At 36.0% G+C, this 144,179-nt stretch overlaps 1 protein-coding gene across 1 annotated transcript; it reads left to right on the top strand.

The window, feature by feature from the left end:
• The first annotated feature begins 37,569 nt into the window (after nt 1-37,569).
• LOC128198874 (myelin-associated oligodendrocyte basic protein-like) lies at nt 37,570-117,714 on the top strand. Its single transcript, XM_052886326.1, has 2 exons — nt 37,570-37,741; nt 117,470-117,714. Exons 1-2 carry the CDS (start codon nt 37,570-37,572, stop codon nt 117,712-117,714), a joined length of 417 nt encoding a protein of 138 aa, XP_052742286.1.
• Nucleotides 117,715-144,179: the final 26,465 nt, after the last annotated feature.

Here is a 144,179-nt window from a genome sequence, read left to right as displayed (position 1 = left end):
ATGCGTGTTATAATACAAGAAAATGTCAGTAACCTCCCAAAAACTGTAATAAAGCCTCAGTTTAAAAAGTTTGCATAAGTTGAAAGAGTTTATCGTGATTATCCAAAGGGTAGATGTCAAGATACTTCGCTTCCCGTCACATGTGATGAGACCCTTATCTCAGCCCTAGATCTCAACTGTTCCTTGATCCTCGACCTTCTCTTTATCACAAGCTGATATAGAACATTATGTTCATACTACTTTGTGAAGGGGGAAATCTTTTTTGTTTCCTTTTATATAGTTAGATTAGAAAACCTACTTTGTAATACCTACTTAGTATTTCGCGCCTTTAGAGGTCAATATTAAATATTCTCCATAGACTGTAAGTGGCTTAAAACTGTGCTGTTTAGAAGTCCCTACAAAAATAGTGGAGATATATTAGCTTATTAAATTAATGGTGCTTTTAAAAAACTTTTATTACACTCGTTTAACCTAACATTCAATTTACTATATATTTCTCAAAAATAAAAATATTTTATGAAACATAATTCTAGGCAATGAAAAAATGTTTCGAAATTGAAAATTTTAGAATTAGGAGACGAATTCCCGATACTGATGTCTTGTTTAGAAACTGTTAATAATATCTAGATGTATCAAAGATGTTCCGACATAAAAACCTTAAAGAATATAGAAGAGAATATATAAAATGGCGTCTTTATATTGCTATCTCGCGTGACGTCATTAGGACCAGCTGCGGCGTTTTGTTTTTGCTGATAATATTTTACTTAATGATCAGCGTGCAATACATAGATTCAAATAAACAATGCTTACACTTCCAAACATATTTCAAATAGGTTCTGAGCCTGTCTTTGACACACTACTCTCCTTTTTTAGGGTGAAAAGTTCTTTTCTGACAATTTATACAAAATACAGGACGACCGGTTGAGTATATCTGTTTGCTACTACCGGCAAAAACACCTTCTAGGCAAAAAATAATAGGCATCATATGCCTATATATATATATATATGGCAAAATATGCCTAATAAATAAATACTCTAAAATTCATCTTACTATCTATTAGATAGCTAGACAGACAACTCATTTTGTAAACGCTGGGGACCTTTGATAGCATGGGCTTAACAGTCTTTCATAAAATTAGGAATATCTGATTACTGCAGTTCTCTGGTAGCCCTAACATGCGATCAAACGACGTATTTCGTGACGAGAAATAGGCAAAATATCAATCAATAATGAGCCGCGATAGCCCAGTGAACCTCTGCCTCCAATTTCGGAGGGCGTAGGTTCGAATCCGGTCAGGGCCATGCACCTCCAATTTTTCAGTTGTGTGCATTTTAAGAAATTAAATATCACGTGTCTCAAACGGTGAAGGAAAACATCGTGAGGAAACCTGCATACCAGAGAATTTTCTTAATTCTCTGCGTGTGTGAAGTCTGCCAATCCGCATTGGGCCAGCGTGGTGGACTATTGGCCTAACCCCTCTCATTCTGTGAGAAGACTCGAGCTCAGCAATGAGTCGAATATGGGTTGATAATGATGATGATGATGATAATGTCAACCAATAGGGCGCAACCGGAAATGTCGCTATTTCTTTAAATGCGTTGGGATGAAATAGATGGGACTGGGACTACTCCACCACCATTGGACGATATTTTGTCTATTTCTCTACTTATGTCGTTAGTCGCATGCTAGCCTTGAAGTCTACATTTAACTGACAAAATAATAGTATAAAGTACAATTTTGAAACGGAAAGCACAAAACAAACACTATAATCTTCAGATGTACAGTTAGCTCCATTAGCGGATTTTCATTATATTAAATGCAGTTGGAGTTTAAGGAGCTATAAAAGAGCACTTTCAATAAATAGCCTAGCAATAAACATTGTAAATCCGGGGCCGAGGTAATTGGGAAACTTTATTGAGACTACTCACATTAGTTCACTGGAAGTTATTGTTTGTTAAGAAAATTAAAGTCTTTTGATTGTTTGTAATAATTATACAGTGATTGCCCAAGGGATAGACATTGATTTTGGTAGAGGAGGTTGGGAATCTATCAATCACGCACTTATGTAGCCAAGATTCAAAAGATTATTTCAACTGATCTATTAGAACGTTATGAGATCAATTGTATAGTCAAAAATCTAGCTTTGATCTCATTTATCACATACCTCAAATCCAAATTATCCTTTAAAACAATAAATAACAAACAATTTCACAAATTATGCATTACTACTGAAAAATCACCTTTGAAAAGTATGAAGCAAAAAAGTATTCTCATCTGGAATTGTTGTGTTAATAATTTATTTATAAAATAAGCACATAATAAAAGCAAGACTAAGAAGTCGCGGTAGGTAAGACTACAAAACATTAAAAATAAGAAAATATTTTATGTATGTGTTTCTTGTAAGAAACACATACATAAAAACAATAATGTACTTACCTAATAAATGACTTTACAATTACTTTCAGAGGATTGTCGTGGACAACACACATACACACTTTACATATTTCTAAAATGTTAAGGCTTATTAAAAGAATATCACGTCAGTTCTGTAGATACCAATCTACAGAGCTGACATGTTCAGATTAGCGTTAACAATGTAATCACTGCATTAATTAAATTTACCTAAGGGCACCTATGGGGAGCCTATCACAGGCATGGGATCGATCCGTTCATACACGAAGCTCGCACCGCCAGCATATGGTGCGCTATAACCATAAAATTTTATCGTTCTCGATGCTCAAATGATACACGAAACAATATAAATTATAGAATCCTGGCAACACGCCAATCGTGTACTGGTAATGACAGGGCTTATTTGTTATGTCGTCATACTCACAAAAGGTGGCTTGCGACTGGAGCGTAAGTCAAACTGACCGTGTTAGTACTCGTATCTCGGTTACACCTAGGGATAGCTGAAATTTTGTTTCACTGTTTCATTTTATACTGATAGGAAATAAGCTACTCGCGTAAGGAGCTTGCAAGTTAGTATTTACTATGGATGCAGCTTTTTTATTCTTTACAAGTTGGCCCTTGACTGCGATCTCACCTGATAGTAAATGATAATGCAATCTAAGATGAATCAGCCGATGGACGTCGACTGCAGGGCATAGGCCTTTTGTAGGGACTTCTAAACATCACGATCCTGAGCCGTTTGCATTCAGCGAATCCCTGCGACTCGCTTGATGTTGTCAGTCCACCTTGTGGGAGTCGACCAACACTGCGCTTTCTAATGCGACCTTCTCAACGTCCATCGGCTCTTCTATGTGCCCTGTCCATTGCCACTTCAGCTTCGCGACTCGTTGAGCTATGTCAGTGATTTTGGTTCTTCTGCGTATCTCCTCATTTCTGATTCGATCACGCAGAGATTCTCCAAGCATAGCTGGTTCCATCGTCCGCTGTGTGACTCTGAGCCTACTCCGCTGAGCTGAGTATGTTTGCTCACCAACAGAAAATACATTTACGAAAAAGCTTTTAACTAGGTAACAATAAAATATTAGCTAGCTATATAGTTACGTTTTAAATGAACTCCGGGTTAAACCGGGTGGGGCTATAATAAAATCGTCCACCAAAAAGTTTATACGATCGTCACATCATAGGGGCTTCTACAGCTGTATAGGTATTCTACTCACACACAGCTACTTTATTGGTTCCAGAACGTAACTCAAACACGGGAAGCAAAACTAAATTAAGGTGAACAAAGTTCCGAAGACAAGACGTGTTTTGTCGGAGCAATACAACCTTAATGTTATTAATTAATGACTTACTCTTGAAATTCTGTTCACATTCTCATTAAAATTTAATCAGACCTTCAACCATGTTTTGTTTGTAAACAATTTTGTACCTCCCGTACATACTCATTTAAATATTTACTAGCTGATGACCCGCGGTTTCACCCGCCTTTCGTTCCCGCATACGGGGACAAAATATAGCCTATAGTACTCTGAGATTGTGTAAGGTACACTATCCCAGAGTGCTTTACATTGATATCCGCAGATTTGTCTACACCAAATTCCATCCTTATGTCATTGCTAAAGGTTTGAGCAATCTTCAGCAATGACACTAGGTCTGAACGTTATGCATACTGTTTGAGGTCATCCATGTAAAGCAAGTGAGATATGAGCTCACCACCCCTGCGAAAGCCTAGCCCTGAATCCCGCAGTAAAGTACTGAAAGGATTAAGAGCTAGGCAAAACCGTAGAGGGCTCAAACTATCGCCCTGGAACATTGTATTTATTATTATTATTCAAATGAATTAAACTCTCACGCCCGGTACATAAATATATATAAAAAGCCAAAAGGAAAATAAATAACTTAAATATACACTACATAAATACATATATGCACCGGGCGGAGGATTCACCCCGGCAGGGAGACCAAACGGCCGAGGGTCAGGGTGACAGCTGAAGAAACCGGCGGACTATCCCAGCCGAATCCAGCAAGACCGCTTTTTGCATCTTGCCTGCAAGCGAACTGCCACGGAACCCCAGCCGCCTTAGATGGAGAGCGAGGCTGACTGGGAACAAACCGTTGGCAGATATAACGATAGGGATGATTTCAGTTGACTCCAAATGCCACATGGCGGTAGCCAGATCAAGAAAAAAATTTATAAAAAATTATTATAATTCTTGTATTTATTTTAATGTAGGTACCAATGAATAAAATCCTAGTGCTTAAAAATCTACAACAAATGGCTAGATAGACACCATGCTTTATAACGATACCACAATGTGGTGCATTTTACTGCATACTAATTAATATGCGGCATAAAATTTAGCACTTCGGATATAAAATAGATTTATAGCATTTTGTGCCGCATTCACGTATTATCATGCAAGAGTGCAGTGACTCTCGTCGATATTATAATTCTGTAACAGACAGAGCTGCGGAAAAAGGGTAGTGAAAAAACAAAGACCTTTTGGCTTCGCATTGCAAAATACTCCATTGCAACCAACGCAACGGTCGACCTGCAAAATGTTTGTGAATTTCTACCAACGAGTTTTTGCATATGTATGAACAGAACAGTACAACCACGTATCGATTGCCTCGTTGGCTGAATCAGTATTAAAATAGGTGAATCTTCTACGAGTTTCAGGTCCCAGGTTTGAATCTTGGATCTGCTCATTAATATATTCATTATTATCCTATACTAACAGACGAGAGTTTCATCCGCGTAGTCTCTACAGTAGGAATACAGGGATAAAATATAGCCTCTAGCACTTCAGAAGATAGAGCTTTCTAACAGTGAAAGAACTTTTTAAATTGATTCTGCAGTTTCGGAGTTTATTCAATGCAAACAATCAATGAATCTTTTCTCTTTATAATCCTAATAATATTGACTAGCCGAAGCCCCGCGGTTTCACCCGCGTAGTTCCCGTTCCCATGACAATACGGGGATAAAATATAGCCTATAACACTCATAAATAACGTGGCTTTCTCACTTAAACTGTCAGATTGTATCTGTAATTTTTTAAGTAATAAACCTCCCTGTTACCTAGTACATAATATTATGCTAAATATATTGAAGTTTGTGCCTGTTAAAGATATGTGTACCTACGTATAATTGTACCCTACCCTACAACTTACTATACATTTATGATTCAGAATAAACTTGTATTTAATAAAAAATATGTAGTTTACTTTACTTTTATAATAACATTTCTATGTTATAGGTAAAAGTTATATTTTGCAGTGTAGCGAACTTCCATGTAGGTACAGAAACTGTATAACTATCAAATGTTATTCGAAAACTTGGCATCGTGTCAGAATATATTCGGCGATGTTGCTAGCAAACATAAAAAGTACCATATTGTAACATTTTACATGATAAAAACTATACATTCCCTCTTCAAAGAAATTATGTATAGTCTCCAGGGATTGGAAGATGCTGGTGTAATACCTCCGTACCTCCCAGTCCCAGTGATCATTAATATCAGGTAGTGATCATTACAGCGACAAACATTACAAGATAGGGGTATATTTATTGTAATCAACTTTAAAACTAAATACAATATTTAAATTATTAGTAACTAACCTAACTTAAACAATATTATAAAAATAAAATATAAAAATATTATGACCCTAACTCGCATTGGAACATAGGTGGGTCTAAACTACAAATGACTTGTCATACAAGGAGAAACAACTGATCACTTAAATAGACATATTATGTTTAATTGGTCGACTATTTATGATCATAATGATGACGGCGACTTTCCTGCATATTTTGAAAGTGACGATCAATTTGTCTTGACTACTTTCGTTATTTAGGTACGTGGGAAGTTACAGATTTAATTGTGGAGCTTTAAAATTGTGACTTCGCAAGGGAACAGTGTAGATTCTCTGAGTGTAGACATCTCTTGAAGATGCTTCTGTTTCGTAGTGGATTTTTTACTGTGTTTAGGCGACGTTGCTTCTTGGATCCGTCGAATTTTCGCAAGGCACAATTTAAATCAATTATTCTCTATTCATTCGAGTCCGGAGTCATCAATACAAATACCGCCTTGGAAGTTCTTGCTTGTCGTGTAAACGTTTTTTTAAAATTCTTTTACAAGTTAGCCCTTGACTAGAATCTTACCTGATTGTAAGTGATGATGCGATTGAATCTACGATGGAATCGGGTTAACTTGTTAGGAGGAGGATGAAATCCACACCCTTTTCGGTTTCTACACGGTACGTTTTTGTCGGTAGGGTGGTAACTAGCCACGACCAAAGCCTCCCTCCAGCCAGACCTGGACCAATTAAAAACCTCAATCGGTCCAGCCGGGGATCGAACCCAGGACCTCCGTCTTGTAAGTCCACTGCGTATACCACTGCGTCACGGAGGCTGTCAAAACGTTTTAGGAGAGACAGAGCTTATCTTTAACACTAGACTTTAAGGTTCGACGTTCATTTCATTACCGCAAGCCAAAATCGTATAGAGAATTATTGTAAAGGATAATCGTTCAAATTCTTGCTGCTCACATTCAAGATGCTCAAGTACAAGTTATACTGCTTTTAACCATTTGACTCCTAAATGGATGACCGGTCGCCCATCGTATCCGTTACGTGACATGTAAAAAAATATAACTACCACTAAGGGCAATAGGCGAGCACAGTATCATGCTCCGCGCGATAGAGGAATATAAAGATTTTTTAAATGGCTCACAACGGTAGATTAAAACCGCATTCCCTGACTGTCGGCTTCTTCAACGCAGACGGGCTTTTCGATAAAATACTCGCGGGCAGCGAATGGTTAACAGATTCGATATTCAAAAGTTATTCAATATAATTTATCGAGAACATTTATAGCAACTTTATTGCAAGTTCGATAAATCATTCTTATACGTTTATAACGACAACCAAAACTTCTTCCGGCCTTTTCTGTCACAAGGAACTTTTTATTTGGCGCACCAATAATTCAAGATATTATGTCAAAGTTTTTATAGCTCGATCGTCCCATGCCGATATTGGTTTATGGTTATTTTCTATGGGATGAGTTATTACCTTATTTTGACCAAAAACACATATGTCGCACCGTCTGTAACCAGAGTGATGCTAATATGTATGATATTATAGAAACAAACAATATTTATATACTATACTACACTAATCATACTTAGTATATCATCTGATATTATAATGGTAAAGTTTGTGAAGAGCCGTGATAGCCCAGTGGAGTGGGTTCGAATCCAGTCCGGGGCATGCACCTCCAACTTTTCAGTTGTGTGCATTTTAAGAAATTAAATATCACGTACCTCAAACGGTGAAGGAAACACATCGTGAGGAAACCTGCATACCAGAGAATTTTCTTAATTCTTTGCGTGTGTGAAGTCTTTGCCCAATTTGCATTGGGCCAGCGTGGTGGATTATCGGCCTAACCCCTCTCATTCTGAGAGGAGACTCGGTCTCAGCAGTGAGCCAAATATGGGTTAATAATGATTATGATGATGATGATGAAAGTTTGTGAGGTTATAGGGGATGATCTCTGGATCCACTGAATTGATTTTAGAAATTATTTTACTAAAGGAAGGCATGTTGTTTGTGAGTGTCATAGAGTATAATTTTTAAGAAAGGGAGCTACGCGGGTGAAACCGCGGGACATCACTATTACTTAGTATAGAGTGCTGTTCCTTTACTATTTATTATAATAGTTTTAGAGTAAAATTGATCAAGTGTCACCATCCTATATTATACTAGTATTAGAGTTAAGTCAATCAGCTTCATAGGCCTTCTCCTACAAGAAGGGAGGTCTAAGTTCTAACTCTGTAATAGGCCGTTAACATAATGAAAATGATAACGCAACAACTGCAAATCAGGTTTGGCAAATAAATTAATTAGAGGTACCTTGCAACAACTGCATTGGCTTCCACAAAGTAACGCCAGCCTTCAAGTCTGTGTTACGCAGACAGTGAGGGTATTTAATAAACAGCCCAATATCGCTTATGTAGGGTCGTCACATGCCACGTCAGACTTGCGGTGGCCGGCGCGACGCTGGCAGCGCTACATCGGCTCCACCACACAATCACAGCCTTCGCCCAAGTGATGAGCGACTAGCGATAAATAGCATATAGTACTTGTAGAGTTGCTGGTGTACCTTGTGTTTTAAATAACTCGTAGATCCAGAGGTTAGCTTAGCCTATGAAGCATCGGAATATGATGTCCTGGAAAATTAATTTATTATACCTTGCACCGAATGCATTGGCTTCTATAAAGTACCGCCAGCGTTCAAGTCTGTGTTGTGCAGATAATGAAAGTATTTACTATTTAATAAACAGCCCAATATCGCTTATGTAAATGCCAATAAGCCTACATTTACTAGAAATCCTTAGCAAAAGTTCTCGGCCCAGAGTTGGGAAATTGGTGGGTGGTACACCACTACACCGTGTCTCGAAGTACTTGCTAAGTGTATAAAAAAATTGCTTTGCATAGTCGATTTCTAATATCTCTTCTATACTGACACAAACATCTCTCATATCTCATCATCAGCATCATTAGCTCGTCCGAGTAGGTAATTCCGCTATGAGTATGTATTCTTGCCGCCAAGCAGAAATACTTACTTTTGTTCTAAAAGTTATGGTTGCCGATGTAATTATAGGCAAATAAGAATATAAAAAGCTGCCACGAATATATCTGGTAATTCACGACATGCTTTAAAATAACACAAAAGGAATAAAAATATGCTTTATACTTAGACCAAACTCTAGGACCTACACTAGAACGAAACTCCGCTATTATCTATCGTACATACCTATGGTAGGAGTATAAGCTGACAAACTTCTCTAGTGTTTATAAAATGACATATTATGTTGTCTCCCAAAAACTCCCAAAGTAAAAGTCCTTTTAATGAAATATAAACTACAAGTTCACCCGCATAAGCTTGCATTTCACACCAAGCTTAGCCTAAATGCGGGGGCGTGAGCACACAGACCAATGTATCACCAGATTATATGTGTGCAGGGACCGAGATATATGTGTTGTGGTACTGGCGAATGTGCCTATATAGCCTCATGGATTGAGCCGATGGCGTTTGTTACTAGTTCCATTTATTTGACCAACGCTACGCTGGCTTAGGTTTCATTTGACCGATTTCAGTTCAGGCTTAACTGACGCATATTACTACTGGACTTTGTTTGTATTCTAACTAGTAAATAGTTGCAACTTTATTTGTGTGCGATATCCGATTGTCACCTATATTGCAGTCTGTAATATGTTAGTCAAAGAAGTATTTGTTAACATTATATTCTCTGAATATGAATTCGATAGTATACTTCCCATCAAAAAAAATCGAAACAGTCCGCCTGAATAGTACTTGCGGACTGTTTCGATTTTTTTGATGAGAAGTATAATAAATATTCCAGTGCCATTCGTATCTGTATCGACCCATATTCGGCTCACTGATGAGCTCGAGTCTCCTCTCAGAATGACAGGGGTTAGGACAATAGTCCAGCACGCTGACCCAAATCGGATTGGCAGACTTCACACACTCAGATAATTAAGAAAATTCTCTGGTATGCAGGTTTCCTCACGATGTTTTCCTTCAACGTCAGAGACACGTGATATTTAATTTCCTAAAATAATATTAAAATCACACACCACAAACTCTATCAACATAATTTATTAGAAGAGATTACGTAATATCTACAAAGACATGAAAAAACTCCATTGAGTTCACTTTTTACAACTCTATTACCTCAAATGGAAAACTATGTCTAAAATGTCGGTCAACACCCCTTACCTCTAGAACGCGTCAACTTTTCTAGTTTTTAGTATTTATTAACCGACTTCAAAATAGTAGGAAGTTCTCAATTTGTTGGAATATCATGGTGAAATAAATAAAAAAACCGGTCTGCAATTTCTTAGAATTGTGAGAAAAGCTTCGACAAAATTAGATTTGCCAGCGAAATTAAAAGTACCTACAGCTTTAGCATTTTCTATGTTCTTTAGGTTTGCCCTTCAACCGTAGACCGAATTAGTTGAAAATGTGTAACCAGGTAACTAAAGTAGAACGAAATTGAAAATTGATTATATTGATTATATTAAACTCACAAAGTTTTGACATGTTAAGTAAATCATTCATCACCTTAAATGCGTATTGGAATATCACTTAATTAAATATGACATACTAATATTACAATATCGTTCTGCACTAATGACCTTTTAATAGTTATTAATTCACATGTCTGATTTAGGTCAATCTGGATCACTATTATAATTAATAGTAGGTATGTAGAATTTAATCAATTCAAAGAACATTAAATATGTACACTGCACAGTTATTGAAAGGATAGAACTCTCACAAGTTTAACAATCAAGATAACTAAATTTTAATTCTAACGTTAAATGTTCTATACAAGCGTTCGCGTGAATTTCTGTTTTTCATAAATAATAATCCCGCAAAAATCATAGATTTCTCTGAGGTAAAAAGTAGTCTATGTTTTGCTCTAAAGTCCCATTTATAACTGTACTATACTTTAACTATAATTCATCTAAATCGGTTCAGCCGCTTTAAAGGTAACAGACAGACGGAATTACTTAGGTATATATTTATTATATTAATATGGATTTAATAAAAAAAAATATTGTATTTTCAATTCCCAAAGATATTACGGATAAACAAAATTTGATGTATCAGACATTTTGGAACAAATAAAATTTTCCATTGATGGATATCGGAAATTATGCCTGAAACATCCATACCATCCATTAAAATGTAAATCAAAATTTTGTTCACATTTGAAAAAATCCAATTCGTTTTACAATCTAGCTGACTCGATAATTGCTCGTGATAATTGGTTTTCCACTCATAAAAATGTAAAGGGCGGTGCTGGCGCCCTTTGGCGTTTTCAGGGGACTCGCTTATTTATATGCAAATGTGCTGTACGTAGGAATGCCGCTCACGACTTGGGTGCACCTGTTCAATTACAAGGACAACATTTTCCCTTGTGCATTTTCGCGAAAATTCTGGATGAAAATTTCATTTATGAAAGTTAGTCATACTTAAAGTCTGAGCCAAATGTTGTTGATTAAGTGCCCGTGATAGCTAGATCCTCCTCATTTTGTAAAATCATGCATGTAAATATCAATGATATGCCATATCATCATGCATGTAAATATCAATGATATGCCATATCATTATGCATGTAAATATCAATGATATGCCATATCATCATGCATGTAAATATCAATGATATGCCATATCATCATGCATGTAAATATCAATGATATGCCACACGATGCGATACGGCGCGGCACCGCAGGCACACTTTCTGCCACGGCGCTGGAACGGCTCCTTTACCGCGGCGCCGCAAACCACGTGTGTACAGCGATGCGGTAAAACGTCTCCGCGCCGCACCGTACCGTGTAGGTTAACAGTTTAGTTTGTATTAGTAAAGTTGTCACTTATTTATATGTTAATACCCCACGCATGACTTGTTTGAAGCTGTCCAATTATAAGAACAACATTTTCCCTTGAGCACCTGCATGGAAATTGAGCTAAATTTCGCAGCGTTTCAGTGTTGCACCTCCACGTACGTTATTTAGCGAGTAGCCATTTGTATAAATATTAACTTTGAAAGCAAAATGCAGAGACACGTGTTTAAAATATGTTTGTAATTTTATTAAACTGGGTACCGGCTTCATTTGCTCTCGTGTAGCAGTTTATGCTTTATTTAAAAGGTTCATATTGCACTTTTTTCGCCAATTTATTTTTCACATTTTACGCGGGAACTGACTCCATTCAAAACCAACAAAATATTATCAAACTCAGCAACGGCAAGATTTTTTCATTTATTTTTATTGACATTGTCCATTCTTCAGTAAAATTTATTCAGCAGATTTTCTGCCCTATATAGTATTGATCTGATGCTTTCAGGGTGTTAAACATTAGCTTATCTCATATATTTAATACCATTACACACAGAACGCCTTTAGTTCCATTTGTAAGAGCACAATATTAGTATTCATAGGAGTCAGTCGATTGAGAAAAGAATATTCACGCGCCAGATGAAGGGACGGACGGTGAGTGGTCCCATTTCCTGGCATCCTTTATTTTCTTATGGTTATACTATAAAATGGATTGATATTTCTTAATATAATAAGCTTATCCTGTTTTAGCCTGTATCTACTTTTGATACTTTTATTTATTTACATTTTAACAAAAATAATCTTTTTAACATAAGAAGTCGGTTAAAAGGAACCAACTTCAAAAACGTATTTCAGTTATTTCGATTTTAACACAAAATAACCTAACCGATTTTCATGAAAATTAAATGGGTCTAATATAATCTATTAAACAAATAAGAATTTTCAAAATTTGTTTGTAAATGACGAAGTTATGAGGTAATAAACTGCCATAAATTTACAAAAACTTCTTTGAGTGTTTGGGAGAGTTATTTGAGAATACAAGCAAGAGGAAACTTCTCATAATACGCTCTGAAGAATTACTTATTCTGCATCTTGATTCTACAAGCGAAAGCTTCTTAAGATGTTGGTCGAAGCTTTTCTCTGTAAAATGACTGAAACGACTATCTATATCTAACTACTTTATCATTATCTATCCTTTACCGGCCCGCTAATGCGACAAGTTTTTATTTATTCTTATAGGATACTACATGGGGCTTAGACTCACCATGCTGCCCGAATGCGGGCTTGTAGGCTTAGGGTAATATTGCATCCGTATTGGGCCAGCGTGGTAGACTATTGGCTTAACGCCTCTCATTCTGAGAGGAGACTCAAACATTTTCCCGACATTTTCCTTTACTGCTCTGCTCCTATTGACTGTGGCGTGATGAAAAGTATACTTTAACCTGCCCAGGAGTATGAAGAATAATTGTACCAAGTTTCGTTAAAATCCGTCGAGTAGTTTTTGTTTCTATAACGAACATACAGACAGACAGACAAAAACTTTACTGATTGCATTTTTGGCATCAGTATCGATCACTAATTACCCCCTGATAGTTATTTTGGAAATATATTTCATGTACAGAAAATTGACCCCTCTACAGATTGCAGATGGACACTGCAAGCAAAAAGTTTGTTTGACTTAAACGTGAAACACACTACACGAAAATAAAAATAGCAAAATGAAAAAAAAACAAAAAGAAATGCGCGAAACCAACTCACACGTAAGTGGTAACTGGCAACACTAAGCGAACATCGGTTTACCCACTTGGCGTACGAACTAAAGCAAGAATGTTTCAAAAGCAAATTTCATTGTTGAATTCTGTGGAAACGTGAGTCGAACTTGCAAAGACAAATTTCCATTGACTAGATTAAACTTGTCAGTCTACACTCTGCGCTGAGCTGCAATTTGCCGCAACCTGCAAATATTATTCAATGTCTTCGAATATTGACTTTGGAAGTAATACTGTATTGTCACCAAATCAGCTGACGAGTTCGACGCAATATGCAGTTTTGTTAACATAATTGATACACTCCTCGCAGCACAAGTTTGGTGTTTGTTTTATTACTAGCCGACTAGTTTTACCCGTGTAGTTCCCGTGGAAATACGGGGATAAAATGTAGCCTATGACACTCACAAATAACGTGGCTTTCTATTGTAAAAAGAATTGTTAAAATCGGTTCGTTAGATCACTCCGTAGAATACCACAAACTTTATCTCTTTCTAATATTAGAATAGTATTAGTCATACGACTAGTAATATTCTAAAGTCATACGACTAATACTATTCTATTGTATAGTATAGTTAAAAATGTTAGTCACTGTATTTTGTGATATAGCTAGTCCAGGGAATCACTATCACCATGCTTATTTCTGCTGCCAAACAGCATTGCTGTATTTCGGTATTATAACGTTTAACTAGTCGGTGTTATATAAGGTACATGTGACTTAACACCTAAGCCTCAGGTTCACAAACGCCTCAGAATGCACTACTTACGTGTTCCTTGCAAAGTGTAGCTTTGCTAAAACGTGATTGTCCAGTATCCACTCAGGTGGACAATCTGCTTGTTAGATCAAAAAAGTATGAAAAAAGTCGACATAATTACCTACGTCGTTTACAACTCAAAGTTGGCGAACGAATCTGGATAAAAATCTGGTAAAGGAATCTGGAAAAGTTCTTCTATAATATTCCATAATTTCAAGGTGTTGACAAGTCCACTTATAGAAGACGAACTGCATTTAACTATTTTCTTTTAACTAAAAAAAACTTATTATGTTTTCTTACAAAGTAACAAACAATTCCGAGTATCCATGTTTTTAATCCGAAAATATTTATTATAAAACACATGCTCCTTAGACATTTTTAATTAATTTTCCTTAAAGAACTCTCCAAATAAATACTCCAGAGCATTCTGTAGGTATAAAAAGATACCTCTTAATACTCTGTTTATAAAAGCTAATTATCCATTCTTCATGCCTCTTTTCAGTATTATAAATTCAAATAATACACCTGGATGCCTTATGCAACAATGCAACAACTGCGCTACGCTGTGAAGGTATAAAGGCAAAGTTAGATAGAGACAGCGGTAGCAGGAAATGCCTTGAGTAATATAGAAATTTAACTCAAGTTGACGCAACTTTGCCTTTCAAAAGGTTTACAGTATTTTACAGTATATTTACTTTAAATCTGTTCTCAGTTCACATTGGCATTCTTGGCTTAAAAAATAAGGATGATTGAGAAGCTCTGCTTATGTTTAGTCATTAAGTTGAAAAAATCTGCCAATAATTGCTTGTATTGCCTAATTTTATTTATTTCTATATCTATTGCATTTTATGCAAAATACGGCCCGAGGTTCTAAAACATTTATATTATAACGGTTAGTTTATAAAGTTTTTGCAGAATAGCTATAGAAACATATTTTAAACAAGCGGACGCGCCGTAATTTCGCTAGAGTTTTTCATAAATTCCGCAGGAACCATAGATTTCTCGGATTAAAAAAGTAGCCTGTATATTGCTCAATAATCTCCTCTATCTACTAGTTAAGGTTCCGTTTAAATCGATTTAGCCGTTCCAGAGATTAGCCCGGACAAATAGAGAGACAGAAATTTAAAAAAAATCTTGAATGTGTACTTTTAAATAACTTTATGCACTTGAAAAGCATTTATTATAAGAGGTCAATGAAGAAAACACACTTATTTTTAAATCACAGACAGACACTTCAATTGTGTATGTGTATCAATCATTTAATTCAGTAAGTACTCGAAAGGCTGGAAATTAATAATTTCTTGAAGCTGTTGTAGTTTGAACAACTTCGAACTTTGTTATCGATGATTGTTTACGAAGAGTGCGTAAACTATAGACTGTACAGAAATATTGCAGAGTTTAAAGTTTCCCGAACTTCTTCCTTCTTTACGACTGAGCTACGAATAATATTAAGATCGTCAGAATTATTTGACGCAAGCGAATGCTCGCGAGTTCAATTTTACGTGTTTTTCATAAACCCCGCGCGATTCATGACAAAATTCAAAATTCAAAAATTCAAAATTCATTTATTTCAAGTAGGCTCAGTTTACAAGAACTTTTGACACGTCAGTTGACTATTTGTAAAGATTCTACCACCGGTTCGAAAGGCAGGTTCTGCTGAGAAGATACCGGCAAGAAACTCAACACTTGCTCTTTTGAAAAAGTCATACAGTATTACAATTTACATTTGATAACAATTAAATTACAACTTCTTATAGTTTTATTTCCTGTGTGAAGGTGGAAGCTGATCCAATGGCCTCCAAGCACCTTTGTCGTTAAGGAACTCATCAATAGTGTAGTAACCTCGGACTTTTGACTTTTCTAGGATCACCATCATCATCATCATTATTATCATTAACAACCGATGGACGTCGCCTATTGCATAGACTTCCAAACACAACAGTCTCAAGCCTCCAGCATCCTACGGCTTCCTACAACCAACACTGCGCTTTCCGATCAACATTCCAGTACATTGGAACCTCAACGTCCATCGGCTCTTCATTCTTCAAACTATGTGCCCTACCCATAGCCACTTCAGCTTCGCGACTCGCTGCATATTTTCTCACTCATGCTGCAGATGACAGCTCTCGTATCTCAAAGAAGACGTTTGGTGAATACTAGGTTATTCCAATACATGTATCCGACGATCAACGAGGCAAAAATACGGCTTTTCCCCTAACTATAAGGTTACAAAAACGCAACATGACAATTTTTTTTTAACTCTTGACTACTGAGAAATATAAAGTAAAACGCAAAAATAACGTTTTCCAGCTGATCCAGATTCCAAGCCCGTAACACTATTATGTAGTAGCATGCACTTCATTGATGCATAAACGCTATGCATACCCTACAATTCATTACGTACCTGTTTTGAAAGAGAAATTTTACATTTTGTGCAATTTGTACCGACAGGTGCATGCCCTAGTTACAATTCTTGTCCACGCCACTGATTTTGTGTACCCAAACACTGAGACGTAGACCAATAGAAAGAATAGACGTAGATTTCGTAGTCATGTCTTAGGTTCTAATGACCAAGATAAATTCAAATAAAGATCACATTATCGCATTCAATCAAAATTCCAAATTCAAATCAATTTTCGCGATGTGCGCCATACTAAATCACACGGCCGAATGCCCACGCATTTACCCGTCCCCATAGACAAGCAAACTACTATCGTTAAGGCCAAATCAATAACTGAAAAAACAGACGTTACTCGATGGTGAACCCAAACACGAACGTTCATCGTTGATTGCAGTCACGTTGCAATAACGAAGCAATTGAGTGACAGACCCTACACTGCAAGACCTATAATAATGTTACGAGCACCCCTCTACACGTAGCGGAGTAATTTAGACTCTATGGTCCGTGAAATAAAGGCCATGATTCAAATTACATGGTGCCTACGAAATTTATTGCATTGTACACATCCGAACGGGGAGCGATGGTAAATATTAGATGTAGATTTTATTGTGCTTAAAGTAAAGGTAAACGACGTAAGTACTCAGACGTTTATAGTTATTATTTAAAAAAAAAAAAGAATATTTCCCATATTATCTCTTAAATATGACCAATATCCCAATTAGTGGGAAAAGGCTGTGTTAGGAGTGATGAGCCACCTTTCGGTCATGAGTCCGACCATTTTATTTCATGTCAGCCACTCACGATCAGGTAAACTCACATGCCTGCAGCGCTAATGGATTGACAGCTGATAAAACTGATCATGTGTTGGTCGCGATCGTCGATCAATCGTCATGCACATCCCGACCAACAAACGATCACTTTTATCGAACTTCAAGCCGTTAGCACTGCAGGCATGTGAGTTTACTTGGTCGTCAGTGGCTAGCATCACGCGGATAAATTCATTGTCGTCTGCTAGTCTACTTATAAATACAAGCATACCTAACTTTTTCCTACACTATTATTTATATAAAAATATTACTAACACATCCCTAAGCATACAAAAATAGTGTAAGTAGATACACTGTATCGATTTTGTATGCATAGGGATGTTTACACCATTCTAACTTACTTACAACCATTGTACCTACTTACGATATATATACTAGATGATCACTGTCATTCGCACGGGACACGGAACTGACAGAAGAATAAAGGAAAACCTGTCAAATAATTGTTTCCCGCTTAGCATTGGGAACAACTTTTATGCGCCTTTCATGAACCGTTAATGTAGTCATCATCATCATCATCATCATCATATCAGCCGATGGACGTCCACTGCAGGACATAGGCCTTTTGTAGGGACTTCCAAACATCACGATACTGAGCCACCTGCATCCAGCGAATCCCTGCGACTCGCTCGATGTCGTCAGTCCACCTGGTGGGGGGTCGGCCAACACTGCGCTTACTAGTGCGGGGTCGCCATTCCAGCACTTCAGCTTCGCAACTCGTTGAGCTATGTCGGTGACTTTGGTTCTTCTGCGAATCTCCTCATTTCTGATTCGATCACGCAGAGATACTCCTAACATAGCTCGTTCCATCGCCCGCTGTGTGACTTAATGTAGTCGATATAATATAATGTCGTTGCTTACAACACTAAAACGGTCGAAGAATCAGGATGAGTGTTGGCACAAAATATATCAGCGATATTCTCTACATAAATACCAAAAACCCTGCGTACATAAGGATAGTACGAAATATTTTTAATGCTTCAAAACGAATTGAACTTACGGTTCAACGAATTTTGTTTTACCTACCCTTTATTCGCAAAAATCATATGCCATTTTCACGAAATAGGAAATACTTTTTTCGTTTGAATGACAGCATAACTGGCTGACTTTGAATATTGCATTTTATAGAACACTTCACATCAGTACATAGTGTATTGCTTCCATTTAACAAATAAAAAAATAAAAATCGGTAAGCAATTTATGCCCATTTCCAAAATAGTTTTTTTTTACTTATAATATTTACACTGAATAAAGAGGGTCTCCGTGATCTAGTCTCACTCATTTTTCTATTCAAATAGAATTTCTTTAAATTAGTAATTTCTCTGTCTATGTTTGTAATTTTGTGTTTTTAGACCCTAAGATCTGTCAGTCTGTCAAGGCATTTTATTTTTGGAATGCGTAGAGGTATCAACTTAAATTAAAACCGTATACATTTCCATATAGTTATGAAAAAAATCAAACTTTCAAGTTAATAAAAGATTCAGCAAGAAATGCAAATTAATTTGGTATTTCTTGTTATAGATTATAGACCACAAGTACAAGAAACAATCTCAACTCAAAACATTTGTTATTAAATCCTACAAAATAAAAATCAGGCAAAACCTGCGCAATTCGATATTTGAAATATATCTATATATACGGAACCCACAGGAGCGAGTCTAACACACACGTCTTGTCCGGTTTTTTTGTTTTAACTATTTTTTTTTCAAGATTTTGTCGCTCTTTGAATAAATGTATCAATGATTATTAATAGAAAGAAAATTTAATTTTATTTATTAACGGTTAATACTTTTTTAATCTTGTTAACATACGGACCTAAGCTCCTTTATATATCGACATTCTGACCTTTCTCATTAAGGTGTAATTAGTAGTCAAGCTCAACCCGTTTGCCTTTAATTACAAACATTTCAGGTGTTTTCGCAGAACATAAAACCTGATCTAAGCGTACAAAACAACACGAAAATTCCAGGAATCTGTTCCAGTTTCAAAATTTAAAAATAAAGAAATAAAATAAAGATAAAAAAATGGGTTTATTCAAACGTGTGCAAAAGTAAATTTTGATTTTTGCAAATATCATAAAATAACAGTCTAGATCACACTAACTAAATAGATGCAATAACTAAAGCCGATTAAATTATAAAGTTTTAGGATTTAAAGACAGTGCTTACCCGTGGTTCTTTCAGAAACGGCTTCAAACTAATACGTCACTGGCTTGGCACCGCCTTAAAAATGATCAGAAGGTAGCACATATGACGTTAGTTTTCGCTTTTTAGTTTATTTTAATAATTTTAAAGTCGGTTATTTTTTTTTTGTTAAAAAGATTTTATTAAATAAAAAGTCTTTGTATTTTAAACCGTAGACGAACAAGTTAAAACAAAAAGTGGTAAATTAAAGAAAACACGAGACTGGATCTCTGAGGCGTAATTATTCTTTAATTAAAGGCAGTCCGCCCCAGATTACTGCAACTTGTTCCTAATTGTGGACTTTACGTTCTAACTAACTTTATAGTGCTTTTCGTATTAGATGTTGATTTAAAAACAAATGTTTACGCTACTTGTAAAGTACTACTAAAAGCCTCAATAGCCCAACGTTGAGCTGTGATAGCCCAGTGGATATGACCTCTGCCTCCGATTCCGGAAGGTGTAGGTTCGAATCCGGTCTGGGACATGCAGCTCCAACTTTTCAGTTGTGTGCATTTTAAGAAATTAAATATAACGTGTCTCAAAACGGTGAAGGAAAAACATCGTTAGGAAATTTAATTCTATGCGTGTGTGAAGTTTGCCAATCCGCATTGGGCCAGCGTGATGGACTATTTGGCCTAACCCCTCTCATTCTGAGAGGAGACTGGTGCTCAGCAGTGAGCCGAATACAGGTCGATAATGATGACGATGAAAGGATTCGGGCTAGTCACGAAAAGTTCGTGGTTTGAAACCGCTAGTTGGACAGTGTCGGATTATTGTCCACTCCTAACAAAGTATTTTACGACTAGTTGGAGTTTGATGGGAATATTGGTCATTTACATATTCATAATATTTTGCAGGACAATTTAATTAACAAATCAAATCAAAATGTAACCAAAATAAAACAAAGTTGACTATTCGAGACGTAGAGAGGTTCCTGTCCTTCAGAATAATCCGAAAAGGATTTGTCCACGAGTTATGCTCCACGGAGATAGATGGACCAGTACTAGAACACTGAATCAGACCGTACGGTGAGCCGGCGAGCACCTTATACCACCAGTCGCTTTCGCCCGATCGCTCCCACTCTCTAGCTCCCACTCTACGAAAACAAGTCGCGGGACCCAGCGCGCGTCGACCCGAGCCAACACGAGATAGTCGAGTGTCGTCACATCCGTCTCAGTACACACTAACTATTTTTAATAAGATAATTATAAAATGTTTACTTATAAAATTATTGTAAAGATGTAAATTTTAAATTGTGAAATTGTCATTTGAATTAATTTAATAACACGTACTTAATAAATAATTTGCATGCCAAATTGGCAATATACATTTACCATCTACATCTACCGACCACCTGTATATATATAATGCATGTATCTGCAAATAAATAAATTGAATGATTGATTGACTACTTTCATATTTACCTAGCTGGAATATAATATAGTTTACAAATAGTTTGACTCTGTGTGTACCTGTAATTTTTTCCGGCTATCATACAATTTATAACGAAACACCAATCAATACATTATTTACCGGATCGTTCTATAATCTACTAAAATGTAAAACACTATGCACCAAATATGTAGTTTAGTAAATTCAGTATACCTGTATATTCAGAACATAATTTAAAAAAACAAAGTGCAATACTTACTACTACTAATTGACTAGTACAAATAAAAGATACCGAAAACAACGCCTATACGGAAGGATTACGTAAATACGGCCAATTTTGTTAGCGAAAATATAAGCGAATCACATTAATTAACCCTGTATCTGGTCTCTGATTAAGAGTGCAGTAGCGGAACGGAGTGTGGGGTCAACTTTAATTGGCCTGCTGTTGTTTTTAAGAGAGCAAACACACTAGTATGTGAAATAAAAAAACACCATTTTAAAATTGTTTACGAGTCACCCAAAAGTGTAGTACACTTTTGAATTCAAAATGCTACTTAAAGTTCAACTGTTAATAGCTTTGTTTACTTGTTTGTTACTAATAGACATAAATTTCGTAATTTAAAAATGAGATATGATGATGATATAGATTATTATAATTTTTTTAATAAATATATGAGGTTATATTTTTTCAATTTATTTTAATATTAAAGAGGAATATTTTTAACCAACTGTCAAACGACTATTTGTATTTAAATCTTGTTTGCAACTAAAGAGTACTGAGTAGTGTAAGACAAAACGTTATAGAACACTAGACATAATAGATACAATAGTAAACACACATAATATAGCATTCTTGCATAATAATAAGGCGGCTTTATTGCTCTTAGAAACTAGAAAATCTCATAAAATTATAAAATGTTCAGAGAAATAGTGAGCTAACGTTGTGGTAGTAGTATCTGTGTAAAAACTGTAACAATAAACCGAATCTGAGAATGAATGGCCAACCCGCATTAGGCCAGAATGGTGGACTATTGGCCTAACCCTTTTCAATCTGAGTGAAGACTCGAGCTCAACAGTGAGCCAAATATGGGTTGATAATGATAAAGAATGAATGAGATGATCCTTGACAGTCTAGTCATGCGTGTCATTCTTCAAATACAACAAATGCTTTGGCAAGTATGATGGGTCTTTTAGATTCTTGATACGCCGCCGGAGGGTTAATGAATACAGTCTATGTGGACACATGTTATTGTTGTTCAAATGCTCCTTTGTCTAATAATTACATACTTCTAGTGTCCTAGCATTGTCATTGCATGGCTGCATATAATATGCGATGGTTGTTTCTATAATTGTATCGAGTGAACATTTTATTATGAAGGCTTTGTGGAATGTTATGATTAGTAATACTTACAAAGTAAACAAAATGACAATCGAGCCGGTATGAAATTATTCTATGAATCGATTTTAAATATGATAACTTGGTTTTCCAGTTAATAGCTTGATTTGTGTATAGCTAATTGTATATTTTGAGAAATATATTTTTATGCCTTGATTTTAGGCACCTTGTTTTTTAACACAATTAACCACTTGACTCCTAATTAGACGACCGGCCGCCCATCGTATCCGTTACGTGACATGTAAAAAAATATAAAGTAAACTATGGGCAATAGGCGAGCACAGTATCATACTCCGCGCGATTAATAGTCTTTTAGTATTTAAATCCTAATCATAATAAGTTAATCTCAATCAGGCGCGTAGACATAGCTTTAAGTCAATACTGAAAATAAAATATTTTGGGTATAAGATATTTAGACCAAAATACTCGTTCACTAAAACAGGGTGTGAAATAATTACAGCGCAGTAACTCCCGTCTAAAATCCAAAAAGCGTAAAACAAAAAGACAGTAATTTGTGGGGCAAATTAAATTTTAACTGAAAGCAGTCGAAACGAGTAGGTACCGCTCTCGCCGGGTTGTGTATTTAACGCGGATGTGAATTTCGCCGCATCCGGCCAAAAATAAATGAGCTTTCTTCCGCTTACTTAATTTACTGCCATGGTCGCGGGCTTACAGTCTGAATAAATTAAAATTAATATTTTGCACATTTAATGCCGTTTTCCGCCAAAATGATTTGTTAACACTCGACTATTGCTGAGGCATATTACCGCTACGCTGCGACACCTTGGAGTTAGCTTAAGTAGATATTACAACGTGTAACGATACTAGAGTGCACGATAAGTTTGCGCGTGGCCAAAATCGGAACTAATCAAAAGTGCAGCCATCTTGTCGTCTATCTCTATCTATCTCTTGACGGGTAAAAAAGATCGCTAACGGTGGCAACATAATTTCGCCGACGCGCCAGGCGCGCGCTCTAATTCAAGTGAAGTCTTTCTTTATATAATAATTGTGGGTTACAAATAAAACACCTACATTAATAACACTTTTAAAAGTTTAATAAATGTAACGTGACGATAAACCTCCTATCAAACCAGCTGACATAAAGAACTAGCTTGCGTATTTATTTTTTGTGTTTTCTACAAGATATCATGATAAATCATGTCTCCTGTCGCCAGACCTTAATATTCACTTCACACAAAGAATATTTTAGAATTTAAATTCTAAAATATTCTTTGAATTTTTCGAAAAATATCTCAATAACTATGAATGATAGGAAAAATGTGTAAATGACCTTAATTGATCTTTTTTCAATATGGCGGAAAATACTCAAAGGATTCTTGGTCGATAATTTAAAGTTAGGCATTTCTAGGCACGACAAATCCAAAATTCAGCTATGACGGTTTTTGCATTTCCAAATGTACGATAAAGACGTAGATCGAAGTAACACTGACGGGTTTTATAAAGAGCCACACTCAATTAGCGAGCCGACTTTATTACTATATTTTCATCTGATTATTATTTGCTGTTCGGGCAAAATGAATAAATCATGAATTAACAATGAATGCATTTACAATAAGCCCATAATTTCAGATTCGTTAGCAAAATGCAATAACGGCTATTAATTCGTGTTGCCGAGCCGGGCGGTTTTTGCCCACGTGGCGTCACTCACACATTTACCGACACCCGAAGATATTTCAACGGTCTATTTGTCCCACAGATGGGACACACCAAATTCAACACTAGTTCCCGTTCCCGTGAGAATACGGGAACAAAAGATATAATAAAAAATACCTACGACACAAATAATATGGCTTTAAAGGTAACTTATGTGCGAGTGTTTTTTAGATGTTTGATTAAAATTGGTAGAGCCGTTTAAAAGTCAAACAACCGAATGTCTGCAAATATACTCGAGTATATTCTTAAATGAATGCGCATTGGATCATATTGAAATACAAAATAATCAATTTTCATTAATCCGGCTCACAAATAAATTGTCTTTATTCTAGATAATTTCATGACCTTCGGAGTTTTTTTTATAAAATTTTTGATTTTATTTAATATGAATAGAATAGATACAGAAACTGTGTGTCAACAAAACAAAGATCCTAGTACATTCATCCACAACGTAATCAGATTTGCAGACACAGAAAGTATTCCGGTCGGTAGCGACAGTGCCGAGTGTTATTTCGACTCACCTATTTGAATTAAAAGAGGAAACTGCTCAAAAGCTGCATTGAAGCCACGTTTTCAGTCCACGATGCGTAATTGGCTTATTCTTTGCGTTGTCAAAGTCAATCAATTGAAGGTACTAACCTAAACTGAAGCTGATGCGCTGGGATTTTTTGTGACTATTAGAATTCTAGCACATACTATGTTGAATTTCAAAATACTTTTTTTAATGTTATATGTTTAAAGTTTATAACGTAGTACTAATTATAATATTCAAATTATTATGTAATTATGAAATATGTATATTAAAACAAAAATATATAAATAATTTTAGTTTTTTAACGACAAAGTCAATAAAGAATTCATTTTATTTTTGTATTTCCTTTCTAACACTTCATACCCGTATTTTACCGATGCAAATAAACCTACTTTGGTTCACCATACTATAAATTTAGTATCATAATACGTTTTGAATGCTAAATTTCACTTTATTCACATAGTATCAAAATATTTTATGTTTGTATATTACATTTACATATGTCCACTGTGTGAATGTGTTTAGTTGCCAGGTATAAATATTTAACGCAGTAAGGTAACCTTACTAAATTCAGAATGACCGCTCTACGGATTAAATCTCTGAGTTCAAACCGGGTTGGTGGAATATGAAAAACCTTTAGGTACGTACCTATTTGCATGAATTAAACCATTCGCTCCACGAATGCTTTCATTTTTTAAAACATGAACGAACAGATGAGCATAGGGGCTGCCAGATGGGAAAGTATAATTATGCTTTTTTACAGCTAGCGTGCACGCAATATAAGCAAAAAAAGACACTGTCTGCCTTCCATAACGGCTTTCCAAATCACTTCCTTACAAATCGTATAGACTCCACCTCTGATTCTAATTTTCAAACTAACTAGGAAAAAAGATGCGCTAGGTTAATCGTTATATCTTACTAATATTATAAACGCATGTATGGATGTTTGTTACTCTTTAACGCCGCAACTATTGATCCGATTTGGCTTTTTATCCCGCAAAAATCCATGTTTCGCGCGGGATAAGTGAAGTTGCAGGCGTTAGATAGTAATAAAATAGTTCTTATGCAAAACCATTTTATAACTTACTAGCGGACGCCCGCGCCTTCGGCTGCGTGGAATTCAGTTTTTCACAAATCGCGCGGGAACCATGGATTTTTCCTGGATGAAAAGTAGCCGATGTGTTTAATCCACAGTAAAATCTATTTTCATTTCAAATTTCAGCCAAATTGCTTTAGTAGTTTTAGACTAAAGGTAGCGCATGTACTCTTCCAAGGAGATTTTTATTATTTACAAGATATTGAATACAATCTCACCTGGTGGTATGTGATGATGCAATCTAAGATGGAAGCGGGCTAAATTGTTAGGGGGAGGATGAAAATCCACACCCCTTTCAGGTTCTACAAGACATGGTACCGCAACGCTAAATCGCTTGGCGGTACGTTTTTGTCGGTAGGGTGGTAACTAGCCACGGCCGAAAGCCTCCGACCAGCGAAATTAAACCTAAAGCAATGGATTAATTAATAAAACGTTACAAACAGGGTTACTTTCACAATTTACTTACAAAGTAGGTACTCGGACGATAAAACAAATACAGCAGAAAACGTGGGGTAATAAGACGATAAATTGAACCTTAGACCTTTTATTACTAACCTTAACTGCTAAACTATTAAGCAGGCCAAGCATAACAAATAAAACTTGCCATTGTTCAGAATTGCATTGCGCAATTATCCCAAGTCACAAGTAAACCAGAGGCGGTCACAATTTTATCCAACAAAAAGCTTTACCATTCCCAATATACACACAAGTAACTGCACAACAATATATATTAATAGCAAAAATACAAGTACAAATTGAGTTGAGCAATTGCTTCAAATTGAATAAAATTATAGCCGAGCAACATTTTTGGTCGCGATCACCGACCAATTACACAATCAACCAAAAACCAACCTGCAAATTCCATAGCCGGAGTCGAACGAACATTAAAAGCAGTATTAAAATCAATGAACTATTACATAACAATGCTCCAATTAACGTTATCTGGCGCGCCGATAGGATATTGCTCGTAAATTAATGAGTGCCGTTGTAAGACAAATGTTCCGCTACCGGACACCACAGACTGCGCATTCTATTGCTGGAAATGGCTCCTCTGAAGCGATTTTAGAAGTGAAAACTTCTTTTTTAAAGTTTACCGCCAAGAAGCTTTGTCTATGGTTGTTCTCCTATTTCCCTACAAACCAAAGTGAAACTCCCCAAATTTGGGGAGAAAAATATCTCTATTCCCCGCAAATTCTCCAAATGTTAAGGGCTTTTGTCATATTATCCTTATAGTTTAACATTTATTTTAACATATTGAAAATTACACTGATTTTATTGCGTATTTTTGTTATGTCTTCAATAATTGTCCAGTTGGCAGTAGATGCAGAATTAAATAAATCCCCACACATAGAGCTAATCTCCACACGTCGAGAATGGTTCAGAATCGAGTTCAAATTTTCTGCAATTCAGGGAATCCCCCACAAATTGGTAACGCTGCCGTTAAGTCTGCAGGTCGCTTAGGGCATTGTGTGCAGTTGTAACATATCGAAACCATACCTATAACCATACCTATTCGATATTTTTTCACTTGATGATTAAGCATCCTGCAAATTTGACGATAAGCTGGATACTGTATCAGCAAACAAAATCTACATTCGCATTTATAAAATCCGTATTTATGTCCTACTAAAATACTCGTATTTATGACTTTATTTATTCACAACTCTCAAGATTTGGGCTAATTTAGGTAAGAATTATTTTCGATGAATAATGAAAAAACACTTGACTTTAATGACACATCTTTGTTTGTGTAAGGCCGATAAATAATTTGATACGAACCATTTTTGTTTCTGGTAAAAGTTGCTACAGTTTAAATATATCCAAATGGTATAACACTTCCATATAAATTAACTAAATGACCATTCTGTTCGTGAGATCCAATATTCGCTATAGTTAGGAAATAAATTGCCGTAATTCATAAAGCTATTCCAGTGGAAATCAATTTCTGTACCGGACTGAGCAAGTTTTAATTAAGGCAAATATCTCGCACGGGATTACAGTGTGGACATACCCTAATAGTGTTTAGCTGGCTATAATGAAAAACGTTTAACGCCTTGTTATATAGTGACACTGTACACTAATACCTCGTTAATTCAATCTCATTGGTTAAGTGGTTAGTCTATAAGATTTGGAATCACAAGGTCCTGGCTCGAGCCAAATACTATTTTTTTTTCTTTCTAGAAAAGGGAATGCCCATGCCCATTCCCGGCCCTGGCTTACCCTAACCACCCGGCAAATTACTTAATAACTAAAAAATCTTGAACTTGATTCTACTTTATAAATGAAATCATTACTTTATCAAAAAAGTATGCTACAACGTTTTACGATATTTTTAACGTGACAACGTCTTTTAATTTGATGGAAAAAAGATAACGTCATGCCAACTATTTACACAAGAAATAAAGATGAATTTAATCTGGTCTATGAAGAATATTAAACAGTATTTTAGAAAAACGAACACTTTCTTTTGAAAAATACAACCATTCCATCAGTATTTTCTTATGACGTTGCCACGTTCAGCTATCGTCAGTAAACCGACTTTACAGACAATCGATTTTTTAATTAATCTTTAATTTGTCCGCAACGGGGACAAGCAAAGATCGTCAACCATACAGCCCGAGTTTACGACATTTTTCGAAGGCTTATGATTGGTTTGTTTATTCGTTTTCTTATTTTGTTAAGCTTGTTGGTAACAGAAAGAGAAAATAATACCGCGGCTAATTTCGGAGACGTCTTGAAAAGTGCACATGACTATACTAATACTAAAAAAAATATAATAAAAAAATTCAACCGACTTCCAACTCAAAAATTAACCTAAACTAAAAAGCAATAAATAACATCTTACCTATGTGCTACCTTCTGATCAGTTTGAAGGCGGTGCCAAGCCAGTGATGTTTTAATTCAAGCCGTTTACAAAATTTCTGTGGTTCTTTCAGAAACGCCTTTAATTAAAACGTCACTGGATTGGCACCGCCTTCAAACTGATATGTAATTATTGATATATTTAAATAATCAAATACTAATATGTAAAAGTACAACACTGTTATTCAAGGTTATTTTGTCTATACCTAAAAAAAGTAGGTAGGTATATTTATTTCATGTCACAAATAGTATCACAATTTAATTCGGGCTATGAAAGTTTTAATGAAGGTAAATATCTCACAAGGGGATGCCTTGTGGACGTTCCCTAATAATATTTAGTTAGGGATGATGAGAATTAAAGCATTTTGCAGTAATTAACTGTTTAATAAGCAAGGACTGATAATATTAGAGGGTATCAAGGTTAATCATCACTTTTTTTAAAGAAAGTAATATTTTTAAGTTTTTATTTACCTGGCCCTGTTAGATGTAGATAGAATGTTGCAAGCCTTTGGTATATCAAGAATCTGATCTCATGATGGAGTCGGAAGTTGGCAATAAATTATGCGCTAGTGTTTTAATAATTATCGCCGCCATCCGCCATCTTGGGGAGGCCGCCGTATTAGATTTTGTAATGACGTTTCTTAGCTAGTCATGTATTGTCATCAGAACTCAGAGCGTGTGCAAAATTTCATCCTAATCGAATACCGAGAAGTGGATCAAATTAAGATTCCAAGATTTTCTTACGTACATAGTTACGTCATCATCATCATCATTAACAGCCGATGGATGTCCACTGCTGGACATAAGCCTCTTGCATGGACATCCAAACAAAACAGTCTCGAGCCGCCAGCATCCAGCGGCTCCCGGCAACCCGCTTGATGTCTTCGGTCCACTAAGTGGGGGTCCACCAACACTACGCTTTCCGGTGCGGGGTCGCTATTCCAGCACCTTGGGACCTCAACGTCCATCGGCTCTTCGAACTATGTGGCCTGCCCATTGCCACTTTAGCTCCGCGACTCGCTGAGCTATGTCAGTGACTAACATAGATACATATGAAGCTAGTTTATGCGTGTTAAAAATTGACCTGTAACCAACTATATTGTCCTTTCAACTACATTGCGTCTTACATTTGATAATATCGAGAGTGTGCTTTTACAAAAAGAAATGTATGTGTCACACAGCAGAGTTTTTCCTCGCACTCTAGAGCGAAGTATCCATCGATGACCATGGGTCTCTATAGTTTAAACTGGAACACGCCGTTTTTATTGCTTTGATAATAACATTTGTATGAGTTAAACTATTGACGTCACGAAAAATGTTTAAACAAAAAAAAAATTAGATTATTTTACAAAAGAACTACTTATTCACATTTTTATAATGCTTTTGATTTTCAAGCTCGACCTTAAACTAGTAGTTTACAGTGGTGTGCACTTAATATATGCAAAAATGCATTGCCTACCCTAAGGATTCAATTGTGAACCTAATTTTCTGTTTTATAGAATTTGTACGTATAGTGCATACTCTAGTTAAAATCCTTGTGCAAGCCACTGATTTTGAGGTCCAGCTAAAAATCTGTAACATGATTTATCTGTGTTCAGTCGCGTAATAAATCCTTATTAAAATGTCGTTTAGGAGGCAATAATAAAAAATTGTAGCATTTCATATCCGCTTATGTCCTCTCCCTCAATTTCGTATTATCCCCCTCGCTCCTCGTCATTAGGAGTGGGCACGCAAAGGGAAATTATCCCCACTTAACCCTCCTGGAGGCGTTAACTGGCACCTCACAAGAGGGCACTCGACTGCGATTACTTTATTACACGAATTGGAATATTTTTTTCTTTCGGAAATATTCATTCATCATTATAAACCCATATTCGGCATACTGCTGAGCTCGAGTCTCCTCTCAGAATGAGAGTGGTTAGTCCAATAGTCCACCACGCGAATTGGCAGACTTCACACCGCAGAGAATTAAGAAAATTCTCTGGTATGCAGGTTTCCTCACGATGTTTTTCCTTCACTGTTTAAGACACGAGATTTTTAATTTTTTAAAATGCACATAACTGAAACGTTGGAGGTGCATGTTCCGGATCGGATTCAAACCTACGCCCTCCGCATTGAAGGCAGAGGTCATATCCACTGGGCTATCACGTCTCTAATAATCATTTAGATACTACGAACTCCCGGTGTCTGTTGCTTAGAAAATTTTACCTATGTCAGATTTTGCCAACATCTCTGGAGTAGTTGATAGAAATCATTACCAGCTCGAGTCAGTTTAGTCTTTTACAGTTCCTAAATTGGCTTAAGTCTGATCTGGTGGTAGTCACGGCTGAAGCCTCCCATCAGCCAGACCTGGACCAATTAAATAAAGCTCATTCTGCCCAGCCAGGTATCGAATTCAGGACCTAAGTCTTGTAAATCTAATGCACATACCACTGCGCCACGGAAGCCATCAAGAAGCGTCCATAAAATGAGGTATGTATTGCAGGCTCTCTGTAAATAACCACAAACAAAAATAGCTACCGACTTTTTAAAATAACAATCACCAAACCCAGTCTCAAGGAAAACATTTTCCCCATTTTCAAACGCTAAATCAGCGTGAAACAACAAACCTTTAATTTGGCCCCTTCTATTCAAAATCTCTGCGAATAATTGTTTTTCCAAATGGACGCCTCAAAATAACAAATTGGTTTGTCGCCAACCCTCGCCCAGAGTACTAATGCAGCAATTATTTTTTTCTTATTTGTCAACCCGATAAGATTACCAATGAGAAGTATCTAAATCCATTGTAACAAACGTTTTAAGTAAAAACATTTTTATAAAAGCCTTTATTTTTAGAAAGCGTTATTAAAAACTAGAAAATTTTAATGAAATGCCCAAGTAAATCAGTTTATCAAAGTTTACCTAAGTTTTAAAATATCTAGACAAAAAAAATATATTTAAACAATATAATTAATTTGAATCCATCTACAACCTCACTAATGTGCATATCTCTAATCATAACGAGATTACAAAAGATGATGAACAGCCCCCCTAGCCAAATGGCATGTCGATTCTCCTTTTACGATCGCTAACGCTTCGAAAACTAGAAAGATGTATGGGAATGACATTTGCTATCGACAGGTCACGTGATCAAGATCTGATCGGAAGAGAATCGACATGCCACTTGGCTAGGGGGGCAGCTTAGTCATATTAAGTCTGTTAAGCTTTGTAGTGATTGTGTATATATACACCGGTAGTGGGAGAAAGCGGGGAGTCTGTCTCTGGCATCGAGAGAAGGCGGACGTGTGCCGCTGGCCATTATAGTGTATAATAGTGTAGTGGTGAAACAGTAACTTATTGCTATTACAGTAAGGACAAGAGACCTTACAGGTCTTATAAACACAAATGTATTTTTAACTGACGTTAAAAAAGCGTTCAAATACAAATGCATTCCCAAGTATATGTTAAAACGACATCGTTTTTAAAACGCGACGCTTTTTTTCGAGCACTGTTCCATTTTCAATTGTCATTTAACTTCATATTATATTTGAACGCTTTTTTAACATCCGTTAAAAACATTTGTGCGAATAAGGGCTTAGAGTTTTGTAACATTCAATACAATTTTTGATTTTATGGCTTGCTGCTGTACAAAACATTACAAATTGTTAAATCTGAAAAGTGTATATGCGGTATAGTGAACAGCCAGTATTCCTCAGTGCGGTTTTGTCATTACGACAATGTTAATATTTGCATGCCGACGAGCAAATCGATTCTGATACGCGTAATAACGTTACTGTACTGTGCTCTGGAATTTGGCGTAGGATTTCCAATTTCGGAAATTAGATGCAACTACGGTGTGATAGTTTGACAACCGCGTGGCGAGTGTGGCGCAGTGGGTAGTGACCCTAATCTCTACATCCACGTTTGGGGGGTCGATTCCAACAACTTGAAAAAAATGGGCTGTGGCCGTGTCATGGACACGGCTGAGTTGTTGTACATGAATACGTAGTTGGAACAATACAAGAGTAACAAACATGTTTGAAATCCCCAGCCAAAGCCCGGGTAGGCGAAGTTACGGCTGGAGAACAGTTACGTGCGCGGCTTGAGAGCGCGCATGGTTACGCTTAGCCACTCCGGAGGGCAGTTATGCGCGCGGCCGGAGGATATATTTCTCTCTTACCGTGGAGTAGCGTAAACTGCATTTGTCCTTAAGTACGCCAGCCTAAGGCCACCGACCCTCATTGGAGCAGCGTGGTTGGTTCAAGCTCAATATCTCCTTTCTTATCAGGAAATAGACCTGGCCCTATAGTAAATCGACGGCCTTCGTGGCGCAGTGGTATGCGCAGTAGATTTACAAGACGGAGGTCCTGGGTTCGATCCCTGGCTGGGCAGATTGAGGTTTTCTTAATTGATTAAATAATATCTTAATACCGTACCGCCAATCGAATTTGTGTTAATTTTAATTTTAATATATAGAATTATTCTGGTTATGGATTTTAATTTAGTAAAATTTACTAATTATCAAATATTAATTTTATTTTTGTTTATAATAATTCCCTTAAGAATATGTTTTTTATCTTAGATATCGTGTAGAAACCGAAAGGGATGTGGATTTTCCATAAACTTCAAAGCATCAATAACGCATATCTATATAGTAGCTGAATATAAATTAAATCTATTTGTTCAAAGACCGTGTGAATCCGGTCTCCGGCAATATTGATAAAGGAGCCAATATACCCCTACAATTGACTCCTGGATCGAACGATATACGCTCACAGCCGTCGGCATATAAAAGCAATTCAAAACAACGATTTACATTTCTCATGGCGTTATCTTATCCGTCGCTCATACCTTCATATTTCAGGCACAGAATAAAGATGATCCAGAATGAGGCTCCAAACAAGCAGTTTGGTGAAGCCGGTGAAACCCATAAAAAAAACGTCACGCGTCTCTTTGACATGCGTATATACAAACTTTTTTTATAATTTGTGTTTCAAAATTTAACACTAACAACAATTACGTAAATTAATATAATAATCAAATTACATATAATTAACTATAAAAAATACTCCATCTTATTTCTTTAGTTTTCGTGAATAGTTTTTAAAATATTTAAAATATGTTTTTAAATATTTTCATTTCAGGCGCCATTTTTCTACAATAATATTGAAAATTACTGATGCGACGCTTCGTGTCGCACTGACTCGAGAATGTATTAGTTTTTGAATTTTGTATTAGTAGCGGCTACGTGTTTTCCGTGCGCTCTATCTGCCAATTATTCTTTGATCTGTGATTTCAGGTATGAGTAACAGTTCGAGTTGCGTTCGAGAACCGATCGCCATTACGTTACCACTGATAACACTTACGACTAAAGTTTGTCGAGTTGAAAGGATTGCTCGATATCCCAATCCGGATATTTTGTCGTATTATATCCGACTTCTGGTTTATATTTTATCTAGCTACAACCAGAGAAGGGTCAGATAATCAAAAGAAATTAATTAAAAACAGTATTGTGAGAGCCTGTGATGTGTTCATATAATATTAATATTATAAAGAAGAAAGAATTTTGAGAAAAGTTTCTAACGAACAAACTACTGGACCGATTAGAAAAATTCTTCCACCAATAGAAAGCTATATTATCAGAGAGTAACTTAAGCTGTATTTTTTATAAAAATATTTTATTTTTATGTTATAGTTGTTATGCTTGCTATTACATCCACGTGAAACTCAGTTTTACACAAATCCCGCGGTAACTATGACATGTTTTTCCGAGATAAAAGTAGCCTATATGTTGCTCTATGACTTCTTCTTGCGGACAAACAGACAGACAGACAAAAATTTTTAAATAGCTTGACTATATGTTGGTATCGTGTTAATAACTATAAGCACTTGATAAAACTATTCTTTTTTTTTTTGAAAGGCGTGATTGCCCAGTGGATATGATCTCTACCTCCGATTCCGGAGGGTGTGGATTCGAATCCGGTCCGGGGCATGCACCTCCAACTTTTCAATTGTGTGCATTTTAAGAAATTAAATATCACGTGTCTCAAACGGTGAAGGAAAACATCGTGAGGAAACCTGCAGAGAATTTCTTAATTCTCTGCGTCTGTAAAGTCTGCCAATCCGCATCGGGCCAGCGTGGTAGACTGTTGGCTTAACCTCTCTCATTCTGAGAGGAGACTCGAGCTCAGCAGTGAGCCGTATATGGGTTGATAACGACTTGATAAAACGTAGTTATTTTGATATCACAGGCAGACAACTCAATTTTATTTATATGTACTAGCGGACGCTTGCGACGTCGTCCGCGTGGAAATCAATGTGACTTGTAACTTTAAATTTTTCACAATTCGTTCACGGACAGACAGACAAAAAATCGTAAAAAAATATTTTTGTTTTCAGTATCGATTGTATAATGCCCTAAAATAAAATTTTTCAAATTATCTACAATGTACAGAATTTTACCTGTTACAGTTTTATTATAAGCACAGATATTGATTAATGTAATAACATTAATATAATATAAAATGAGGGTAATTAAAATTTAAATACTCCAAAATATGCTCTGACTTACAATTCAATTAATTTGCAAATAACCACGTCATGTAACTGCTATTATACATGACAATTAATTTCGGATTGGCATGTTTAATTAATACTATTAAATGTTAATTTGGCCGCACATTGTGGAGACAGATTGGTTAATGGCCTTTTGTTTTTTTTTGCAGTATATTTAAAATTAGCAGGCGCCCTGCAGTTTCAAACGTGTAGTTCCCGTTCCCGTGGGAATATGGTGATAAAATATTGCCTATGACATTCACAAGTAACCTGGCTTTCTATTGGTAAAATAATTTTCAAAATCGGTTCAGTAGATCCAGAGATTACCCCTACAACCTCACAAATTTTACCACTCTATAATATTATTATAGATATGCTTGGTGATAAGGTGGATAAAGGGAGTAGATAATGTAAAATGACATTCCGGTAAAATATTTTTAATAAGACAGGTAAAAGAATATTTTTTGACGGCCTCCGTGGCGCAGTGGTGTGCGCGGTGGATTCACAAAACGGAGGTCCTGGGTTCGATCCCTGGCTGGGCCGATCGAGATTTTCTTAATTGATCCAGGTCTGGTTGGTGGGAGGCTTCGGCCGTTGCTAGTTACCACCCTACCGACTAGGACGTACCGCCAAGCGATTTAGCGTTCCGGTACGATGCCGTGGAGAAACCGAAAGGGTTGTGGATTTTCATCCTCCTCTCAACAAGTTAGCCCGCTTCTATCTTAGATTGCATCATCATCATCAGGTGAGATTGTACTTAAGGTCAAACTTGTAATGAATAATAAAAAAAAGATATTTAATAATAATAATGTTGAAGTTAAATGGTATATTACAAGAGATTCTCGCTTAAAATATTCTTCGTAGAGAAATTAGAGCTGTAATAAATTTTTCTTTGCAATATAAAAGGTACCTGAATCAGCATCTCTTGTATCCTGGGTCGGATGAAAACAAAATTGAGATTTTTCTCATTTCCAAGAATTTCCTCATTACCTACCACTTTTGAAAAATTGGTAGTGTTACAGCTCCGTGCCTTGTAGACCGTGACACGGCAACGTGGTCATTATCATCTGATTGTATATCCTAATGTAATAATGTATCTAATGTCAAACGTTATCGCCCTAAGCCAGCCCGAAGATGGTTGGTGCAATGATGTTTTTTACTAGAGGTGGACAAATTGACTTAATTTCATATAGTCGCTTATTGAACAACGAACGTTATTTAAACAAATATTACGTAAATATCGTCTACTATCTCGTGTTGTGTGTTTTTTTTTATTCTTTACAAGTTAGCCCTTGAACAATCTCACCTGATGGCAAGTGATGATGCAGTCTAAGATGGAAGCGGGCTAACTTGTTAGGAGGAGGACGAAAATCCACACCCCTTTCGGTTTCTACACGGCATCGTACGGGTGGTAACTAGCCACGGCCGAAGCCTCCCACCAGCCATAAAAGGAAGTGTAAAAACTATACATAAATATATGTGGCGAACGAACTCTTTCGTTCGCCCACTTTAGGTCAGGCCATCTACATCTTCATCTACATTCACATTCCAGATTCATTTCATATTTAGAATTCTCTCGACCGCGCATGCGTGGATATATTGTTTCGCCCATAGATTACATCTTTACCGTTTCTCCTTTCCACATCACATCATCTATTTGTTAAGCTTTTATTTTATATCCTTTTACAATTAATATAATCAGTTCAGTGAATAAATATACATCAATACAATCGTCGTCTTCATATCAATGTACTAATATCAAACCCCCATGGCGATATTGGTGACCACCGAAAATGGAACACGCAACGCATCAAAAGAAAAATCGTAACTTAGCAACCGTTTGTGTCAGAAAAAATATATTCAAGATTTCAAAACAGTGAAAAATTATGCAGAAAACACAAGAAATGTTCATATCAAGAAAAATCGTCCATAAATGTTGCGCCCCAGCGCTGATTCAGGATTCGGTGCACTTCGACGCCGTCCACGCGTCGCTGCGCCGCCCTCACTCGCCGTTTGCCCTTGTTGCGCGGCAACCCAGCGCTGGTGACATGGCGCCCGGCCTGCCTCGCCGCCTCTACCCAACTCGTGCAGCGCCCCAGTGCTGATTTATTTGGCACACGGCGCGTTCCGGCGCCGACCACGCGCCGCCGCGCCTGCTGCCCCCTTGCCGTCTGCTCATTATGCGAGGCACTGCAGCACTGGTGTCTTGGCGCACTGCGCACTATCCGCGCCACTGGCTCGCGCAAACCGCTGCCAGGCGCGCTGTCTTCGCGTCGCTTGCTCACGCACGACGCCCAACTGCACATCTGATGTCATGGCCCTGCGCCGCCTGGCTCGCGCACATCGCTGCCCGGGGCACTCTCCGCGCCGCCACGCTGACATCATGCCGCCCGGTGCGCTTATCACGCCGCCCGGCGCGCTCTACGCTGCTCGTCGACTCCACGCCTTTAAAGCCGTGGCTGGACGAGTCCTGCTCTTCTAGTGCATTTACTATTTCTTTTATATTTATTTTTTTTTTTCTCCGTAGGGCGGTGGTGTGGCGAACGAACTCTTTCGTTCGCCCACTTTAGGTCAGGCCATCTACATCTTCATCTACATTCACATTCCAGATTCATTTCATATTTAGAATTCTCTCGACCGCGCATGCGTGGATATATTGTTTCGCCCATAGATTACATCTTTACCGTTTCTCCTTTCCACATCACATCATCTATTTGATAGTACTTTTATTTTATATCCATTTACAATATTGTTATAATCAGTGAAAGAATAAATATACCTACTAATCAACATCGTCCTCTTCATATCTATTTACTAAAACCTTCAATGGCGATATATATAATGGAAATAAAGTCAAAATTGAGCATGTATGCGCTCAGTGATGTAGCTAAATTCGGATCACTTTTTGCAGTGGTGTTGTAGGGACATTACCTATCTATAGTATAAAATTATCATTGGGTGGGTTTACGCTCCAAATCCCTTCTCTTGTAAGAACTATTTATGAATAATAATAATAACTTTTTATTCCATTCTTCGTTTACTGCTTTATAACTACATCAGTAAACTGTTAAAGTTTAAGTAGAATTTCTTTGTTTAACAAACTTGGCAAGTAACTTTATGATTAAACTTGGCAACCTAATACATCTGAAAGCTCTAGAAAATTGTACTTTCATTTTTAGCTATAACATTTTAGTCATACCATGATTTGCTGTGAGTCTGTATTTGTTTTATTCATCGTAAAAAATATACAGAAATGTAAATGGAATAATGATTAAGTTCGAGACAATCGACTAATTTTGAAATTTTCCGGTACATTTAGTATTTTTTTTATATCAACCCAGGTAGGATACCATAATCTATATATATAAAAATGAATTGCTGTTCGTTAGTCTCGCTAAAACTCGAGAACGGCTGAACAGATTTATCGTATCTTGGCCTTCAAATGTTCGTGGAGGTATAGGGAAGGTTTAAAAGGTGAGAAAAATTAGAATAATTGCCGGGAAAACCATAAAAACAACCCTTTTCTATTTCCCATACAAACGTTTATGAGTCAAGGGGTAGGGGTATGGTAGGGGTAGAGTAGTGTAGAGTAGGGATAGGGAAAATTGATTCTGATCTGTTGATTTATAATTAATTGTAACCACTACACTATGGTCCTCGAGCTGCCGCGATACTCGTATTACCCTGTCTGGCTCCACACTGCTTTACAAGGGAAAATACTCACGCGAGTTAGAAAACTGATAGCGCAAAAAATCCCAAAATATTTCAAAAATATTCGCCACAGGACAAGTAACGGAGTTACACAACTTTCCTGTTCACTTTCCTCTACTTACTTCTTACTTCCCTTGCCACTCGTGCGGTGTTTTTTGTTTTTATTCATTACAAATTAGCCCTTGACTACAATCTCACCTGATGGTAAGTGATGATGCAATCTAAAATGAAAGCGGTTCTTGTTAGCAGGAGGATGAAAATCCACAGCCGTTTCGGTTTCTACACGACATCATACCAGAACGCTAAATCGCTTGGTACGTCTTTGTCAGTAGGGTGGTAACTAGCCGAAGCCTCCTACCAGCCAGACCTGAACCAATTAAGTAAACCTCAATCGCCCCAGTCTCGGATCGAACCCATTCATTCATTTAGGTAAATTCATCGCGCCACGGAGGACGTCAAAGGTATATAGATATACTTCGTGAATTTTTTAAATAAAATTTCAATGCAGACGAACACAATCCCACCCTGTAGGTACAAATTGATATTTACGGTAATAGCCGGAGTTTTTCAGCGAAAGCGCAAAGTTCAGGATAACAGGCTCACTTGGATACGGTCCGGAATTCAAATGGGCAAAAACGTTGAAGGAGGGAAACCCGAACTAAAACTCGCTTTGTAGAAATTATTTAAGACCAATTTAATGTTGCGCAACTTAAAGCTTCCGCTACGAAATTTATTGCCGGAAGTCGATGTAAATTGCATTTACAATTTACAGTGGTTGTATCTAAATAAAAAAAAAAAATTAAGCGTAAGTTAACATTTCTGTAATAAAATCTTTGTATGTATGTAATTAATGAAAGCGCCACAATATGGGCAAATTTGTTATTGTCATTTTAACACAAAATTACTGAGCCGATTTTTATGAAAATGATATAAGACCAATCTGGTCTAATCTGTGGTTTCTACACTGTCTACAATAATTCCACTCTTCCAAACAAAAAAAATAATTTTCAAAATTGGTTAAGAAATAACAAGGTAACAAACATTAAAATTTACATACGCGTCGAACTGAGAACCTCCTCCTTTTTTTGAAGTCGGTTAATAAAAAAATGTCGATTGATAAGTAAAATCAATATAAATAACAAACTTAAAATTGAAGTTACAATGGTTTCTTGTGAATTAGTCCGAATCCGTCGTCGGGCTATGGGATATTAGGCTTTTCTTTTCCAATAAAATTCTGAGCGCTGGAACGCTGGACCTGTAGGCGGTGCCAACACAGTGATGTATTAACTCAAGCCATTTAAATATTAAAGCCTAAGGATTTTCAGACGGTTCTTTTCCGTGGTTATTTCAGAAATGGCTTTAATTAATACGCCACTGGTTTGGCACCACCTTCAAGGCGATCAAAAGGAAGCAGATACGATGTTATTTTTCGCTTTTTAGTTTCTTTTTGTGATTTTGAAGTCTATTAAATTTTATTGTTAAAAAGATTTTATTAATATAAAAACCAATAACAAATGTATCATGACGATTCAAAATGAACAATTACTACTGAAAAAAGATAATTAAAATTTTAATAAGGATTTTAGTCCGATTCACATAAGTTAACATAGGTGAATAGGCTTTAGGCAATGTACAAATAGGTAACTGTAAATGAAACAATGTTTGTAATACAACTAAGGGTGTAATTAATAAAGGCTGTAAATAAGTCAGCGGGTAAGTCAAATAAATTATGTGGCGGACCGCGCGGCCCTGCGGACGCCTGTCGAATCCGGGGGGAGCCAATTAGTCCCGATCGGGGATATTTATTTGCGGTTATCCCAAGGAGAGACAATATACTTAATATTTGGTGTGTTTGTATAACAGTATTATAAGTGTGAGGGATGTATCACGATCTATTTACCGCACTATATATTCACAACACTATATTCTACTTGCCGAAAGCCCAGCGGATATGACCTCTGCCTCCGATTCCGGAGGGTGTGGGTTCGAACCGGGTCCGGGGCATGCACCTCCAACTTTTTAGTTGTGTTCATTTTAAGAAATTATATATCATGTGTCTCAAACGGTGAAGGAAAAACATCGTGACGAAACCTGCATACCAAAGAATTTTCTTAATTCTCTGCGTATGTGAAGTCTGCCAATCCGCATTGGGCCAGCGTGTTGGACTATTGGCCTAACCCCTCTCATTCTGAGAGGAGAGTCGAGCTCAGCAGTGAGCCGAATATGGGTTGATAATGATTGATGGGTTGATATTCTACTTACATTATGATGGCCAGCCTTCAATTAGTCCCGATCGGGGGTATTTATTTGTGGTGTGTTTGTATCACCGTATTATTAATGTAATCACAGTCCATATTTTGTTTATTTTACCATATTTTGTTTATTTTACTTATATTATTAACTAAAATTTTATGGCAAACCTTCAATTAGTCCCGATCGGGGATATTTATTTGCGGTTATCCAAAGGAAGTAAAATATATATTCGGTGTGTTGTACCACAGTAATATAAATGTCAGGGAAGTATCACGGTCAAAATATTTTTGTGTAGCAGGGTCCATTTATCGACAAAGGCGCTAAGCTATAATTAGAATCGTAAACGTTTGTAGATATATATGTCGGAGAATTGGATAATAAAGGCAACATTGATTAGAGTACCTAATTTGATAGCGATATCTTTTGGAAACGTCTTGTTACTAGGTAACAATAAAAAGAAGTACGAGTATGTGTTTATCTGTCAGTTAAACAAAGTCAGTTAAAAAAAGTTGTTTGTTTGTGGACATCTGTTAGTTGACGATCTCTGAGCTAACACGCGTTTTCAAGTTTATTCAATTCAATTCTCAAGTTTATTCAGTTGCCCTTGAGCTGATCAAGTCAGTTTAGCAGTGTCCGGCCATTGCATTGTTAGTTACTTAGCTGGAAGCTAACACGAGCGGAGAAGGGGAGCATTGACTAGTTGTATAGGGATCCCTCAACCCTACTGATATTGGTTGCAAGTCCGAGATCCGCTTGTCTTGCCTACGATTGTTAAACCTAATTTCCTTCTTATAGTATCAGCGGAATACATGTAGAAGTAGTAAAGCTATAATTCCGGTAATGATTGATAATGTTATTTTGTGTATTTACCATCCCTGACTTAAAGTGTAGAATGCCCATACAAAGTGTCGCTCAAACACAAATTCGGTTGAAAGGAAAACGTATTATAAAGATCTTAAGCAAACTGTAACTTCTGCGTTATATAGGGAAAAACAAGCGTTTCACAATTATTATATTAATAAATATGTTAATGACTCTAAAATGCTTTTTAAAAATCTAAAAAAGTTCGTTGTCCAAAAAAGTAATGCGTCGGATAATGACTTTTATAGTACGTTTAATGATCCAAACCTTATAAACGATCATTTCCTAAAAATTCAGGTGAATAAACGCGTAAAAGAATCCGATGTTAGGTATTATAATAGCAATCGTTTTACTGGATCTAGGTTTGAGCTTCATTCGGTTTCGGAGGATTATGTAGCCAAAATTATTTATTCACTTAAATCAAATGCTACTGGAACCGATGGATTATCTCTGGACATGATCTTATTAACCTTGCCCTCAACTCTGAGCGTTATAACTGCAATTGTTAATCGATCCATTGCAACAAATGTCTTTCCGCATGAATGGAAAACTGCTATTGTTAGACCAATTCCAAAAAAAACAAATGTAACTTCGCTCACGGACTTGCGTCCCATCAGTCTTCTTCCCTGTCTTTCTAAGATATTGGAAAAGGTTGTATCTAACCAGTTGGCAAATTTTGTTGAAAGGCATAATATCTTACCTAATAGACAATCTGGCTTTAGGAAATACCGTGGTACTGCCACTGCACTAATTGATGTTATTGACAATATTTTAGCTTCTCAAGATGCAGGTGAAGTAAGTTTGCTTGTACTGTTAGATTTTTCACGTGCCTTTGATACCATAAACATTCCTTTATTGCTCTCAAAATTATACTTTTATGGTTTAGAATCCAAAACTTTGCAGTGGTTCGAAAGTTATTTGTCTGATCGATCACAGTTTGTGCAGATACGTGACCCTAATGGGCTTTACGTTAATTCGACACGCAAACCTGTTATAAACGGTGTACCACAAGGATCTATCTTAGGTCCTCTTTTGTTCATTATTTATACGGCAGATATAATTAACAGTATACAGACCTGTAAATACCATATATACGCTGATGATACACAAATATACACATCTTTTAACTCTCGTAATGTTTCACAGGGTATAACTGCAATCAATACAGACTTAGAGAACATTGCAGACTGGGCTGATTCAAATCAACTTCTCTTAAACTCAAATAAGACCAAATACATGATTCTTGGTACTAGGAGAAGTATCGAGAAAATTCCACACAATGCTCCCCCAGTATGTATTAGGGGTGAAGTTTTAGAACGTACAAATGAAACTAGGAACTTGGGTGTTCTAACTGACAGTGACCTTCGGTTCGAAAATTATTTACTTAAAGTAGTCCGAACTTGTTTTTACAAGCTAAAAATTTTATACCGCGTGCGACATTTTCTTGACATACGAGTACGACTTAAGGTTTGCGAGTCTCTAATATTATCAAAATTAAATTACGCCGATGCACTGTATGGCCCTCGCTTATTAGCCCGTACTCAACGATTAGTGCAGCGAATACAAAATGCTTGCATTCGGTACTGCTACGACATCCCTCCCAGATCTCACATTTCACCATATATTAATAATGGCAACTTGCTAAATATGGCAGCTAGAAGAAAATTGCACTTGGCAACTCTTTTGTTTGGCATTCTTAAAGACAAAGAACCAAAATATCTCTTCGATAGATTGCATTGGGACAAAGAGTCTAGCGCCCGTTCTAACAGAGTCTGGACACTGAGAGCACCTCAACACTTTACTGCTGCGTTTCGGGGTAGTTTTAGATACGCTGCCACCAAGTGCTGGAATAATCTACCTCCCCCCATGCGCAATGTCAGTAAGTCCAAAGCCTGGTTTAGGAAATCGGTAAAAAACCTTTTACTTTTACAACAGCAGGGTAAGTAACAGTCTCCAATCCCAGGCTCCTCACCTACCCTCTTTAAAAATTAATTAATATTAAATAGTCTCCGCGAAGGTTTTGAGGACCCAATAATTTAATTTTATTTATTTCTACTCTATATTATATTTCTCACTGACAACTACTAATAATTTATTTAACACACTATATATATGTATATATATGTATATATATAAATATAATTATTTATTATGTTCTTATTATTAATTATCAATTAGTAACACTTCTTCTTGTTGTTTCCGCCCGCGTCACCACATGGCTCCACGGAAGACCAGCGCTGCGCTGGTGCATCCATCACTAGCGTAGCACATGCTGAGTGGTGACCACTTTGGTACCACACACATCATTTTTTTGGATTTAATTTAATCATTAGTTTAATATCTTTAAATTATATTTTTAAAATTTCTGTCTTTTGTTTTAGGTATTTGTTGTCTTTTGTGTATTATGTGTGTGTGTGTCCAAATAAAATAATTTTCTTTCTTTCTTTCTTTCTTTCTAGAATCTAGTCAAGACATACCACGATAGTAGTGCGGAATATACGATACGACAGGATATCGCGATATTTAGCCCGCGATATTTAGTATACTCCGTTATATATTTATTACTACGCAGTAGCAACCCGAAGTTAAGCCGTTAGTGTGCTACTTTGAAAGAGCATATTGAGTTGTCGGTCCTTGTCATTGCCAGAAACTTATCTACGAAGAGAAGATTGGTCATGTAGTAGACAAGTAAAATAAGCTGATAATGATGATGATGATGATGAACGAATTATCTCCTAAGAACTGAATGAACTTGCTTTAACAGAAGAGTAGGTTTTGTTGCTTTCTATGTTAACCTTATAATTTAAATTCAGCAGCAGTAGGTAGGTTTCGAATAGGCTAAAGACGAAAACAACGTTTGAAAACAACCTAATTTGCGCCGCAGCCAACTAGATAACCTTTAAAGTGTTCCAAGATAAACCAACTAAAGTGCTTCAGAATTTTAGGGCTATTGTAGTAATTGTGTTTTCTTTTCGTAAGGAGTATTTATAACATTTATCTATTTGTTTTGTTGACTAGCACTTTCAAAATCCTAGTAGATAATTTATGAAGTAGTATGTTTCTGATTTCAAAAATCATGTCATGTGTACTCGTCACAATTTTCAACAGCAGGCGCTGTATCATCGACCATTCGACGCATTGTACCGATAATTTATAATTTAGTTCAGCAATGTACCGGTAGATGGCAGTGTAAGTTGTTTGTATCGCGATATCGAGTGGTTCTTACTAAGGGAACTTCTTACTATTGTGAAGTTTTTTACAATAAACAAGATTCGCATTGGGACGGCCTAGTGCCTTGATTGTTTTATTTCTCTTCGGTGCGTTGGATTGACGTTGGTTTGACAGGTTGGAACCACAGTCCCAAGTTGCACCCCGCACTAGAAAGCGCAGTGTTGGTCGACTCTTAGGTGGACTGGCGACGATACAGGCGGCTCAGGATGTTTGGAAGTCCCTACAAAAGGCCTACGTCATGCAGTGGAGATGATGATGTAAATCGTAACTAGACGTAACATTTAGATTTAGATACATTACATTACATGACGATTTAGGCCAGCAAAACGAATACGATGCTATTATAAAATCTAATAAAGCGTACCTTATTAAGCTCGACCGTTACGAGCCCACACAACGTAGAGCTTGTACAGCTGAAATCTGCATACCACAGGTCGACCAACAATCCTATTGACTGTGGTTTTGTCATTATGCCAGCGTTAATATTTGCATGCCGGCGCACAAATCGATTGTTATGTTTCGCGCAATAACGTTTCATCGCCATTCCGCTTCTATTTCGTGATTATGAGCTGTATGCGCCACTGTCGGAGATTAAATTTTGTGTAGGACATTAGTACAGTGCACAGTATAATCTATTTGTTATATTTCTCTCTATTTTACATGTGTGTCTTGTCCGAATTTTAATTGGGATCATGGATACTTGCTGCCGACAGCGTGGAAACCGTTATTTCTTTCGTTGTCACAAATAACAAACTTGGAACAAGATACTCGTAGTGTTAGTTCGGTTTGCTTAAAAGAAGACGAATCTAATGAAGATAACATTAATGAACCGTCGGAGAGTGTAATGGAACCTTCACTCCCCGCCACTCAACCCCTCTCCCAACGCGCGATGCGAGCGGCTAAGCGCCCCTCCGCAGTTTGGATCGTGCCGCATTGCAAGAACCAGCTCATGACTAAGGGCCTCGTATGGGTTTGAAACTAGTCAGGCCGACCTTATAGACGTCTCCGAGACAGGAACTTCGCCAATTTTCCAACGTTATTATAACTAACAACCCATGACTCGAATTCAGAATCTCTAGTAGTTGAGAATCTCTACTAGTAGTAGTCTCGTACAGATTTAATAACCTCAATAGCTTAAAGGTAGGAGCGGTCGGACTCATCACTGAGGGGTGGTGGTTCGATCCCCGCCCCGTTGGTCTATTGTCGTACCCACTCCTAATACAGTATTTAACTAATACTAATTGGAGGGGATTGGGAATATTGTTCATATTTAAAATATATGGCAAAAAAATGTAGAACAGGGTAGTTAAAAAAAATAAACACAAATAAACAAAACAAACAGATGTACTGGACCAACAAGAAAATCCACTCAGTTTAAACAGTTAACTAAATTATAAACGTGGTTGCAAGACATTAACAGAATCGTTGTGTTATTACCAAGGTATAATGAACAAGGATAACATTTTCAAAGTAAGTCAAAACAGACAGACTTTACTTTGACCAATCAAGTAAAACGAGCTGTTCATTTGCTAACAATAATATAACCGAAATTTGAAATAATATCCCGAATTCCTGTCCCTCAGTTATCCATAATATTAACTTGTTTATACTCACAGGCCTGTCTGGTTGAAATAGCATGAAATTATAATTACAATAGAATTATACAGCATATTTAGGAATATAATCATGTCGTTCATAACCTAACTATACTAATATTATAAAGCTGAAGAGTTTGTTTGTTTGCTTGAACGCGCTAATCTCAGGAACTACTGATCCGATTTAAAAAATTCTTTAATTGTTAGATAGCTCATAAATCGAGGAAGGCTATAAGCTATATATTAGCCCCGTATTCTTACGGGAAAGGGGAACCACACGGGTGAAACCGCGCGGCTTCAGCTTGTACTTAATACTGAAAAGTTTGTTTGTTCCGTTGAACGCGGTAATCTCAGGAACTGATTGGAACTGAAATATTTGCTACTATTTTGTTTATTTATCTTCACTCGGGTGCATGTTAGCACCAATAAACGTGGAAAGTATTTGTTTTCGTTCTAGCCAAGGCTTCGCTAATAGTGATCTGGCTTGAAGTAATTTCAACAAAATTAAAGCTAGGATAGACTGTAGATGTGATCTATCGTCTAGAAGGTCCTGAGCCTCCCTGCCCTCCCTTATCGTCTAGAAGGTCTGCCTCGACCAGCTCTTTATATAAACTAGTAGTTATAGGTATATTTGTGTTAAATAACCCATTTATCGAGGAAGACTAAATATTATATCAACACTACGACCAATAAAAATCGAGCATCAATGATAAATGTAGCAAAAACAGAGGCCTCCGCCAGTGAGAAAATAAAATCACTTTCTTATAATATCGTATTTATAGGAGATTTTGAATAATATAAAAAAATATACTCGTCGTTATGATAAACTCCTTTTTTGTAGTTGGTTAAAAAAGCAGAAACTTGGAAAAACATTATGATCGTACATACGTTGGAAACCGATATTTTTCTTAATAAAATACTAAACTAGAACTAGTACTCGTACCTATCTTCGAGAAAACGGTATTTGTAATATAAATTATTCATTCTTTGGAAAACGCTCGAAGCTGTATTAATTCAATTTCTAAGTCTGGAGGGTTTTCATTACAATGCCATGTTTTCCATTTTTTTTTATTCTCCAGATTGAATTTCAAAACGAATTTAAAATTTAAATGAATTATGTTTGTACAATTTTTCTATGCTACGGTTAACCTTATTGAATAGCGTTTTAATGTAGTATTTTATTAATCTTTATAGCTATTCTTCAACATCATAAATACTAGCTCCTTGAGACACCTGCATTCAATAGTTCTAATTCATAGTCGCCACTAACGGTTAGCCTTAACCACAATTTCAAAGTCGCTTAGCGAGCTATGGAGAGGGCTATTATTGTAAGAGTCTTTCTGAAGGACAAAATCCGGAAAGAGGAAATCCGTAGGGAAACAAAATTAATCGACGTAGCAAAGGATTTAGCAAACGTAGGACGCCCTCCGGCTAGATGGTCCGACGACATTATGAAGGTAGTAGGACGACATTATGAAGGAATTACACATTAGGAAGTGGCTGGATGAGGAAGGTGGAGGATCGCGTGAGGTGGCGCGCTCTCGGCAAGGCCTTTGTCCAGCAGTGGACGGATACAGGCTGATGATGATACATAGAGGAGAGTGAAATTGTCTATGATTATTATTGACAGATATGTTTGCGCTATTTTGTTGTATAAGTAAATAGAATTGATTTTTGGTCTCAAAAATTTGATATTGTGATTCCCGTTTTTTGTGTTTTTTGTAGACTGTGACTTTGCGGAACCCGTGAAATAACACTAAAACTATTCGCTTCATTTTCCAAAATGGCACAACATTCTTTCATCAACTCCGTCCAGATGACACACGTCTTTACACCTTTACGAGTACATTTGTAAATTCGTCACACTTTACGTCTCAGTACAATTCTCACGTAGATACCTTACAAACTTTTATTGCGTACTCTACTTTGTGTTATTGTACTTTCTAATAAAACTAATACGCTTTTTGTCGAACAAGCGAAAACGGCTGATTGAAAATTGGGCGAACTGTAGCGCTATTCTGTAACGATTTTTTATAACTTGACAGTATACGTTACGAATTCCTGCCCATTCTCTCTATCTATAGTAAATATGTTAGACAGAGAGGTATAGAGGTGAATTCGAAACTCGTAATCTGAGAACTGTGATAGTCCAGTGGATATTCCGGAGGGTGTGGGTTCGAATCCGGTCCGGGGCATGCACCTCCAACTTTTCAGTAGTGTGGATTTTAAGAAATTAAATTTCACGTTTCTAAAACAGTAAAGGTAAAACATCGTGAGAAAACCTGCATACCAGAGAATTTTCTTAATTCTCTTCGTGTGTGAAGTCTGCCAAAACGCATTGGGCCAACGTGGAGGCTTCACAATATAATGCCTACAGCATTATAAATCTATTTTAGAACAAATCTCAAATCTATATATACATAATAGCATGTTTATTATTTAATTTAAATATTTCATTTAAATAATAATGTCTTCAGTATTGAAAAATAAACGATTCAGAAAATGACACTTATTCAAGAATATTTCAATTTTGTTTTTCTCCTAAGTAAATTATTATAATAAATGGTAGCTGTCAATCACGAACGAATCTTACGACAGCTAACAATATAAGAAAATTGGAGTTTTCGTAAGAAAACATATTATATTTAAGTACAATAGTAAGGAATATATTATTCGTAATTTTATTTCTCTCATTAATTCGAAATATACGCAATTTTTTTCATTTTGTTTTTATTTTTTAAGGTATATTTGCCATATTTTTTATAATATGACCAATATTTCCATTCCCCTCCAACTAGTCGGGAAAAACTGTGCTAGAAGTGGGTAAGACAATAGATAGGACGGGGATCGAACCACCAACCCTCGGTGATGAGTCCAACCGCTCTTCCCATTGAGCTATTAAGGCTCATTGAAAGCATTTGCTGAGTGCGCCCTAAAACCATTGAAATAAAATTTTGAAAAGTGGAAAGACTTTACTTTAACTTTGCGTAACGCAAGTTTCATGAGAATAGTAGTCCATTTTTCAGTAGTAGTCCGGACTTGATACGGAGGTGTTAAATCCCCATGCGAAAGCACGTTTACCCCTCGATCCCAGTCACATTATTTTTGTGATGGTTACAGAGTTCACGAAGTCCCGGTTACGGGTACTCTAAAATATTAAGCTTTTCCTTCTTCCAAGAAATTCTCTACCAAAAGGCTTAGCACGTGACGAACGACATAATATCTCGTGAAGAGAAATACGAGAAAGTATATGTCGACCAATGGCGATGATGGAAATATAATTTCGACATCCTAAATGTCGTTATTTTAGCTAAATCCATGGACTTGACTTGGAAGAATTGTGACTCGTGAAAAAGATGATAATTAAGTAAGACCTTATTATCTGTTCATATAACTTGGTTACTAATTGTGTTAAATTCCTTCGCTGAGTTTTGAAAGTAATATCACCACCATTATTGTACACACACACACACACCACATTATTGTGACATTATATTGTACTTAGTCACCACAAATGTAACAAAACTTGTCAGGATAATTTTTACACTTTCTTGCCATTATTTAAAAATCATAGGCCTATTGTAGGGCCTTCCAAACATCACGATTATTAGCAGGTGGCTCAGTATCGTGATGTTTGGAAGTCCCTACAAAAGGCCTATGTCCTGCAGTGGACGTCCATCGGCTGATATGATGATGATGACTATGAGATTTCAGTCAAGGGTTAACTTGTCACGGGATAAATAAATAGCTCATTGAGCAGAAGAAAATAATACAGATAATTTTGCTCCCTTACCCATCTGCAATGGAATAACATCCCCGCGACGTCTCGGTTGAGCGGCGGCACACTCTTTCGAATAAGATGGCAAGTAATTTTGTGAAAACGCGGTTCTAAAATAAATTATTCATCGACGAAGAAACGCCTGAAGCCGTATTCATTTCATTTCTCAGACTGAATTCTTTTTTTCTCGGCGCTTTTTTTTCTTTATCGGGCCTTTTCGATAAATTTTAGATAAGTGCACAAATTAAACTCTGTTCTGTAAGTGGATTTCGTTTTGGGGATTTTTTCTTTTATTGTACTTCTGTCATGAATTTTCATACAACGTGACGAATGGTACGCCTTTTATGGTATGGGAATATGTATAAAAATATTTTTCCTTGAATTTTCTTGAATAGGTAAATATCTTGACATAATAATTTAAACCAAATACGCCGTCTTTTAGATCTTTTGAACTACGCAACGGATTTTAATGCGGTTTTCATTATTAAATAGATTAAAGAAAAAGATATGCCTACACTACACGAATAGTTTTACACTCTTTTCCACGCGCATGAAGTCGCTGGCGTCCACTAGTCTATAAATCAAACTATTTTGGTTATAAATCATAAAAAAATACAGAATATAATGTGATTCAAGAACTGTAAAATTCAACCCCTAAAGTGGTGAAATAGGGCTTGAAAGTTTACATTGATTTCCATGCGGACGAAGGCACGGGCGTCCGCTAGTAATTAATTATTAAATAGCATATGTAATTTTTATGTATTTGTATTCGAAGTTATTTATTTGGCTCTTACACTATAGTTATAAACAATTCTCTGGCAGTATAACTCAAGAGTTGACGATCGTGGCATAAAGTTAAGTGCCACGAAGATTTATTACGTCGAATCGGCACATAAAGCTAAAAGGCATTATATTAGTCACCTAAAACGTAAGTACCGACCCAATTGTATTATACCTGAACTACAAAGGTTTAAATTATTAGATATTTAATAATAATAATCTGCACGGCTAAGCATATTTTTTATTTTTTAACCGACTTCAAAAAGGAGGACTCAACTTTTTTTTTATGTATGTACACCGATTACAAAGACGCCTGGACCGATTTCAAAAATTATTTTTTTGTTTGAAACGGTATAGTCCCCATTTGGTCCCATTGCCATCATGTCAAGATCTGATTATGGAATCCTGGAGGAATTGAGAGGAACTTTCGAAAATTATATGGGTGTCTAGTGTGTTCGTAAACTTTTCCATTTAGTACTTTTAAGCACTACAATTTCATGAAAGTTTAAAATCGATCTGATGATAGAGCCATAAAACAGACGAGGGAACTCCTCGGCGATTTACAGCAGTTACCTTGTATTTGGGCTTGATTAATTTGTATTAATGAGAACTTTCCACATAGATAGGTTGTGACTGTCATTTAGGGGTTTGGTGATGAAGACCAAGGACAATTAAGGGAACTCCTTAACAGTTTACAGTAACTAGCTTGTGTTTGCCCTTGATTAATTCGTATTGCTGAGAACTTTCTACCCAGATGAGTTGTGTCTGTTATTAGGGGTCTGATGATGAAGACCAAGGTCAATTAAGGGAACCCCTTAACGGTTTACGGTAGCTACCTTGTGCTTGGGCTTTAAGCCATTTCTGACAGGACCACATGAAACACCATGTCTGCAAAATCTAAATCTATAAGATATTCTAGATTCGATTTCCACAACTGGAAAATATTTATGTGATGATCATGGGTGTTTTCCAGTGTCTGTGTGTATTTATACATTATATAAGTATTTATATGTAGTATATAATTGTATATTAATATTATAATATCAACTGTCTTAGCACCCATAACACAGGCTACTCTGTATGCTTACTTTGGGGCTAGATAGTGATGTGTATTGTTTAAGTATATGTATTTATTTATTTATTTATTTATTCTCACATGGCTTGAATTAATACATCACCGGCTTAGCACCGCCTTCATACTGATCAGCAGGTAGAACATACTATGATGTTATTTTTCGCTTTTTAGTTTAGTGGGTACGTTTTTAGGTTTTGAAGTCGGTTGTATTTTTTTTATTCAAATTTTTATTATTTTAATTAGGGCTAGGGCATATTATTATATGACTACTTAAAACAGAAGTCCACCAATCAGCAATGGAGCAACGAGGTGGCTCTAAGCTCCAAATGCATAGTGGATTTACAAGACGGATGTCCTGGTTTCGATCCCAGACTATGCCGATTTAGGTTCTTTTAATTGGTCCAGATCTGGCTGGTGGGAGGCTTCATGCCGTGGCAAGTTACCACCCTACCGACAAAAACTTACCGTCAAGCGATTAAGCGTTCCGGTACGATGTCGTAAAGAAACCGAAAGGGGTGTGGATTTTCACCCTCCTCTTAACAAGTTAGCCCACTTCCATATTAGATTGCATCATCTCTTACCATCAGGTGAGATTATAGTCAAGGGCAAACTGTTTAAGAATTAACAAAAATGTACCTCTCTTAGAAAGGCCCTAACGTGCCCTAACCCTTTAAAAAGCCACTAAAATAGGCTAATAATAACCTAAATCATTGTAATATAACAAAGAGTAGGCACAAATATATTCCAACAAAACTTTAGTAGTAGATAACTGTTATCAGCAACTTCTAATGTCTATCGATTGGCTTTTGAACTAAAGTTGTGATGCTCATACGAAATACTACGAAGATCTAATCGTCAGATACCCAAGTTAATACTGTGAGATATGTAAATTGTTGTTTTTGATAGCTTTCATGTTCAAATGCCATCTGTTTTGAACGTAGTATCCGAAAACTGAAGATTTATATAATAGTAGTTTATGTTTACAGATCTATCGACAAGCGAATTATGATTATGGTGCTTAAATTATTATTACTAGGCTATTGTCAAGCTGTCGTGCCCAGAAAAGAGAAAAAGGAATTCTTATTTTTAACCGACTTCGAACAAGGTGGAGGTTCTCAACTCGAAGCGTATGTTTTTTGTTGAATGTTTGTTACCTCATAACTTCGTCATTTATTAACCTATTTTGAAAATCACTTTTTTGTTTGAAAGATCATTACCTATACTTCCAAAATTGATCCCATTTCATTTTCATAATTTTTTTTTTTTAAATAAATTTTGTGTTAAAAATCAAAATAACTGAAATACGCCTTTGGAGTAGGTTCCATTTTTATGTTAAAAAGATTGACTAACATAAAAAGAAAACTATTCAACCTCTTGGAGCTGTAGAAATCAAACTTCTACATAGATGAAGCTTTATCATTTGACTTCATTGACTTAGATTTCATTTTATGTCATTTTTTTTTTGGGAAAATTTCTTCATCCGCGAGACTACCTAATTAAGAGCCCTCTAAAAAGACAGTGAATCATAAAATTTGGCAATTTATTAGTAGCTACTTCCCCAACAATACTAATAACTTTAGCTACACATAAACTCAGCAATCAAACCAGTTTCTTTGTTTTTACTTGATATTAAAAAACACATTTATTTACGTACAAAATATTCAAAGAATATTATGACGTCACCCCTTATACAACGGCGTGTCTTGAATATAACTTCGTTAACTCAAAATGCGCCTCCAATATAGCTAAAGTTAAATTAGGGTAAAACAAAGCGGGAGTGGCAAGATTACAGCCTATAGTCATATACTTTTACAGCGCTATTTAGAATACCCTGTTTACAAATTTTGTTCTATGAAGGCATTGTTTACTTGGTTAAAGATGACGGCTTCTTTGGCATGTTATTTTGTTTGACGGCCGCGTGGCGCAGTGGGTAGTGACCCTGCTTTCTTCATCCACGGTCGTGGGTTCGATTCCCACAACTGGAAAATATTTGTGTGATGAGCATGGGTGTTTTCCAGTGTCTGTGTGTATTTATACATTATATAAGTATTTATTTATTTGTATGTAGTATATACATGTATATGAATATTATAATTATAATATCAACTATCTTAGTACCCATAACACAAGCTACTCTGTATGCTTACTTTGGGGCTAGATAGTGATGTGTATTGTTTAAGTATATTTATTTATTTATTTATTTTATTTATTTATAGTTTAACCGATGGGTTCGATTCTAAACTAGAATCAATTTGATTTTTTATTTTTTTCTTATAAATGTTGTAAGAAAGCACGTAATAAATTAAAGAGTATATATAAAGCTGCAAGTAATAAGTAAAAATTGGACCTTGGACTTAGTAGGATCACAGTGCTTATAAAATGCTTCAAACTGTTAATCCATACTATATTAATACTAAATATGACTATGAAAATATAAATGGACATTTGAATGTAAAAAATAATTTATTTTAATAACTATCAAAAATAACATGTATCAACAAAAATAAGTACAGTGTAATTTTATAAAGCTCTTCTTAATATGTTTTTATTTCACTTGTATTTGTCTTTGTGGTGTGCAAATAAAGATTATCTATCTATCTAATTATCTATCTATAAATACCAAACACAGACTTTTAGATGAAGACGTTTCTAACAGTTACAAGAATGAAACATCAATCGAAATGTTTTGACTATCGACACAGAGAGTGAATAAAGAAATTAGTAGATTTTTATTAGACTTGAATTAGATGTAGTATTTATATCTTCATCAACCCATATTCGGCTCACTGCTGAGCTCGAGTCTCCTCTCAGAATGAGAGGGATAAGGCCAATAGTCCACCACGCTGGCCCAATGCGGATTGGTAGACTTCACACACGCAGAGAATTAAGATAATTCTCTGGTATGCAGGTTTCCTCACGATGTTTTCCTTCACCGATTGAGACACGTGATATTTAATTTCTTAAAATGCACACAACTGAAAAGTTGGAGGTGCATGCCCCGGACCGGATTCGAACCCACACCCTCCGGAATCGGAGGTAGTGGTCATATCCATTGATTTATTATAACAATTAAATAACTAATGCTTTCACAACGCTACATTCAGGCATTAACATCAAGCCTTCATGCCATCATGTAAGCCTTTACTGACCTACTAAAATAACGAATAGCCTATGTTCAATATGTCCTAAAGGGGTGGGGCTCGCAAATTTATTACCTACAAACCCATACAAGTGACAAGTTAACGCGTTATCAAACCGCTATTTATTGCACCATTTCACACGTAATGAACTAAGTGCCAAGAACAATCAATCATAGTAATATTACATAGGATGAACTTTGTCGCGTGACTTGCGTGCTAACCACATTTGCCGCGACTTAAGCTTAGTTCACATCAAAGTGGCTAAGATTTGAAATTACACGTCAAAGAACAAAGTGACAAAGTGCGCGCAAAGTGAGAGCTTTGCGGTGTGAGAGATCAAAGATAAACTGTAAAGCGATGAGTTTTTGCCACCAAACCTTTGCTTTAGGTTCGCGTTCTTAGTAGAGCAATGTCAGCTCAATGGATATGCCCTCTGCCTTCAAATCGGAGGGCGTACTTTCGCATCCGGTCCAAAACATACACGTTATGTGCGCGTCTAACTTTCAAGTTATGTGCGCTTTAAGAAATTAAATATCACGTTACTCAAAAGAGAAGGAAAAATGTCGTGAGGAAACCTGCATACATGAGAATTTTCTTTATTTTCTATGGGTGTGAAGTCTGTTTGCCGCATTGGGTCAGCGTGGTGGACTATTAGCCTAACCCCTCTCATTCTGAGAGGAGACTCGTGCTCAACAGTAGTCGTATGCTTCTTAAAAAATAACTAGCAGATGCTCCACGCTTTAACCCACGTAGTTACCTTGTACGTTACAATATAGCCTATGTTACTCTCTGATAATGTAGCTTTCTATTGGTTAAAGAATTTTTTCAAAACAGTTTTTGAGTTTTTTAGAATTTAAACTATCGCGAGTGATATATTATTTGATTATGAAACACGGTTAAAACTCACGTTTCATTGTTTGGATCGTGCCGCATTTCAAGAACCAGCTCATGACTAAGGGCCCCGTATGGATTCTAAACTAGTCAGGCATACTCCCACGTACCACGTGAGTTTTAGCTGTGTTGCATAATTAATAAATCAATTACTTAATAGCTTTTGAGTTTATTAGTTACATACAAAAATACAAAACTTTTCTTTCTTTTTATTATAATTATTTAGAATGTAGATAAATATTTAAAAAATCTTAACTTACTGTAAACTGGGCTTGTCTATGGTTGGCTTGCAGTAAACATCATCTTGCAGAAAGTCCGTCAAAAATAATTAAAAAACAGTGGTTAATTACTTTAATTGTGAAAACTTCCACAGTGAACGAAAAATCAAGTGACAAAGAACGTTTCTAGTAAATAAATAGCGATTATAAACATTGAAACAACATAAAAATCTTAACTTTGTAATCCGATACTTTGAAGTTACGTTGTTACAGTGAGTCATTGTGTGACAGCGACATTCCATTGAAGTGTTTTTTAATTTGAGAATCACCAATTTTCTACACATCCTAAATCGAAATTAAAGTGACTAAGTGACTAAGCAAATAAACAGTGATTAAAAGTTTGAAACATCATAAAAAGAAACTTTGTGTCGAATGTAAATAAACGAAAACGAACAATAGCGATATTTCCTTTTAATAAACTAGCGTCACGGCTCTGAGTTCTAGCTTTTTGAGCCTAACACCGTAGACAGAGAAAGTGTCCACGCTAGCGACTTATCATCCAACTGGAGTGTGTAAATTAGATACTAGTTACAAGTTACCAATACACAAAAAAAAAAAATTAAATGGAAATGGAGGGACAATTTAAAATACTTTTCGACCAAATCAAAATAGAAATGGAAAAACAAGCTAATTCTATATTCGAAAAAATGAACGAACAATTGGAACCATTAATAAAAGATAACAAAATTTTGAAAAATAAAATAGAAATATTGGAAAAGAAGATAGAATATTTAGAAAAAGAAAAAAAGAAGAATAATATCATATTGTTTGGATTAGAAGAGAAAGGGAGTTCTTCTTCTTCAGACTTGCTCCAGAGAGTACAAACATTCTTAAAGTAGATCTGAAAATTACCTTGGAAGCAAACGATATATCGAAAATTCACCGCATCGGCATAGAAAAAGAGAATAAAATAAGGCCTGTTCTTATTTCTTTTACAAACAACTGGAAGAGAAACGAGATACTTAAACAGAAGAAAAGCCTAAAAGATATCTATGTAACGGAAGATTTTCCTAAAGAAGTATTAGAAAAAAGAAAGGAATTAAAACCAAAACTAATAGAAGAACGTGCGAAAGGAAATACTGCATACTTCAAATACGATCAACTGGTAGTGAAAGAAGGAAACCAACAAAAAGAAAAAAGGAAAAGAGATCAATCAACTTCGCCGGAAGCCCAAAATCAAGCCAAAAAGTCAGTGGGAAATAATTCATCAATAAAAGATAACAGGAAAAATGCATTCGACTTAATGCGATACAGATCAAATTCTCTTTCCAACACGCCAAACGTATCTAAGTAGCAACTAAATAATAGCAACCAGAAACAAGATAGCCCCAATCCGGCTGGTCCCCGTGGGGTTACTGGACCACTACCCCCCACTAAAAATACATCCTTACACCAAAAAAAAAATAACAATAAAATTTATATTGCAACGTTTAACACAAGAACATTAATGTCAGACAATAATCTAGAAGAATTGGAAGACGCTATTAGGTATATCAAATGGGATATCATTGGCCTTTGTGAAGTAAGAAGATTTGGAGAAGAGATAAGAGAATACAGTGAATTTATTTTTTATTTCTATGGTGAAAAACAAGGTATACATGGACAAGGTATTCCTAGTAAAAAAATATTTGAAAGACAAAATAATAAGCTTCCAAGGAATATCAGATAGAATTGCAGTACTTAAAATTCAGTTATCAGAAGCCAAACAACCAACGTCAATTATACAAGTACACGCACCTACCGAACAAGATACAAAACTAGCTAAAGATAGATTCTACAAAGACCTGATAGAGTTGACACAAAAAACGAACAAGAACACAATCTTGATGGGAGACTTTAATGCTAAGGTAGGCAGCAAGTCAAACAAAGACGAATTCATCTTAGGAGATTACAGTTATAATAGCGGTGACAGAAATGACAATGGTCAAAGGCTTATTGATTTTTCTTTTACACATAACCTCAAAATAATGAATAGTTTCTTCAAAAAGAAAATGTCTAGAAAGTGGACCTGGATGTCCCCAAATGGAAAAGATAAAAATGAAATTGATTTTATACTCACAAGAAACGAACACACATTCAGTGACATTGATGTTGTAAATAAGTTGAATTTCTATTCTGATCATAGAATGGTAAGAGGAGTTTTATACAAAAGTAGCAAATTGAGAAAACATATTAATTACTCAACCAGAAATACGGCAACGACATCGCCTATACCACAAGATATATTAAAAAAATTAGAAAACACGCTAGATAACATTGAAGAAACCAAAACGCTGCAAGAAAAGTACAATTTTTTGGAAAAGGAACTGATAAATCTAGGCAAATCAAGTGTCGAAAAAGAAAAGAAAAATAAACTAGGAGAGGAAACACTAAAGCTAATGAAGGAGAGGAGAAAAATGCTAAATAAACGAAAAGAGAACAAATAAAACATCTCTACCATTAGTAAAGAAATTCAAGCTTCAATAAGGAAACACAGAAAAAAAGAGAGACTGAACGTATTGAGAGTACAAATAGAGAAAACAGGTGGAATACAGAAAGGTCTAAAACAGCTAAGAGATTATAAGCAATGGATACCCAGCTTGAAAAACAAAAGTGGAAAGAAAAATGAGAAATTGACATCAGAGAGGTTGTCAATGGCTAGAGTAGCAACAGAATTTTATAGAAAACTATATTCGGAAACAAGCGAAACAAGATCATCAGAGTTAGAGAAGGATGCACATGAAGAACAAATACCCTGCATACTAGAGTCAGAAGTTAAAAAAGGCATAACAACGCAAAAATGTGGAAAAGCGCCTGGAGACGATAAGATCTCAAACGAAATTCTAAAGGAATCTCTAACCGCAATATCCAAATATATGACACATTTATTTAATGAAATAGTGGCTACCGAGCAAATACCAATTCAATGGACTAAATCTACTATTGTTTTAATACACAAAAAAGGTGACAAAAATGACATAAACAATTACAGACCCATATCTCTAATGTCTAATATTTACAAAGTGTTCTCTAAAATAATACTCGAGCGGATAACAAAGAAATTGGAAGAAAACCAACCCAGAGAACAAGCTGGATTTCGCGCCGATTATTCTACCATAGATCACATACATGTCGTGAAAAAAATAATTGAAAAACTCAATGAATATGGACAACAGTATTATATGGCATTCGTCGACTATAATAAGGCTTTTGACTCACTAAGTCATAAATATATCTGGAAAACGCTGGAAAACCAAGGCGTAGAAAGTAAATATATAAAAATCATAAAGGAGATATACAGAAATACTAAAGCAACGGTCCAGCTTGAACAACAAGGTGAGGAATTTGATATTCAGAGAGGCGTCAGACAAGGTGACCCTCTCTCACCTAAACTTTTCACAGCAGTGTTAGAAGATATATTCAGAAATTTAGACTGGAGGGATTCCGGAATTAACATTAACGGAGTAAAGCTAAGTCGCCTAAGATTTGCTGACGACATCGTTATATTTGCTGAAAGACCAGACTTACTACAAACCATGATACAACAATTAGATTACGAAAGCAGTAAAGCCGGTTTATCCATGAATCCAACGAAGACAAAAGTAATGACGAATGCTTCAAGGGAAAATATTGAAATAGGACAGGAAATTATAGAATATGTAGATGAATATATATATTTGGGGCAAATAATATCTACTAAAGATCAAGACTCCAAAGAAATAAACAGAAGAATAAGCAACACTTGGAAGCGGTACTGGTCCCTTAAGGAAATTGTCAAAAATGAAACAATACCAATATCAATAAAAAGCAGACTGTACAACGTATGCATCCTCCCATGCCTGACCTATGGATGTCAAACCTGGCCTGCTACGTACAAAAATAACCAAAAGCTCCTTGTCTGCCAACGCAGTATGGAAAGAAGCATGTTGAATATAAAACTACGGGACCGTTGGACAGCTTCAAAAATAAGGAAAAGAACAAAGGTGAGCGATGTACTACAGAAAATAAGAAAACTGAAATGGAATTGGGCAGGTCATATAATAAGGACAGATAAAGGAAAATGGACAAAGGATGTAATGGAGTGGTATCCTCGAAACGGAAAAAGACGTCAAGGACGTCAAATCAAAAGATGGGAGGATGATTTACCAAAAGGGTGGAGGAGGTTAGCTCGAGACAGAGATGAGTGGAAAAAAGCGGGGGAGGCCTATGTCGCAGGACAACCTGACCTACAAAGTGGTTGCTAAAATTATATTATATTTTATTTTTAGTTGAATTTAAAAAATTGTATTAATTATAAGTCAAAATGTAAAAGGTCAGCGAATAAAGGCTTTTATTATTATATTATTATTATAACTTACTGTAAATAGTTCGTATCGCTGTCTACTAATGTATCGGCCTACGAGTTTACTTGTAAGCACACATGTAGAGTGAACTACTCGCAGCAACTGATGCAATTAAGCTGAGTTGTAGCTTCGCCCGGTACTCTGTTTTTCAGAAATCCCGCGGGAACTTTGACTTTTCCAGGATAAAAACCATTCCAAATTTTTGCTAAAAAAGTTCAGTATTTGTGGCGTAACAGAGTATCAAACATATATGTTTTGCTGTTATAAAATTAGTGTAATAAAGAATTCGCTAACTATGGGCCTTATTAAAAGGCTCAGTCACTCAGCGGGCGATGGAGCGAGCTATGCTTGGGGTGTCTCTGCGTGATCGAATCAGAAATGAGGAGATCCCCAGACGAACCAAAGTCACTGACGTAGCTCAGCGAGTCGCGAAGCTGAAGTTGCAATGGGCAGACCACATAGTTCGAAGAGCCGATGGATGTTGGGGTCCCAAGGTGCTGGAAAGGCGACACCGCACCGGAAAGCGCAATGTTGGTCAACCGTCACCAGGTGGACCGAGGACATCAAGCAGGGAGCCGCTGGATGCTGTCGGCTCGAGACCGTTTTGTTTGGAAGTCCATGCAGGTGAACGTCCATTGGCTGATAATGATGATGATGAATAAAGAATTAAATTTTTATTGATTTTTTGTTAAAATCTTTACTTAAACGAGTTATATTTTTATAATATGTTTTATTTATTTGTACTACATTAAAATTATACAAAAAATAAAACATTATATTTTTTATTTTTTAAATTATATTACACGTGTGTTCTAAGCTTTAAATCAGTACAATGGTTTGCAAAATAAATACACAGCAGCACTTATAAATGCTAAAACTTCGCAAGCCCTGGAAATATTATATTGTGATTATGAATTATACGATGTGGAGTTGATTGTGCCCTACTCGGTTATAAAAATACGTGAGTGGCATTCACGCAATAGGCTGTGACGTCTAACATTTACAAAATAACTAATTAGGCCGTGTAACAAACAGAAATATTGTGCTTTTGAATGCTTTGTTTCATTTTGTGTTACTCTTCGTTATTAAAAAGGTTATTATGGAAAATGTCTGTTTATTATTCTTTATTGACTGCCACGTTAGTTCAATGGTTGACAGGACTACGGTCATGGGTTTAAGTTGGACTATTTTTTATTACCGCCAATCCCCATTGGTGTAGCGTGGTGGGTTTAAGTTCCATATCACCACACCTATACGAGAAGACACCTGACCCTATAATGATAATGGGTTTCCTATTTTCTCCTAATTTTCTTAGGATCAGCTCGGAGTTTGAAAATCTATACTCGTAGTATCACAACACCTAGTCTCGGAAAATCATAGATTGTTGGTAATTGATAATTGTTGGTGTCTATATAACACAGTGGGTTTCATCATTCGGAGCTCCGGGAAATGTACGCGTAGACGTCAGGTCAGTGCCTTTTTTTTTAAATTGCCATATTTTTAAATATGACCAAAATCCCCATTCCCCTCCAACTAGTCGGGAAAGACTGTATTAGGAGTGGGTACTACAATATACCAACGGGGCGGGGACCGAACCACCACCCCTCGGTGATGAGTCCGACCGCTCTTACTTTGAGCTATTGAGGCTCCTGTCTATGTTCCAGTGACGTCCTGACTATATCAGCTATATGTAATACCCAGGACGCATTTTGAAGGTTATTGATTGTCATAATTATATTGTTTTGCTTAGCTTAGGCCGCTAACTCGAAATGGAGGCTATGACGCTAGATATTCTTTTTTTTCTCTGGCTTTGACGGCCTCCGTGACACAGTGGTATGCGCGGTGGATTTACAAGACGGAGGTTCTGGGTTCAATTCCCCGCTGGGTCGATTGAGGTTTTCTTAATGTGGCTAGTTACCACCCTACCGAAAAAGACGTGCCGTCGAGCGATTAAGCGTTCCGGTACGATGTCGTGTAGAAACCGAAAGGAGTGTGGATTTCATCCTACACCTAACAAGTTAGCCCGCTTCCTTCTTAGATTGCATCCTCACTTAACATCAGGTGAGATGATTGTAAATAAGAGCTAACTTGTAGAGTATAAAAAAAAATTATTACTAAGGTGCTAGATAATGTTGTAAATAAAAGTATTATAATTATTACGTTCATATAAATTGCCAGGCACCTCTAATGATTTATTACACCCGCTTGACGGGTTTAAAAATTACGTTATTAATATTAATTAGATGTGAACTTTACAATTGACTTGAGGTTCAATTACTGTGGCGACATAAAAAAACGTAAAATTACATGCATAGAGTATTATATTTCTAAATTTACATGTTCAACCTAGACTTTTTCGACAGAACTTGAAATTGGAAAACTAGTTATTCGCTTATTTATGGTTGCTAAAGCTTTGTGTTTGGAAGTCCCTACAAAAGGCCTATGTCCTGCGGTGGACGTCCATCGGCTGATATGATGATGTTGATGAAAGCTTTGTGTTTTATATGATACAGAGTACGACATTAAAGATTCTTCCTGGAAATAAGTATAGGTACAATTTGTTGCGAAGTAAAATATTCAAGATCATGTCACTTGCAAAGTTTTGAAATTGCACAGCCGAGATGATCTTGAATATTTCTTCGCAACAAATTATACGTTGATTTTTCAATACTCCACGTTTTCGCCCATTTAGATTCCGAACCGTATCCAAGTGAGGCTGTTATCCTGAACTTTGAGTTCTCCTTGAAAAACTCCTGCTATTACCGTAAATATCAATTTGTATGAAACTAGAGGGTGGGGCCACAGATTATAGAATAATAAGTAGATAGAGCGCACGGAGGGATGCAGCCATTACAAATACAAGTTCAAATAGTAATACATTATCGAATCAGTAAGGCACAAAGCGCCGCATCAGTAATTTTTAATATTATTCAAGGAAAATGGCATCTTATTTTATAAAGACATAGTTTAAAAACTATTTATAAAAAACTAATAAAATAAGATGGAATATTTATTATAGATCATTTTAAAGATATTTATTAGATTATTATTAGTCTATTATATTATTAATTTACTTATTTTTTGTTAGTGAAATACAAATTATGAAAAAAATGTATATGGGAGTTAGGAACATGATGCGTATGTCAAGGAAACGCATCCTTTTGTTTTTTTTATGAATTTCATCGACTTCACATGCGCGGCTTGTAAAGACTCATTCTGTATCATTCTTTATTCTGTGGGTGGGGCCCGCACGTGTCTGCAGCGAACACAAATTGAAATAGCTACTTATAAGAATATATAGCTGAATATATTACGTTGTTAGAGGAATATTTTGGTGCGTATTCCCCAAATTTTTTTATGGACTACCTTAAACGTTTATTCGCTTACCTGATTGTAAGTTATCTTTATGATTTTCACGAAGGTATATAAAAAACAATCTTTTAATATTACTTTTTTCTTTTTCTAGCTATAAAATAAAAGGTATGTAGAAATCGTCGTCATCAACCCATATTAGACTCACTGCTGAGCTCGAGTCTCCTCTCAAAATGAGAGGGGAAGGACAATAGTCTACCACGCTGGCCAAAATGCGGATTGGCAGACTTCACACACGCAGAGAATTAAGATAATTCTCTGGTATACAGGTTTCCTCACGATGTTTTCCTTCACCGATTGAGACACGTGATATTTAATTTCTTAAAATGCACACAACTGAAAAGTTGGAGGTGCATGCCCCGGACCGGATTCGAACCCACACCCTCCGGAATCGGAGGCAGAGGTCAAATCCACTGGGCTCCCACAGCTAGAAATGTACAACATTAAATCTTTATTTCTTTTCTTTAGAAAGTTGATATTCATTCAAAAAATATAATTTTGAATGAGCTACATCAGTGATTATCATAGAGCGGTCAACTTTTCCACTTCATTTAAGTTTCATACTTAAATTGTACGTAAAGTCAAAAGTTGGGAACTTCAAAAAGAATTAACAATGCTTGTTTTGAAGGGTCTTTTCCTTTTCACATTTTATTCATCTCGAACAAAGCCTTTGTAATGCGGAAACGTTATACAATTTCTTAATAAAAATAATGAACCTGTTTTTGTTGGAGAATTTAGCGATTAACATTAACTTTTTTAATAAAGTATGAGAGATCTCTTTGGCTGAATATCCCAAGCTTTGGGAGATAATTAAAGTTGGTTTCCACTATCTAGACACCAGATAGATTGCATCACATTAATCGCTAAAGCAAATCAATATTGTAGAGCTTCAGACTGCACGAAAATAGTTTACACTCACAGTTAATAGCAAACCGCCGAGACTTCGCACGCATTAAATTCTGTTTTTAATTTATATATATTTGTTTATAATAAAATTATATGTATTTGTTTCGGCCGAGCGTTGTATGATAATTAAGTAAGTAGATAGTAAAATTCATTTATTTCAAGTAGGCTCAGTATACAAGCACTTTTGATACGTCAGTTGACTATTTGTAATGATTCTACCACCGGTTCGGAAAGCAGATACTGCTAGAAGAAACCGACAAGAAACTCAACAGTTGCTCTTTTTAAAAAAAATCATATCTATTTCTGACTAGCTGACGCCGCGCGGTTTCACCCGCGTGGTTCTCGTTCCCGTAGGAGTACGGGGATATTATATATAGCCTATAGCCTTCCTCGATAAATGGGCTATCTAACACTAAAAGAATTTTTCAAATCGGACCAGTAGTTCCCGAGATTAGCGCGTTCAATCAAACAAACATACAAACTATTCAGCTTTACATATTAGTATAGATTTTATATTTTGATGTACTCGTAGTCTTCAAAAGGCCACAACGTCATGGGTTGGGCGAGGTAAGAAGCTTTGCGAAGGTTGAGGGATAGAAAGAGTTTCTTTCAGTAAGATTTCCCCATATCGATTTGAACCTGATATGCTCCAGTAACTTTTGCTTTTCAAGATGATACTCGGACCTTACTTAAAAGTTTCGAGTTATGGTCAATAACATTTTAAGAAAAAAAAATAAGCGTATCTATTCGACGACAGAGTAAAGTGATAATGATAAATGACAAAAGCTTAGACCAACATCTTAAGAAGCTTTCACTTAACTGTTGGATCAAGAGTCGGATACAGAAGGCAGTGATTCTTGAGTCGGCGAGTATTGTGAGGAGGTTCCTTACTCTGGAGCCCTGACCCCACCGGGTTTTTTTTTACCGGTCGGTATTTTTTTATAAATTTGTAATAGTGTTTTGTATTATATATTTTATTTTAACATTGTTAAAAATTAAAAAAAAGGGTAAATAAATACATGAAGAAAAACTTAAATGATTTATTGAGCAAAAAACATTTTTCATTTAAATATAGTATAACTTAGCAAAGAAATCGGTAGTCAAATTAACTGGCACGATACGGTATTATAAATAGACTATCTGCCGATTAAAATACCTGCCAGATAAATGATACCACATTTAATTTAATCAGGCACCGTAAATTCAATATTATAAAGCGCGAGATTGCCGAGTTTAATTATGAAGTTAATTAGGTCAGTTGGATGAAAAATCTAATTCTCATTCTACTGGTAATTTCCTCCGAAGCTTGAAACCACCTCGCGTAGCTAAATAGGCTTTAATTGACAAAAAATCCTTGATGATTAATTGTCAAATTTATTATCTTTACATACACCAGATTCTTTAACTGCAATTGTTTATAGCTTGCAAACTCGTTCGTTACAGTTCGCCGGGAGGCAGGTAGCGATGACAGATAAACCCACAATTGATGCACCCCAGCTACAGCTAATCGAGAAAGCATACGAATTCAATACGCCAATGATTATGTGCTTTGTTGATTATAGCAAAGCTTTCGATTGCGTTAACTGGAGTTGTTTGTGGGGAGTGCTTGCAGACCTGGGAGTGCCACAACATCTAGTAACACTGCTCATAAACCTGTACAGCAGTAGCACAGGAATTGTAAGAATAGATGAGGTTACATCCAACACTTTCAAGTTCTGCAAAGGTGTTAGGCAGGGTTGTGTGCTTTCTCCTATTCTGTTCAATATATATGGAGAGTATATAATGAGACGAACTCTCGAAGACTGGGATGGTGGCATCAGCATTGGTGGAGCAAAGTTAACCAATTTACGCTACGCTGATGACACAACTCTCTTAGCAGCATCGGAGGGAGAGATGACATCTTTATTGAACAGAATGGCACGTGTAAGCGAAGAAATGGGTCTCTCCATAAACAAATCGAAAACAAAATTAATGGTTGTTGATCGCGCCAATAAATTACAACTCACTGGCTCTTTGAATCTTGAAATAGTTCAAAATTTCATATATCTGGGTTCCAATATAACAAACACAGGATCATGTGAGATGGAAATTCGCAGAAGAATTGGGATGGCCAAAAGTGCCATGTCTCAACTGCATAAAATTTGGAAAGACAGGAACATCTCCTTAAACACAAAAATGCGTCTTGTCCGGACTCTAATCTTTCCAATATTCACATATGCAGCTGAGACATGGACTATCAAATCAGCTGATCGGCATCGCATAGATGCCTTTGAGATGTGGTGCTGGCGAAGAATGCTCCGTATTCCGTGGACAGTGCATAGGACCAATGTATCGGTGTTGAAACAACTCAACATCTCGAAAAGACTTTCCACCGCCTGTCTTCAGAGGATCCTTGAGTACTTCGGTCACATTGCCAGGAGAGAAGGAGATAACCTAGAGAAACTTGTTATCACTGGCAAAGTGGAAGGAAAGAGACCTCGGGGACGTAGCCCGATGCGTTGGTCAGATCAAATCCGCACCACTCTCGATACAAAAGTACACGATGCTCTACAAGTCGCGAAAAGCCGAGCCGCATGGCGTGACATCGTGCGGAAAAAAGTTATGAATGTGTGATAGGGGTCACGACCCTCAGTAATGAGGAACACGACGCGGAGAGAGAGAGATGCACCCCGCTTCCAGCCTCTGCCCCGCGCGCACAACTTAGCACCCGCGAAGTCCTTCCCTCCCCGTCACCCGCATGTCATGGGAATACCATTAACGAACTTGCCAAGCAATAATTATTTGATCTACTTTTTCTGTGTTCTATGGTCCACTTTATAGGGTTACATCTGCAATTTACATCTATTGTTGGTACGATTTCGGGCAGAAACCGAAAGGGGTGCGAATATTTATCCTTCTCCTCAATGATATTTTTTTACGATTACGTCCCTACAAAATCACCGCAAAAGTGATCCGAATAATAGGCTACAAAACTGAGCGCGGACATGCAAAATTTTGTCTTTAATTCCATTATTTATATAAGTTTATATAGTTTTTGAAGCCGTGATAGCCCAGTGGATAGGACCTCTGCCTCCGATTTCGGAGGGCGTGGGTTCGAATCCGGTCCGGGGCATGCACCTCCAACTTTTCAGTTGTGTGCATTTTAAGAAATTAAATATCACGTGTCTCAATCGGTGAAGGAAAACATCGTGAGGAAACCTGCATACCAGAGAATATTCTCAATTCTCTGCGTGTGTGAAGTCTGCCAATCCGCATTGGGCCAGCGTGGTGGACTATTGACTTAACCCCTCTCATTCTGAGAGGAGACTCGAGCTCAGCAGTGAGCCGAATATGGGTTGATAACGATGATGATGATATAGTTATTAAACTTCCTGAACACACTAATCGACATTGTAGACGTATCTATTATGTGTTTAATTAACGATCATTGTTGACCACAATTAACGAAGAGATGTGGAAATTTTCGAGCGCCCCATTTTTCATGACCTAGTAACAGATCTAACAGTATTTAACATCATTGCTTCTCCTAACAAGTTAGCCCTTCCATCTTAGATTAGACAAATTTTAAAAAAGCTCAATAATTGTGTTTTAGTGTCAAAAACACAATTGATTTGAAATCAGACTGACCCTTCAATTTTATATATTTTATACATTTTATGTATATATAATATATCATATTTTATATTAATTTATTTATTTATTTTAATTTTGTAGTTTTAGTTATAATGATATTTCCTTATATTTATTTTTATAATAAGTTTAGCCTATTTAAGTATTATCTTCATTAATAAAATAAATATATTTTATGTATATATAATATATCTATTGATGATATGAAATTACTAAATGTGAATAATTATAAAAAATAGTTTTATTTTTCTACAATTTAAATAAGTTGGTACATTTGTACGGTATACGTATGACACATTACATTACATCAGCATAATGTTCAGTAAATGCAGTGGATCTTGCATTTAGCATATAAACGAGCAATTCCACGCTCCATGGGTTTTCAGGTAAGCCAGGCACATTAGGCTGCTTGTGGACGATTCTAGACGATTCTAGACCTTAAGTGTACTAATATTAGTAATCATGATTTCATCATTATCAACCCATATTCGGCTAACTGGGCTCGAGTCTCCTCTCAGAATGAGAGGGGTTAGGCAAAAAGTCCACCACACTGGCCCAATGCGGATTGGCAGACTTCACACGCGCAGAGAATTAGGAAAATGCATGTTTCCTCACAATGTTTTTCCTTCACTACTAGATAAATGTCGCTATCATGAGATTGCCTTAACGAATTTTCCGATAATAATTCCGATGATGTCACCTTTTTAACAAAACAACTAAAAATAGTATTTCACGCGAAGGTTTCTATGAAAAACCATTTATTTTTCAAGTCCAGTAAATGAGATATAATATTGAATATAATCGTATATTAACCAGAAATAACAAAGGGTGCCCATACACGGTCAAAAATAATATTGTCAATGTTATTGGCAATAATATATAGCGTTTCGTTGCCTTTAATGAAATAATATAATGCAACTGTACGATTGACGCTATGGTACGATTTAAGACAACCTTACGTATTGTTATACTGTATTGCTTTAATTAATCAAAACATCCAATTGCGACAATTATGTTACAATTCGATCTCAGAGTATACCTATTAGTTAGCAGTGAATTATGCCTACAAGTAAACACATGTAGACGTAATGAAATTGTAGTCAATTTGGGCAGATACACATGATAATAATCAATGCATTTTACATTATAATTAGAATTAATTTCTTTATGAGTTAGTCACAGAATAAATAATGATCCAGAATGAGTCTTTACAAGCAGCGTGGTGAAGCCGGTGTAACCCATAAAACCTAAACGTCACGCGTCTCCTTGACATCCGCATATACAAACATTTTTTATAATTAGGATTTCAAAATTTAACACTAAAAACAATTACGTTAATTGATATAATAAATAATAACGAATATAAAAAATACTCCATCTTATTTCTTTAGTTTTGTAAACAGTTTTTAAATTATTTAAAAACATAAGACGCCATCTTGAATAACATTCCACACATTTATTACTTGCCACAAATATGAAACAATTTATTTATATTAATAGTTATGACGAATATTTAAAATAAATATACGATTTATATCTTTAAAAATGTTATCACCTCATTTCCTACCAATAAAACATACAGTTGTCACCGAAGCTCGTGATTTTATTAATAAAATAGCTCAAGCTAATCTCATTTTATTTAACGACATGTTTATTAGCCGCACCTCGATGTAGGACGAATGTGTAGAATAAATCTGTCACGACGTTCGCGCCCGGTCACAAATTGTGATTTAGTCTCACGTGATTTGGTGTCGTTAGTGTTGTGACCTGATAAACTATAGGATGGCTTTATTAAAATTAATGGTATGGTATATTGTATCGATAAAGAGAGTCAGGGATCCCTAGAACATTTTGTACACCTGATTACTAACAAGCAAATTTTTCGTAAGTATCTCTACCCCTACCCTACCCCTAGCCTACCCCTAGCCTACCCCTACCCATACCCTAGTCCTACCTATCCCTATCCTACTTTTCTGGTTGATTTCTTACACCTTGTGTCCGAAAACCCCAAATATATTACGGAACTCTATTTTTTTCCAAAATAAAATTTGGTCTATGTTACTTGTGGATAAAGTAGCTTTCGAATGGTGAAAGAATTTTTAAAATCGGTCCAGTAGAGTAACAAAAGTTGTTACTAACCAGGTTTTTTTTTACTGTTGATTAGTTAATATACAATTTAACAGTCACATTGACCTACAAATTGCGTGGTACATTATCTCCTTCCGACGTTCTTAAAATTTCATTTCATGGTAACTCAGTTAGCTACCAGAATCAAGAATTCTCGTAAATAAAAAAGTTGATCGTCTCATCGATATGAAGCTACTCATGAAAAATAAGCTTGTTAGTAATCAGGTGTTCAAAATGTTCTAGGGATCGTTTAGCTGTAAAAACTTTCTAGTGCTGTAAAGGCATTATATTCTTTGATATCAGCCACTAACGACCAAGTAATCTCGCATGCCTGCAATAACGACTTGACAGCCAATAAAACTGATCGTGTGTTCGTCGCAATCTGAATGACATCATGCCGATCGCGATCAAAATACGATTGCGCTGCATGTAGGATTACTTGATCGTCAGTGGCTGACATGATGATCGTCTATGTTGGCATTACCAACCTGGGTGGTTAATTACAACAATATAAAGTTAAGACGTGTATATAAGTAAACGTTCCAATACGATGCCTTGTAGAAACCAATCTACAGGGCATTGTCACATACGATATTCGACAATGCTATCAATATACCAATTTTGCCGATTAATAAAAAAGACCACCTTTATACATTTAAAATAGAATAAATTTCCTTTCGATTTGTTATAATGTCTTCAAGAAATAATTATATCAAGCGCTATTTTGCCGATTAATAAAGAAGACCGCCTTTGTACATTTAAAATAGAATAATTATCCTTTCGATTTGTTATAATGTCTTCAAGAAATAATTATATCAAGCGCTATTTTGCCGATTAATAAAAAAGACCGCCTTTGTACATTTAAAATAGAATAATTATCCTTTCGATTTGTTATAATGTCTTCAAGAAATAATTATATCAAGCGCTATTTTGCCGATTAATAAAGAAGACCGCCTTTGTACATTTAAAATAGAATAATTATCCTTTCGATTTGTTATAATGTCTTCAAGAAATAATTATATCAAGCGCTATTTTGCCGATTAATAAAAAAGACCGCCTTTGTACATTTAAAATAGAATAATTTTCCTTTCGATTTGCTGTAATATTTTTTTCTTAAACAGTTAGGTATAACATGCAATATTAAAATATATAAAATATTCATATAAAACAAAAAAGGTAAATGTAAGAAGATCCTAGTTCAGTACGCAACGAGCCATTGACCTCTAATTAACTTCACTTGATTCGAGAGAAAAGGAAAAATGTTGATGATGATTAAAAATATAATCGTTATTAAAATAAATATATATGAACAATAAGTATTATAATTAAAAATAAATTCAAACAATAAATAATTTTTAAAATTTCCTTGTGCTATAACTTAATAATATAAGACCGCATAGCATAGCGTGTTACCGCAGCGAATTGCATTATTAGAATTCCGCTTGGCTCATACATTGCAGTCTTTTGTTCTACATTTCTCCAAATTAGCTTTGTGAGCAAATTAGCTTTTCGTTTCATATATTTGCAGTGGTTCTATTTATATTAAACCCCAAGCCGGTAAGCTACCAGGTGTGATAGTTGTATTAAACTTGATCGGTTTATATGCAGGCAGCTTCACGTTCTATACTACTAATATACACATATTTGGTTCACTGTTGAGCATGAGTCTCCTCTCAGAATGAGAGGCGTTAGCCCTTAGTCCACCATGATGTCTAATGCGGATTGGCGGACTTTACACACACAGAGAATTCAGAAAATTCTCTGGTATGCAGGTTTCCTCACAATGTTTTTCCTACACCGTTAGAGATACTTAATTTTTTAAAATTCACATAACTGAAAAGTTGGAGGTGCATGCCCTGAACCGGATTCAAACCTATGCCCGCCGAAGGCAGGCCACTGCCTATTAATTATTATTTTTAATAAATATTGTTAAACTGTGATAATAAAAAGACGTGTGCGCCTCGGGTCGATCGACAGAAGTGATAACTTAATCCTGATCCCGTATGCGCGAGAGAAAGGGAAGCTAGATATGATGGCGCTGGGAGGGTAAACCGTAACGCGTAACGTTACGGTTTACCCTGCCAGAAGTTATCGCTTCAAAAAACCCTAGCTAAGTTTGTTGTGGGCTCTTCTCGGACCAAGGTGCATATGGAACCCTCGTAAATTTAATTTTAACCTTTCGACTAATTATCACCATTATAACCATAATGTTATAAAACATTTTAAAAGTGCTTGATAACTAAGCTTGATTGAAATAAATAAAATTTTATTTTGACTTCGATTCACTTTAATGTGTGTAACTGACGGAAAACTAAGTTAAAGATAATTACTGTTTTATGGGAAACATTAAAGCTTCCGTGAAAATAACTTATCTTTCTATCTTTTATAATATCGACTACATTAAAGATATAATTGCTGTAAGCCTCAGAATAAAACTTTTCTGAAAAGCTTCTCTGAAATTAAAACAAAATCATAAAACTGGCCTGTAAATTGAATCCTGGACCTCTTTGTTTTAAACCAAGCCATTTACAATTGCGCATTAGGCACTAAGGCACTAAGTATATACAGGGTGCTCGGGAGTATTAACCATAACTTCAAGGTATTAACGAGACTTAAATGAACCGAACTGCATAACTAATATTTTTTTAACTACAAAAATAAAAACTTTTATAATTTCAAAATACAAATCAATTCAAATAATTCCGACTCACCATGTAACTAAATGAATAAATATTATGAATGAATAAATGAGTAACTAAATTCTTGCATATTAAAATTTAAAAGTTTGGCTACGTCATAATTATAAGGTTGCGTTTATGGGACACATTTTAAGATCTATTTACAAACGAAATAACATCTACTCCGAAAATATTAATTTTAGAATACATGTTCTTTGAACATTTTTAATTAAGTTTCGATAAAGAATATAACCCCAGATTTATGGGAAATACTCCCCAGCACCCTGTATAAGTAAAACGCGTGCTTTAACATTTTCCGGAAGTATCTCGCAGGTAGGTGGCCCAAACTTCAAAGCGGCTTACAGACGGACGCCCCCAGACAACATTCGCTAATTCACTTTGATGTTCCTCACCCCAGCCTCGGGAATTCATAACGAGAAAACGCGTCTTATAAGTTTTAACTCGGCGCTGACTAAAGCATCGTTAAATGTTTGTAATTTTTTTAATCTGCATTTTTATTCTAATACTAGCTGACGCCGCGCGGTTTTACCAGCGTAGTTCCCGTTCCCGTAAAAATACAGGGATAATATATAGCTAACTAGCGGACGCCCACGACTTCGTCCGCGTGGAATTCAGTTTTTCACAAATCCCGCCGGAACCATGGATTTTTCCGGGATGAAAAGTAGCCTATGTGTTAATCCAGAGTTAAATCTATTTCCATTTTAATTTTCAGCCAAATCGTTTAAAGGAGGAACAAACAAACTTACACACTTACACACAAACTTTCGCCTTTATAATATTAGTGTGATAGTGTGATTATTGTGATGTGCAGTAAACTTGAGTAACTCACACACAGCGTCACCATTAGTATTTACTAATTGTGACTGTGTGTGTGAATTCGAGCGAAATGAGTTTCCTATTCCCACCCTGCCTTTGTGTTACTTTGATGCATGCGTTTGTTCCATATTTCCTCGCTCCGTACTCTTGTTGTGACGTCATGATAGTGTGTCCAGGGTGATAATAAAATCATTTTAATTATGGCAAGCATTTGTAGTTTTGTTACCACTTTTAAGGAGAAAATGCGTTATAGTTTGTCTACAATTGACGTCTTGTAAAAAAATAGTCTCACAATCGGCGATCAAAAATCGTCCTCACTCATTAAGTGCCAAAAAAACTTTTGAGTGGTTCAAGTAGTCGCATTGCAAGTTCAAACGTAAACAGATAACTTTGATCCGTCCAAGGTAGTCTTTGATCTGAAATTAGGGTTTTATAGGAAACGGCTTTTATTAAACTTTAAACGAAGGTATATTTAATTTTCTTTATGTATTCTTAAACTGTACTAAAAAAAACATTCGTGTGGACAGTTTTTCAGTGAAATCTATTTGATTGTGTCTTCATTTTTAATAACATATCGATGTTGTTTACTTTTAAAAGTCCGTTTGGCTTTGGATGTAGATAGTAGAAAGGTGTGCAGACAAGCGTTTGAACGTTGAAAATTGACAGATAGACGTTCGTACCTACTAAACTGAAGGACAGTTCTTTATTGAAACGACCCTTTCAGTAAATCGCTAATTAACAAATTAAACACACAAGCACGCTTGCTCTGTCATTCCACTGTAGCGTATCTTAAGTTAGTTTAGTGAATAAAAGATTCACCTCCGTTTTCGTTGAAATAAAATAAATAAAACTAAAATCATGCTTATAAATATTTAAAAAAAAACATGCATTATAAGTAATTATAATGCTTATGCCAGAATGGTTTAATCTGCGTTTTTCCCATTTTTAACAAAAGGGGTGGATTTCACCCCAAAAATGCAACAAGCGCAAGACGAACATATGTCACTTTTGAAGTAGAGGGTAAAGCATATTTTTTCATCCAAATCTATGGAAGCTCAACGAAATCGGAGGTTATAGCAGATTTTGGCCTACAATGATTGTACTAATACGCATTCTTGACACACGGCCTAAGCGGCATTGTGGCAGTCATCTTCAAACGGAAAATCAAATCAAAAGCTATCCTGGAATAAAATATCTAGTATTCATCAAATAGAGATGAATTCATTCATAAATTAATAACTTTGAAACAAAAGCTGTTGAACTTGATTAATAATGAGACATAGACTCATGAGAATTTATAGACTCGAGAAACATAAAGGCAAAAGGGAGTAGCTATTAAAGAAAAAATACCACAGCATCGGGACTTATTGAATATTATTAACTAATTTAATAAAAATCTCAAGTATTTCAATTTATATTTTGTTTACTCAATAACGGGAGATTTACCCGAATTCTTCTAAAAGAATTTAAAGCTATGAAAATTTTTCAGTTTGCCGAGAATTCCAAGCTTTTAATATTTTATTAGACGCTTCGTAAGATATTTCTTTGTATTTTTCCATAGGTATTTAATTTTCTTCTAAATTGTTTTAACCTTAAAAAAGATTTATTAATTATTAAGAACGGAGGATCGAAGGACATAACTTGCTTGTAGTCGTTCCACCTAGTGGGGGGTTGACCATCACTGTCCTTTTCGGTACTGGGTCCTCATTCCTGCACCTTGGAACCCAAACGGCCATCGACATTTCGAAAGTATGAAGTGCGTATTTATTATTCTTGATTTACAGCAAGTCTGTTGGTATGTTTTGTCTAATGTCTATCAATTTAAATGAATATTTGAGAAGACAAGAATTGTGCTTAACTTTTGAGGTTACTCTTTATCACCGGATTGAGTTTTTAAACCTATTCATCTTATTTCCCGTTTTTACCATTGAATACTTAGATCTACATTCTTAAATATAAACATTCATAGATAACTAAATGCATTATCATCTGGCTTTGCAATAGTCAAGTAAAATGGCGAATTTCATATAGACAAACACAGGGTCGTTTCCTAGTTTTAAATACTCCTATAAATAACAATCGTACCCTTATAAGGCGATAAGCGTGAGCTCATGAAACTGGTAATAAATTTGACACCTCAGAGAATGAACTGTATCTCGATTACCAATAATGGCACAATGGGGCTATATTCAATGGGAGTACGTTGGCACCTGCTTTACCAATAATACAGCTTTTAAGTATACTTCACTGCATAAGTGCACAGGTTCAAAATTTAATTTTGAACTTCTTTCGATTTATACTATAATAAAAAAAAAATATTATGTAACTCATTGGAAGCAATTTTCATACTTAAACTTTTAAATTCTGATGAATAATCTCCACTTATTTTTCTCAAGTAGCAATGCACTCTTAGTTATAAATAAATAAATAATAAATATACTTAAACAATACACATCACTATCTAGCCCCAAAGTAAGCATACAGAGTAGCTTGTGTTATGGTTGCTAAGATAGTTGATATTATAATATTAATATACAATTTTATACTACATATAAATACTTATACAATGTATAAATACACACAGACACTGGAAAACACCCATGCTCATCACACAAATATTTTCCAGTTGCGGGAATCGAACCCACGGCCGTGGATGCAGAAAGCAGGATCACTACCCACTGCGCCACGCGGCCGACGTTGGCATCTCAATATTAAAAGAACCACGGTTTATTTACCAACGGTTTCCTACACGTCATAGTTAATGCTTTGAGGTCCGTGTGGTAGGGTCAGATAATGCGAAGGCCGAATCCTACCATCAAAATCTAGAGAAAGTTAGAAAATATAAAGTCCTAAATTATCCCGAACCCAGTTTGTGAGTTAGGCATTATTTACAAATAGCACCTTATACATCGCAAATTGTCTTTAGTAAATTAGTGTATTTACATGGCATGTACTAGTTGACCATTTCTTCATCGTTAAAATTGACGAAACAGACAGACACCTTAATAGTTATCATCATCATCATCTTCATCATTGTCATCTTCATCATCATCATCATCATCATCATCATCATCATCATCATCATCATCATCATCATCATCATCATCATCATCATCATCATCATCATCATCATCATCATCATCATTAACAGCCGACATGTTTATTGCTGGACATAGGCTTCTTGCATAGACATTCAAACACCATGGTCTCGAGCCGCCGCCATCCAGCGGCTCCCTGCAACCAACCCGCTTGATGTCTTCGGATCACCTAGTGCGGGGACGACCACCATTGTAATTTCCGGAGCGGGGTCGCCATTTCAGCAGCAAAAATAAACAAAATGGCAGTTCTGTCTTCTGCGGACCATCTATGTCATCCTACATAAAATATTATTTTTAGACCATTTGAATTGTGAACGCAAGTGTACCTTCCTGTTCATGATATCTGTCAGTATTCCGCAGTCAGCGTGCACTTTTAGCATTGTCTTAGTTTTATATACTAAACTAATCTCTGGATCAAAAGAACCGATTTAAAAAAATAATTATTTTCTAATAGAAAGCCATGTTGTGTGTAAGAGTCATATGCTCTAAATATCTCCGTATATCTGAGTAAAACCGCAGGCGTCGTCTAGTCTTATAAAAAAATAAAACATTCCGCATTTAATGTGAGCAGCTCTATGAAAACGCTCTACATTTTTCTACAATACATTTTTTGTCATTAAGCTAACTATGGCTTTATGTGGAAATGCCCTCAGGTTGTTAATATGAAAGAACCTTTACTCGGTTGTTTTATATTTTATGTTTTAAATTGTTTATCTGGTCCCCAAAACAAAACAATTTTCGTACATAATAAGCATCCGAATATTGCAAAGGAAAGTATTTAAATTACATTTTGTTTTGCTAACAATTTTAGCGTTCACCCCAAAAAGTTTTTGCGACCGCGGTAGATGTCTGACAGGTGTGGCCATATTGTTGGGATTTCAAATCAGCTCAAAGTATGAACTCAAGCGATAATACCTGTGTAATATAATAGGCATATAGGTGGGTATTTTATGGAATATATACTAAAGATCAAGGAGAACGATAAAAGAGAGCATGGGAGGTAAATAAGACTCGCGACGTTGGTAGGCCTTATGGAAGGCACACCAGCGTCTAGAAGGTAGGAGCGGCTTAGAGCTGGTAATAGTTCTGCACTACTCAACACGGGTGTCCATGAGGATTTTCCCCCCTACGAGAAAAAAAAAGGTAGGTAGTATATACCTACCTTCTTTAAAATATAATATTATTTTAAAGAGCTCAGCTCAGCTAGGCTATTCTGTATTATTTTAATAACTCGCATATGCGAGTTATGAATTAACCTCAATCTCTCTCTGTTTAAAACGACACTATGGAATGAGAAAGATAGCGGTAAATTCGAAACAGAAGAAAGAAAAGTATTAATTGGTTAAGGTACACGCAATGTCATCAAAATCCTGATTCATAGCATATGGCTAGGTATGCTTGGACCATCCACTCTCTTGTGGTCCAGTTTACAGAAATCCTTTGTTTGGAGCCATCGCCCGTGGCTGTCATCAACCGTTAAACGCTGTCCGGTGAAACGGGAGCTGTAGCTTTGTTCATTTCATGGCGGTTTGCGTTTGTCCTTGGGCGAGACCTTGTTATTAATTTATTTTACAGCTGTTATCCAGTAGATAAGAAAAGTTTTGGTCCTATTTTTTTAGGGCACTCCTATAAAGTTGCAGTCATTCTTTAAAATTTTATTTTCTGGTAACTCAGTTAGCTACCAAAATCAAAAATTTTCGCAAATAAAAAAGTTGATCGGCTCATCTAGATTAAGCTACTCACGAAAAATTAACTTGATAGTAATCAGTTGTAAAGGATTCTACGGATCCAGGACTACTGTATAAATATTACTTACAAATTTAAAATCTATAGCAACTCAAATTACTAAATAAATTCAGTCAATAAGCAAAATAATGTCCATATGAAACAGTAACTCTCCGACAACTTTTCGAGTTGAGTATTAACAAAGTTTATTAGCCTTGAAAAAGATTTCCTCCTACCAAAGTCTGAAAGCTCAAAGGCAAGACAAAGTTGAACACAAAAAGGGATTTACGTTTATAATAAATTCGTATACAACTAGACGTGACAACTTCTCGATTTAGTTAGAAACAAAAAGTGTAACAGCTTTTGGCAACTTTTAACGACCTCTGTCGGCCCTTTGGAATACTCCCGTCGTCACTTTCGTCGGTCCTTTTAATTGAAAATGTCTCTTTTTGTTGCCTTCTCCGGCAAAATAAATCATACTTCGTTTACTTTCCATTTTTTTGTGAATGGATTGCTTCACGTTTTTGATTGATACAATTTCAGCTTAGATTTTACTTTCTTTTTTAATACTAATTGTACTATTAATATATTTTGTTTTGTTGTTTCACCAGCACCACCTTCTAATACGTCTCGGATATATATTTTGGACATAAATTTTGTCTTTGTCACTTGATAAAGTAAGAAAGTGACAAAATTTACGTTTAGGCTATCCGATACTTTGAATATGGTGACACCGACCCTTGGTCTTATTTTTTGCAAAATACATCAGCTTTTCAATCCAATAATTGAAATTCCTTAATGGTCTAAGATCCACCATTAGAAATATATACCCTCATCTGTTATTGTATTTATTACTGATAAATAATCAATTATAGATAAGATTCACAGGGACGCAAATAGGTTATCTAATTGCGGACAAATCATCATCTTCATTATCAACCCATTTTCGGCTCACTGCTGAGCTCGATTTTCCTCTCAGAATGAGAGGCCAAAAGTCCACCACGATGGCCCAATGCCGATTTGCAGACTTCACACTCGCAGAGAATTAAGGAAATTCTCTAGTACGCAGGTTTCCTCACGATGTTTTTCCTTCACTAGACCAAGCATAAAATAAGCTTGCATTTGACACGTTTAAATAACTGATGAGGGTTTATAAATATACTCGTATAACATTTACTCACCTTTACGTTTTCAATTCAGTTGGGTATATTCTTATAAATAGTGTAGGATTTTTATAATTAACCAATGAGAGAAGTAGATAAATTTAATGATAATACAATTGTTTAATATTATCCGGCCACAATTTAACTAGGCAACCTATTTGCAATATGTCAATGTGAATATTTTCTATCATTTATTTTTATCATACTAAGGGCGAAAGTTTCTGTGTAAGTGTGTGTGTAAGTGTGTATGGTTGTTTCTCCCTTGCGCTACGGCTACTTTCGATTAGGCTGAAATTTGGAATGAAAATAGATTTCATTTTGAATTAACACATAGGCTACTTTTAATCCCAAAAAAGATTTGTGAAAAACTGAATTCCATGAGGACGAAGTCGCGGGCGTCCTCTAATCCCTAATAAATAAGAGATGAGGGTATACATTTCATATGCCGGATCTCGTACTATAATGACATCCTCGCGTGATCACAATTCGTTACGTAACGTTACCTAAAACAGATGTCGCGACGATTTACATTACATTCGCAGCTGAGAAATTTCGTTTTAAATTCTCATTCCGTTAACAAAATGTAAACAGAAACTCTAGGCTCGCAAGCGAAGCGGCGAAACGGTGCCTTGCTCTGATATAATTGAAAATTTGTTCAACAGCTCAGCCCTGTGTCCCCTTATTTATGTTTTCATGGGAATATTCTAATTAATTTCTGCCTTTATTATGGCAATTACGAGTTCTGTTATTGGTAGCGCACAGCTGATGGAGCCTGGAGCAGTTTGTTTTAGTTGATGATATGCCGTAAACTAATAATAACATCGCCGTTTATTTTCAATGGATATTTTCATTGTGATTGTTACAGCGAAACTCATCTCAATTGAACCAGTTAATCTATATTAATATTATAAAAAAAGGTAAAGTTTGTAAGCTCTCATTCGCACGAAACTTTTTTTAACGTCCGCTAAAAAGCGTCCAAACATAGTATGAAGTTTTCATGAAATGTAGGTCTATTTCCAACGTCCAAAATTGAACATGCAACACTGCTTGAAAAAAGCTTTGTCGTGTGAACATATTACCTACTTGGGAATGCATTTGTTTTATTTTAAGGCTTTTTTTAACGTTCCTTAAAAAAACTCTCGTGCGAATGAGGGCTAAGGTTGTAGGGGTAATCTCTGGGACTCCCAAAGAGATTTGAAAAACTATTTTACAAATAGAAAGCCACGTTGTGTTGTTGTTGTGTGTCATCTTCTATACTAATATTATAAAGAGGAAAAGTTGTGAGGTTTTAGGGGGTGACTCTGGATCTACTAGAATGATTTTGAAAATTCCTGTAAATTCTTTTACAAATATAAATCTATACAATTTGTGAGTATAATATATGCTATATTCCTTCAAGGCAACAGTGAATTGGCATCTTCTAGGCAAAGCGCACTTCATATTAAACCTCATCATTCCATCAGGCATGATTGTAGTCAAGCGCAAGCCACAACGTAAAAAAAAGTATTCTGACTGGAACGGGAACTACGCGGGTAAAACCACAGGGATTTTGCTAGTAACAAAATAAAGCGCTAATATAATTTGATAAAATTAAGGACCACAAAGAAAAGGGGGCACAAAAGTGGACCCTTTGCATTTTGATTCACAAAAACATTTGATCCCAGGGAGGCTACGTCTGTGAAAATAGAGTGACGAGGGTCTGATTCAAGGATCTCTGAGAGCTTAATCGTTGCTAAGTTGCTCATCCATTTTTTGAAAAGGTGTACCTTTATTTTGCCTAAGTCTAGCGATTTCTACAATTCCGTTGATTTTTTAAGATTTTCGAGATATCTCTATTTTTACCTAACTGCGTCAGGATGGAGATTTTTACGATTGAAGATCCTATAGAAGATCGTAAAGGGTGTATTGCATTAATAGTTAAAGTTATACTAAAATTATAAAAAAAATAATCGAGGATTATGGACGATGGTACCAAATATTGTGTTATTTTTTAATTTCCGATGCAAAAAGAGGGGTGTTATAAGTTTGACGTGTCTGTCTGTCAGTATGTCTGTGGGACCATATCTCCCGAACGGATGAAGCGATTTCAATTTAGTTTTTTTCATATTAAAGGTGACTTATGTGCGAGTGTGATGAAAATTGGTTGAGCAGTTTAAAAGTTGTGCGGGTGAAAGTGGGGAATAATAACCGAATGTCTGCAAATATATTCGAGTGCGGTCACAAATGAAAGCGCATTGAAAGAGAATATTGATGACTTGATCGTGAGTGTAATTAATAATTTCATAACTTGACATGACTTCAACCCCCAATGTTTTTCAAAATTTTTAATTGACTGACAATTCGTTAGATTTAGAAGAGAAAAAATTTCAAGTTAACAATTTTTCAAGCTGTCGGGTATTTTGTTTTATTCGTAAATATGGCTACAGATTCATATTAAATTTACTTGTAAAAAGTATTTAGACAATTTTGAAGATAAACTTGAACTAAGACGAAATGTTATCTTTTCATATCGTCATTTAAAAATATACATAAATAACAAAAATCCTAAATTGACCTGGAATAACTAATTCAAGCTATTAAAACTCCAGCAAAATAATTATTTAAGTAGTCTTTATTGTCCTTTTGTTCTTTCTGCGATAGAATTTGATTAAAATTCATTGTTTTTGCTCGCAAATGCTATCAGAAGGCGCACGCTACAAAATGCCGAAATTGCTCAATTTCCTGACCCAAGCTTCAACTTCGCTTAACGTCTTAATGAAAGCCAACTTTACAGAACATGCTTTTTGGCTTAATTTCTAGTAATTATTTTTGAGTAACACGAAGTTAAAATAAACGGCTACCTTAGACTAATAACCTATAGACCCGCAAAACTTAACAATTTTTCACTCCAAACGTAAGCCACTTCTGTGACTATGTGTCGTAAGAGCTAAGCTAATTACTTTCACCTACACGGACAGAAGCGTACATATCGTAGCGGTGCGTCAAGAGCTCCCATTTCGGGACACATAAAACGGCTTACGAATCCTGCGACTACACACTATCTGTGTTTTATAAATCTATGACAACCAACAATTTTAACGTGTAAATTGCTGTAAAAGTGGGGTGTCATTCCAAAAAATCTAATGTATTAAAATCGGGGGTTACGCTTTGCCGTTTATATTATACTCTCCATCCAAGGCTTAACGTACCTCGGCCTTCGGCCAGGAGTTTATGGTCTCTGGCCTCTGGTCTTGGCTTCGGTAACCTAAGTAAATATGCGAGGCCTCCGGTTGCGCACGTGACCACTCGACAGCTACGACTTAGCGTAACCATGCGCGGCCTCTGGCCGCGCGCGTCACTGTCCTCCGGCCGTTACTTTACCTGCCCGGGCTTCGGGCTGGTATTTTACCTAAGAACAGATGCGTGGCCTCCGGCCGCGCGCATGACCGCTCTCCGGCCGTATTTTTGTCTGCCCGGGTTTTGTCTAGGGATTTTACTTATGTAAGTATAGGTATTGTACAAACTACGTATTCACGTACAACAATTCGGCCGTGTCCATGACACAGCCACAGCCCATTTTTTTCGTATTCTGTAGCTCATAGCTGTTTATTATTCATGTTTAGATATAACGATCACTATTAGATAATGTGATAATGGCTAAGACTCTGAGATAATACCTACTAACTTCTCAACTGCATGCTAGTACTGAATAATAAAATAATTTATTTATTTTATTTATATAGTTTACTTGTTATACCACCAAATAAGGTAACAATTACTCGTAATATAACAAACGAATAACTAAATAAGCAGTACGAATATACAAAAGGCTGCCTTATTGCTTCATACAGATCTCTTTCAGGCAATAATATAAGGTTTCACGGAGTAATAAAATCGAAATCCCAATATCACACCCAGACCTAGACTCAAACTACGACATACGTTCATAGCCGTGTACATTAAAATTATAATATATAAGTAAAATATATTTTAATTTATAATGTTGTCATAAAAAAGTTTTATAACTTTAATTTAAAAACTCATTTACTTTGAAGAGACGGGATATTAAACTTAATTAAAAAATATAATTAATGTACGTCATAATATTTTGCGTTTCTATATTTTTTAAACTTTCGTTTTCACTGCTTCGTTAGTACAGAGGTTAGCATATGTGACATATCATATGTAGCATATAAAGTCTATGGAACGTGTCAGGCTATCAAATATTGAGCTTTCTTTTCTTCCAAAAAAAAAACATACCGATCAAATTGAGAAACTCCTCCTTTTTGAAGTCGGTTAAAAATTCTTCAAAAAAATAAAAGTTCTCAACCCCGAGTTGAGATAGTAGTTGGTGGAGCTGGTTGGTATTGAATTGAGTAGTTGATTGAACATCCCTTGCTCTGGAGAATACGTTAACCCGTCGATCACGGTCATCATTATTAACAACTGCAGGCTAATTCACTAACTTTGACGTATGTTAGTTGACATATACGAAATTGAGATTCTAAGTAACAAATGTCATCCGGTGCCTACTCACAACCCTTCGTGGATGACAGGCAGATGACATATTTATCAGTTGATTTGATGTTCATTTTAAATTGTCAATAATGACTAAAATAACTTAATATGACTTGAAATAAACATCATGATGGTGAATAGGCTATCAACCTTTGTCCGTCAGCCCATGTTTATTTATATCAAAAGTACATTCGAATACAGTGAGAAAAGTACATACAAATACAGTGAGAAGACTTAAACGGACCAAACCTTCAGGAGTTAGTGTATATTGACTAGTGATAGTGTAGTGTTAAGTGTTACATAGAAGATCACGTGAACAAAGTGACCTAAATACGTAATATTAAGTGAAAGATTATGATTAAGTTATTGGACATTATCTTAGTATAATAATAATATATTATAAGTTTAGGTTAAAGTTGAATTACTAATTAGTCACATAAGTAGGATAGATCGTAATTTTATATATAAAGTAAACAGTAAGTATATAAGTAAGTATTGGTACTTTACAATAGAGAGAATAAGAAAAGTACTTACATTGAATAAGATTTAGAAGTATAAGCAAGACTAAATATTGAAATTTCTCCGCTTTATAAGTATCGCTTGAAGCACGCTGGATAAAATTAATTCCTCCCAGACCAAAAGGCTAATAATAACTAGCAGAAAAGAGAATATGAAAGGAAAACCTGAAGTGTAAGTCGTAAAAGTATATAAGTTAATGTTCCGTATAAACCGTAGTTAACTTTACAAAAGTGGGTAGAATTATTTAAAATAACTTTCTACTAGAGACGGGAGAGTCTTCGACCTCATCTGCATGGAATTCAGTTTTTCACTAATGCTACTATTTTTCTGGAATAAAAAGTAACCTATATGTGTTAATTAAGGTATATGTAATATATAAAAAATAATATAATATTTCCATTCTAATTTCAGCCAAGTCCATTTATTAGTTTTTGTGTGAAAGAGAAAAAGTAGGGATCTATGCAAATTATAATATTAGTAAATTTAATAGGCTTTAATAGTTTCTTTCTTAACAATCTTATCGCCGTAGTGTTTTTTTATTATTTTTTACAAGTCAGCCCTTGACTATAATCTCACCTGATGGTAAGTGATGATGAAATCTAAAATCGAAGCGGGCTAACTTGTTCAAAGTAGGATGAAAATCTAAACCCCTTTCGGTTTCTACACGACATCGTACCGGAACGCTTAATCGCTTGGCGGTAGGTCTTTGCCGGTAACTAGCCACGGCCGAAACCTTTTACCAGCCAGACCTGGACCAATAATGAAACCTCAATCGGCCCGACCTCTCTTATAAATTCACCGTACGTAGGTACCACTGCGCCACTGAGGACGTCAAATGCAGCATACAGCAATCTTATTACTACGACGTTTAAATTATTGCCAATACTCTACTCTATTCTGAGTTATTCACACAAGAAAATACATTTTCAGCTATAGAAAATGTATTTTTGTAATAATTAGACTATTGCACACAGTCTTAAATATATAATGTTATAATGTATTACTTATTGAGCTAAATATCAGGATTTAAGTATCACTTAATTTCCAATCGCTTGATAATAAATAAACCGCTTTCGTTTTTAATTAATAATTTCTCCAGGAGATACGCTCTAGAATTCTATTAAGAGTAATGAGATAAACAACAATGAAGGATGGTTAAGCCCGTTTTAAGCTGAATAACCTACGCAGAGGGGGTTAAGTTAAGAGAATAATGCCTTTTTGATGCGATATAGGATGTGACCTAGTTGCGATTAATAGACAATTTAATAAAAAGATATCTAATGGATGACTCTGAGATAAAATGCAAGTCATCAACAAGTGTCTGCGTAATATCTTTGGCATATTTTGGCCTGTCTCTATTTCCAATAGTGAACTGTGGACCCTCTCTAAGGACCCTTGTATCGACTCTCTCGACTTTACTTTAATCATTGAGTATTGCACAGGAGTCCTTCTAGTGGTATCCTCGAGGAAGCCGTCGAAGCCGTGGCAGGCCAAACGCCACTTGGGAATGGTCCATAGAAGCAGAGATGATGGCTGCTTGCTAGATTTCGCCGAACATTGGGTATTACACAGGAGTCATTCTAGTGGTATCCTAAAGGAAGCCAGCGAAGCCGTGGCAGGCCAAAGGCTACTTGGAAAAGGTCCATAGAAGCAGTGATGATGGATTCTGGATTACGCTAAAGAACGCAGCCGCGGATAGATGCGGTTGGAAGAAATTAGTCTCAGCCCTATGCACCACTAGGTGTGAAAGGACTTAAAAAACTACTCGACTTGATTTCAAAATGCTTATTTATTTATCAGAGTCGCAAGGTCCATAATTCATGTGAGCTTGACTCATAAAGATACAAATAAAGCTCAACCCTTGCGTTGCGGGGCTTATGAGAAACCGACGGTTACTCGTTATGGATCCAGAGTTGGGAACCTCCTCAAAATACGCACCAAAAATCATCAATCATCAATCGTCATCATCAAAAAATTAGCCTTGATCCAATAGTCAAGCGAAATCTTCTGAAGGTGTTGTACGAAGCTTTTTAGTGTGCGTGACTATCGCGTCCCAGGAATGACGCCCGGACGTATCCCAAAAGCCAGGTACTGATGCCAGTGACTAAATAGTTGCGGAGTAAAATGTTCGCTTGGTTTGGACCTATAATTCTGTTGTCAAGGGATTAATTTTACCTATTAATTAACACGTTCGCTGCGGTACGAGGTCAATTGACCTCGTACGTCTAGCGTCTTCAAGAGTTACAAGGTCGATGGGACCTCGTTCTACACCACATAAAGTTTTAGTATGATGTCAAAAAGTACAAAATTATTAGTGCCGCAGCGATCGTGTTAATATTAAGCTGAATTTCTGTTACTTGGAACCTCGACCGGTTTTGATCCTTTTCATAAGAGATACGTGTCGCGAACAACCGTGTAGGGACTTAAGTTGTTGTGCATAATACACTTCGTAATACACACGCTATTTTGATTAGAAGGAAATCCGGTTAGATAACAGAGCTTTCCGTTATAAATGCTTAAGCGAAACACAAAGCGTTGCTTATTAGAGATACATTAGTTTACGCTCAAAGAATAAATTATTCAGGCAATGGCTGGAGCGCTATGTATAACAACTCTTTATAATTAAAGCGTCGCCCGCGATTTCGTCCGCCTTAAACCCCTTAATCGGGCCCTGTCGCAAAATCCATTCTTAGCGGATGTCTTCTAACTATAACTACCACTGCCTAAGTGGTCCCTTGTGGTTGTGGTATATAGTTTCGGATCTCAAGGTTTAACGAACACGTTACAGAATCAAAAATTATCACCTAAACTGCCAACGCGCATTTGAGCTGCTTTTTTTATTATTTACAAGTTAGCCCTTGACTAAAATCCCACCTGATGGTAAGTGATGATGCGATCTAAGATGGAAGCGGGCTAACATGTTAGGACGAGGATGAAACCCCTTTCTACACGACGTCGTACTGGAACACAAAATCGCTTGGCGGTACGTCTTTCTCGGTAGGGTGGTGACTAGCCACGGCCAAAGCCCACCAGCCAGACCTGGACTAATTAAAAAAACCTCAATCGGTCCAGCCGGGGATCGAACCCAGGACCTCCGTCTTGTAAGTCCACTGCGCATACCACTGCGCCACGGAGGCCGTCATAATAAGAAGGGACTCCTGGCACTAAATACTCTGATAATAATGATGATGATGGTGATGATGATATTTGTTAACTTAAGATCGTAGTCAATTTTTAACTGGTGGAATAAAAAAACCAATATTTAAATCTGGCATCCTTTTGTATAAACGACCTCGTATGAGTAGGTATTCATCTCGTTATCACCACGCTTCAGGCAAACAGTCGCCGGTCGCTCCACTGTATCTGACGATCCGTATCAAACTGTTCCAGTTGAATAAAAATTATTAAAAGCATTGCAGTGACTTTAATCTCATTATTGCAAATGAAACTGCTTTATAAGTAAAGCAGTTTCATTTACGTAGGTAAATACATACATAAGGAAACTAATCACACTAATATTATAAAGGCGAAAGTTTGTGTGTAAGTGTGTAAGTATGTTTGTTCCTGTTTTACGCTGCGGCTACTGAAGCGATTTGGCTGAAATTTGGAATGGAAATAGATTTTACTCCGGATTGGTTCCAGCGGGATTTGTGAAAAACTGAATTCCACGCGGACGAAGCCGCGGGCGTCCGCTAGTTTCAAATAATAAATAGGTATAATATGTCTTTGCTTCAAACATTAACAGGATACTGCAATATTTTTGTAGAATTTGTTGTGCCTACTCTTTCTTGTGAACTTTGTACTTGTGCCTGTGCTGTAATAAACATTCTTCCGTGCATCTTGCTATCTTTCACTCACTCTCCTACTTGATCTATCAAGAATTTTATATTAGCGACACACAACCTCCGCTATAAATTACATTCGAGACCTAAAACTATTTAGTACTAGACGTAGTGGTAGACGCCCCGCGTTTTCACCCGCGTAATTTCCGTTGCTATAACGACACGGTGATAAAATTAATAGCCTATATAAAAGAATTTTCGAAATTGGTTTAGTAGTTCTAGAGATTACCCCGATAAACTTGCGTTCTCAACTAAACAAACATCTCTACACCTCTAAAACTCTACACCTATTCTAAAGTAATTTAAAGTCTATTTAAAAAAAAAATATTCTCATTAATATCTGTTATAGATAATATATTTTAAGGCTACCCAAAGTAGAAGGTCAAATTAGAACCTGACCTAACATACCGCTAAACTTATCATCCTTAAACTAATACTCACCTCATGACTTTGTCATTTATAAACCAAATTGAAAATTATTTTTTTTGTTTCAAAGAGTAGAAGAGAGGTTATACTTGTCCCATTTCATTTTCATAAAAATCGGTTCAATTAATTTTGTGTTAAAAGCAAAATAACTGAAAGTCTTTGAAGTCGGTTCCATTTTTATGTTAAAAAGATTATAAGAAACAATTTTGACACGAGCACACGACGGCAGAGGCAAAGAGAATATTATATTCGCTACGTTTCTCTAGACACAAGTCACTCTATGCTGAAAAGCTCATTTAAGAAAGTAGCTTTAAAAAGTCTGTGTTTCGCTCGTCTGGTCTAATATTAAAGGATGATGCAGTTTAAAAAAATAACCCATGATTTATTTGCCGAAATCTTGACTAGTTTGCAACTAATTTTAAATTACTTTTACATTGTATAAGTAAAAAACTATTTAGTACTAGACGTAGTATGTGGCCTGCCCATTGCCACTTCAGCTTTGCGACTCGCTGAGCTACGTCAGAGACTTTGGTTCATCTGCGGATCGAATTTGAAGACGAAAGTCTTCGACCAGTGCGTGTTGCCAGTGATGACCTACGGATCCGAGCCTTGGTCGCTGAATATAGGGCTTATTAGAAGACTCAAAGTCACTCAGCGGGCGATGGAGCGGGCTATGCTTGGAGTTAGGCCTAGGCCAAGTCTCGAAGTCAGGATCCGAAGATACTTAGGCAGGCACTGGGTTAATGAAGATAAATATCTCATATATCTTCATTATCAAAACAGCTGTATTTTTTCATGTGCAAAACTTATATTAGCAAAATAGAAACCTTTTTTTTAATTTTGTCTGTCAGTCTCTGTCTATCTGCCTGCTTCTCCGGGATAATCCTTAAACGAATTGACCGATTTTAATGAAACTTCCACTGGAAAATAGATAATACTGAGCAACCACAAATATAAAAAACTACTTTTTCTCCCAGAAAAGCCAAGGTACCGTACCCGTGGGATTTCTAAAAAACCGCTAGTCCACCATTAGTTATCATCAGTGTATTAATTAAACAAATATTTAAACTTCAATGAAAACCGTTACATAAGCTCTGGACGCTAAAATAAACTTTCTCCATTTTGAAAGTCGGCTAAAAATAAGGAATATTTCTCCGATCAAATAGTAGCATCGTTTGCATTCGCCCTAAGTTACATTTTCCGTGGAAATACATTTGGAAGGTGTGAACATAGAATACGTAATGCACTATTAGCACTTACAGATTTCGTATGGCAGACGTGAGAACGTTTTCGATACTTGGAAATTCTAATACAAAATATCCTTCAGCTACTTGAGTAAACTGACTTTCATTGAATGTTAAGTTACAAAGATTTTTTCTGGGCCGATTGAGGTTTTCTTAATTGGTCCAGGTCTGGCTGGTGGGAGCTTCGGCCGTGGCTAGTTACCACCCTACCGACAAAGACGTACCGCCAAGCGATTTAGCGTTCCGATACGATGTCGTGTAGAAACCGATAGGGGTGTGGATTTTCATCCTTCTCCTAACAAGTTAGCCCGTTTCCATCTTAGACTGCATCATCACTTACCATCAGGTGAGATTGTAATCAAGGGCTAACTTGTAAAGAATAAAAAAAATCTTAAATATTTTTTTTAATAATTTTTAATACTCTTCAAGTAAAAATACGTTATCGGGATTTTGCTTACAAGAAATATATTAATTGCTCGACTGGCGGTGTCGTACCCCTAGATAGCTGCCTGGAGTTGGGAAGATGGCAGTGTACTTATGCCCCATGCCTTGGAGAGCATATCAGTCCTGGGTACACAAATACACGTAGTACCGTACACAAATAGTGCGCCACAAAATGCGCCACAAGTGGCGATTTTCTCAGTAAATTTGGTCATTGGATTTCGTGTTTTCTAATTATTTTTCATGAATCTATCGATGGTCAGAATGGTGTATAAAAAATATGAAAAAATTGGCTGACGCTACAAGCTGTTTTGACAGCCTCCGTGGCGCAGTGGTATGCGCGGTGGATTTACAAGACGGAGGTCCTGGGTACGATCCCCGGCTGGGCCGATTGAGAAAGAAGAAAGAAAAAACGCTTTATTTAATTAGCATTAGTGAACTATGCCACACAACACAATTTGTTCTATAACAATATCCTGCGATATGTGGCACAACCCAGTAAACGGAACCAACTCAGCATAATGCTACATACTCTTTAAATAAAAAGAGCATGCAGCGCTGGTTTTCAGTTGGAACCGTTGACCAGATGCCGCCACAAACACAGCACACAACAACCTTATTAACTAAAATAAACAATAATAATAACTTAAACTTAAAATAATACGTTCCAATTAACTAAAAGGGAAAAACAATAAAATACTATACTAAAAAATAACAACGTGAGAACAAAAAAAAATTAAAAATTAAATTATATCATATATACAAAGGTATTTATAAATTTACGCAATTCTTATACAGTTATTTACCTATAAGAATGAAAACTCCGCCACATGATGTTGGAATTCTTTTTCTTTGGAATTGAGATTTTCTTAATTGGTCCAGGTCTGGCTGGTGGAAGGCTTTGGCCGTGGCTAGTTACCACCCTACCGACAAAGACGTACCGCCAAGCGATTTAGCGTTCCGGTACAATGTCGTGTAGAAACCGAAAAGGGGTGTGGATTTTCAATTTTTTTTCGTTTTCGTTTTCGTTTCCATCTTCTGACTGCATCATCAATTACCATCAGGTGAGATTATAGTCAAGGGCTAACTTATAAATAATTAAAAAAAAAGCTGACCTTTGATTTCTCACTTAGGTACACTCTGAGAAACAATTTACAAATAACGGCACAGTGGTGAATGTTATTTTTTATGTCCCTTTATCTTTCTAAGCACATCTCTTTGAGGTTCAAATGACCCATCAATTATTGCCACAGGGTTATAGTCTATTTACGTCTGTGTATTTTTGCAATTCTACCAGTCTAAATAAAAATACAAGTAAACAAGCAGTGAACAAACATTTTCTAATCTATTATTCTAAATTAAATTCCAGAACAAAACAATGTAATGCACGGTCGTGCTGCATCCGAGTTTTGTTTTAGTAAACACAAATCGTATTAAAGTTGTGCCGAGTTTGCGCTGGTGCACCCACAGGTGATGCAGGCATAGTTAAACTTTACATTACCTAGTTTTCATCAAATGATACCTACTTGTTCACCTGAATATCTAGTATACGGAATATAAACAGGTAATCTTGCAATATGTACATTTTATGAACCTTGAAAATAGTGAGAATGACAAAGTCCACTAGCTAGTAACTAATCTTTTGTATTAAAGAAAATAACATGTAGGGTTTTTTCATAATAAGCCAAATAAAGAAAAAGAAAACTTCCCTTCGAAATACACCTTTGCAGCTCACACAGAAACCTTAGCAAGGGCACGGCCGTTCGGGAAGAGTATTTTGGCCTGAGTGTATCAGTCCGGGCGCCCCCGAAACCGTGAGTTAAAAAGTCCACGTCTCTCTCAAAATAATTTTATGAGAGCTGTTTCTTATATATTGGGCTGTTGTAAGGATCTAGGTCTCTATGTAAGTCGTTATTGCGTACAAACCACGGAACGCCCGTGACTTGACGCATGAATCAGTTCTGGCAAACACTGGTGACGTCGCTTAGGTACCACTGAAAATCACTTCCATCACTGCTGACTTCACAGGGCGATAATTGGGAAATCTAAGATTGGTCGATTTTTCGCGGAGAATAGCTTGCTCCCTTGAATCCCTAAGTAAATGATTCGAAAAACATAATAAACTTTCCGCTTCTGCAAAGTGCAAGCTTATCTATACTAACATTATAAAGCTGGCGCGAATCTCAAGAACTACTAGTCCGATTTCAAAAACTCTTTCAGTGTTAGATAACTCATTTATCAAGGAAGGCTATATATTATCCCCCTATTCTTACGGAAACGGAAACCACACGGGCGAAACCGCGCGGTGTCAGCTAGTATTCCATAAATCATTTGACAATGCAAAGAAAATAAATTAGAAATCTTATCACCTACCAATCTAAAGTAAGTTAAACGGAAGTCAACATTTTCTAATCTCAGCTTGCGAGTGTAGTTTCGGGACAAAACGATTTAATAGTTGGGCAACATCCCCAGATTCGTTTCAGTAAACTAAAATCGTATTAAAGTTGCGCCGCGTTTGCACTGGCGCGTATCCAGGTGCTGTAGAATTTTATAAGGTGAAAATCCCGGTAATAACTTGTTATAACATTTACCCAATACGCGGGATGCAGGATTATGACTTTCGGCTCAAGTTGTTTAAAAGTGGGTCAATTGCATCTGCATAGCATACAGATAAAAGTTAATTGACTAATCGATGCTGCTTAATATTGATAATAGGGGTGCCTGGGATGCTAAATTTGCACCTATTAAGGCGTCATTGGAATCTATTAGATTTGGTAGATTAGATGATAAAGAGAATAAATGGTTATAGGTATACGTTTGTCGCTTTCAGCGGTGGGGAAAAATATTGCAGACTTTAGAGACAATTTTTATTATTTTGGCCTACTAAAATCATCAGAAAACATGAGATTAGTTCATTCGAAATTAGTAAAAAAATAATTATTAGTATTATAATTCAGAAACAGTAACTTTACCTTCTTGCCTATATAGCTTAACGTTTTCTCAAAATATAATACTTATTAGAGTCTGGCTAATGAAAGTAAAATTTAAAAAATCATTTAAACAAATTAAAAAAACATAGCTTTTCATAATTTGTTTAAATTATTTCTTTGTTTGTGAATACATTACTAGCTATAAATAAGTATTAAACTCAGTTATTCCAATATTGACCCTATAATTTTCAGAATAAACTCCAATTTTTTTTTGTAATTTGACGGGCGATTTCCGTTTCTACTTTCATTAGGCAAACTCTAGTGATAATTAAGCCGAAATTGTTCACTTTAATGGCACCGTATCTTTAGCTTATCTCAGCAAAATAAACGTAAATATGTTTAAAATATAATACTTATAAGTAATAAGTTGAAAATGTTTACTATATTTTGCACCGCAATTCCCTTACCTTATAATATGAAATTTTGTTTTTTGTTCCCCTCGTAACGAGCATCCTGTACCGTGGTTAATTTAAATGCGTGTTTTTGTTGCTGGAAATTCGCTTCAGATTTTTGTTATGTTTTCCCCTTTGTCACGGGCCGTGCCTGCCTACTTGTTAAATCAAATTTTGTGATTTTTGATCAAGAACAATGTTACGTGAATTTTGTGCAAATATTTTTCAAAAATAAACAAACATTATAACGTAATGTAGGTACATGGCATCAGAGTAAGAAATAAACGAACGATTATTAACATTTTATGCATGAGTGTAAGTGCGAGTGTGTCTGTGTGTGTGTAGGTGAGAGTGCGTCATGCGTGTGCGCGCGCGTTTACGTGTGTGTGTGTGTGTATATGACTGTCGCGCGTATGAGTGTGAGTTATAACTATACTTCTTTATTCTTACCTTTTGGTTGGGGCTTTGTGTGAGCTTTTTGTCTTCCAAGAAATTTTTATTAAAACTTCTCAGCTCGGAGTTGGGAACACGATAAGCTGTCGGTCCCATTAACCATCTGCTAGAACATTATCACCCTAAGCCTGCCACCCCGCATAGAAGCAGCGTGGTGGGTCTGAGCTCCATATCCCCTCTTCTCTAAGGAGGGTGGGTCTTGTAGTTGACCGTTAAAATCGACTGTTAATGAAAACACATATTATATTAATTTACAAAACACGAAGAAGTTTTAAGTTTTTCATGTTTTAGAAATATCAACTCTTTTAATACAATCATTATTTCGCACATACTGTAAATTTTAGTTTAATTATAAAAATCTTAAAATATTTTACAATCAAGATTATTTACTAACGGCCTTATATATCAACGAGTTGGTAGAAAATTTTGCGACGTTGTTTGTTGTTTGTTTTTCTCCGCATGTCGTGAAATCTCGCCTAAGATACGTTTTATGGCGATACTTTTATACGCATTTTTACGGTCAAATCACTATATTTTTGCAATAATTACATAATATAATAGTGATTTATGATTAACCTAGCTAATGCTCGCGATATAATCCGCGTGGAATGTATTTTAAACTATAATTATAACTTTTATCCTAATTACATTAACCAATAATGAAAACCACAGTAAAATCCAAATGCAGATGGTGGTAAGCATTTTTGTTATATAGGTACTATATTCTTTTTAAAAAAGTATATTTGCCATATTTTTTTAAAATATATTATGATCAATTTCCCGTTCCCCTCCAACTAGGCGGGAAGACTGTGCTAGGAGTGGGTACGACAATAGACCAACGGGGCGGGGATCGAACTTCCACCCCTCGGTGATGAGTCCGACTACTCTTACCGATGAGCTATTGAGGCTTACAAACATGTTTAGAGAGTAGGTAAATTAGGTAAACGTACCTATATGTTTCTTTAGATTAGCATTGACAATGGACTTTAACGAAATTCAATCCAACCTGCATTAAAACAACGTAGGAGTCCTACAGGACTAAGGTCCTAATCCATTCTCCTATAAGGAGATAAAGGAAAATCGTCATATTATCATCTATACTAATATTATAAAGCTGAAGAGTTTGTTTGTTTGTTTGTGTGTTTGTCTGTTTGATTGAACGCGCTAATCTCAGGAACTACTGGTTCGATTTAAAAAAAAATTAGTGTTAGATAGCCCATTTATCGAGGAAGACTATAGTATTCCTACGGGAACGAGAACCACGCAATAAGCACACAATAAGTATTTGAATGCCAGGCCTCCTTGGCACTGGTCATTAATATATGTGGACAATGTTGATACATAATAGATTCAAAAAAAGCAAACTGGACTGGTCAACTATGTTCCAATTTCCAAAATTGAGGAAGTTCTATGTATTTGTATAAGAATGTTCATTATCAACCGATATTCCGGTAATTTATCTACTGGTGTAACGATAGTAAAAATTGATCCCCGATAAATATGAATGTCTTTTGAATATTGCAACGTTGGCGTCAGGTCCCATGAGGGCTCATTAGAGATCGCGGTCCCCTGGTCTCACAGGCGCATTGATTTTGAAATGATTGGGGAAACTGTCGCTAGCACCAGTACCGTTAAGGTTGTATCTCATTAGAGCCTCCCGGGACCCGACCCGCACCGTCTCGTCGGTAGGCGTCCACTTGTAATCGATAGGTGTGTAATAGAGTGAATCGGAACACAATTATCAACTGTCATTGTGTCATCTTGTCATCATTGATAAGGACAAGCATCACTCTCTCTTGCCTGACGGATTGCGGTGTGCACAGCGTTCCAAGTGATATTAATTATTAGTGTGATGTTAATAAAAGTTAATAAGAAGTAAAAGGATTTTATTGTAAGAAAAGCCACAACAATATAAGGTGAACGCCGCGTTGTCACCAGTAAACCTCGAGTGTTCAACGAATTTCCGAGTAGTATTTCACGCGAGGCAACAGCGAGCTATCATCCAGTAGTCGGAGTCCGCGCGTGGACACTTTGCGAGCGAGACGATCCAGTGATGGTACAGAGTTGATGTAGTGAGCGCATGCGTATACAAATCCATACGAAGAATACTAACCACTCGAGGCGAGGCGGTGCGGGTCGGGTTCTAATGAGCTACGACCTTTATTCTGAAACTATAACTCGACAATATGAGACTAAGTTTCAATTTCGTACCTTTATCTCTTTGTCTAACACATTGCCAAAGATAAAGAGAGATTGAGACAAATTTGAAGCTCATATTGTTGAGTGGTACTCGTAACACCATTATTATGCTCTATCACTGTTCAACTAAATTTCATTCAATCATTATAATTCATTCAATATAACTGAGTTTTGTCATTTATTATTCTTAATTGCACTACGTTAAAAATGTACTCGTATTTATCTTTACTAATATTATAAAGAGGTAAAGTTTGTGGTCTTGTAGGGGATAATCTCTGAATCTGCAGAACCAATTTTGAAAATACTTTTACCACTAGAAAGTCACGTTATTTGTGAGTGTCAAGTTTTATCCATATTATCATGGGGGCGGGCACTACGCGGGTGGAACAGCGAGGCGTCGGCTAGTTCAAGATAATGTTAATAATGGCGATAATATTCTACCTACCTTAAGTTGTTTTAGGCTTTTCGCATACTAAGGTTGAAACTTAAAGACGTACCGCCAAGCGATTTAGCGTTCCGGTACGATACCGTGTAGAAACCGAAAGAGGTGTGGATTGTCTTCCTACTCCTAACAAGTTAGCCTGCTACCATCTTAGATAACATCATCACTTACCATCAGGTGAGATTGTGGTCAAGGGCTAACTTGTAAAAGAATTAAAAAAAAACCTAATCTAAGCTCTTATTCTATGAAAAATTACAGACATTTTTTTCGTGAATTTGGGTGCGATACCTAGTCCATATGTAATTAGTCTGAGTATTTACTAGACAAAGTAACAATAATAAAACAATAAATACAAGGCAGGTTTAGGTACATTTGTGAACAGTATTAATTAATACTTCAAGAACATTTCAAGCTCGTTACAAGTTACAAATAAATTAAATTACAATGATGTAGAGGTTAATTGAAACATTTCCATGACAGAAATATATCGTCGCCATATTTCAGAGTTTAACAGCACAATGGTAAGCATAATAAGCAGTCACATAAATTATTGACGACACTACATGATGGGAGCGTGCGCACACAGAAACTGAAAGGAGAGAGAAAGTTCTATAATTATTCATTCATAGATATTTATATTTATAAGTCCACAGTGTTTGTCTGTCAATCCAGGATAAAATCAAAACTACTGAATGGATTTTAATGCGATTTCACCAATAAATAAGAAAAGTTTAGGTAGGTATAACTTGACAGGGTTTTGTGTTCGTTTTTTATAAAGAATATTTGCCATATCATCTATAAATGTATGAACAATATTCCCAAGCCTCTCAACTAGTAGGAAAACAGTATTTCTGATTAGTTGAGGGTATATGGGATACATAAAAAAGAACTTACGTCGCTGGAATGTTTTCTTCTACTCTGACATATCGGTAAATTGCCTTTGGGAATAATTCTTCCATAAAATAAAATATAGCTCTTTGGTGTGTTATGTATGGGTTAAATTAGTCATAGAGGATACATGATTGTTCTGTACCAAATAATAGAAATATTTATAATAATCTGTGGTCGTAATATCATACTGATGTTTGCTCAATATCCTCTCTTAAGTGATAAAAAGTAGAATATTGTCTATTATACTGTGTGTTGGGTCATTAGAGAGTGTCGCGTTTCCGAGTGGGCGTCAAAGTGGTTAAGTACCTAATCTAACTTATGTGGGTACAACAGTTTAGCGGGCGGGGATCGAACCAAGACCTTTCTGCGACGAGCCCCTTTACTGTTGAGTTATTGCTTCAAATATAACGATAATTCTTGGAAGTGTCAGAATTCTTTAGCTTTCGCGGGAGAAGCCGCGAGCATCTACTAGTGAAGACTTTTGTAATCTTTTCTCCTTTGTCATGAGCCATGTTTGATTTAACGTTTGTTTGTATAAACGCGCTAATCGCCGGAACTACCGTCGAATTGCAAATGTTTTTTTAAAGACTTATGAGGAGTGACAAAGGCTTACTTTAAAGAAAAAGTGCAGTAGTTTAAATGGAAAACATTATATGGAATTTGAAAGGTTTTTGACGTAACCAAAGTCGCAAGCATTAGCAGATGCTAGGTATCTTAAGTATTAACAAAGGCTGCACTTTAGCAATTGGAGTCAAATGAATGTCAGAGCATTTACAATCAAATGTCAGTGACTATGTTTATTGCGTATTTGCATGATAATCTTATTACATGTGGCTAAAGTTTCTGTTTGTCCCTATAGCTTATTGGTTGCTTGCGTAACTGTACTAGCCAATGGGGTAAAGATGTCACGCGTAGAGTTGTCAAAGAGAAGTTTGATTGACCGGGACCGCTAGTTCTCTGTTAGCAAATATTCAAGCTGATTAGCTATTATAATTCTTGAGCCTTTTAGTATCTCAATAAAGGACACAAGCCTGCCTGTCTATTATGTGTCTTTATGTTCGATTCAATCAAAGATTTTCTACTATACCGGGACCGCTAGTTCTCTGTAAGCAAATAATCAAGCTGATTAGCTATTATAATTATTCTTGAGCCTTTTAGTATCTCAATACAGGGCACAAGCTTGCCTGTCTAAAATGTGTCTTTGTGTTCGATTCAATCGAACATTTTCTACTATAGACATGTAACGTGTCTACAAAATCATAGCTATTCCACTGACCACATGCATAATTTTGTATTTACTTAGATTCTACTCATGTACCTTCTATAAACATATGTACATATTCATGTACATAAGTATGTTTATAGATTTTACACTTCCTGAACACACAACTCTACATTGTAGACAATATTTAGGTATTAGTAATATAAATAACTTTCGTTGTTTACAATATGATTAATAAAATCAAGACAACAATTATCTACTTTTGTCCGCCTCTGTTTCGACGTGCTAATGATATTTATATCTATTTAATAACATAAAATCTTTGGATTCAAAGCATGTCGAGATCGCTACATAATTTGTTGTAATATTTCCGTTTTTGCTACCATCTAACATTATATTTATAAGAGCAACGTATATGTAATAGATATATGTGAGTATAAATTAAATTCAGAACTTGTGTTATTTCAAAGATAGCCTTTTGATAAAAAAATCAAGAGCATTTGTTGTCGAGAATCTGCTACTAAACCGGCAGTACAGTCATTTCAAACCGGCAGATTTTGACTTACATAATATAATCGTGCCAATTTACCAATTAAATTTCTAATGTTAAGTTTAACATTTGTAACTCTGGCAACACCAAATAACGTGACTGTAAATAACAATTTGTGACCGGGCGCGAACCTTCGTGACAGATTTATTCTTCGCATTCGTCCTACATTGAGTCACTGCTCATAAAGATGTCGTTATATTGAATTAATACGAACACCAGTTGAATTAATTTCATGTAATAACCCTCTTTTGAATGGCTGTGCTATTTTTTCACTGGACGGATGTGGATAATAAAAATGATGTGACGAAATTACTAGTTCCTATGGTTTTGTTTATTTACATTTTAGATTATATGGAGCATAAAAATGCATGTAGCTGTTGGTATAAATAATTTAGAGTTTCTCACCTTCGGACGACGTCGTTCATTTAAAATGTTTACCTATACGGGGATAAGATATATAACCTTCCTCGATAAATGGGCTATCTAACACTGAAAGAATTTTTAAAATCGGATCTATAGTTCCTGAGATTAGCGTGTTCAAACAAACAAACTCTTCAGCTTTATAATATCAGTATAGATTTCCATTCCAGTGGTAAGCCTATGTGGTTTTGGATCACGATGTCCTGGGTTCGAATCTTGCGTCATAGATACTGACTTTTCCTTCTTCTAAGAAATTTTCAGTTAAAATTCTCTACGTACCGCCGGTTCTGCTAAGAAGAGAATAAGGTCGAACAAATCTTAACTAATGCGATTTTTTGTCAACCTTTGTCAAATTTTTTGACCTTTGTCAGGCGTAAAATTGTACGGACTGTTATTGCATCATTCATTATCACCATCATTAACAACCCATGTTTGGCTCACTGTTGAGCACGAGTCTCCTCTCAAAATGAGAGGGGTTAGGCTTTAGTCCACCATGCTGGCCAAATGGGGATTGGCAGATTTCACACACGCAGAGAATTGAGAGAATGCTCAGGTATGCAGGTTTCCTCACGATGTTTTCCTTCATCGTTTGAGATATACGTGATATTTCTTAAAATGCACATAACTGAAGAATTACACCGGATAATAGTACTTCCCTGGGCGAATTTTCCACAAAGAACATGAACCTTTTGAAGTAGATCTAAAAAACGATAGCGTGTAATAGATGTGGCTTTTATTTATTTATGAATGATTAATGGTGGACGTCCACAGATCAACATCGAACGTATGGGACGCATCGTATCAAACGAAACGTAGTATTCTTTGTATAGAAAGTCATACAAGTGCATCCACTGATCTGCGTCGTACGGATCGCACGAATCACACTAAATAAATGCGAATGTTTGTGTGTAAGTGTGTATGTTTATTCCTAATTTGTGCAATGGCAACTGAAGCGATTTGGCTGAATTTTGGAATGGAAATAGATTTTGCTCTGGATTAACACATAAGCTACTTCATCCCGGATCAATGATTCCCGCGGGATTCGTTAAAAACTGAATTACACGCGGACGAAATCGCGGGCGTTCGCTAGTCTACCATAAAATTAAAAATCCGTTTAATGCGATGTATCCGATACGTACGATGCGGATCTGAGGACGCCTATCTTAAGCGACAATATATTATGTACCAAAAGAGGAAGCGTTGGTTCAGCAAATATAAACAATCCTTCCTTAGCACAATTTGCAATATAACACAAGTATCCTTAAGTATAATTGTTACTGCTATTTTCTCGCCCGGCATGTAGTCTCGAGTCGTGAGTTTTGTTAATAGTCCCATATATAATATTAATGCCCGATGGGACGTGATAAGAAGGGCGGGAGATAGATATTTGTTTATTGTTATCGTGTAAAAGCGAGAAGAAAATATCATTTTGGGCTGCTTTGTTTAAACAGCACTTAGCAGACAAGTGAACGTCGGCATTATTTGTTGGAAACTTGTATATTAGCATAATAACGGTATTTTGAAGATAATTTATAACAACTTGTATGCTTTATATTATGCTCTATTTGCTGTATAGTGTGGCTTTACTTTAGAACTAAGAGGTATCTAGACGCGGTTCATAATAGCGTAAGACAATTTAAGACTATTATTTGTATTATCTCTAAGTAATTTTTCTACTGATGTGGGATTACGTTTGTTTTCTTTCCACTTCGTTTCCTTCGGTGGCCATCCTTAATAATATTAGGGAAAATCCCCAGATCTAGAGTTGCCAGGTTTCTCACGAGACACAGAATCTCACTGTGTCATCACTTAGCACCAAATCGAAATAATAATCATTGGTTTCTGGTAAAACGATTTGGAAGACAAAGTCTACTGAAAAGAGACGGAAAACAAAAAATAGCAATATCTCTTTGTTTTGGAAAATTCATTAACTGTTTAAATATGAAGAAAAAATGTATTATGTCCAGTTTTGCCACAATATTTTACAATGACCATTGCAAATTCAAAAATCATTATATTCATTACTGTAGTCTACAAAAAGCTCGAGTCAGATAGTCAGTGAAAATCTAAGATAGACCGATTAAAATATTTCCCGTTTCATTTCAATACAGACTCTTACCAAGAAACAAAAGCGTATCGGAATGATTACTAAGAAAACAATAGCATTGATATTTTTATTACACTTTTATTATTACACTTTTTTAAGTAAGAATCTTTTTAGATGTCTCTACTATTTATTAAATAGATAAAGAATTTTTTCCGCGTAAATATTACGACATACTTAACAAGGTTATAGCTGACATCAAGGCCAACTAAAATAGCTAATAAATAAATATAATATGTACAATAAAATAAACTAATCTAATAAATAAACATAAAAAATGTTAGCCGAAATTTTACGGTTTTTAAGTTATATTGATTTTTCTACAAAATACAGAAATCACTACCTTCAGTGCAATTTTGTCGTAAAATTACTTAAAAAACGTTGATTTTATACCTGGTAAATATTTTTAAATAGTTGTTTCAAGTAATGAACGTTAAAATTTTTCTACTACAAAGTAAGATTTTTTCAAAAAACGGGATTTATTACTTTTTATTAAGTTTAACGATATTTTCAGTATGTACTTTTGGGGTCACATTGAAAAAAAAAAATGTATTCGGCAAAGTTGTGCATCTAGCTTAAAAATATGTTCATTTAATATATGTAATCATGGATTTCGAAATGTTTACTTTGAATAAATAATAATAATACGAAAAATTATATAGGAATTATATACAAATACGGATTATTTTTTTTACTTTGACTAAATTTTGTCACATAAATGATATTCAAAGATAAAACCAGGAAACCAAAATCACACTCCAACAGGATTCAAAGTACATTGAAATCAATAGATTGCTCAACATTACGAGCTCAGGGTATGAATCGGCACTCCATTTCCCCGGGGTCCTCGTTTCCTTTCGCGGAAGTGCTTTACCTCCGACATCGTTTATAATCACAAATGAAAATTGCCACGACGTAATTGAAAAAAAAATCATATGAAGAAAAAGGAAATTTCACTGAAAAATTCATTAAATCTTGTGTTTTTTTTAATTATTTTATTATTCCTTTGGTATCGTCGCTTCAATGACTAATTGCTTCTCATAGTTGTTTGTACGATGTAAATTTACTTTATTGAACTAAATATTTTAAATCTGCAGTAATTGAATTAAGAGAAAGGTGAATTTCCAGTAAGCCTAGCGCGACGAAACCCCAGGCTCTGATATTGTAGATCATTGGTTCCCAAAGTGGTCAAGGTGGACCCCATATGTCCACAAGAGACTCATCAGAGGTTTTTTGTCTTGTGACAAAAAAACGGGGTCCATGAAACTTTATTTAGTTTCATACTAAATTTTGCGTTTTCTGAATAATAAGTGAGAATTTATTGGATCCTTGTGCTGTGACTGTAAGTAGATGATAAATGATTAAAAGTTGGATCTAATCACTTTTTTCATTAGCCAACTTTGCTTTTTACATTCACTCACAGACAATTAATCATTTATATAAGCAATCAATTCTACTCGTTTTTCGAAAACTGATAATTTTGTTGTTTGGAGCCGCAACGGAAGTTTCTATAGTTAGATATTTACCTACATATTTTTTCGAATTTTAGGAAATGGTAATGTTTACAAGGGGTCCACCGCAACCAGCTAGATTTTGAAAGTGGTCTAAGGGAAAATAAAGGTTGGGAACCTCTGTTGTAGATAATACGTATCACTTCCTTATGGACCCAAATTTATATGAAAAAATAAAAACTAGAATACTTTAGTGAAGACTTGCCTTTAGGAACTATCCCGAAAACAATATTGTAAATTGTTGATATATTCACTACAGCTTATACCGAAAACCTATCTACGGACGGGTCTATTCATTCTTTAACTGCCCAATTTCGTCAGCACAAAAAGAGCCTCTTTCGCCATTTCGCGCTGTTTCATCCTTTTTTACCTCAAAACCGTAGCTATAACACCTCTCTTGGGTGCGGTAATATTTGCATTTAGAGCGAACGAGTGATATTCTGACCTTATCGGGGGAAGATTGTGTTTGGGGGGCGAGTTCTGATGACACTAGCGCGAGTCGCTCGATCGTAAAATTATAATATTACGACTTTACAAGTGTAGGTACATTTTGTGTAATTTCTCTCGTTATTTCTTCTATGCATAATATTTTATTTTATTTGTAAACGACGACTGCAAATTACTCGGTTTCCTTTAGTTACAAAATTAATTAAATTTTTGCAATTGCACGTTGTAGAGTCAACATCTCCTTAGGATGCTCCGGTTTCGGCGTGAAACGTACGTAGATAGTATTTTTCGGACCTGTGTGACGTTGTTGCATGGGTTAGTCGGCTTTTCGCGGATGATAGCAAAATAAATAAATTATTATATATTTAAACTAAGTATTAAATAATTTTGTAAAAACCATGATTTATCACGTAATTATTCACGTAAATTATGTCTTAATTTACGTGATGTTAAAATCGTCGTGTTTTAGTATTGTGAACAAATTGTTAACAAATTTAAACATATTCATTTATGTATTTTTTCATATTAGGTCAACAGTTATAAAAAAATATGATAATTATAAAATTAATAATTAATAATTTTTTTTTAAACTAGGTGTATTTGGAATGGTTCCAAATACACCTAGTTTAAAAAATCCTATAACAAGCCATACGTTTAGAACCGTGAAATAAAGACTAATTTTGTAAAATCCTTTCTAAAAATCTTCAACCGGCTACAGATTAATTGTTTTTTTTTAGTAAATTGATATGTATTTGATCATCAATCCATATACAATAAACAATATGCCCAGCTGTTAACGTCAAAGTCCACAGCTGGACTTACGACTACCCTGTTAAGGACTTACAAATACCAAGGTCTTGAGTCCTTGAGACAGCAGTACTTAATATTACAAATTATAATTATGTATTTTTTAAATTAAATCAGTTTGAATCAAATTTACATAAAGTACGTTTTTTATGCCTGAGATTGTTAATTCAAAACGCAAAACGAGCTTTCCTTGGGCCTTTAATATTCTAACATTTTCTAATAATTAAGTACTTAGTTTCCTTTATTTTCTTTTTACAAAAGGCGCAAAGAAGCAATTAGCGAAATTTTAATTAAGGATCATTGTTAGAGTAGGTACCGTCTAATTTGCTCTCAAGGTCAACATAATTTACTTTTCTGATATACTTTACTTTTATTAATTAAATGAAATTTTCTGTTTTATTACAATTATAAATTATAATAAGTTAGTGTATGTGTGTGTGAATTTTGAACACGCCACAACTAATTTGATAATACCTTAGATATTTATTTTTTTTTTCCAGAAAAAACAGTACTTACCGCAGGACTTGTGAAACAAAACTATACCAAACTATACTATACTATAAACGCGTAACTACGTCCAAATACCAAACGATGAAAACTTTCTTGCACTCAGTACCATAAGAAAATACCATGAAACTAAAGCTAGGAAAACGTCTTAGTTATTCGCACGTGCTGTATCTACTATCGTCAGCGTGTTTTTTTTGTTTTTTTTTTATTCTTTACAAGTTAGCCCTTGACTACAATCTCGCCTGATGGTAAGACATGATGCAATCTAAGATGGAAGCGGGCTAACTTGTTAGGAGGAGGATGAAAATCCACACCCCTTTCGGTTTCTACACGACATCGTACCGGAACGCTAAATCGCTTGGCGGTACGTCTTTGTCAGTAGGGCGGTAAAGAACCATGGCCAAAGCCTCCCACCAGCCAGACCTGGACCAATTAAGAAAACCTCAACTGACCCAGCTGGGGATTGAACCCAGGACCTCCGTCTTGTAAATCCACCACGCATACCACTGTGCCACGGAGGTCGTCAAATAATGACGTAATAGTCGTCATGTAATTAACTTGAATGCTCTAATTGTTATCGAATAAAATTGTGTAGTGAAAATATTATTTTACTTCTTCCACCTTCCGTTACAATAGGTAACTGCTAGAAATGTTAACTGACAAAAATTGAGATTATATATTTTAGAATTTAAACTATCGTGAGTGTTATTCATATTAATTGAATATGAAACACGGCTAAAACTCACGTGATATAAGCTCGGAGTATGCTCGAACCAGTTTTAGTTTTAGTTTTAATCGTGCCGCGTTGCAAGAACCAGCTCATGACTAAGGGCCCCGTATGGGTTCGAAACTAGTTGGGCATACTCCAACCTTATATCACGTGAGTTTTAGCTGTGTTTCATAATCAATTAATATGAGATTATGTAGGTAAAAATATCATTAGGTGCTTAACAGCCCTTCGTTGATATCATACATGGTAGATGACATTTCTCAGTCGACATTGGCTTTACGGAATACGAAAAATGCGGTTGTTATTGATTTGATGTTAATTATATTACATAGCTAACATACGTCAAAGTTAGTGAATTGACCGGCAAAAGGTGTTGAAACCTTCCTAAAAATCCCTTAATATAACTGACATTGAGTAGGTAGCAAGAGTACTATGTACCTCTATATAAAAGATAAAAGGGAATTAAACGTCATAAAAATTTACAACCTTATTTGCATAGAAAAGAGTAGTCGTAACGTTAGAATTTATCGCTTCGTATTGTTTCAAACATGATATGTAAATTATTGGGCGATAGTCGATTCGCGATGTCGTTATTGTTTTGCGTATCTGCAATAAATCTCACAACACCCCGGTTAGATTGCTTTATTGTTAGTGCATATATATTATAGAGCTTGAAATAAAAGGATTTTCTCTTCTTTATGATGTACTTGCTGACGCTGCGAGGTTTTCACCCGCGTGGGTCTCGTTCCATTCGTTTATAACTAACACTGAAAGAGTTTTTTAAATCGGACCTCTAGTTCCCGAGATTAGCGCGTTTAATGAAACAAACAAATTCTTCAGCATTATATATTAGTATAGATTAGTATAGATATAGAATATAGATACATACAAACATAATAAACACTTTTAAAATTCAGCTTTTCGGATAGTTGGTTTAGTTTATAGCCTCAATAGCTCAACTGTTAGCGAATATTATTTCTTATGTAGTAAAATATATAAGATTTTTAGTATATTTTTCATTTTTGTATCGTTCGGAAAAGTGGGCCCAATTTCGGACATCTCCTTTGTATGAAGTTCGCCGGGTCAACTAGTAAATTTATAGATGTAGTAATAAAATTAGTTTGGCCATTAAAACGTAGACAGTAATAGGCAGTAGCTAGTAGCAGAGCAATCGTAGGCTGAATTAAAGTAGGTAACAGCCGCTCTCCCTTTTGAGGGTAAATTACGGAATTGCGATTCATCACGCGAAGTTCTAACATCTGGATGTGCCCATTTATTTAATGATTATTATTTATTTAACAAAATAAACAACTTTTGTAAAGTTTAGTAATACTAGAGCCCTAATAACTCCACATTTTAAAGGGCCGAAATAAAGCCCGAGAGGTACATGTTCGATACCCGATTCAAGCCAACTATAAATATTATGCTTTTTTTATGATTAGCTTGACGGAAAAGGCAATATTAGTAACTTTGGTTTTAATTTCATGTGATCATAACTTCAATGGGTACCATTTACTTGACAGGAACACAGTAATGCTGATAAACATGGCGGTGGGACGTCCTCGGATGTATATATTTTATTAATATAAAACAAACATATAATCAAGGTTTATTTAATTTTCGTCTGTCTGTTTGTCCGGGATAATCTCTGGAACGGCTAAACTGATTATAACGAGACTCTCTGATAGACAGAGCAGGTCATAGAGCAACATATAGGGTTTTATCCCGGAAAAAATACATGGTTCCCACGGGATTGGTTAAAAACTATAAAAACAGAGACGTGTCTGTAGATCGAGTAATATCTATACCTACAAAGATGCCCTGTATAACGTGTCAGAAATATTAGGAAAACGGTAACGAGTATTAAATAAAGGCCACATCCAGTCATTCTCTGTATCCAGTTTTATCCCATCACGATTCTCTCGGACGTCTGCTTGTCTCAATTCAATACGGCTCATATGCAAATTGTGTTGAATTGTTGATTGTCCTCGGGATCGGCAAATAATCGCCCCGAGACCGCCTCAGTCGACGTCAGCGGCAGGCAACCATTTTAGATCTCTATTAGACTCCGGTTTTAAGTCAGTCGAACTCAATATGCAAGCACAATATACCTGATATATGTAATGTTCTAACTTTTGTTTATTTACTTTATAAAACTATACATATTATATACATACATATTATACATATTATATATCTATACATAGAACACTTTATCAATCAATTAGCGTACGCCCGCGACTTTCTTACGTGTGAAAACTTGTTTTTTCACCATTTCCAAACCATGTATTTTTTTGGAATAAATAGTAACCATATTGTATCGTAATTTTCTCTTTGTTCCAGTGAAAGTCACATTTAAATCGGTTCAGCATTTCAGTTCAGAAAGAAAGATAGGCGATTAAAAAAGCTTGAATATGCGTGCTTTAGTATTTTGCTAATTCCTAACACTAACAAGCCATAAATAAAATGTCTGAGCCCTGCATACTCTGTTGTGATCCATAAAAAATTACTAATTACGATGACGATTTTAAATGTCCAAAGCTACTAAATTTCATAGAAACCCTCATCATTATCATCCTTATTCATTCGTCCATTAGTGGGGGGTCGAACAACACGGCGCTTTCTTGTGCGGGGTCGCCATTCCAGCACCTTGGAATCCCAACGTCCAACTATATGCCCTACCCAATGCCCATTACCACTTCAGCTTTGCAACTCGCTTAATTATATCAGTGACTTTGGTTCTTCTGCGGATCTCCTAATTTCTGCCCATTAATTAATGCCCATAGTTAGCGACCAAGTCTCGGATCCATAGGTCATAACAACACGCACTGTTCGAAGACTTTCGTCTTCATTTACCTACTGAGGAATTTTGGACGTAAAAATTACTCAGTGCTTAGCAACCGTTGAGTGGTAATTATTTTCGAAAATGAGCCGTGATAGCCCAGTGGATATGACCTCTGTCTCCCATTCTGGAGGACGTGAGTTCGAATCCAGCCCGGGCATGCACCTCCAACTTTTCAGTTGTGTGCATTTTAAAAAATTAAATATCACATGTCTCAAACGGTAAAGGAAAAACATCGTGAGGAAACCTGCATACCAGAGAATTTTCTTAATTCTCTGCGTGTGTGAAGTCTGCCAATCCGCATTGGGCCAGCGTGGTGGACTATTGGCCTAACCCCTCTCATTCTGAGAGGAGACTCGAGCTCAGCAGTGAGCCGAATATGGGTTGATAGTGATTAACATATGAGACATACAGTGAAATCATATGCAAATTTAATTGATGCTCAAGTCCATCTGCAAGTCGAAGTTAGTTCATAATTGGAGCCCGAGTGGATCACTAACGAGGTCCGCGCATGCCAAAACACGGCGAAATGTGCAGATTTGTGAGTGAATAGGAATTGGGATTGTGAAGTAAGAAATTGCTTATGAGACTCTCCATATCCTGCTTCCATACAATTAATCTTGGAACCTATAGATTTAATAAAAATTCAAAATTTAATTTGTTTCGAATAAAGCTGATAATATACGAACTTCTGAAAGTCAAGTTATGTTAATAAGCAGGTAAAGTCGAAGACATAAAATTAAAGATCCTAGATACATAAATAATTAAAATCTCAATTCGTAGAACGGCAGATCTTAATAAATTGCTGCATACAAATTACGTCTAGAATAGCTATTTTTATTAGTAGATAGAAACGGAATATATCTGTGTATGCCGATTGGCAGACTTCACTCACGTAGAGAATTGAGAAAATTCTCTGGAATGCAGGTTTCCTCACGATGTATTTTTCCTTCACCGTTTGATATGTATTTTTTATTTATTTAGTTGGAGGTGCAAAAGTTGTTGGTTGGTTGGTTGGAACCCATAATAGCATTAATTTCTCAAAAATTTGTAGAACTCTTGAACAAAATTAACATTATAATTGTTTTTTTTCAATAGGAAACAACTAGAAAACACTTTCTCCCATCAGCGCTCTGCGAAAACTTTATCCAATCGAAGGCTGCAGTCGGCAAAAATATTTAATAGGCTTTTTAAACCCCGCCGTGAAAAAATAGTAAAAGAGGACTGCATTCATCCCCAGGCAGAGCTTAGCCTAGTTAACTTTGAGTGGTTTAACTTTAATCTAGTTTAAGTCGGATCAACCTGGGTTTCCTCTTATTTTTTATTTGAACTTTTCACTATTCCTCGTTATTAGATTTTCTGATCTAGAAATAATTAATTTTACTGAATGTAAAATCAAATATCATATCCATAGTGTATAAAGGCTGTTTTGTCTTTATACTAGCTGATGCCGCGCGGTTTTACCCACGTGGTTCCCGTTCCCGTAGAAAAGTGGAGATTATATACAGTCAATAATATATAGCCTGCCTCGATAAATGGGCTATCTAACACTGAAAGAATTTTTCAAATCGGACCAGTAGTACCTGAGATTATCGCGTTCAATCAATCAAACAAACAAACAAACAAACTCTTCAGCTTTATATATTAGTAAACATTATTAAAATCTACAAAATATATTCAGGGCTTGGAAATTAATCAACAAAAACTCAATATTTAATGTGTTTCATCTTCGAGCAGCAGTGCTATTCTGTAACGATATTTTGTATGACTCGCAAGTGCGAGTTTCAAATTCAGCTCTATCTTTCTCGTTCGTATTATGTTAGACAGAGAAAGATTGAGGTGAATTCGAAACCCACACTTGAGTTATTCGAAATGTAGTTACAGTGTGCCTAGTGGGAGTTTTCAATGTTTCCATATTGCGTTAACGTAAAAGCGAATTTATTAAAAATTCATTGTTGTAAAGCAGCTGTGTATTCCTTAAATGCAATAAATAATTAATCAATGACATCAATCGTAATGATAATAAGATCATCAATACTCGTGTTAACGATTAAATTAACATAAAAGCACAGATTATATTAAACGTCGCTTAAAACGGTAGCCTTGGTGTGCTCCTGAGATATTAATCACTCAAGTAACAAAACAATGATCAGGCTCTTTGTCAGGAATTAAAGTGCTTAAGATCACAGAATCGGACCCTCGTCAATGGAACTTGAGTGACGCCGTACCTACTTGGATCAAACGTTTTTGTGAACCAAACAATGCTATTCAGTCCCCTTGCCGCTTTCTGTTGATCTGTTGACTTTAAATATACTTGTGATAAACGTTTTAATTTTAATATGTTATTATTAATTTATTATAAAACATCAACACGAAAAATAAAAGACAATCTTTTTTTTTTTTTTTTTTATTCTTTACAAGTTAGCCCTTGACTACAATCTCACCTGATGGTAAGTGATGATACAGTCTAAGATGGAAGCGGGCTAACTTGTTAGGAGGAGGATGAAAATCCACACTCCTTTCGGTTTCTACACGGCATCGTACCGGAACGCTGAATCGCTTGGCGGTACGTCTTTATCTCTATCAAATAAATAGTCTAAACAAATAGTTAGGATCGTGTTGCGTTGCAAGTATCAGATTATGACTAAGGGCCCCGTATGGGTTCGAAACTAGTCAGGTATACTTTGGCGTTGTATCACGTGAGTTTTTGTAATAAATTAATATGAATAGCACTCACGATATTTTAAATTCTAAAATATATTGGTAATTAATATTTCACACATATTATTAGTTCGAAAAACTGATAGACGTTGAGGTCCCAAAGTGCTGGAATAGCGACCCCGCATTAGAAAGCGCAGTGTTGGTTGACCTCTCACCAGGTGGACTGACTACGTCAAAAGAGTCGCATTGATTCGCTGGATGCAGGCGGCTCAGGGTCGTGATGTTTGGAAGTCCCTTCATAAGGCATATGTGCTGCACTGGACGTCCATCAGTTGATATGATGATGATGATGATAATGATGATTAATACTGTTTTATATTGCCCACTGCCAACAGTTAAAGGAACTCAGACACCATGAATTATCCCAGTCATTATCATTAACATCTGTGATAGTTACAAAATAAGTTTTTATGTCCATGGGTCGCCATTTTTCATTGGGGCAGTGTGATGGTAGTTCCGAGCTCTGAAGTGAAAAATATCTACATGAATATAATAAAAGTGTGTTAGTATTTTTATTTCTTTGAACGAGGTGATCTCGGGAACTACAGTTTTGAATTAAAAAATGTTTTCATGTTAGATGGGACATTTATTGAGGAAGGCTAAGGAACGCTACGATCATCACGGAGCAGAGCATGAATGAAAAACCTTTATAAGTAGTTTATTTTATTTTTTTTCGCCGACGGAGTCGCTTACATCTACTAGTAAAATATAAAGCCTTTTTTTACACATAACTTTTTGGTAAGAGCACGTATATTAGTCATAAAAAATTCTGTGCCGTGTGATGATCATTAATTTTATAACTGTAAATTATCTAATTAAAAAGTGACCTTAATTAATTTCACGATACAGTTTAGTATTTCAAAGCTTAATTAAAATTTGTAAGCACTAGCTACTAGTAAATTGCAAAAGGTCTAGGTTAAAAGATCGAGTCTAAAAATAACTTTAAAGACATAAATTGAATTAAATATTTTTTCATATATCAAAGGCACGAACAGTCTGTAAAGTTAACTTAAGTTTAATCTTTCTTTTTATTAACATTACATTTTCAACGGAATATGAGTTAAGATATTTCAAAGGTTTAAAATTCACCATAGAAGGTACATAAATTCACCGACTTATACAAGATTAAAAGGTTTCATGCATTATTCACGGTGCTAAAAGGATTTTATTTCTAAGAGAAAATATTACGGTTTGTACCTTCTCCGGCCAATTACTTAGTCTAATTAATTACTTGTTTTCCTCTAACGTATCAGCATACTTTTCGTTTAATGAAGCAAGTACTAAAATACGATCACCTTGATACCCGGTTGTTGGGGTGGCTTTAACAATAATCATGAACAATTAACTTGAACAAACGGTCCCTTTCGTCCAGTGGATTACGACGTTCTAGGTTCGAATCCTGGGTGAAGTTATAAAATACTGAACTTTTTTTCTTCCGAGAAATTCGCAGAGAGTTACTTACTCTGGGCTAAGAAGGGATTAGGTAATCACTCAGGAAGGGATTAGCAAACCACGGTATGCCGTCGGTCCCTGTCTTTCTAATAATATTCTGTAACAATCAGTGAAAGTGATTGTTACAGAGTCAAACATTAAAAAAGAAATATATATTTATTAATCACACAGTAACAAACAATGTTAACAATAATAATCCGATCAACCCGCATTGCAGCAGCGTGGTAAACATTCTGGAGCATTTTTCCAGTGTTTGTGTGTTTATAATATGAAGCTAATAATTTAGCGCTCAATAAGAATATGAATATATACATTTCTTAGGAAAATCAGAGCGTGGGATAAAGAACGCTTCACCCACATTTAAAGAGTAAAGTGTTCTGGTGGTGGTCAAACCCCCAACATCTCTCGTAGAGTAATCCTTCGGCAGGCAATCTCTCTCTGTCTCGAGTGAACTCTGTTTTATTTTGGTTAAATTTTGATTTGAATTGCTAATTTAGTTGTCCTGATTCTACCTTTTAATTTAGTTTTCCCAAAACATTATGATAGGAGTATTTATAATATGTAGTAGGTATATAAATGTACATATAGGATGCCAGCTAATTATCCGTAACACAAGCTATTTATTACTTTGGAGTTATATAGTGATGTATGTATTGTCCGTATATATTTATTTATAAATAAATCAAACGAAAGATGTACTATAAAACTCTTTTGTTCTTTTTAAAAAATCAACAGAAAACAGCCCCTCGTACAATTATTTTTTGCGTAATTTTGCTCTATTTTCACAGACGAAACAGGCTCTTGTCTGCACCGGTATATACCACATTTCACTTGTTCCGAGCATCACGGGCTAGTCAAGGGAAATCATGCAAGCGTAGCCTCGGGCGACTGAAAAAAAAATAATTTCCGATCCGCACAGCGCAGAAATCCAGACAGTATACGCCAATAAACAAAAGCCCGCGCCAAAATATTTAGCAACCCTACGGATGGCAATCTCCAAATGAGTCGTTTCCTCGTGAGTCCCATTTTTCCACCGTTTTAACGTGAAAATCCAGATAATATGCCCTATTTGGCAATCACGTCGAATGCTCGCCTTCCCATGCCAATTCCATATTGCACAGGCATTATGTATGCAAATGTTTCGCAGGATAACATAAGAATTCAATACCCTATAAACGTTAGCCGTATAGAATGATTGTACGTATTGTAAGAAATGTAACACAATTGGCGGGATTTGGACTTTAATACTTCAATCGGATCAGAATAGTCTGATTGGATTAAAATAATATTATCAACTTGATTGTTATCCCAATTGATTTAGTAACTTATTTGGCTTATACTTTTTCAGTTTTTTTTATAGCGAAGCTATGAAAGCCTCGTCCAAGTATGTGGTATAAAACTTTTTTTGTGACCTTGTGACCTTCCAAAACCACCAACCACCAAACTGGTATCACACTAATATTATAAAGGCGAAAGTTTCTGTGTAAGGGTATGTTTGTTCCTCCTTTACGCTGCGGCTACTGAAGCGATTTACTAAAATTTGGAAAGGAAATAGGTTTTACTCTAGATTACTACTTTTCATCTATGAAAAATCCATGGTTCCCATGGGATTTGTAAAAAACTGAATTCCTAGCGGATGAATTCGCGGGCGTCCGCTAATAAATTATATAATCAAACTCCAAAGACCAAGATTCACAGGGAAGTAAGAAGACAATGTCGGACATAATATATCTATTTAAACCTCGAGATTTTTCCAAACATTTGTCTGGTGGTCGGGGCCCAGAGCTTTTGCTCACCACTTCAACAACTAAAACCCATTTTTCATCCCTCTAGAAGGAGTTGCGGAGGAATACCAGAATACTCACTATAACCCAGCACAAGCCTGCATCTTTAATAAAGCAACAGCGGTTCGAATGAAACATTCGCCATCCCTCTTCGTTATCCTTACGACCAACAACAACCACCAACCAAGAACCAGTTGGTTATTTTTATTTTTTTTATTCTTTACAAGTAAGCCCTTGACTAGAATCGCACCTAATGGTAAGTGATGATGCAGTCTAAGATGGAAGCGGGCTAACTTGTTAAGAGGAGGATGAAAATCCACACCCCCTTTTGGTTTCTACACGGCATCGTACCGGAACGCTAAATCCCTTGGCGGTACGTCTTTCCCGGTAAGGTGGTAACTAGCCACGGCCGAGGCCTCCCACCAGCCAGACCTGGACTAGTTAAGAAAATCTAAATCTGCCGGGGATCGAACCCAGGACCTCTGTTTTATAAATCTACCGCGCATACCACTGCGCCACGGAGGCCGTCAAAATTGGTTATTTTAGTTGTTGTCGCGGAGGTTGAGTTACCAAATAAACACAACTTAACCTAAAATGTAAGCATATCCCAACCACGCGAAACTCACACAGGCATTAATTATTATATTTCGTTACGTAATATAATGAATAATGTAATTTATAGCGTATTGTGCATAACTTTGTGAGTTGCGGTACGCCGCTGATGTATTTACGAGACACCTCGACGCGCGACGCGCCGCATCTCACCCGTGTAATATAATCACCATTATGACACTGTAATTAATGAGTGTTTCAGTTGACCTATATTAAACGAAAATTAGCGTTGAAAATGTTATTTCCCGTGTAATGAAGATATAAATCGGTATTGTTACTGGAAATAACTCAGTTGCGATTCATACGGAGCGCTTCAAGTACGCTAGTTTCTAACTGCTAAGATCTGAAATTCTCAGGCACCCATTCTATATACTTAGACTACCTGTAACAATGTGCTATGTATTAGACGAAGTGTTTGGTTCAGTGTAGTTTCTAATTAAGTAATAGGGTAGTTGACTCATATCATATCAAATTTAATATAAACATTAGAAGTTTCGTGTAGTACAATATGAAATAAGGGTCGAAATATATCGATATCAATCAATAAAAGTTAAGGATTTCTTAGAAAACTTAATTTAAATATCACATATTTTTAGAACGAAGTCCCTCATCGTGCGTTGCGAAAGGGGCTAGACGGAAAAAATTAAGACCAAAAAGTTGTAACGACACTTTTTATCCGACTGCGTAAGAATCAGGGTAATGTTTTGCTATAGTTGTAAGCCGCGACCTGAAGACAGCTGGTCAGCTCCAGCGTCCTCAAAAGGCCCCCCGACCCCAAAAGCCCCCCGACCCCAAAAGGCACCCCGACCCCAAAAGGCCCTCCGACCCCAAAAGGCCCCCCGACCCCAAAAGGCACCCCGACCCCAAAAGGCCCCCCGGCCCCAAAAGGCACCCCGAGCTCAAAGATCCCCCGACCCCAAAATACCCCCTACCCCAAAGGCCCCCAGACCGCCGATGATTTGATGTGATGGTATGGGATTTGATACGATAGCAATAACGATATCTATAGCGATAACGATATCTATAGCGACGATAACTATAGCAATGTGGGCTCTTCTCCGACCAAGGCGTTTGGAATCCTCGTAACTTTAAGTTTTAATTTTAAGTTTTCGAATGATTATTATCACCATTATCTTAAGTTTAATATTACGTTTCGAAAGAGCATGTAAAGTTGTAAAGTAAGCCTATTTGAAATAAATGAATTGTGACTTTGACTTTGATATGAAGTTCTAATTCAAATAAGATATGTTATAGGTGATCAGTTCGCGGAGTGTGAAATAGCGGAATATCCCTGATAATTTATATGAACATCTGATCTGATCGTGACAGAGTCAAACAAACCTGCATTGAAGCAGTTTCAAATATCACGATTTATTCAGCCAATCTGCATTACTTCAAATCTTACCATTTACTCGTTTATGGAGGAAGGCCTGAACCCGCAGAGGGTCGATAATAAAAAATATAGGCTGGTGAATATGATAATGATAATCATCTAACATCTGCCTTCTTCTGCGATCGTAGAGTTGTGGTTCTAAACAGAGAGGTTCTAGGTACTATATATTTAGGATTTTATAATTTCTAAAATGGCATAGGTCTGGCCTTGCTTCGGCTGTGGCTAGTTATCACCCTTAACGAACCGCCAAGCGATTTAGCGTTCCGGTACGAAGTCGCATAGAAACCGTCAGAGGTATGGGTAGAATTATCTCTTCCAAGCTAACTCGCTTCCATCAAACTGCATCGTCACTAAACATCAGGTGAGAAAGCATCACACTCAAGGGTTACCATAAATTAAAAAAATATTTAATATCTCAGCAGAAACAGAATTTTTGCTCATTAAGTTCCAACATTTAATAGAGTTAAGTAGGCAGTTTTTATTTTTATTTTTAGTTTTGTTATTTAGTTTTTAGTGTACTTGTAGTGATTTTTATTATTTTTATACATTGCTTATTTAGTTATATTTTATATTTTTGTAGTTATATTGTTTTATGTCATTTTTTTTTGCTTTTACTTATTTTATTATCTTTGATAACTGTTGTTTGCGCCTGTGATGTCACCCTTTTAAAGGCTTCCACTGGAAACCAGCGCTAAAGCTAGCTGCAGCTTTAAGCTGAGTGGGAAACCTTTATTTGGTCAGTGCGCTTTTACTTTCACTTTTCTTGTTCGTTGTAAAATATAAAAGCTTAGTTTTAAGTTTACTGACCAAATAAAAATATTTTTCTTTCTTTCTTTCTTTCTATCTTTTAAAAAAATGGAGAGGGTTTTCCGGCATAAACTAGCCTAGAACTAGTGTATGTATATAGTGAAAACGTTCCCAATCTTGGGCACCGTACTACCGTACCAATTTAGATTAGGTATGGTGCCCAAGATTACGTACGTCTTGATTCAGTTGACTAGATCTACCTGAGTTTACAGTGTCAAGCCAGTGAAAAAACTCAAGGTAGATTATTATTATTCCATCTGTTGGTAATAAAACATTAATTTCCCTAACAAATACAATATGTTTGACCCTTGAAATATTCTGTGCCCGCTGTAAAATTCCGACAGGTGTGGCTTCGTTGTTGCGGTCTATGTTACACAAGCCACAAGCTTAAGCGTTTTATAAAGCGAGCGTATTTTTTTTTAATTTTTTACAAGTTAGCCCTTCACTACAATCTCACCTGATGGTAAGTAATGATGCAGTCTAAGATGGAAGCGGGTTAACTTGTTAGAAGGAGGATAAATAAGGATAAATTGCTTGGTACGTCTTTGCCGGTAGGGTGCTAACTAGCCAAGGCTGACGCCTCCCACCAGCCAGACCTGGATCAAGTAAGAAAACCTCAATCAGCCCTGCTGGGGATCGAGCCCAGAAACTTTCATTTCAGAACAAAAAAGCATCTAACGAAGTAGATAACTTTCATTTTTATAGACAACTGCATACATAATTATTATTTGATGTAAATGCATTTTTGAATTTAGAATGTTAAATGAAAATTTCAAAACAAAGAAGCATTGAACGAAGTAGATAAGTTTCATTGCTATAGACAACTGCATACATAATTATTATTTGATGTAAATGCATAATCATCGAACGAAGTAAATAACTTTTTTTATTTTTTTTTATTTTTTACAAGTTAGCCCTTGACTACAATCTCACCTGATGATCTGTACATACAATCTGACCTAATTAAATAATAATTATGTATGCAGTTGTTTATAACTTTCATTGTTATAAACAACTGCATACATAATTATTATTTAATGTTAATTCCTTTTTTGAATTTAGAATGTTAAATGAAAATTTCACAACAAAAGAGGATCGAACGAAGTAGATAACTTTCATTGTTATAGACAACTGCATACATAATTATTATTTGATGTAAATGCATTTTTGAATTAAGTATGTTAAATGAAAATTTCAGAACAAAAAAGCATCGAACGAAGTTGATAACTTTCATTGCTATACACAACTGCATACATAATTATTATTTAATGTAAATGCATTTTTGAATTTAGAATGTTAAATGAAAATTTGAAAACAAAGAAGCATCGAACGAAGTAGATAACTTTCATTGTTATAGACAACTGCATACATAATTATTATTTGATGTAAATGCATTTTTTAATTTAGAATGTTAAATGAAAATTTGAAAACAAAGAAGCATCGAACGAAGTTGATAACTTTCATTGCTATAGACAACTGCATACATAATCATTATTCGATGAAGATACATTTTTGCGTTCCAATGAACGTTTCAGCCATGACAATACCCATAAACACATAAATAACACAACTTCCAACAATTTCACTACATTATTATTTATTTATTTATTTAATAAGGACAACCAACAGCTGATACAATGTCACATGTCAATAATTTACATTAATATACTAAGTTATTGCCCAGCTAATTACAGGTTATCACAGCATTCACTAATTAAAATAACTTATGTCAAAACTACAGTTGTCAGCAATGAAATGTCAAAAAATATACAATGCAAATTAATATCTAAAAAAAAATGTCGGATTACAATAAATTAAAAGCCATTAAAATAAAAAATAAGTCACATAAAATTAAAAAAAAAATAAACAAGAAAATTAAATCTAAAAATTACAATACATTAAGAATACAATACAATTATATTTACATACTGAAATTATTATTAATATTAAATGTCAATATGAAGAAATTATTAATTTTAAGAAGTCATTATAGGATGTCACAATATTATTATTATTAAGTATTAGCATTCAGTACATCAATTACTGAGTGCTTAAAATTATTGAGATTATTGTGGAATAAATCTATATCCCTTTGATGTTTCACACACTCATTATATAGGTCCGACATCCGAGGAATGGGAGAAAATTTGCCTAATTTTGTTCTGTAGGTCTTATGATATAACAGATTATTCTAACCCGCATAAAGGTAACGACCTCTCCAACGCTAACTGAGTTACAATTAAAACCGCTGTCTGGGCAAACATCGCCGCTCTCTCGGCTCAACCGCCCCGCATACTAATGCTTGGACCATGCACCCTCTTGCGGTCCAGTTTACAGAAGTCCTTTGTTTGGAGCCATCGCCCGTGGCTGTCGTCAACCGTTAAACGCTGTCCGGTGAAACGGCAGCCGTAGCTTTGTTCATTTCATGGCGGTTTGCGTTTGTCCTTGGGCGAGACCTTGTTACTAATTTATTTTACAGCTGTGATAAAAGTGGACGGGAAAAGCCTGTCATTTGGACCAATTTTTTGATGTCACTGTATTTTTATGTTTTTACGTGCGTGGTCTGTGGACTTTAAAAATAATACCGGTGAATTTGCAAGCTTTTTGTAATTTGTTGAGCGTTTAATTTTGCACTTTTTATAGGTGTTCCGCTGTCGTGTTTTAACGTTGTCTTAATTTGTTTGTAGGTACATGAGAAACAGTTAATATTTTTGCTAAGTTAAACAATTGCTAATTTTCGGGATATAACTAGTAACTACTATTGATCTCATAATGTTGTTGTGTTCTCATGAGCTACTCGTAGTTCATGCAAAGCGACTGACTCTAAATAGTATTACCTTTTTTTTTACCTTATATTTTGTTGCATGTCTATCAATGAGAACAAAATATTAATAGTACATTATGATATAAGTGCGATAAGTTGAAAATTACATTCTGTAAAGGCTGTAATTATCAAAGCCCACGTATGTCAAACGACGTTTTATAACACATTTAAGAGGAAACACACTTTTTAAAAATTAATTTGCGTCTTTGCTTGTTTTCCCTATGATGACATTTTGATACGCTTATGATTTTTGCACAGATAACGAAGTGCTCACACCAGCGTTTGTTTTTTTTTTAGACAAATGCACCAAAAACAGCCAGTATTACTAATAAAGTAAATTAATACTTTTGTGTGTCTGATAGAGATAAATTGTTGACATTTATTGTCAAAATTATTAAAAGAATTAAATGTTTTTTTATTATATTTTGTCTCACAATTAATTTTATTCATAAATTGTTGATCATTTTTCTGACATAAAAACTCTTTGCCACAGATGATAAAAGTTTGATATTACATTACGGCAGATTTGCATTTTACTTTACATTACGGCTCATGTGCGTAATGAGATACATTACGATGTTGAAATTGGTAAAAAAGCGATACTTTACGAGCAAATGTGTTATAAAAAATTACAACTATTCCTTTCGGTTTTGAATTTAGAAAACTATAAAGCTATACTCTACTTAGTTTATTTAGCCGAGTTAGTTATTTGTTAGTCGAAATCCAAGAGCTTGAAAATGTCCCTGTGTGAAACTTTACGAGCAAAGTTACGTGCACCTACTAGCCTTAAATAAACTAATTCCGTAAAGAACACTTGGGATGCTAATTGGTGTTTCTTAGTTCCTAAGGTAATTGAGTTGTCTCAAAGACAGTGCGAACAACTAGATATTTGCATACCGAAGTCCGTTCAGGAACAGGTCTCGTTAATAAGAAATTACTGTAAGGTTATTAAACGCATGTGTTTATTATCATTTATTTTATTTAGGTATTATTTGTTAAATAACTTTCGTTATTCAATAAGCGACTAAATGAAATAACGACAATTAGCCAATTTGTTCGCCTCAGTTTCGAACCGCTAGTGAAATATCGAATACCATCGATATAAATCGTTAGATAGGCCCTCTCTAATAAAGAACGCACAATGTTATATCATTACTCAAAGACGTGCACGCACATCTTATCTTAGTGAGGAACAAGCGCATGCTGTGAGTGGACGTGGACTTAAAAGAATATTTCACTGTTTTTCTTGTTTAATCCCTTAATTATGACTTCTTGTTCATATTGGAAGAGTAAAATACAAGCCACAACACGAATAAAGAGAAATGTGTTACGAGTAATGACGTACTCAATGTGCGAAACCAATGACAATCAGGGCCCATCTAACGATCTACGATCGATGTCGAATACTATAAAATCTTTGCTGGCAAGCCTACTTATTGCTGTGTGCGATGTTTCTCTGAGCGTTGGCTCCACGCGGTCATAACGTAGATTGAAAGCTATACAAAGCGGCCGCAAGAACGCTTTGTTGTCCATATTTTATTTTTGTCCTCTGCTTACCGCTGAGCGCCTCGCAACATAGTTCGAGCTGGATGGTTATGTTCAAACATTCCTGCGGTGAATAGTTCAGTTGATATTATAATGTTATAACTGCCTTGTTGGTCCAGTGGTTTGCATATGTTGTTTCCAGTGAGTTAACTTCATAGATACAAAAAAAACTTGAGAGGTGTCAATCCGGATGGAACGAAGTTATCGCTATCGCTCAAAACTCGCCTACCCTGGGGACTCATTACAAGTCTGTATTGTAGAAGTCATTTCAATTTTTGTACCTATTGTGCATACCCTAGCTTATAACCTTGTGTATGCCACTTGTTGTGTCAGATTACGAGGTCCTGGTTTGGAAACCTGGGTCGTGCTTTTTGCAGATTCTGTAGTAGTGGGCTGTTGAAATAGGCTGATAAACAAATCTATACATAATATAAAATATAGTCAACCGTAACGTATTTAAGTCTGTTCCCAATAAACGCAAAACTATTGAATAGATTTTTATGCTGTTTTCACTAATAGATAGATTGATTTACAAGTACTGTTTCAGTATATATTCTGTCAAGGTTTTGTGTAATTTGGATTTAATATCAACCCTTTGAAAAATTATGTTAAGCTTGGGAAATTATGCTAATGTTGTATTAAATAAATCTTAAAGTATGTGTAACTAGCGGAAGCCCGCGATATTGGCACCTCTAGACCTTCTTAATCCGGCCCTTTCGCAAAATTTGTTCTTAGCGGACTTGTAATATGTATAAATTACCTCCCTGTCAAATTTCATCTTTTTACGTCAAGCGATTTTTGAGATATCGTAATGAATGACCTTTCGCATTTTTATATTAAAATAAATAAAGGTGAAGAGCTTTACAAATTGTACCTACAACTCTCTGAGGGCTAAACTGAACGTACCTTTCAGTTATTAATTATTACATCATCTATATATTTTGAGCTAAAACCAACAAGTAGGTACCCAAACCTTTCACTTTTATATATTAAAAAAAATAAAGGTGAAGAGCTTTACAAAATTGTACCCACAACTCTCTGAGGACTAAACTGAACGTACCTTTCAGTTATTAATTAATACATCATCTATATATTTTGAGCTAAAACCAACAAGTAGGTACCCAAACCTTTCACATTTATATATTAAAAAAAATAAAGGTGAAGAGCTTTACAAAATTGTACCCACAACTCTCTGAGGGCTAAACTGAACGTACCTTTCAGTTATTAATTAATACATCATCTATATATTTTGAGCTAAAACCAACAAGTAGATACCCAGTTTCCAAGGTCTTCTCTCAATTAACAGACACAAATTCCCTAGAACTTCATTGTACGTACAAATATTAATATATCTACCTTGTTTATTCTGTTTGAGAAAATGTTTTCTACAACAATTTATGAAACACGGCTTGTCAAAGAAAGATACCCAGTATTTTAGTAATATCAATAAAGCTTCTGAGAACACCTAAAGTTTGGATTTGGTCTTGTTTGAGTGACTAAATTCGGAAAATAAAATAAAAATAACAAAAAGCACTTACACACTTTACACTTTAAAGTTTTAAGTTCATTATTTCAAAATTCATTTAGGTATAGCCTCAATAGCTCAACGGTAAGAGCGGTTAGACTCATCACCGAGGGATGGTGGTTTGGTCCCCGCCCCGTTGGTCTATTGTCGTACCCATTCCTAGTACAGTATTTCTATAAGGGAATATTGATCATATTATAAAAAATATGGCAAATATTCTTTTTAAAACAAAAAAAAAGTAGTCTAAGTTTACAAGCACTTTTAAAACGACAGTTGATTATTTGTTAAGATTCTACCACCGGTTCGGTTTATAAATCTTTAGTGGCATATCTAATCGTATAAGATCTTTGACTTGTATGACTTTCAATACAAAGAATACTACAATCCGTTTGATACCATGTATCCGATAGGTACGGTGCGGTTCTGGACGCCTACCATAAAAGAGAACGATATTTTCAATGGCACTTTTTTTTTTTATTCTTTACAAGTTAGCCTTTGACTACAATCTCACCTGGTGGTAAGTGATGATGCAGTCTAAGATGGAAGCGGGCTAACTTGTTAGGAGGAGGATGAAAATCCACACCCCTTTCGGTTTCTACACGGCATCGTACCGGAACGCTATATCACTTGGCGGTACATCTTTGCCGGTAGGGTGGTAACTAGTCACGGCCGAAGCCACCAGCCAGACCTGGATAAATTAAGAAAATCTCAGTCTTCCCAGCCGGGGATCGAACCCAGGACCTCCGTCTTGTATACCCACCGCGCATACCACTGCGCCACGGAGGCCGTCAAAAATGGTCGACAATTGGTCATATTCTCTTTACGATAACTGTACTAGTAGTAAGCCTACTGATTACGTAATCGCAGTAGTTTTTTAATCACCAACTAAGTTCTTTTCAAAACTGTATACAGTACATTCCCAGGTTTTCATTATAGGTTCACAAGTTGCGGTTGGCAAACAGCAAACAATGAATTGCATGTTTAAATTGCGAGAGTTAAAAACAAAGTCTGTTTGACGGGGAGGAAAAAGTTACTAAACAGTGGCTGTAGCCATGGGCACGTCGATTCTCTTTCTACAAACGCTTCGAAAATTAAATAATATAAAATTTAAAATTTTTAAACCCCCGAAAGTCATGAATTTATAAATTACACACTCGATCAAGTCTTCAATATTCTTTTTCAGTGCGCTTTTATTTAAGACCTCACTCGAGTATATTTGCAGACATTCGGTTATTCTTCCCCACTTTCAACCCCATGTACTTTTAAACGGCTTACCCGATTTTCATTAAAAATGATAAAAAGCAGTCGCCCTTTTATACAAAAACCTAAATTGAAATAGCTTAATCCGTTCGAGATCTATGGTGCCACAGATAGACCGACAGACAGACAGACGGACTGACGGAGGTTAAAAAAGTATGGGACATTCGCTATCGATATCACGTGATCAAGTTGTCAATCGGATCTGTCAATCCCATAATTTGACGGTCTCCGTGGCAGTGATGTGCGCGGTGGATTTACAAGACGGAGGTCCTGGGTTCGATCCCCGGCTGGGCCTATTGAAATTTTCTTAATTGGTCCAGGTCTGGCTGGTGAGAGGCTTCGGCCGTAGCTAGTTACCACCCTACCGACAAAGACGTACCGCCAAGCGATTTAGCGTTCCGATACGATGTCGTGTAGAAACCGAAAGGGGTGTGGATATTCATCCTCCTTCTAACAAATTAGCCCGCTTCCATCTTAGATTGCATCATCACTCACCATCAGGTGAGATTGTAGTCAAAGGCTTACTTGTAATGAATAAAAAAAATACATTTTATTAGTTTTCGAAGCGTTAGCGCTTGTAGAAAAAGAAACGACGTGCTACATGGCTATAGGCCCAGTGAGCGAGTAGCAGTTGTTGGTATCTATGTTTTGCATCATCTGACCTGACCACTAAGTGCCAGCTGCTTCAGAACAAAAAAGTATTCCGTAGAACTATTTCAACATGCAAGGAAAAAGTGCAGGGAGAATTTTCGACACAGAATTTTGAGAAACAAGACCAAAAGTAGCTATCCACTTTACTTTTTTTTAAACTGCCGAGTAGAATGTGAAATTGTCATAGAGTCCTAAAGCGTGCGGATTTATTATTTTTAAAATTTCAAGTTTGTCGGTTTAAGTATGTGTCAGAATTGATAATATATTATGTAAGTACCTAAATAATATAAATAAAGTCAAAGTTAATTTTTTTCAGTTGGGCTTAGTTTGCAAGCACTTTCGAAACGTCAGGTTGTGACGACTCTAAGTCTTACATACTATATAGGTATAATACAAATTATGCATACTTATGAAAAAAAAGAAAGATTTTTATCAAAATAAGCTCAGCACATGAGATTAATGATAAATCACTGGGAAAAATATTATTTGGAAACATTAAATTATTTTTAGCAGATGACGCCGAGAGCGTGTTTACTACTTTACTGGGAGCATGCGGGCTGACGCCTGTGACGCTTTCAGTATGAATAGCTAGAGCAGCTGGCTGAATGTTGATGTATTCTACTCGTGCTTTTCCATCGTATGATGGAAGTATAGTACGAAGTCGGTTGTTTGGGCGACCAGTAGGGACTTTTATGGAAAATGATGATGCAGCCAGGAGTGTCTTCTCATGAGGGGAACTCCTTGATGCTTAAGAGCATATATGTGAAACTTTACATACTAATTACCTTCTGATGGCTTATTAATTATACACAGGGCCGAGCGGCCTATGGTGTGAAATCTTTTAGATTTCTTTCGAACGCATTACACTCTCTTGAGTGTAATGGATACTCTGAAAGTTAAGACTACCAGCTAGAGGCTAGGCCTGTTACACTAGTTATACAGTGATGCTTTGTTCTGCTTGATATAAAGATGATAGTGGAAGCTAGGCCTGTATTTATACGGTGTTTACAGTGTGCTTTGCTCTACTAGTCGTCTGACAATCAGTTATCAATCCACTATGTGGAACTCACCCATACACACTTATGTACCAAAAACGATAACCCTCACGAAAAGATGGAGGGTTCTGGTTCTTAAATAAATCTAATCTCACCAAATTCAGGGAGAGGACCACCATCGTTGTGCGGGAGTTGGAGCCAATGACCATCTTTTATAAAAAAGATGCCACAACTAATCTCACTCGCTCACTCAAGTCTCACTCGCTCACCAAAAGCACTATTAACCTCTGTGAGTTTGTTAGAACTACAGAGACGGCAATGAGGAATAATACTGACGTCCGGGGTAATCCTGAATGTTGTGTTGCCACTCGCTGTCAATGTAGTCTAGATGATTCACTAAGGCGTTTCTACATAAAAGACCATCTTTTATAAAAAGATGCCACAACTAATCTCACTCGCTCACTCAAGTCTCACTCGCTCAGCCAAAGCACTATTTCCTTCTGTGAGTTGTTAGAACTTCAGAGACGGCAATGAGGAATAATACTGACGTCCGGGGCAATCCTGAATGTTGTGTTGTCACTCGCTGTCAATGAAGTCTTAGATGATTCACTAAGGCGTTTCTACATAAATGACCATCTTTTATAAAAAAGATGCCAACCTAATCTCACTCGCTCACCCAGTCTCACTCGCTCACCCAAAGCACCATTACCTTCTGTGAGTTTGTTAGAACTACAGAACCAGCAATGAGAAGTAATACTGACGTTCAGGGTAAACCTGAATGTTGTGTTGCCACTCGCTGTCGATGTGGTCTTGTATGATTCACGAAGGCGTAACTATTTAAACGACCTTATCAACGTACTCAGCGTTCGTGTTTTGATAAACCACGAAGAGTTCGTGTATCGATATCCCACGAAGAGTTCGTGTATCAATTATATTTTAGGGAATCCGTGATACGAGAACTGTTACCTCTGAGACTTTAAAAGTATTTGTGTTAATATGGACATAACGTTGATTACTGGGTTCTAATCAATAGACGATTACATGCCAATTAAAATATTTTAACCTTTGGAAGATCTTCACATGATAAAATGTATGTTTTATGCACTTATATTTATATGAGGCATTTTGAAACAGTTACAAGGTAATAATATAATGGTGATGATAATTGTTCGAAAACTTAAAATTAAAGCTAAGAGCCTGGTTCAAGAAGAGCCTACAACATCTTTTGTTTATCATCTTACAAATTTGTCTAGAACTAAGTACACAATCGTATAGTGCAATTCAATACCAAGTTTTTTTTTATCGTCTAAATAATTCTTAACATTTAATTTTACCAGTTTACTCATTTATATAGGAAGGTGCTATAAAAATATTAGGAAAATCAAGTGCGAATATACTTTTTATTCTTCGCGGTTCTTTTCTATTAAGATCAATGGATTTGAATTCCTAATAGGAATAGGAAATCATTCATAAATTATTTCGACTCACCATGAATATCACATACACTAAGTTCTAAATGATGAATCGTCATGAACAAATATTATCCTGAGTCCAAAGACGATTACCTATGTTTTAAATGTTAGCAAGAACTTTTACAATCAGACACAATAGATTGTTTAACCAAGCACAGAAACTGTTGCTTTATATATTAGTAAAGATACAATAAATAATTTACTGAAAGCTGTTGCGCAACAATATTAAACGCCTCGATGTGGAAAATACACGAGATAACGAGTATTCTACGACCTATTTAAGTGTCCTCCTATTACACCGGTTTTCAGAAAGTGTAAAAATTCGTCTATCTCATAATGTCCTTTTGACTTTGGAGTAGATGTGCTATGTATTACATTCCTTCGTTATTAAACACCAGACGACGCCTTGCGATTTAATCCGCGTAGTTTCCGTTCCCGTGATAATACGGGGATGAAATATAGCCTATGACACTCACAAATAATGTGACTTTCTAGTGGTAATATAATTTTCAACATCGGTTTAGTAGATCCAGAGAGAGACCCGTCTATACAACAAACTTTACCTCTTTACAACTTTAGTTAGTATAGATAAGTTTCTCTTTCGTTGCGATGGGACGAAAAAGAAAGCGATATTTTATATTATTTATTATTTATTTTTGACGGCCGCGTGGCGCAGTGGGTAGTGACCCTGCTTTCTGCATCCACGGCCGTGGGTTCGATTCCCACAACTGGAAAATATATGTGTGATGAGCATGGATGTTTTCCAGTGTCTGTGTGTATTTATACATTATATAAGTATTTATATGTAGTATATAATTGTATATTAATATTATTATAATATCAACTATCTTAGCACCCATAACACAAGCTACTCTGTATTCTTACTTTGGGGCTAGATAGTGATGTGTATTGTTTAAGTATATTTATTATTTATTTATTATTATTTATATTTCGCCGTTATTTGTCAACAATATGACTTTATATTGTCACGAGGTTCATCGTTGACGCATGACATCGCAGCTGGGAGTTGATGTTGTATTTTATCTTAATACTTTACCTTACTTACCTTAATCTGAAAAAATAAAATTAAAGAGGGGCAAATTGAAGAAAACTTTTAAATAACGTTTATCTGTCTGTCAAATCTTTGGAACTACTCATCGTATTTCGATGTGGTTTTTACAGATCTAAAGTCCGGGTCTAAAATATTATGTAAGATAATCTTTATAAACCACTTTTTATGAAAATTAAATGAGACTAATCTGGAAGTATACCTTTCAAAAAAGAATTTTCCAAATTGGTTCATAAATGACGAAGTTATGAGGTAACAAAGATTTAAAAAAAACATAAGCGTCAAATTGGGAAGCTCCTTTTTTGAAGTTGAATGAAAAATAACATATATGTCGCCGTGAAAGCTTGGCTCACTGAAGGATCTATAACCTCAAACCTAATAATTATCATGTTTACTCTTTAGTTGTTTCGAATCGACTTATTATCTAGTAATCTAATCATTTTGCAATCAAAATACTGTTCCGTTTTGATTTAATTAATAATTAGTCTCTCAGGTAATGATGACAGGTGACAGTAGTAGAAAAGAAACTCTTTAGTTTCTGTGTTGAGATTTTGCTGTCGTAATGGTCAGCAAAATCTACGTTAATTAATTTAGAATCAAGTTTTCATTTAATTAGGTTTTGATTATTTACTCTTGAAGTAATTATGATTGTAAAACGTCACCACCATAACGAACGTGGCAGCGATCGACCAATAGGAAATGATTACGTAACTCTCATCCAATGGCATCGCGTCCCAAATGGCGCATGGACGGTACACTTGACTCTAGTCAAGTGTACCGTCACTGTGTATTCACTCTATTGAGGCATCCTGCCTCCGTCTGTCTCCGTAGTCTGCTGATTTAGTAATTCAGTTCTAATCGCGTTTTTAAGATGGAATAATCGTCTTCTACTTGTTAAGTATAGTGAAATAGTGAAGTGTTAAGTAGTGTTATTAAGAAAAGGAAAGTGATTAGTGACTTGAGCTATTAATTGGTTCAATTCTTTGTTGAGCAGCTTGAGGCGTCATGCTGCTTGTCGCGGTAGTGATTTTGTTCGATAATGTTTCGTGATGAAGAAATTATTGATCTTAAATTGTTTACTGTGGGCATGGAGAGCATGTCGGGCAGGGTTGGTGAGTGTTTACTAGTATTAAAAGGCGCCTTTAAACCACAACCTTGGTCACAAGTCCAGGGACTTGCTCGATGTACTTCCTCTACCACAACTACCAGGGTAAAATAGTAAAATTAAGAGTAGTTTATTGTGTAAGCGATTAGTGAGGTTAAGCATAACATTAGCATAGGTTAGGTCAGCGGTTCTGTCCATATTTTTATTAATGACTCTACGATTTTTACGACATATATTTGTGACGACGAAGTGGTGGGTAGGTAAATTACTCACAATAAAAATATACAAAATAATATTGTTTTTTGTATATTGTAAGCTAAATGCTTTGAACATACGTTATTATTTGTACATACTGAGTGCACACATATCGATCAAGGCTACTTTAATATTCATCGGGCAGCAAACAGTGGTATAAATCCGATCTTCCGACCGGCCGCTGCACCGTGCGCTATACCACACAATGGCTACGGTTTGTTTCTGATAAATTGCCCTGATTTATCTTAAAACCGAACTGCACGTATCGGACCGAACACGTATGCATTGGACAGCTGTCTGATATATCGGCGGCCATCTTGTAATGCGCTAATTTACTTGTTGACTTCTTTTTACAAGCTACAAGGTAGGTATTTACCCGACTGCGTCAGGAGGAGGGTAATGTTTTTCGAGCATATATGTAGGTATGTGTGAATTTTTTAAATTATTCTGTGTCTTAGACTTAAGGGTAAAATATAAAAAGTCAAGTCAAAAGTCAAAATTCATTTATTTCAATTAGGCTTAGTTTACAAGCACTTTTGAATGGTCAAGATTATGTCATAATTTAATTTAATTTAATGGTGGTAATAATAGTCGAAAACTTAAAACTAAAGTTACGAGGGTTCCAAACGCGCCTTGGTCCGAGAAGAGCCCACAACAATCTCAGTCAAGGTTTTTTTTTGTTTACCACCATTTTACAAACTTATTTAAAACTAAGCATACAAAACGGTTGTAAGACCTGTCGTGCTGTATGGATCAGAATGTTGGGCGGCGAAAGGGACGGATAGTAAACGAATGCGTATGTTGAGATAAATATGTGGTGTGACAAGAGTATTAAAGATAAAATAAGGAATGAGTATATAAGAGGAAGTCTGAAGGTGACGCCAGTGACAGAAAAATTGAGGAGTAGAAGGTTAGCTTGGTATGGACATGTTATGCGTATGGAGGAAAGTCATATTACTAGAAAAATGTTGAATGTACAAGTGGAAGGACATAAGAGGAGAGGAAGGCCAAGGAAGAGACGGTTGGATTGTGTGAAAGAAGACATGTTGTGTGTAAAAGCTGAAGAGTTTATTTGTTTGTTTGGTTGAACGCGCTAATCTCAGGAACTACTGGTCTGATTTAAAAATTCTTTCAGTGTTAGATAGCTTATTTATCGAGGAAGGCTATAGGCTATATATTATCCCCGTACTCCTTCGGGAACAGAAACTACGCGGGTGGAACCGCGCGGCGTCAGCTAGTAAATCATAGTACTCATCATTATCATTAACAACCGATAGACGTCCACTGCAGGACATAGGGCTATTACATGGACTTCCTAACAAAACGGCCTCGAGCCGCCAGCATCCAGCGGGTCCCTACAACCCAGTTTATGTAGGTCCACATTAAAAATAAGTTTTTACTATTAGAATTATCTCATAACGGTGTAAATGTGCTGTCAATAAACGTAGCCATTATAGCAGTACAAGTTGAACCATTAAAAGTTTCTGAGCCAATGAAGCGACAATCTCCAAACAGAAGTGTCACTTTATAATCGTTACCTCTACTGCAGGAGTTAGCAAAATCATTTTATCGGCAAAATACAATTTTGAGTACAGTATCGTTCAGCATCATCATCATATCAGCCGATGGACGTCCACTGCAGGACATAGGCCTTTTGTAGGGACTTCCAAACATCACGATACTGAGCCACCTGCATCCAGCGAATCCCTGCGACTCGCTTGATGTCGTCAGTCCACCTGGTGGGGGGTCGGCCAACACTTCGCTTACTAGTGCGGGGTCGCCATTCCAGCACTTTGGGACCCCAACGTCCATCGGCTCTTCGTACTATGTGCTCCGCCAATTGTCACTTCAGCATCGCAACTCGCTGAGCTATGTCGGTGACTTTGGTTCTTCTGCGGATCTCCTCATTTCTGAGTCCATTTCGCAGAGATATTCCTAACATAGCTCGCTCCATCGCCCGCTGTGTGACTCTGAGCCTTCTTATGAGATCCATAGTTAGCGACCAACAACAATATCGTTACTCTCCTCAAAATTATTTGCAAGAAGCATTACATTTAGTTATACAAAGATGTTCTTATGTATTAGCTAACAATGTTTTATTGTACAGTACTGTTATTCACTAATTAATATGTCAAAACTACAGTCAGCAATGAATCAACGTCAAAATATAAAATACAAAAAAAAAATAAACCTTTTCACTTATATTTAAAGCGGAGAATAAATATAAATTTCGATTTATTTTATTATATTATTAAATTAATTAATTACAAACTAATAACTGGAGATGATGATGATGAAAAATAGTACTTATCAAAAATAGAACATACGATTACCAACGTGAATCTCAGTAGGCCATAAATAAAATATTTGTCAGACGAAACAGGCTTGTCATATGCTATCAGAATTATATTATTTGTTGATAATTTAGTATTAAAGTTACTCAAACTATCAGGACTATAGGTAAATCAAATCTAAAGACTACTTGTTTGTATAAAATTTAACGAGAACAAATAAAACGACGATTTTAATTGAAGAGTCCGATAATTAAGCATGAATGTTAAAATTAATTAATGAATTTCGTGGAATCGACGTTCCCGAGCGCTCCAATCGATTGTAGTGCTCGCGAATAACATTCTTAATTAATGTGAACAAGAACAAACGTTTTGTTATTTCTGACGCTCAAAATCGTTCGCCATTTAAGACGATTCACTTAATTTGTCGATTAATTTGTTTGATAAAGATAAAAGACAATTATGCTGACTACATAAAGGGAAAGGTTCAGGTATCTCCAATTAATGTGATGAAATTAAAATTGTCTTAAAATTTGCGAGCGTAGATGAATTCGCTGACTGTCCAACGAACAAACTTTTTTTTATTATCAGACAATCAACTACAGAAAATTATCATTACCCACTGTCTTTTTTCATTTTAATGATTAAATTAAAATTTGTACTAATCTGTCTGAGTTACTCAAAAATGTTTTTGAGTCGGATATAAAGACACTAATAATAATTATGCACTTGTGTGCACAAATTAATAGCAATAAAGTAAATAAAGCAACATGCCTCTCAGGGTACGATAATTATGTTTTAAAATAATAAATATTACATTATCGTTCGATCGCAACGAAGTTTCTGTGTCAACATAATTAGCTTATTAATATCTTGTTAAGAGCTCATTAACGAGCCATCAGATCAATGGACATAGATTTCAACCGAGAGCGCTACTGAAATTTAACGGGAATACAAATAAAACTACAAATTTAAAGCGATTTTAATTGAAGAGTTCGATAATTAAGCATGAATGTTAAAATTAATTAATGAATTTCGTAGAATCGACGTTCCCAAGCGCTCTAATAGACTGTAGTGCTCGCGAATAACATTCTTAATTAATGTGAACAAGAACAAACGTTTTGTTATTGCTGACGCTCCGAATTGTTCGTTCGCCATTTAAGTTGATACCCCAAATACTGTTATTTTATTTAGTAAGTAATTGATGTTCAATATATCGCAATAAAGCAACGTAGTAGTAGAGTCTTTATTGACGGATCTCATCTGGGAAAGTACTATGTTCTGGTCTGTACATTTTCTTTGCATGTTCTGAAAAATGTTGTTCTGTTTATAGGCAATCGCCACTTACTATCAAGTAGGCCATTTCATTAGACCGTCATTGTAAAAAAAAATCGTATACATAAACTTTATTTTTATACATAATACAAAACAAACACGACGTGGGGTGAATGGGACATTAAAATGGGTGAAAATTATGACACAAACACAGACAAAATGGTGCTACAGAAGTGTTATAAACAGTCCGTGTAAAATTTTTCAAGCGAGTTTAAAGTCAAGGACAGATTTGCGAGCATAACCGCACCAAAATTTTTTGCTGTTTCTTATTCAATGTCTGAAATGTTGTAAATTCAAGTATTTAGGACTACATTAAAACAAAACATAAATAGATATAGATTGGAACTCGGTGCAGAACATAGCTAATTTTATCGCGAAAACATATCTTAACTTCTACTTATTACATATACTTCACTTCTATTATTCTTCTATTGACAATCAATTCATGGTATCAATAAATATTGTAACAATTAGTATTGTATTGAGGTTAGGTCATGAAAATAAACACTGATTTTCTCGAGCATGATGTCACGGGCTTCCGCTAGTTACTAATTGAAACATACATTGGTTAAGTACTGGCCGGTTTAATTTATACGATACTGAAATTATCTTCAAAAATCAATAATGTTAACAACATTTCAGAGTACATAAGTATCAATCACTCGGTTGTAAAGTAGGTTTGGCTGGTGGAAGACTTCGGCCGTTTTTAGTTACCACCCTACCGACAAAGACGTACCGCCAAGCGATTTAGTGTACCAGTACGTTGTCGTGTAGAAACCGAAAGGAGTTTGGAGTTCATCCTACTCCTAACAAGTTAAGCCGCTTCCAAGGGCTAACTTGTAGAGAATAAAAAAAAAAAAAGTCGGACTATGCACTGTATGTAATAAACTAAAATTGCGCGCGGAGATTTCGCTTGATATGTCCCCAGCCTAAAAGAGAAAGTTATTCTGTTGGATAAGCGTCAGCTGGGCGGCATTAGTCAGCCGATGCGAGATTTAATAAAAGCACTGTTTATCGCTCTGTCACTCCGATTGAATCAATTACTGGGTAACAATTGAAACAAATGAATTTTTGAAAAGACAATACGGCTGGAAACACATTTATAACTCAACCTCTGACTCCTCGCAAAATAAAAAAAACGGTCGAAATCTCTTATTTTTACTTGCACTTTCCATTACCTTACTCTCAATATAGCACTCGGAAAACATAACACTCCTTTAGCAGTCGGGTTAAAAGACTCCATCTATGCTCTTTTTAATACAAATTTTACCTACACAGAGTGTTCCAAAATATTTTGTCGCTGTCAATATGTGGGGAGGTCGAATAATGAAATTTTTATGCAAATGCTATCAGATATGAGAAACGAACACGCTGTTTTTTTGTTCAGCGTAGGGGAATCTATATTGCCTACTCATCCCTTTGTTAATACAAATAGTAACCTTGAACGATTTTGCAAATACTTGGATGGAAAAATATTCTACTAAATTAATAATAATCCTTACTAATGACAACATATGTCATTGGTAAGGATTAAAAATATAAAGTAATTATAAAGTATAGTGCTGACATAACTGTTTGTTTTAAAACAGTTAAGTCAGCAAGAAAAAGATTTAACATAGAAGTTATAAGAGTTAACATAATGCAAAAATAAGTATGTACCGAGTTCACATAGTAAAAGTTCTAAAGGTCTTAGTTATTTTATTTAATAAATTTAACTTAAAATGATCATCTCAACCAAGACTTAAAAAAATAATTTATGATAAAAAACGCGGCTACAATTCACGTGATACAATTAGTAGTAGTGTAGTTTAAATTGTAAAATAGCCAATGTAGAAATTTTTTTGCACAATCTTGTATTTTGCATAACATATCTACTTTGTACGCAATAGTTGCAAGTTCAAGCTACAAACCACAACTTACGCAACGGTTTCCACTACACAAACTACATGCAAGATTTCCACAGTGGAAACACGGCTTAATGGGCGACTTGATCGTTCAAAATCTTGAGATATGCAAACAACTCTACAGGCTCTTATGTAAATCTATATCGTCTTAAATACTAACAGCTTTTCGTATCAGTAATTACAGTTTACGCTGTTTTATTATTATTCTATAGTGCTTATGCCGTTGTCGCCTGGGAGTGCAGTCATTAGTATTCAAAATGCAAATTGCTCGCTCCCAGGACGTTGCACCCGTCTCAGATCTTACTTTCCCAGAAATAATTTCATTAACATCTGCATACCTCCGTGTTCTTGCGAAATTCCTTTTAACTTGAGGAACTCATAAGTGTAGGCGTCTAGATAAGACGTGAAATTTACTTATAACACGTCACCCGAACTGTGCCACGCGACGTGTAATGAATCAAATAAATCATCATGATCAACTTACAGTAAAAGCTCCTTATTCGCGTTTTCACAATTCGCGAATTAAAAAGTTGCGACCAAATTCGCGGCTAAAGATTTTGTTATTTGCGGGTATGACTGCCAAAAATGACGTAAAATCTGCAAACTTACAAATATTACCAAAATCGCAAATTAAATAAAAAATGGAATGGAATAGTAAATGTGGCGCAAGTACCACAAACCGGTGTCGGGCAGAAGCGACACCGGTGCGAGACGTCTAGGACTGCGAATGACCAACCCGTATGCCATAAAATGAGGAGATCCGCTGACGAACCAAAGTCACTGACATAGGTCAGAGACTCGCGAAGCTGAAGTGGCAATGGGCAGGCCACATAGTTTGAAGAGCCGATGGACTTGGGATCCCAAGGTGCTGGAATGGCGAACCAGCACCGGAAAGCGCAATGTTGGTCGACCGAAGATATCAAGCGGGTTGCAGGCGGCCGCTGGATGCTGGCGGCTCGAGACCGTTGTGCTTGGAGGTCCATGCAAGAGGCCTATGTTCAGCAGTGAACGTCAATCGGCTGATAATGATGATGATGATGATGACGAGCTTTTTGTTAAATATTACAATATTTGACTGCTTATGAACTCGTCAGTATATCAGCTTTTGCAAAACCTAATTGTCTTAGATGAACCTGGCAGTCAATACATTGTAGAACGTACCGACTGTTCTACAAGGTCATGTTATGTAAATGATTTTCTTCATTATTTATTAATTTTATCATTAGTGTAAGAACAATTCACCATTACCTCTAGTTGATACCTGTATTAACATACACGAAATAATCTTTATAGAGAAAATGCGCTCTCATAGGTGCCAAGAAAATTCCACCTCCACATTATGCACAGTTAGTTTGTAGTGAAAACTCAATTTTAGTTTTACTAAGAGCTGCCAGCAGTACTCTACCTCTCACAATGGCTTTTCCAGAAATAATGTCATTAACCTCTAGGTATATGTGTCGTATTTTTGAGAATCTCATTTTGCTGAAAATGTCATTCAGATCTTCATCTACGGCAAAGATTTTTCATAGCAAAGTCATATCATCATCATCATCATCATCATTATCAACCCATATTCGGTTCACTGCTGAGCTCGAGTCTCCTCTCAGAACGAGTGGGATTGGCAGACTTCACACACGCAGAGAATTAAGAAAATTCTCTGGTATGCAGGTTACCTCACGATGTTCTTCCTTCACCTTTTGAGACACGTAATATTTAATTTCTTAAAATGCACACAACTGAAAAGTTGGAGGTTGAGGTGCCCCAGACCGGATTCGAACACACACCCTCCGGGATCGGAGGCAGAGGTCACATACAATGGGCTATCACCGCAAAGATCAGTAGGCTTATTTTAATGGGTTTTGGGCGCAGGTTTTATCTCCCATACAGAAGAGTACATTTTTTTTTAAAGAATCACCAATATTCCCATTCCCCTCCAACTAGTCGAGAAAGGCTGTATTAGGAGTGGGTACGACAATAGACCAACGGAGCGGACATCGAACCACCACCCCTCGTTGAAGAGTCCGACCGCTCCTTAGCTCCTACCGTTAAGCTCAATAGCTTAACGGTAGGAGGGGTCTAAAATTAATTAGAAGCTTTGATGGTTCTAAAATCCTGATTCACCACTTGTTGTCTCTGCTTTATTTTGCTTTGGAGTGACGTGGTGATCCATATCATTCCAAAGAAAGACGCGCTCTTTCAATAGATGCTAAAAATTATATCATTACGTCCTTCGAGTCGACGGGAAAAGAGTTCTATACAAAATGTTCCTAAAAGGTACATAACCCTTTTGTATACTGGATATTTGTTTAGAATACTTTGTCATTAAACTTGATACTTAGACATGGTGAGGTTCAAGAAATTTTTAATTAAAAACACCGCACCGTCTAGATTTCAATCAGTGATCAAAGCTCTGATACCCAATATTAACTAAAAGCGAAATTTCTTTATAAGCACCCATCCAAGAAGTTGATACAAAATATCAAAAGAAATCAATAAAACCCAAAGTAAAATACAAATTAAATTTCATTTTTGACTTAAACTGAATAAATTGATCTTTTAGGTTGTATTATTAAGTACTTATAACTTAATCACATCTAGCATCTTTAGTACGTATATAGCATACTGGCAGGTCACTGAAAATGTCCCAGATTTACTTGTTGACTTTCCTTGGAAGCACGACTAATGTATTGCTTCAGCTAAAGTCATACGGATTGGGGCTATGCATTTGTGAAATAAGAAAACTTCGACATATCTCAAACCATTAGAAAAATTACACTTTTTTTATGTAATTTGATTTGACATAACTGTGATGGGTATATCTAAATCAATCTTATCTACATTATCACCCTACAGGGCCAAGCCTCCGTCCTTATAGGAGTATACGGAACTTTGACCTACCACACTGATCTAATACGGGTTGGTGGGATACGGAAGACGGCCTCCGTGGCGCAGTGGTAAGCGCGGTGGATTTACAAGACGGAGGTCCTGGGTTCGATCCCCGGCTGGGCCGATTGAGGTTTTCTTAATTGGTCCAGGTCTGGCTGGTCATGAGGCTTCGGCCGTGGCTAGTTACCATCCTACCGACAAAGAACGAGTACTGTCAAGCGATTTAGCGTTCCGGTACGATGTCGTATAGAAACCGAAAGGGGTGTGGATTTTCATCTTCCTCTTAACAAGTTAGCCCGCTTCCATCTTAGATTGCATCGTGACTTACCATCAGGTGAGATTGCAGTCAAGGGTTAACTTGTAAAGAATAAAAACAAAAGGAAGGTAAAGTAATCTCATAATAAATTAATCTTATAATACACAAATACTGCAGAATTGGCAATTTTTTAACCATGATCCATAGCATCATGAGGTTGCTGGCCTCCGTGGCGCAGAAGATTGCGCGGTGGATTTACAATAAAGACGTACTCGTAGATCGTGGGCTCAAGTTAACCCTTGACTACAATCTCACCTGATGGTAAGTCATGATGCTAAGATTGCCTGAAAGCAGGCTAACTTGTTAGGAGAAGGATGAAAATCCACACCCTTTTTGGCTTATACACGAAATCGTACCGTAACGCTATGTCGTTTGGCAATACGCCTTTGCCGGTAGGGCCACTACCGAAACTAGCTACGGCCTAAGTACGGCCAGACCTGGACCAATTAAGAAGAACCATTCGGCCCAGCCGGGAAACGAACCCAGGACCTTCGTCTTGTATATCCACCGCGCATTCCACTGCGCCACGGAGGCCGTCAACTTGAACAATATTGAGGATTTTTATTTCCTAACATGTTACCCCCCAAAGCTACCGCGGTCCTAACTTACGACCTCCTTAAAATGGATTTATATGTCTATCACAGCCTCTCTTTCTAATGAGCCGTAGTCCCAAACCATATATTAGTATTTGTCGGGTAAATATCGAAAAAAATGCGGCATGTAATATTACTAAGAAGCAGAAAGCGCCTACAAATCAAAATAACATATTATCATTACAAAAACAAATCTTAGTAGAGCCTTTAGTTTCCTTGCCAAGAATACGATCATCTCCAATCGACGATCTCCAGGCCGGAAAAATTCGTTTTCCTGTAACGAGCATGTCGCTTACGAAATGTTACATACACGAAAATAACGTAAGTTTCTTCATGTTTAGGCTTTATTATTATACCACTTTCGACAGAACTAGCTATGTTAGGCGTATTTCTGGTTGTCCGAATCAGAAATGAGGAGATCCGCAGAAGAACCAAAGTCACTGACATAGCTCAACGAGTTGCGAAGCTGAAGTGGCAAAGGGCACATTGACATTGGAAGAGCCGATTGACATGGAATGGCGACCCTACACTACAAAGTGAAGTGTTGGTCGACCCCCCACCAGGTGGACTAACAATATTAAGCGAGTCGCAGGGATTCGCTGGATGAGGGTGGCTCAGTATCGTGATGTTTGGAAGTTCCTACAAAATGCCTATATCCTGCAGCGGACGTCCATCGACTGATGTGATGATGATGATTATACCACTGCAAGGTAAAGGCCCCATTTTTTCTTTAGAGCAGGGAAAAATTAACCTTAGACATTAGAATTCAAATTAGAAGTTTTAAGGGTTTATGATATTTGTCTTTATGAGTATGTTAGAATTAAGTTTATAATATTAATTAACGTGATCTTAGAGGCTTAAAGATTAATATTTTGGGAAAAGTAATGGTATATATTTATTGTCTGACAATAATTCAGTGATGTTATTTAATCTATACTAATATTATAAAGCTGAAGAGTTTGTTTGTTTGTTTGATTGAACGCGCTAATCTCAGCAACTACTGGTCCGATTTGAAAAATTCTTTCAGTGTTAGATAGCCCATTTATCGAGGAAGGCTATAGGCCTGAGATATATATATATATATTTTATCCACGTCTTACTACAGAAACGGGAACCACGCGGGTGAAACCGTGCGGCGTCTACTAGTTGTAAAATATAATAGAAATCATGAAATTCTAAGTGCCATTTCTCTATCAAGTATTTATTCTGCAAATTCAATTTCGCATTCAAAGTTTGCGAAAGAGAATACTTAAACTGTTTATTTGAATCCTTCGGGATGCTATCCCTTTCATTATATCGAGTGATTCAGACGTTTTGTTTTAGTCCATTCAAAATATTTGCCGAGAAAGTTCACTTGAGTGGAATTAATACACTTCCCAATTGTTGCAATGCTCTTACAATAAGATTAGAACTTAGGTCATTTTGAACTATTTTGCAAAGTTACATTTTTATGGTTATTTTATCTATGCGACAACCAGCAGTTAGGCTATGCGACTTCAAATTGTGTCTATGGTTTCGAGTCTTATCTTGAATCATGTATTTTTGTTTTTGGTCAGGTCCTAAGTCAAATCTTTTTGCTCCTATAAACGTCGTAGTTCTACTACTAACTTGAGTGGGGCTGTGAAATGTTGAGCTTTCTTTCTTCTTAGAAATTCTCAGTGCTGCTCGGAATTAAAAAGTTGGTAGTGGTACACCCACTTATCTCGTAGAGCAAGTTAGGACGACGGAAGCGATCATTATGATTAAGATCTTTTTTTAGAATTTAATTTATCGTGAGTATTATTTATATTATTTGATTATGTGAAACACGGCTTAACCTCACGAGATACAACGCCGAAGTACGTCCGACTAGTTTCAAACGTTGTATCACGTGAATTTTAACCGTGTTTCATAATCAATTAATATGATTAAGATTAACAGCTGATAATGATGGACTTTTTAACAATTTATTTAAACCGTATATTTAAACAAGACTCGAACCGCGTACCGCCTGAACATGCCAAACCAATGAGTTAATCTAAACTAATATCTTAAGAGAGTAAATTTTTCGTTCCTTTGTAATGATTTTACTCAAAACTACAAAACCCATTTTAAAAATTCTTTCACCATAAGCAACATCTTCACCGAGTTACTTAGGCTATATTTTATCCCCATATTCCCACAGGAACGAAAACTTACCTTACCTTACCTTATCAGCCGACAGCCGGTCCACTGCTGGACATAGGCCTCTGAAATGGACCTCCAAGCACAACGGTCTCGATCCGCCAGCATCCAGCGGCTCCTTGCAAACCGCTTGATATCCTCGGTCCATCTAGTCGTCCTAGGGGGGTCGAGCAACATTGCGCTTTCCGGTGCGGGATCACCATTCTAGCACCTTGTGACCCCAACGTCCATCAGCTCTTCGAACTATGTAGCCTGTCCATTGCCAATTTAGCTTCACGACTCGCTGAGCAATATCAGTGACTTTGAACGAAAACTCTAGTAAAACCGGGGGCATATTCTAGTCTTAAGTATAAGAATATTAGAAGCTTAATGAAACCGAATATACGTGATTAGAATGGCGGATCAGACGAAACTAAAGCAGTTGGCTGGACGCAGACAATGGATCATAAATCGCATGATCGACGATCGTATTGCAAAATTGCTGAAACTTTACGACCTTGTGACGACGCGACGGTTCGTCTGGACTGCGGCATGTTGTGTAGATTACTTATCAATAACGATTAATTGCCTCGCAATGACACGAAGAATCTATCTATTAAAGTCTTGTCGAGTGACTGTATTTCAGCTGATCTCATTTTGAGGGATATCCATCGATATAAATCGTTAGATGGGTCCCTCCATACTAAAGAACGCACAATTTTATGTCATTACCCAAAGACGGATTACGGACATCTTATATATTTTATTATAATAAAGAAAAGAAAGATCATATAGAAAGTTATAGAAAAAACTAGCGCATGCTTGACTTCGTCCGCATTTAGACCTCCTTATTACGACCCTACCACAAAATCCGTTCTTAGCGGACACCTACCATCTGTAAATTACGTCCCTGCCAAATTTCATCTCTATATTTCCAGAGGTTTTTGAGATTTCGTGATGAGTGACCTTACGCATCTTCCCATTTACGAGTATATACCTAATTAAGATTTGCTCTTGCACCTAATTCTACTGCATAGAAGCTAACTGATGTTGAT

The sequence above is a fragment of the Bicyclus anynana genome, chromosome 16 (genome assembly GCF_947172395.1).
Source record: "Bicyclus anynana chromosome 16, ilBicAnyn1.1, whole genome shotgun sequence".
Classification (NCBI taxonomy): domain Eukaryota; kingdom Metazoa; phylum Arthropoda; class Insecta; order Lepidoptera; family Nymphalidae; genus Bicyclus; species Bicyclus anynana.
The sequence above is the reverse complement of the archived record's forward strand: the minus strand, read 5'-3'. Positions and strand labels throughout refer to the sequence as shown.

Bases quoted from the DNA above. Each gene is read 5' to 3' on its own strand.
- LOC128198874 (XM_052886326.1), top strand. From the start codon at position 37,570: ATGTCATGGCCCTGCGCCGCCTGGCTCGCGCACATCGCTGCCCGGGGC. The intron at 37,742-117,469 runs GTGCATTTACTA...GTTTTGCTATAG, and splicing joins GGACGAGTCCTGCTCTTCTA to TTGTAAGCCGCGACCTGAAG.